General features: G+C 52.9%; 3 protein-coding genes across 3 annotated transcripts; 2 read left to right on the top strand and 1 right to left on the bottom strand.

Moving 5' to 3' along the window:
• Nucleotides 1-7,598: 7,598 nt before the first annotated feature.
• SRRM3 (serine/arginine repetitive matrix 3) lies at nt 7,599-60,850 on the top strand. Its single transcript, XM_036072412.2, has 15 exons — nt 7,599-7,735; nt 27,672-27,936; nt 34,236-34,337; nt 42,242-42,370; nt 42,451-42,531; nt 42,986-43,015; nt 43,434-43,496; nt 43,615-43,650; nt 45,552-45,602; nt 46,041-46,145; nt 46,523-46,700; nt 56,855-57,237; nt 58,125-58,349; nt 58,452-58,589; nt 60,401-60,850. Exons 2-15 carry the CDS (start codon nt 27,704-27,706, stop codon nt 60,627-60,629), a joined length of 1,983 nt encoding a protein of 660 aa, XP_035928305.2. The 5' UTR covers nt 7,599-7,735; nt 27,672-27,703; the 3' UTR covers nt 60,630-60,850.
• A 6,854-nt stretch (nt 60,851-67,704) lies between these two features.
• HSPB1 (heat shock protein family B (small) member 1) lies at nt 67,705-69,205 on the top strand. Its single transcript, XM_036072413.2, has 3 exons — nt 67,705-68,204; nt 68,720-68,783; nt 68,889-69,205. Exons 1-3 carry the CDS (start codon nt 67,835-67,837, stop codon nt 69,076-69,078), a joined length of 624 nt encoding a protein of 207 aa, XP_035928306.2. The 5' UTR covers nt 67,705-67,834; the 3' UTR covers nt 69,079-69,205.
• A 13,911-nt stretch (nt 69,206-83,116) lies between these two features.
• On the bottom strand, nt 83,117-107,255 carry YWHAG (tyrosine 3-monooxygenase/tryptophan 5-monooxygenase activation protein gamma). The gene is made up of 2 exons (XM_036072418.2): nt 106,949-107,255; nt 83,117-86,553 (listed from the first exon to the last, which is right to left on the bottom strand). Exons 1-2 carry the CDS (start codon nt 107,033-107,035, stop codon nt 85,897-85,899), a joined length of 744 nt encoding a protein of 247 aa, XP_035928311.1. The 5' UTR covers nt 107,036-107,255; the 3' UTR covers nt 83,117-85,896.
• Nucleotides 107,256-121,896: the final 14,641 nt, after the last annotated feature.

Here is a 121,896-nt window from a genome sequence, read left to right as displayed (position 1 = left end):
GGCAATGCTTAATCCAGAGCAAGTGCCCCTTATGGGAGATTCACAGGCAAAGGAGAATGGAACAGGAGGCAAGAGGGAGGAGGGGAGGTGAGCAGGGGAGGCTGCCGCTTCTGCTCATTTTTTATTAAAGATCCACTTCAAGGTCAGCCCTGCCTGTCTGCCACAAGGGACTCCTCAATTTCCCAGGCTCTGCAGAGAGAGAGAGAGAGATGTGCCAGAGGAGGGGAAGGAAATGGACAGGAAGAGGAGGCCTGCGGTGGGTTAGGCAGAGATACAGGGAGAGAAGCAATGACCCCCTGAATGCAGTGTGGGCCCCACATAGTGCTGGGTACAGAGGGGGCACCAGGGCGACAGGGAGGGGACCAAGGAAAGAAGAAGGACCACTGCAGGGAAACACTGATGGGTTAGGCTGGGGGCAAAGAGTGAGCAGTTAAGGTACCAGGACAGAGGGAGTGACCTGGATGCCCAGGGCTTGTCATTTGCCAGAACATCATTGGCCTTTCACCCACATCACCAATTTACTTCAGGCTATCATCTTGAGAAGATCTATAATAATTAGAAAAGGAGAACAATAGTCAGGTAGGTATTATTGGCCCCATTTTGCAGATGAGAAAACTGAGACTCAGCAAGGCTTAAATCACTCTTTCAAATCTACACAACTAGTCAGCGGCAAATCTGGCTCCAGACCCCACTCTTCCCACAGAGTCTGTCACACCCTCCCCACGCTTTGGGCCCAGCTCAAGACTCTCCTCCAAAAATACCTCCCAGATTGTTCCTGTAGCTTCCTGAGGGCTCAAGTCCAGCCAGTCTTGGAAGACATTTTAGGCACCTTGACCCCTCCCCACTCTTGCCTGCACAGAGGACAGTGGTCATGCCTTCAGAGTCCCCAGGCCCACAGCTAGCCAGGGACACACCATATACACACTCATCACTCACTGGAGGATCAACAAGTCCAGGTGGCCTCAGACTGTCACCTCTTGTCTTATGTGCCCTGGGTGGCTTTGCACAAATCCCCTGGAGTTGAGGTTCAAGGGACTTATTTTTATCTTCCAGTTCCAGGTCTTTCTCTCTGGTGAGAACAGGATTATGCAATCGCCCAACATCCACCACATGCCTGGTGCAGTCTCTTGCAAATGCCTGCTGGCCGCGTGTGCTTGAATCCTGCCATCCTTCTGGGACCTACCCACGTGTCTCACACAAGTGTCACTGTGTGCTGTGGGGAGGTAGGCCAAAGAAGGGGACTGTTGAATGATAGTCTAAATCCATGGTGACAGGGCCGTGAGGCATGCCAGGCAAAGGAACAGCCCAGGGGTTGAGGGGCATGAGCTCTTGGGCGGGTGAGGGCCATAGCATCGGGTCTTCAAGTTCAGGAACATGATCCGTGGGTCTACTGCAGAGAGTATGACTCCGTAGATATGGTAGATTAAAGATGGCCACCAAGGGGCGCCTGGCTGGCTCAGTCAGTGGAGCATGGGACTCTTGATCTCGGGCTTATGAGTTCGAGCTCCACGTTGGGTATAAAAATTACTTAAAAATAAAAATAAAGATTTTATTTATTTATTTGAGAGAGAGAGCATGAGCTGGGGGAGGGAAAGAGGGAGAGGGAGAAGCAGACTCCCCTACTGAGCAGGGAGCCCAAGGCGGGACTCGATCCCAGGACCCTGAGATCGTGACCTGAGCTGAAGGCAGACACTTAACCAACTGAGCCACCCAGGCGCCCCTAAAAATAAAATCTTTTTTTAAAAAAAGGATGGCCACCCACTGCTTGCTCCTCCTTCCATCAAGAGGTGGGATCTATGTCCCCCACCTTTGAATATGAATGACAAAGCACTATTCTAAAGGCAGTAGGTTCTGTAACTGCTTTGGCCAATAAAAAATGGGGAAAGTTAGGTCGTGCCCTACTTCTTCTTCTTTGGAACACTCGCATTCAGAGCCCTGAGCTGCCATGTGAGAAGTCTGATGACTCTGCTGAAGACACCACATGGAGAGACCCAAGACTATCTGGAGGAGAGAAGGTGAGGTGAGTCCAGCCCTGTGGCTGTCCCCACCAGGGGCCCCAGACACATGAAGGAAGGTGTCCTGGACCTTCCAGTCCACAAGCTACCCATTTGCTGAAAACCACCCCATTAAAAATGACACCATTCAATGCCTTGTAGAGCAAACGAATCCCCTAGCCAAGCCCTGCCCAAATTTCTGACCCGCAAACTTGTGAGATATAATAAAATCGTTGCTGTTTTGAGTCATTTAGTTTTAGAGTATTTGTTACACAGCAATAGCTATCATTAGTGTAAGTCTGGACAGAGGCTCAGACACCAATGCATTCAATAAGCATTTAAGGTGGCTCTGATGCAGAGGGTCAAGGGAACACTTTAATTAGCACCAGAAGAGAAGGATGGACTCTAAGGTCAAGGGCCCCAAGTACACATCTACATCACACCATACAGAAAAATAAATAGAAAGAGACAAGACAGAGCCAGAGGAAAAGAGAGCAGAGTAGATTGAGGAGTGGAGAGGCAAAAAAATTTAAAAAGAGGGGGAAAGACAGAGAGCAGCTTGAAGACAGACAGAAAACTAGACAACTCGATTCAACAAGCAATGACTCTTGCCTCCTGTGGCTGGGGTGGGAGATGTGGAGATAGGCATGACCCAGCCCTGCTTTCATGGAGGTCATGTTCTAGACACAACGTAGCCCAGAAAGAGGGTGGCAGAGATGCAGCAGAGTAAGAGAGAAAGGGCAGGGCCGGTTCTTTTTTTTTTTTTTAAGATTTTTTTTAATTTATTTATTTGACAGAGAGAGACACAGCGAGAGAGGGAACACAAGCAGGGGGAATGGAAGAGGGAGAAGCAGGCTCCCGGCCAAGCAGGGAGCCCGACGCGGGGCTCGATCCCAGGACCCTGGGATCACGACCCGAGCCGAAGGCAGACACCCAACGACTGAGCGCCACCCAGGCGCCCCAGGGCAGGGCCAGTTCTGAGGTCAAGCCCACTCTCTGAGCCTGGAACTCTGGTGAGTGAAAGATGCCAGCCTGGCCTGGCCCCTCATCATAGGGTCTTTCCTGCTCTTGGCCCTGGGTGTGAGGCCCCTGGAAGGGCTGCTCAGGCATGGGGGATGGGGAGGACACCTGGAAGGGGAGTTCTCCCTGGAGCTGGATGTTGAAGGACAGGGATAGAGGAACAGGTGTTATAGTTGGGAGAAGAGCAACTACAAAGGCCAGTGGGGAATGCAGGGGTGGGGAGGGGAGGAGACGGGGGATGTGGGCAATGCCAAATTGAGTGACAGATTGTAGGCAAGTGAGTCTGGCTATGGGGGGAATGGGAGAACACAAATGGGCTCCAGGTGCCAGGCTCTGAATCAGACCCTGGGTCCCATATCTACTTTGGAAAGGCTCACTCATGGCATTGTTTTTTTTTTTTTAATGTATTTGAGAGAGAGAGAAATAGAGAGAGTGCAATTGGGGCAGAGGGAGAGGGAGAGAGAGAATCCCAAGCAGGCTCCATGCTCAGCGTGGAGCCCAACGCGGGGCTCGACCCCAGGACCCTGAGTTCAAGACCCCAGGCAATTTCAAGAGTCGGATGCTCAACCAACTGAGCCACCCAGGTGCCCCTCATGCATGTCCATTTTGTTCTCATGATACAAATGGCAGAATGTGAGACAGACAAACTTTTTGGCTGCTGAGGCTAGGCAGAAGATGGATTGGGGAAACATCAAGGGAAACATCTAGACATTCAGTCCATAACTATTTAGTGAGCAGACCTACTATGTGTGAGAACTGGGAATAGAGCAGGGAACAAAGTGTTTGCCCTCATGGACCTCAAGGTGTAGGGAGTGAAGACAGAAAAAAACACAAGTGGGTGAGTAATATGATGGTGGTGACAAGATAAACACGAGGGAGGTTCTCTGCAGAAGATAGACAAATGGCCCCTAAGCACACGAAGAGATGTTTGACATCACTAGTCATCAGGGAAATACAAATAGAAACCAAAACCAGACACCACTTCACACCTATTATTAAAAATTTTAAAGAGGTGGGACGCCTGGGTGGCTCAGTCGGTTGAGCATCTGACTCTTGGTTTTGGCTCAGGTCCTGATCTCAGGGCTGTGGGATCCAGCTCCACATCAGGCTTCCCGCTCAGCCCAGAGTCTGCTTCAGATTCTCTCTCTCCATCTCCCTTGGGCCCTCTCCACACTCATGCTCAATCAATCAATCAGTAAAATCTTCAGGGTGCCTGGGTGGCTCAGTTGGTTAAGTGACTGCCTTCGGCTCAGGTCATGATCCTGGAGTCCCAGGATTGAGTCCCGCATCAGGTTCCCTGCTTGGCAGTGAGTCTGCTTCTCCCTCTGACCCTCCCCCATCATGTGCTCTCTGTCTCTTTCTCTCTCTCTCTGAAATAAATAAATAAAATCTTTTAAAAAAATAAAATCTTGGGGCGCCTGGGTGGCTCAGTCGTTAAGTGTCTGCCTTCGGCTCAGGTCATGATCCCAGCGTCCTGGGATCGAGCCCCACATCGGGCTCTCTGCTCCGCGGGAAGCCTGCTTCTCCTTCTCCCACTCCCCCTGCTTGTGTTCCCTCTCTCGCTGTGTCTCTCTCTGTCAAATAAATAAATAAAATCTTTAAAAAAAAAAAATAAATAAATAAAATAAAATAAAATCTTTTTAAAAAAATGGATGACATGATGCTAAGTGAAATAAGCCAGTCACAAAAGGGCAAATACTATATGGTTCCACTCTGTGAGGTCCCGAGTAGTCACATTCATGGAGAGCAGCAGTAGAGTGCCAGGTGCCAGGTCACTGAGGGGAGAGGAGATGAGGAGTTAATGTTTCAAGTGTAGAGAGTTCCAGTTTGGGTTTGCGTGATGCCTGCACAACAGTGTGAATGGACCTAATGCCACTGAACTGTATACCTGAAATGGTTAAAATGGTAAATTTTATGTTATGTGTATGTGTGTGTATATATATATATGCATATATATATGTTTTTGTTTTTTTTTTAAGGAGGGTAAGAGGGGACAATAGCCCTACTCTATATGGGGAGGTCTTTGAAGAGCTCATCGGTCGAGTGTGATTCAAGTAGAGATATATGTTCCAGGGGAGAGGGACTGGGGAGGAGTGGGCACCAGGCAGGGGTCCAGGACCTAGGTCAGGCAGATACCATGGAGGTGAAGAAGAGGGACAGTTCCAGGAGGTAGAAGTTCTGCAGGGAGAAGAGGAACCAGAGGGCTCAACGCCTCACAGGGCTCTGACTCAGAGGCTGGGCTTTGGGTGGGGAGGTGCATGGGGCAGGGACCCAGAATGAAGTAGACAGTACCTCCAAAGGCTTAAGTGAAGAGAGCTTGATAAAGGGACTGTGCACAGAGCTGCAGGTCAGGATATGAGAACAAGCCAAGAAGGACAGAGAAGCGCCCAGGTTCACAGTTTTAGGAGCCACCAACACCGTCTGAAGGGTCACAGAGAGCAAACAATGCCAGAGCCAGGCCAGGAGCCCTGGAGCTGGGGATGAGAGGTCACTGGGCCAGAGCTAGAGAGGAACTCCTCAGGGGAATAAATACCTAGCTTCTCTTTCCTCCTGTTTTTCATTCTCCTGGTGATGCTTCCTCTTGTATGAACCCAATCAGTAGCCAAGGGTAAGGGAACCTGGGTAATTGGTCTGCAGAGGTCAGTCTCGAAAGTCCCAGAGGAGGGCAGAGAAGAGAGGAGAATGGACCCAGAGGGGCAAATGGAGAAAAACAGCACAGATGGTCATGCCATTTGTTGAAATGAGTAACACAAGGGAAGGAACCCTTCTTGGAAAATTAGCTGGCCGGTAGAGAGCCCAAGGAAGATACCTATTCCTTTAAAGCAGGGCAAGGAGGTGTAAGGGGTAAAGGGGTACTGGGGCTGAGGGGCTGCCCAGGCATCTTGGGTTCCCCCATCCCAGGTCTGGTAGAAAGAGGGCCCAAGGCCGCTGGGAAGACTAGCTTGCAGCCAGCTGCAGGCCCCTCTCCCCTTCTGCCCTGAAGTACCTCCCCCCACTGTGAAGCCAGAGGGCCAGGGGCTGCGGAGGCAGATGAGGGGAGGGCCAGAGGAAGCGTGCCCAGCTAGGGCAAGGTGTGCCCAGGCACTAGTCCCAAACAGTTGATGCCAGGGCTGGTCAGGAACCCCAAATCAGTGTGGTGAGGTTCCATAAAGCCAACTTGACTCCATTTAAGGAACGGGCTTCCCTCTGAGGATGCCCCCTCCCTGCACCTCCTCTGGCCTCCCCCACACCCGCTCCACACACTCAGCCATGGCTCCTTAGGCAAGGCAAGACCCCCTTCAGGGGCCCTCTCCCAGCCCTTGATCTATCTACTCCCTGCTCTGCTTTGGGAGGCCCGGCCAGGCAAAGGGGGCAGGAGGAGCGAGCACACTGGTGCTAAGCCAGCCCAAGGCCCCGGCCGATGAAATATTCATGCAGCCAGAAGGCAGGAGACCAGTCCAGGACTCGCCCCTGGGGCTATGAGGCTGTGCTAACGGCAGCAGCAGCTGTGGCCCACCCCTCTCTCCCACCCCAAGCTTTGTTCAGCAGAATGGAAAGGGCCTGGAGTGCCAGGATCCCAACCACTCAAAGGCACACACACTCCAAAGACACACGTGGGTGAAGAAATGTGGGGGGGTGGGCAGGGAGAGGAGGAGAGAGGGGCACACACAGACATTCGTATATACAGATGGGCACACATGCACATAAAGCCGCACACACTTACAACAACCACACTCCATCCAGGATGACTCTCAGTGTCCTATAAATGCCTTCTTAAAATCTGCGCCCCAAGAGCACATCACTCACCTCACCCTAGTCTGGACGCTGCTCAAGCCTGCTCTGGCACTTCCAGACCCATTCCTTGGGACAGGAAGCTTCTACAGGGGCACCTGGTGGGTCCCCCGCAAAGGCCCCACGTTCCTGGCTTCCACTGCAGAAAGGTCTCTGGGCTTCCAAATCCTCTTCGGGAGCCCGCCCTACCCCTGAATTTCCCCGCACTCTGCCCGCTCAGTGTTCGGTCAAGGAAAGGAAGGTGTTAGCTGCAGGACCGACAGGCCGCCCAAAGCCACGAAGAGAGTAACCAAAGGGTGACTTGAACCCACGACGCCAGACGCCCAACCAAGCACCCCCGAAGGTCCAGAGATTCCGTTCTCAAATTCCTCTCCCAGTTAGGATGGCCCTCCCGTCCCCTCCCAGCCTTGGTCCAGCTACCAGGAGGCGGGATTCATGATAACAGGGGCCTCCTGGGGCATCTCCCAGTCGCATCCCAGGGCCCTATTAGACACCAGCTGAGCAGTCAGTGTCCTGGCGAGAACTCAGGATAGCGAGATCTGCTTCCAGTTCCAAATTAATAACCTCCCTGGCCCCGGGCGCCTCCAGGTGCTGGTGTGCTCCCACCCGCAGGGAGTGGAACTGATGTCGCTGCAGTGGCGAGTCCTCGCTCGACGCCCCGCTCCTTGCCTCTCCTGCGGGGGCCCCTCCGGGCCTGCGGGGGGCGCTGTGGGGGGCCGGGCCGCTCTGGCCGGCGGGCGGGCAGGGAGGCCGCCTCCATGGTGGTGCGCTGTCCAGCATTTCAGCAATCGGCGGCGGCGGCGGCGGCGGCGTCCGCGGGGAGACGGAGGGCGCGGGGCCGTGGGTGCCGCGGAGCTGCCCTGCCAAGCCGAGCGGAGGAGGAAGCCGGGACTAGCGGGGCCAGAGGGCCTGGCTTCAGCACCCGGCGGAGCGCGGCGGTCAGCGGGGAGGTGAGAGCCCCTAGTGGGGCGGGGGCATTTCCCAGAGGGGCTGGGGCTGGGTTGAACCTCGGGGCCTCCACGGTCGGACAGGGGCTCAGAGTCCACAGGCCCCGGAGCAGAGGGTAGGTTGGGGGACGGCAAGAGTGTTTGATCCAGGGTGCGAGACACTGGGAAACAGATGAGGAACATTGTTCATTTCACTGAGAGGAATGGAGAAAGTGGGAACCCCGCGGGGTCCTGGGCAGGACTCCCTTGGGCATAAATGACCATGGCCTGGCCCACGAGGATGCTAGGGAGGCCCCCACATGCGGTCCAATTGCCCTCCCCCAACTGTGGAGAAGGACCAGCTCCCTAGGGAAGGGAGAGATCAATGCAGGGACCCCCATGGAGATGCTGGTCACTGGGAGGGGTGGAGGAAGCAAGCCCCCACCTGAATGCTGGGCTTCTGTCCAGCAGGGGGTGGCAGCATAGGGGACAGGCTGGCCCCTTTCCCAGCTGCCCAAATGCCCCTAGGGAGGCAGGCCTGGCAACGAGAACTGGGTCTCACACAGGATGGCATTTACTCTAACACTGGAAAGAGGATGGAGGGTACAGAAGAGAAAATAGCCACGAGGAGTTTTGGGGGGTTCTCTGTGGCCTCCCTTGAACGCCTGGGGAGAGTTTCTGAAGCTCAGAGTGGGCCCGAGCTCAGAGCAAATTCCTGGTCTAAAGGAGAGATGAGAGAAGAGACGCAGCCTCTGCCTCTCATCCTCCTCCCCCTTCCTCTCAGGGCTCCTGCCAGGGCAGTGTTGAAGCCTCCTGCAGTTCCTGCTCCTGGCGGCAGGTCCATTGTGGGGATGGGTTTGGTGGGGAGCAAGAGTAGGGCACCCAGGTCTGACCTGCTACTTCAATGCTTGTGCTCTATCCCAGCTGTGACTTCTCACTCCCCAAAGACCTCACTCACTCACCCACTGCTGGCATCGGAGGGCCTGGGGCTGGCCTTTGGTCCTGTGTCAGGAGAAAAGGCAGGAACTTAGACGGAGAACAGGGCAGGGGCTGGAGACTTTCTTTGTGCATCTTAAGGTCGTGGCCCCAGCAGGTACCAAATTCTTCCCCAGCCAGAAATAGGACCAAGCTGGTTAGGAACTTGCTCCCACACATTACCAGCTTTTGGGCTCCTTAACTTTATGCCCCATCCCACTCTCCTGTGAGGGGTGGAGGAGGATTCTTGAAGGGTGAATAAAGACTTGATTGGATTTTAAGAGGTGGGGATAGGTGGGTAGGGTGTCATGGACTCTGAAGTCTGAGACACATGGGTTCAGATCTAAGCTGCATGACTTCAGGTAAGCCACTGACCCTTCCTGAGCCTGTTTCCCAATCTGTAAAACAGGTGTCATGTTAACAGCATCTACTTTGCTGTTCAAAGAAATAATCCAGATAATGGATGGGAGACGACTTTGGGGCTGGAAAATGCTGGGCTCGTGTTAGTCGATTGAAGGCAAGTAAGCATTTTTTAAGGAGGAGCTGGATAAAGGTGGGAAAGTTTTCAGCATTGTTTGAAGCACGTCTTTCTCTTCCCAGAGGAGGTGGACGTTGGCCAAGGGCCTCGTACCAGGCTCCGTGCTAGGCACAGTGCTGCAGATGACTCACTCAGTCCTCGCAAAAGCTTCCCAAGGAAGCCATCGTCGTCCCTATTTTGCCGCTGAGAAATGAGACTGGAGTAACTTTCCCAAGGTCACGAAGCCACCCAAGCTGTCTTCCCTGGGGCAGAAGTGCAGCTGACGACCTGTCCCAGCCCCTTGATAACAAGGCCCAGTTAAATGCCAGTTTCTTGATTCGTGATGTGGGCTTTCCAGGTGGGCAGCCTGAGGCGTATGAGTGAGGGTGTGCAGTGCAGTGAGGAGCTGACTCCCCCAAGGTCACTGGGATATTTGGAGGCGGAACGTGCTTTGAACTGGCCAGCTGGGTGCTCCCACCGCAACCTACCCTTGCCACTGTCACGCCTGCCAGAGGGGGACTCTGGGTCTGGCAGGCCCATCTGCTCACTGCCATACCCACTTCTCACCTCCTCTGCCTGCCAACCTCTTGCTGACCTCAGCAAGCCAGTGACTGCCTGTTCCTTTCTGAGCGGTTAGCCCCCACCCCCTGAGACAGGGCCATGGTCACATGCCACTGGCAGCACTGCTGGGGTCAGCCTCCCCTGCTGACTTTACTCTTCCTCTGCCCACTTCTTACTGCCCCCCGGGGCACAATCAAGGCTCCTCCTGTCCCAGCAGCCATCAAGGGCTCTGCTGAGGAGATGAGGGGAGCCCACCCTCCCTTCCTTAACTCCCGCACACCCTCCGAGCCCCTGCCATGCACCTGTCACTTCACATACGTGACCTCATTTCCCCCTCACAAAACCTGGAATCAAAGGTGTTTTTGCTCCTTTCACAGAGAAGCAAAACAGGGCCTGGAAGTGACGTGACTTTCCCAAGGTCACAGAGGAAGGTCTTGGTACAGCCCACAGCCACTGCCGCAGGGACCCAGTGTGGCTTCCACAACACCACTCTGTCCTCAATTCCCCAGGCTCTCCTGGATGAGGGTCAGCCAGGGCACCGTGGGCCGGCAGGAGGTGGGAGGAGGCGGGCGGGAGAGGTGGCTGAAGGACTCTGGGACAGAAGTCTGAGGACCTTCGACCTTCTTTCTGGGCCCATCTCCGCCCCTGGCTCCTTGTGTGACCTTGAGCAGGTCCCTTCCTGTCTCTGGGCTTCAATGTCCTCAGCCATAAAATGATGGGGTTTGCTGGATGACCCCCGAGAGCCCTGCCAGCACCACGATTTTAAGATCTCTCTGCTCTATAAATGTGTATGTCGGGAAGCCTGTGGTTCTATCGGCAGAGGTAGAAGTCACCTCCAAGTGTTTCAGGGCTTGATTTATTAGTTGGAGCTGAGATTTAAAATTCACCTGTCCCTCCCATCTACAATCTTGGGGTCTTAACTAAAGGGGGAAAATATGGCTCAGAGAGGCCCAGTGGCTTGTGTGGAGACCCCAGATTCTTTCACTGAGCCAGGATTTAGCCGTCCTGGCCCAGGATTGGACGTGACCTGCAGGGACACTGAAGATGCCCTCCATACTCCTCCCAGAGTTGTTCACTAGACTCCAGGAGGCTCCCAGGACACAAGTGCCCAGGCCCCAAATCCAGGGAAGCGGCAGGGGTGTGGTGGTTGAGGCTTATTCATGGTGTCTTGGAGAGGGAGGGATTTTGCAGCTGATGCTCTAAAGAGTGGATGCAGGGTCCAGGAGAGGGAATGAGTTGGTCTGGTGACTAGTCTAGTCTGAGTGGGGAGGGGAGATCAGGCAAGAAAGTTCCTTCTCAATTCTAACACCTACCTGTGTTAGGTGTGAAAGGGTGGGGGGCTCAGAGAGGAGGAAGGATCAGAGAGAGTAATCAGTGAGAGTGGGTTCAGAGAGGAAGGGGGGTGATGGGTTGCTCTGTGAGGAGAGAGAGAGGCCAGTGAGGAGGCAGGAGCCCCGATGAGCAGAGGGGCTTATGACAGGGAGGGGCTCATCACCAACAGTTACAGACTCCAGGCTGGCCCAGCCTAGGTTCTCACTGTGGTTTAGTGCCTGCTGAGACCTCTGGGTTCTGCTCCTTCACCTTCTTCTGGGCACAGGAGGGTGACAGCTCCATCCCCAGAGACCAAGCCCTGTTGACTCCATGTCCCTCAGAATGGGGGCCTAGGGGACCGGGGCAGGTGAGCAGGTCCAGGCTGCCCAAGCTGACTCTCAGCCTGGGAGAAAGGCCACAGTGGCCATGGGTGTCTTAGGTCTAGAGCAGCCCCCAAGCCCCAGGGACACCCCTACCCCCAGCCAAATGCTGCCAGCCCATCCACCTGCGGGGCTGCTTCCTAGGCATTCAGCCTGGCCTCAGCCTCCTGCCACCCCCTCCCTGGCCTCTCGCCTAATGCAGAGGCTGCTGTGCCAGCTGAAGCTGGCAAGTAGGGCCACAGTTCCTTTAGCATCCTGCTGGGGTCTTTGAGGCCTATGAGGTGGTCTGGGCCCAGTGAACCAGACCCTGGGCTACAGGCAGCTTCCCGAGCCGGGGTGCTCTTGGCCTACCTATTTTATTTCTAGCTTTGAGCAGGGCCTGTGGCTCTGAGACCTGTCCCATACTGAGCTCCATCCCCACCACCATCCCCCAAAACTCCCCAGGTTGGAGACAGGTAAAAGCAAGTCTCACTGAATTCTTGTGATTCTAAGAATGGCACATCTTCCTTGCACAAGACTTGAGAAAATAGAGAAGCCAAGGAGAAAATAGAAATCATCTGTAGTCCCACCACCCAGAGGTAGCCACTGTGAACATGGGGGATATTTCTTCCAGGATTTTGTCCATGTGTTCAGAGATACCTAGAGTTAAATAACTGGAAACACACTGTTGAGGGAAGCCGGCATCCTATTTTTCACTCTATCATGAGAATTCTCTGATGTCTTTAAAGATTTTTCAAAAAGCTTGCTTTAATGGCCATTTGAAGGCTGGACATGGCTGGAACTGCTTCCCAAGGGAGCCGTGAGAGCTGGGAGGAGAACCTTGTCCTCCACCCTTCCTTCTTGGGTGGGGCACACACCTTTCGGGTCTTCTGGCTATGGGGGTTTCCCTTGGAGAGATGGCTTTGGGCCGTGTAACAGTCAGCCAGAGACTGAGGAGGGGAGGGCCAAAGCTGCTGGGGGAGGAGGAGCATGTGAGGGTCATACATCCCCTTGGATCCAAAAAGACCTCAGAAGAAAGCTTAGAACGGGGAATCAGGTGATTGCCAGTCTCCTGGGCTCTGATCTCATTTAGGTCCGAACCTCCACAGTCGGGTCTGTTTCCTCCCCTGTACAATGGGCATAAGGATACCTGCCTCCAGATGTGTGATGAGAAGTGACTTGGGCCAGGATTAAATCCAGTGTGCTCCCCCCAGACATGGCAGCCATCTGAGTGTGAGACCACATGGTCAAGATCTACGGAGTGCCTCCTGTTTTCTGGTCCTGGTCTGAGCACTGAGGACCCAGGAGAACCAGGCACCAACCCTGACCTTGAGGAGCGCCCAGACTAGTGGGAAAGGCAGGCATGAGGGAACAGAGCTGATGTTCTGATAGGGCTGAGGTGACCATGGTGATGTGGGCAGCCAGAGGAGGCTTCGGGGGGGGGGGGCATTGAAGTTGGGCTTTCGAGAACAACAGGGAAGGTGCCAGACAGAGAAGGCAAGGGCATGACACTCCAGAGACCAGCGTGGACACAAAGGTATGAAAAGTCCTGGTGAGCTAAGAGGATAATGAATAATCTAATGTAGCCATAGCACACAGGGCATGCCTGGGAGTAGAAGGTGGAGGGCAGCCCAGGGGGCAGTGACAGGCCCGCGCAGGTCGAGGAGGATCTTAAGAACCACTGTAAGCTGGGGATTTATTTGGAAAGCAGTGGAATTCAAAGAAGGCTTTGGAGCATCGTCATGAAATGGTCAGATCTGCCCTCTAGGAAGCCCACTCTGGCTGCATGGGGGTGGGGGGAAAACATGGAAAGAAAGAGACCAACTACAAACAGGTGGGAGGTTGAGAAGAGGTGACTGCAAAGGGGACAGGTACTGGAGACATGCCACCGGGAGATTGTCAGGGGTGTATGTGCACGTGGGAGAAAGCAAGGCCTGTGGGCCAGGGGCAGGGCAGGATGGGGAGCCCAGCCTTGGCTGCTGGCCTGGCCCTCAGAATCAGACAGAGAACCCCAGGCTGGGGGAGCAGGCTTCAGGACTGGCAGAGGAGCCAAGCCACCCCTTTTCCCAAGAGGGCACCAGAGGGAACTTCTGGGATGGGAAGGAAGCTGGGACACTCAGCAGGTCCTGCCTCCAAGCAGCCCTGTCCCCCCTCCCTGTCTGGCCCTGTCTGACACGTGCTTATTTGTCCCTGTGACTCATCCATCAGTGTCCCCAGACACCTCTCTTCTCTGCCTCCAGATTCGCTCTCCCTCTGTCCCCTGCTCCTCATGTATCAAAAAGCAGAGATGATCATTCATTCATTCATTCATTCATTCCTACATCAAACTTTTGCTCAGCACCTCCTCTGAACTTAACAGCTCAATTACCATTGTCATCCCCAAATTCTGTGCTAGGCGCTGGAGAAAGGGAGAAGCAGCCCTCCGTTCAGTGGGGAGCAAGGCCCATAAACTGGTGAATGTTTTGAGACAGAATATGGGTTAATGAGGGTGCGTTCCAAGGACAGCTGGGTCACTGGCAGGGAGGGGAGGTTGCTTGCCCAGTTGACTTTAGAGCCGGCTTCACAGATGGACTTGATAGGAGTACAGGTTTGCCAGGGGGAGGGAAAGGGGAAGGCATTTCTGGCAGAGAGAACAGCATGAGCAGAGATGCGGAGGGAAGAACACCAAGCTCTTGGGGAACAGTGTGGCTGGAGAGTCGGGGTCTGGGCCCAGGGGCTGAGGACCAGGCTGGAGAAGGAGACCTCATGAAGGGCCTTAGTGCCAATCTGGGGGGAGGGGGGGCCGGGCCTTTCTCCCGTGGGCGGTGGAGAAACCAAGGGATGTTTCCAGCAGGTAAGCAAATGGCCAGAGCTGTTTCGGGAAGGTCACCCCGGAAGGACAAACATGATTTGGACAGATGGAGAGAATTGGGGGCCTGCAGTGTGTTTTCAGAACATGGGTCACATGGCCAGGGGCCTCTCCTACTGCAGCTCAGCTCCTCCCAACCCGGGACACCCAGAACCACGGCAGCCATGGGTCTCTAGGTGCAGAGTACCTACCTCGGGGTTTCCAGAACAGCCTGTGAAAAGCAGATTCCTGGGACCCACCCATAATGATGGATTCAGTGTGGGGCCTGGGGATCTGCATTTTTGAAAGCTCCCAGGTGATTGTACATGCCAGAGTTGGGAACCAGCGCCTCGTCACTTTGCCCATGCTCTTGCCTGTGCCTGGATGCCCTTCTTCCCCCTTCCTCGACCTCTTTGAACGTCAGTGTCTTCTGGACAATACCTTGTTCCAAGCTCTCCTCCCTCTGCGTGCCCCCAAGTGTCCCGTGCTACTTCCTTCTTGGCCCCTCTTGTATTCTGTCCTGGCTGGTTGTTTACCCTTCTGTCTCCCTAGGCCGTGAACACCCATTGGGCATTTCCCATGTGCTGGGTCCTGCTCTAAGGGCTTCCCGTGTACTAACTCATTAGTCTTCACAACGTCCTCTGAAGTAGTCAGGTCACAGCAGGGCGATACTGAGGCACAGAGCGGTTAATAAAGTCACGAGCATCACCCAGCTAAGACACGGTAGGAACAAAGAGGCCGCACCGTTCGATGATAGCACAGACTAGGAGCTCTTGGAGGGCAGGACCCCTGTGTTAGTCACTGTTGTGGGTCCCCAGTGCAAACACAGGGTCTGGCCTATGGGAGGTGTTCCGTGCGCTCAGCTGTAGGATGGGCTTCAGGGTGACGACACCCTTCCAGGGCTGCTTTGCAGCTTGGGGACGTCCAACAGGGGTTGAAGCAGCAAGGTGCCCAGTCTGGAGTGGGGATGGTGGCAGCAGAGGCAGGGACTCCTGTCTGGGATTTTAGGGCAGAACAGTTTTCCAGACAATAGCCCTCCTCTGCTGTGCTGAGGTGCAGCCTCTCCGGCATAAATCAGACCCTCTCAATCCCGGCCAGGGACCAGGGGAGGGCTTGGGGGGGTGGGAATCAGACAAAGCCCCGATGAAGATTCTGGGGCTGATGGCAGAGCAAAGTGGAGACTGGGAGAGCGGCCCCACCCAATCACCCAGTCTGACCTTAAGGGACTCACCCCTTCCCAGAGCAAGAAGAGCCCCCACCATTCCTGCCTCCCACCCACAATCCCTCAGGAGCCGTAGGTTATTGTCAATGATGTTGTTAATTAACTGCTTAATTAACTATTTAGGCTAATCAGATTAATTGACATTAATTGGCTACCATTTGTCAAGGACCCTGGAAAGCTGTGCCTCTCAAAGTTGAAGTGTGTGACTGGGGCTGAGCAGGGGAGTCAGGGAGGTGATACGGTGCTGCAGAGCTGAGGGAGCAGATGGCCGGCAGTGGCAGGACCAAGGGCGCCGGGACAGCCGCACAGGGACTGTGCATCTCCCAGTGGCTCTCAGGGCTGGGCCCTTGGACTCCTGAGTTCTGGCTCTTCATGCTTTGGGAAACGCATCACTCTTCCTGTCCTTTAGTTGAATTAAATAAAAAGGTCTGATGAGGGACCAGAGGGAAAAGGGAGATACTTTCCAACCTTAAGGGCTGTAAAGACCTCGGAGTGGGGAGACAACTTAAAATCCTAAATAAGCCATTATATAAGTAGGTCACCGCATAACAACTGCTGGATGGCATGCATATATTTGGCTAAAGAAAAAAAAGGGAAAGATGAGCAGTATAGGGTAGATAAAATATGCAAAATATCATATGTGATCAAGTGATCAGATTTGCATTATTTAGTCAATTACAGCCCCCAAAACCCACAGTACATTTTTATGCCTGTTTTAAAACACAACTTACAGTTTTAACTTATAGCACTTGAAACAAAAAAGAAAAAACTACTATGAAATGCATCCTACGTTTTGAAAAAGAAAAAAAAAAAATGCCAACCCACTCAAAACTGGGAGTGTGAATTCAGAGCTGCTCTCTGAAGCTTAAATGGCTTCTACATCTAGGAGGCCAACGCTGGGCTGGAAGTTGGTAGCCTTGACTTTTTCGCAGACCCCCTGTGGGTCCCTTGTCCTCTCCAGAATCCCTGGGCCTGTCTTCCTGAGTGTTTATGTGGAGCACAGGAGGTGTGAATTTTGAGTATTCTGGAGATGAATACAAATGTGAGGGGAGAAAAGGGGTCCATTTTTGCAGGAGGGTCAAGCTGCCAGGATAGGAGGGGTGCTTCCTGGGTAAGAGGGGGACCTGGGTGACAGAGATCTCTAGCTTGGTAAGGGAAGACCTAGAGAACAAATGTGGGGTCTCTCTCTCTCCCCCTTTACTGCCCGATCCTGCAGCCCCTGGGGGAGGAAGGACCAGAAGAGACTGGAGGCTGTTGCCTAGCAACAGGAGGCGCATCTGGATCGATGGGAATGGCAGGCGAGGCTCCAGCCCCCAGCCCGGCTCTCTCTCTTTGATCTCACCCGGCCCAGCAGAAACCTGGGGGGGATGCCCAGGGCAGCCTGCTTGATTAGAGCTGAGTCAATAGAGGGAATTTTCCATAATGAGATTGTGTGGGCAGTGGAGGCCGCTGCCCTGGCTTGTCCTGTCACCCTCCCCAGTGGGTGGAAGGGGCTTTCTATCTGTCCTGCACACATCCTTCCTGCTGAGAACTCCCGGGGCAGCACATCACCACCAACTTTGATTCTTCTAAGTCTTGGACCACCGGAGACTCAGAGCCCAGCGCTACCCTGGCCCCAGTAGTACCCAGGCCCCTGACACTTTGGCCAGATGGGGAAACTGAGTCTCAAAAAGGAAAAGAGATCTGATCCTACAGCTTCTGGCCCATCTTACCCTTCCTCAGCCCAGCTCCCAGGTGTGAGCCTGAGGGATCTGGTCCTTGCGGGGAGAAGGGGGTGAAGGGCATGATGGAAACTGATGTCGGCCCACGGGCTTGTCTGATTTCACTGCAGGTTCAGCCCCAAAGGCCAGCTAGGGAGAGTCCTCAGAGAGTACGGAGTCCTGGCACACAGGTATCTCTCCCCAGGATGCCTCGCCAAGGCCATCTGGCTTGGACCCTCCCCAGAACACAGAGATCACCTCCCTGGCAGCCCATGCCATCAGTGACAGCTCAGCCATGAAAAGCTTCTTTCTCCGGTTACACCTCCCCCCACACCACCCCCGCCGAACCTCAAATCTCCATTCTAGCTCAGGCAGCCACAGGGAAGCTGTCTGCCATCCGAAGTCCAGTGAGGACCCTGAAGAGAAGCAGAGTGGGCTGGGTGGGACGGGGTTCCTTTGTTCCACCGGAGTGCAGGGAAGGGAGACTAATAGACTACTTGTTTGTTTGGGATCAGCACTGGTCTATACAGGTCTGCCTTCCAAGTTGAACTGGTCTGCATTATTTTCAATGACCAGTGTTGCATGTTCTGATCTATTCCATTGGTCTTAATGCTGGTCTGCATTGGTCTGTGGGTTCCCCCACTGTCCTCTGTTGATGAATCCAGTCTGAACTCTGGCTTCAGGCCCTCTGTGGCCTGTCCTGGACTGCACTGGTCTTGCCAGGGCTGTACCACCTCAACTGCGGGCTCCTCTGTAGGGAGCAGACAGCTGAGGCCTCCTTGTCCTTAGGGACCTGCCACCCAAGTCCTCTGCTCTGGGACCCCAAATCAGAGCCAGCAGAAACAGGGACAGGGGCCCTGGGCTGATCGGCGGGAGCCCGGATGCCAGGCAAGTCCTTTCTACCCATTCAAAGACAGAGCTGAACTCCAAGGTTTACCGAGTATATGACAATGTGACCTGTGCAAAAAATGCCAACAAACGCAAATTCTGGGCACATTGAAGCAGTAACCAGGGACCTTTCCTGCTGAGGTCTCTGGAAGTGGTAAAAAAATAAGTAGTGAGCTCCCCATCAGCACAAACACAGGCTGAATTTCAATAAAAGTTCACAGATGTTTTAATAAAGGCTCACAGATGGGTTGCATTGTGCCAAGCTCTGTGCTGGGCACAAGGGACACAAAGATGGGTGTTACTCTTGGAGAGCCCTTGGAGCCCCTGCCCTGGGAGAGCCCCCACCAGGCCAGGGAGCAGTCACAGTAGAAAGAAGTAGATGCTCAGAGTGGCAGCCCAAGGGTAAGGCTCTGAGAGCACAGCAGAGGTGCGTCCCCCACGGGAGGTCAGGGAAGGCTTCACAGAGGAGGAGATGCTTGAGCAGTGTCTTGTAGGGAAAAATGGAAGGGAAAGGGCATTCCAGGCAGAGGGAACAGCAGGGGCTGGTGTGTTCTAGAGTGCAGTGTGTCTGAGACACAGGGGGTCTGGACAGGTTGTTTGGGACTCAGGTGCCCGCTAACCTACCTGGGCTTTCTCCTGTGGAGAGTGGGCTTGCCCTCCCTCCCTTGCCTGCCCTGGACACCCCAGCCTGGCTCTAGGAGTTTGGCCAGCCCCGCCGCATCCATGCATCCATTCCACAGCAGACCCAGGCTGTAGGCAGAGGACAGCTCCAAGCCCCGCCCAGGCCTGGCTGGACCCCCACTCCCCCCGAGGGCTGCAGCCCAGGCTGTGGGGCCAGCACCCTCGTGGGCCAGGCTGCCTGCCCCTCCTGGAAGCGGCCCTTCCCCCAACCCAGCCAGACCCAGCCCCCGGGGCTCTGGCCAGAGCCTGCCTCCCAGCTCCTCCGGGGGCAGCAGGAAGCTCCGGCTGCTGAATAATTAAAAGGAAGGCTTTCAGCGGCTCTCCCTCCCCCCTGCAGCATCTTCTCGAGGGTTGGGTAACAAACAGCAGTGCCAACACCTCCCAAGAGAGACTCCAAGGAGGCAGGGAGGAAGCTCACTCTGCTTAACCCTCTCATTGCTGGCCTGCCTGAGTGCCTTACTCCCCAGTTTCATGCTGCAGGCTCTGTGGGGGTTTTATCTGTGAGAAGCCGCCTTGTAGGCCTGCTAGTCTTTACAAGCTGGTGCTCATTTGGAACGGTGCTTATCTACCTGATCTGTTCTGATTTATACTGATCTATAGGTCTTACTGGTTAACTCCCGCCTGTAGTGTTTTAAGACCCATTGGCATTGTTTATGGGTAAGACTAGCAGTTAATGCTTATACATAGAACTTACTATGTACCCTTAATTTAAGGGCTAATTACTTCACCCCTAAACTGGGGGTGGGGGAGGGATTTATATTAATCCCATTTTACAGGTGAGGAAACTAAGCACAGAGATTAAGTCAGTTTAGGGCACATGGTAAGCGCCTTGAACCCCGGCTGGCTCTTCGGCCATTTGCAAATCTATGTCTGAGCTGGGCTGACCCTTAGGGTCAGACCTCTCTCCAAAGGGCAGGGACCCCCAAAAGTGAGGGCACTGGGCAGCAAGAGAGATCCTTGAAAATGCAAATCTGACCATGACCTCCCCAGCTCAGCAGCCTTCACTGGCTCCCCATTACCTGCAGGGTATGGTCCTAGCTCCTCAGTTCCCCGGCCCCCCTCCCCCAGCCCTCTGTGCTCAGCCATGCACAAGCCCATGCTCTTCCCTCTTTCCTCTTCAAGCCTTCTTCCCACACATCCCCACATTCTGCCCAGGACATCCTTCCTCCCCTTCATTGTCCCACAAACTCCTCCTTATGCTTTAAGATCTTGCCTCCAGGAAGACCTCCCAGCTTTGCTTCTCCCCACACACCCAACTCAGTTGACGTATCTGCCATATCCCCCATCCCAGCACTCATCTTGCTACATTATAGGCATTAGTGCATCTTCCCCTGCATTTCTTATCCTCGGGGGTGGGGGCAGGGGCAGAGTGGCCATTCACTGAATAGCTGTGACATGAATGAGTGACCTGAACCTAGGGCTGAGGGGGCTGTTACGTGGTCCTGAGCCCCCAGACCCACCCTCTCCTTGTACAGATTGCAGGGAAGGCTTCCAGTTTGTTCTACCCACTACTTGATGACCTTTGCCCATCTCCCCATGCTCATGCTTATGGCCTGGGGGTTGAGAGAAGGGTCCCCCAGGGAAGGGAGGGGTACTAGGAGAGCAACCCCCACTTCTGCTCCAGGGGACATGTCAGTGCCAGGGGTGGGGGTGGGGTAGGGGCACACCCAGATTCCTTGGACCCAGTGGAGATGGGTTTTCTTTTCCAGCTTGATAAAATATCTTGAGAAGCCGCTACGGTTGCGCACTCATTTTTACAAAGACCCGGACTTAGTTTCACAACCCAAGTACCTGGTTTCCTGTGTGTTTGTAAGTTCCATCACGTTTCTGATGTGCCACATCAGAATTTTATTCCTCCAGGAAACTCAGGAGGCCTGCCCCTCCCCACCCCCCTGTCCACACACTGGGCTTCTTCTCTGGGAGGGCTCACCCTCTGTTCACAGACTGGCTTCACCGCATCATGCATCCCACAGACCCTGCCCCTCGTGGTCCCAGGTCCCTGGGCAGGGCCAGGCCTTTGCCCTCAGCCTGTGCTGTGCCCTGTCTCCACTCCTTCTTCGTTCTACAGACTCATCTTTGGAAGGGCCAATTCAAACACCATTGCCTTTGTCAAGCCTTCCCAGAGCTTCACAAAACAGATGCCCTCTGGTCTCTTTCTTGTTCCCCCAGCATGGGGTGGGGTGAGGAGGGTCATCAGGATCTGTCTTCATAACAAGCTTGTCACTGAAAGAATGAACCGCGCCCCACCACATTATGAAGTAGGGGGTATTGTCTCCATTTTACAGATGCGAAAAATGAGCCTTGGGGAGATTTAAGGACTTACCCTGGTCACCCAGACGGAAGTGGTAGAGCCAGAATTCAAGCTCAAGTCTTCTGGCTCTGAATCCATGCTCTTTGTCTACTCCCCACCCCGGTCCTGGGCCAACGGGAGACAGAAGGACCTTAGTGGCAAGATGGTGGTTAAATTGTGTGACCATGGATCCGGAGCTTGCTTGAAGCCATGGAAATCTGTACCTTGAGGGGGTGGTGGCCCCGAGTCCCAGCACTATATCTGGGGAGGTGGGTCTCTAGAGGGCAGGGGCAGGTAAAGGAGCCCCCAAGGGAAGGGTGCTGCTCTCTAGGGATCAAAGGGGGCCCCAGGGGGCCCACCTTGGGGGTTCTCTAGTGCTCGAGGCTGAGATGGGAAGGGGGAGAAGTAGCCACAGGGAGGGAAGGGAAAGTGGCTGAGGTCAGTCCAGCAAATTCCTCGGAATGGTGCCCACCCCCTGCCCTGGCTAACCTCTGCCCTCTCCTCCCTCCCCAAACAACTACCTGGTTCACTCCTGGGTTTCAGTCTTCCCAATGTAATGACAACTCCCAAGTCAGGCCCCAGATCATAGCCTCCTCATACCCCTGATCTGAGGCTTCCTAGGCATCTTCACCTGGACGTGTAGGGATTCCTCACACCCATTGTGTCCAAAAGAGGACAGTCACCATTGACAAGCAACGATAGTGACCACCAGTACCACCCATGAGACACTCATCGCATGCCAGGCACTGGGATAGCATTTCCCAGGGGTTAGTCCTTTACAACACACCCAGAGGGAGAATGCTATTATTAGTTCCATCTTACAGGCAAGGAAACTGAGGCACAGAGTTTTAGTCACATGACCAAGGTCCCTCAGCTCATGAGTCCCCCCCAAAAGCCTCCATATCTCCCCATCAAACCAGGGTTCCCCAGGGCAGGTCCTGCTCTCCCCCCTCAGATGCATATGTGGTCCACTGCCCCCTCCCCAGACCTGGCCAGGTCGCTACTGTACCTGAGCATCCTACCCTTCTGAGCCCTGGGGTGAGTGATGAGCTCGTTAGCTGAGAAGCCTCTGTGCCTGTCAGCAGACTGGACCCTGCAGTACTGCCAGGCTGCTTCGCCTTCAGTGAATCTCTCCCAGCAGAGCTGGGCTTGAAGGTACCTGCAGCCAGACTGTGTTCCATCCTGTTCTCAGCCAGGCCAGCTCAGGGGAGCCTGGCTTGGGTCTGAGGGATGGAGGCCAGCCCAGGGATTCAGCCATAAGACTTGGAAGTCAGGGCTCCGGCTCTTGAACCACTTCCTGGCCAAGAGGAGAGGAGATGGCCCGTCCCCCCACCCATCAGCCAGCATTGTTAATATGCACCGTGGGTATGGCTCCCCCCTCCCCCCATCTGGGCTTGCCCTTGACAGCCTCAGGGCTGAGCTCTGGGGGTGGCTGGTGTGGCTCTGGCCACTGACTACATCAGCAGGAAGGGGCCAGGCTGAAGGCTTGGCGGTATATATATAAGTTAGTATTGCCTGGATTTCCAGAGGGGGAAAGGACCTGCGGGATCTTTGAGTCCACCATCTTCATTGACCAGTGGGGAAAAAGGGTCCAGAGAGGGGGACTGACTTTCTCAGCGTCTCACAGCCAATCAGCACTAAAGACTTCCCCCATTTGCTGCTCTACCTCCAAAGAAACTCAGTGTAAATGTTTCCAAGGACCTTATCATGTTAGGGTCAGGGTGAGAGTGAGGGCCTGCTTGACCCCCAAAAGCTCCTCACTCTCAGTGCACCCCCAATTTGCCCTCCATGTTTCCCATCACAATAAACGGCTGCACCATCCATCTGGTCTCCCAAACCAGCCCATGAGCTCCCAGATGAGCTCCCAGATGGCCAGGATAGGGTCATGTTCATCTCCAAATGCCCAGCCTTTCATAGGCTCAGGCCCGAGTAGATGCTGGGTGGGTGTTTGTTGAGTGAATATAATGTCTACTTCCCGTTCAAACATTCCTGTGATGGAGAACTCACTTATATTAGGATGAACTGAACTGCTTTTTTTTCTTAAAGGTTTGATTGCTAAGAGGGAAAAAAAAAAAAATCCTGTCTTGGGCTTAGTTGAAGTCCACTCTAGCTGACTTCCCTGCAGGAGTCCTGGCTTTCTTCTGGAACAGCCCAGATTGGCGAGTGTGTGATGGAGGACGGGCAGCGTCAAGGGCACTTGAGAACTTGTTATAAATGCAAATTCTCAGACACTACCCCAGATCTACTGAATCAGAAACTCCAAAGCTGTGTTTTAACAAACCCTCTGGGTGACTTTGATGCTGAATAAAATCTGAGAACTGCTGCTCCAGACACCAGCTCCCAATGGCTGGTCCAGAGAGAGTCTGTGTCAGAATCACTCGGGAAACATGAACGATGCCCCAGAGATTCGGGTTCAGTAGGTCTGGGGTGGGTCCCAGGTAGGCTTGACCTATAAAATACAAGACACCCAGTTAAATTTGAGTTTCAGATAAACAATGATTTTTTTTTTGTATAACTATGCCCCAACTATGAAATTCATGAAATTCAAATTTAATTTAACTGTGTATCTTAGTATTTTTTTCTTAAGACTTTTATTTATTTATTTATTTGAGAGAGAGAGAAAGAGCACAAGCAGAGGGGCAGAGGGAAAAGGAGAAGCAGGCTCCCAGCTGAGCAGGGAGCCCCATGTGGTGTTCGATCCCAGGACCCTGGGATCGTGACCTGAGCCAAAGGCAGATGCTTAACCGACTGAGCCACCCAGGCGTCCCAACCCTATCTGATTCCCTACAGATTCAGCCAGGTTTGGCCTAAATCCTCTACAATCCTTCAAGTATTTGAAGATAGGGATTCTGACCACCTGTATACTCTTATCACCTCCCTATTCTAGAAATCATGTCTTTGTTGAGGCAGCCTAAGATAACATGCCACAATATGATATTGACTCGAATCGGGTCTGTGACCATTGAAAACCCCTAAATCCTTCCTAAATATGCTGCTTCTAAATCATGTCTATCCCATTCCAATTTTAGAAAGTTAGCTTGGGATCCAGCTTCAGAGTGAGGGATTTGTCTCTGTCGTGTTCCACCTTCTTCAATTCCTTTCATCTTTCCAGCCTACTGAGTCCTTTTAGAAACTGACTCTATTTATGAGGCTTCCCAGGTGCTGTCCTCGATGAATCTGATCATCAGATTATCAATGTTCCATCCAGTCAGTGGTGAACATACCAGATCAGACATGGGTGAGGACAGAGCCCTGTGGTCCTCCACTAAATACCTCCATCTAATGTGACATTGATCCATGAATCAGCTCCCTTTGAGCACAGGTCAGTCTTATCCACCGATTACAACAGTGCAGAATATTCATTCCAATAACCACAATATCTCTCTCTCCTTATGTAGTTTCACAGGGATTCCATAAAAGATAAGGTCAGATGCCTCTCAGAGAGACCTTGTGCCTGCAGTAACTCCCTGGTCGGCTGGCCCAGCACCTGCAGCTTGGAAGGAAATGGGCTCCACATGCAGTGACTATTCTTAGGGGCCTGGCGTTCAGGAGTCAATAACCTATATCTGATTCCTGCCTGGTGGCGGCCTCTAACCCACCAGGTGAAGTTGGTAGAATCCACCATCTGTCCCAGTGAAAATCCAGATGGCCCCTGCCCCTGTGCCCATATACCGTCTCTTTTCCTTCTTAGAGCCATTCCTGAAAGATTGCCCTCAGTGGGCTAGCAATCTTAGCCAGGTGTTCTCCTAGTGCTGGGGATAGAACTGCTCGGGACGGGGTCTGGAGATCTGAGTGTGCTCAGAACTGCTCCCACCAGCTTCCCCTCCCCGCTGCCCTCAAGGAGCTCAGGCCAACTTCTAGGCTGGAGAGCCTCGCCCATGTCAGAGAGAAAGCATGCAGGGCAGCATGGCTCAGAACCTGGCTCCGTGGGCTCCCCTGGAGCTGAAGCACTTTCTCCCCATACCCTCAGCATGCCTCTTCCAAGTGGTGGGTAGGCTCTGGGGAACCAGAATGAGGGGATCCCTCCCCTCAAAGGGCTCACAGTTCAGGAGGGGGGGTCAGATGCAAACAACAAGTTGAACTTCAGTATCTATAGAGGTGAGGACAAAAGCTGGAGCACAAATAGATAATGGCCCACTCTTCCTGAGAAGCCAGGACAGCTTCCCAGAGGAGGTGACACTTGGGCTGGGCCCTGAAGGATGAGCAGAAGCTCCCCAGGTGGAAAAGAGAGGAAATGGAATTCCAGCACAGGGGAACTCTATGGGCAAGGGCCCAAAGGAATGAGAGTACATGTCTGGGGACTGATGACCAAGGCCAAGGGGCTGGATGTTGGCTACAGGATGAGGCGTAGCAAGGGAGGAAGTTGCAAGATAGCATAAGGCAAAATGTGAAGGGGTCTTACACGTTGTTAAGGACTCTGCAGGAGGCAGTACTCGATCCCGCCTCCTGTTGTAATTATCTTCTATTTGTTCCACCCGTGTGCATCAAGCTCCACCTGCTCATTCAGGCACTTTGCTGGCACTAGGAGTTGAAAGCTAAGCAGCCCTCAGTGCGGGGGCGGGGGGGGGGAGGGCAGACCTATGAGCCCACGGTGACAACAGCCACTAGAGGCTATTAACCAGGGCATGACACAGTCTGATGTGCTCCTGGACTGATCTCTCAGGTTGCTGATGGTGATGGTGGGGTGGGGGGTGCGGGATGGGGGAGGCAGGATGTAGAGGCAGCGGATCAGAGTGAGGGGCTTGGATTTTGCTGGTGACAGGAGGGGAGCAAGTGGATAAATGGAAGCGATGTTGAGAAGAGGGGATAGGGGACCAAACTTGGTGACAGGTAAGCTGTGGTGGGCCAGGGCAACAGGGGTCTCCAAGCCCCACACATGTCCACACATGTTGGTCCCTGGTGTGGGTGACCAACAGCCAGAAGGGTCACCCATGGCCAAGCACTATGGCCAAGGCAGGTGGAGAGCAGGGCTCTCAGAGCTCCGTGTGGGGCTTAGTGCGTGTGTGGTGTTTGTGGGTCACCCCACGAGAGGCCCTGGTGGAACTGGGTGCAGGGCTGGGCTAGGACAGAGGTGGGAAGCTGGCAGGGCTTAGGGATGGAGAGAGAGGTTAGAAGAACAGGTTTGGTCTGTAAAGCCCCAAGAGCCTTCCTCTCCAGAAGAGTCTAGATGATGCTCCCAGGCACAGGTAGGGACCAGAGGCTCAGAGAAGGTCAGTGACATCCTCAGCGTCACACAGCAAGGAGTAGAGGAGCCTGGCCTAGAACCCAGGGGCTTGGGATTTAGGGGGATGAAAAGAGTTTATGTTCTCATCGTCACCATCACTGCCTGTCACTCTGTCCCCTTCCCTGCCTTCCAGTTTTTGTGGCTCCGAACACCCCCACCCCCATCACTCCAAGGCCAGTGAGGGGAGTGACTGTTGTGGGGTTGTGTTGCAGGAAAGGCCCCATCCAGGATGTCCAGACATGCCCAATCCCTTCTTCCCACCTCCCTCCACAATTCCCTCTTTCCCATCCCACTCCCTGGGAAGGAGGCCTCTCTGTTGCTTAGCAACTAGCTGGAGCCTAGGAGAAAGGAAATGGAAATAGCTGGAGGTGCCTCCCCTCTGTCAAGATAGGTCCTTGGTGCACAGGAGGGTGCTTGCACATGGTGCGTGTGCATACTCTGCTCTGAGCCTAGTGTGGAGCCAGGGCCTCTTACCTTTGGAGCCATGCTGCCTCCCACGTGACTCTGAGCCTGCAGGAGGATGCGGCTGTCTGCAAAGCTAATGTCGGTGCCATTTTGGTCACATCTTCAGGAGCAGTGTTTCCAGAACAAAGGAGGGGACAGACCTGTGGGTGTCCCTCTGGATCTGGCCCACCCCTGGAAGGCTGGCTTTGGAGACGTTGGCCAGATCAACTGAAAACTGCGTGTGTGGTGGGATTGCAGTCAACTGCATCTTCCCATCTCCCACAGGGCTGCCCTGGGAACCGACTGGGAGTGGGGAGCCCATGTAGCCTGTGACCCCATAGGCCAGCAGGACAGTGTGTGTTCAGAGTGAGGTGGAGAAGTTTAACTGAGGCTGAAGGAAAAACAAAAATAAAACTGACAGATTTTACCTGGGGCACCTGGCTGGCTCAGCTGGAAGAGCACGCAACTCTTAATCTCAGGGCTGTGAGTTTGAGCCCCACATTGGGTGTAGATTACTTAAATAAATTAAATAAATACATAAATACATAAATAAATACTTAAAAAAAAAGACAACAAATTTTCCCAGAGACCCATGTGCTTCCCTGGGGAAGTTACTAGCAGGTGTGCAAGCAGGGGCCCAGGAATTGGTATAAGGGAGAGTGCGTTGCCTAGGTGGTTACTAGGTCCCTGGAGATGACTATTCCAAGCCCACGGCCGTTGGAGGCATTCTAGTCCAGCATCCACCCACTTTGCAGATGGGAAAGCCTGATGTGACCCTGAGGTGTGACCCAAAGGTGCTAACCTGACATCAGCCCCCGCCCCCGCCCCCGCCCTCAAGCATGAGAGGACGCGGATTAGAGCCATGAGTGGGCCTTTAAATCTCCAGGATTAACCCGCGCACAGGAGCTTAGCAGGTGGCCGAGAAGTGACCACCGGCCTGGTGTCTGTGTCTGTCTCGCAGGGCCGAGGCCAGCGGCTCCGGGGCCAGCCGCCATGTCCTCCACCGTGAACAACGGGGCGGCCAGCATGCCGTCCCCCCCGGATGCGGCGAACGGCTTCCCGCAGCCGGGCGCCTCCTCGGGGACCTGGCCGCGGGCGGAGGAGGAGCTGCGCGCCGCGGAGCCGGGCCTGGTGAAGCGCGCGCACCGCGAGATCCTGGACCACGAGCGCAAGCGGCGCGTGGAGCTCAAGTGCATGGAACTGCAGGAGATGATGGAGGAGCAAGGGTGAGCGGGCCGGGGGGCGGGGCGGGGCGGGGCGGGGCGGGGCCGGCGAGGCTTGAAACCCCGCGGGCAGGCCAGGGGCCAGACTGATCCAGTCGGGGTGGCGCCCTTGCAAGGCCAGACGAACTTCATTCATTTATTCGTTTATTCAACCAATAAACTGTCCTGAACGCCTGGTCTCCGTCGAGCTCTGAATTAGGCTCAGATTCACGGACGCCAAGGAGACACAGTCCATGTCTTCCAGAAACATCCAGTCCAGCGGGGCCGGGGGTGGGGTGTGGAAGAAGCATCGAAACATCCATGGCAAGTCAAGGTCTCAGTTTGCCCTTCTCTAAAACGGCTCTATTGAGCTTCCTGGACTCTGCCAAGCAGGTGCTGCAGCCACGCCCGAGGGCACAATGGGCCCTTACTACGGGGGCGGGGAGACTGCCTGTGGTTTCAGCAGAGGAGTTCCTGCCGGCGGCCACACCTGGAAGCTTCAGTTTTACCTGTCCTGTTCAGAACCAGTCACAGGGACACGCAAGGGCGCCATGTACTGCGCTGTGCAATGTTGGGCCCCAGAGCCAGATTTGAGTCCCTTCCTCAAAGACCACCCCTCACCCCCCTACTCCCTCCCCATCTCAGAAGAGAAACAAGCATGTTTATAACCAACTCCACCATAAAACAAATTAGAATCATGGTTATGGGCCAGGACAGGAGAGGGCCAAGTGCTTCAGGAGCTCAGAGGAGAGATTCTGAGAAAAGATGTTTGAATGGGCCTTGAAGGATGAGTAGGAGTTCGTCAGGGCTTGTGCATTGATCAGTCAGTAAGGATCTTTTTAGGGACTTCCCTCAAAAGTCCAGTGGAGACAGGACAGGCCTAGCACATGGAGGTGGAGGCAAAGAAACAGAACAAAGCCATTCCCATGGTGCAGCTCCAAGAAAGCTGGTGGTCCCAATGTTCCATTTTGCATCTGCCCTGAGTATTTTGAAACTAGTGGGCTGGCTGCTGAGTGGGAAACAGGGCTCACCCATCAGACTTGTACTGTCAGTGAGCTGAGAAATCACAAATGCCCAGAGTGCATTGGGTCCCAAAGCCATATGGGGGCAGATAGCCTGTGTCCAAAAGTGCTTCCAAACCACACCTTTGTCCACCCAGGCCTCCTGGGCTCCCCAAGAGGCAGCCAAGACATGGCTCATCATCACCGTAGAGCCCAGGAAGACACTGAGGCTCAGAGATAGTCATTGGCTGCAGGCAGAGCCAAGGCTGGGCCTGGATCCAGGGTCCTCAGGGGACAGCCAGGCAGGGTCCCTGGGGCACAGAGACTTGGTCCAGGTGCGGGTGGGGAGGGTCCCTGCAGGGAGCGATAAAAGGATGGAAGGCAGCTGAAAGGAGGCTTCCAGCTGGCAATGAAACCAGGTTTGATGAGCCGTGGATGTGGACAGAGGAAATGAGATCCCTTAGGGACAGGGTCGAGTAAGGGGTGGGAAGAGGAGAGCCCGAGGACCTTATCAACCTACAAATCCTGCTAAGTTGGGAGACTCAGGCCTTGAAGGGATTGTGGGCAGGTGGGCAAGGTTAGGGAACAGGAGGGGTGCCTGGGCCAGAAGAGGGCCAGCCTTCTGTTCTGTACTCTTGGAAACTGCCTCCTTCCCCGCCCCCCCCCGGAGCCCCACCTCCTTCCTGAGCCCCCTCTCTCCCCCTTGCAGAGCCCCATTCTATCAGGGAACTCCTAAGGCCCCTTCTCATGGCACCTCTCCCCTCCAAGCCTCCTCACCCTGGCTGAATCTCCTCCTCCAGGAGCCCCCAGCCCCTCACTGCACACCAGAGAGTCATTATGAGGGCAGCCTTAGGCAGAAGGGGTTGGCGTTTGGCCATGTCCTTGATGTCAGTCCCCTGGCATCAAGGACCCATGCCTCTCTGGGAGGCACCCACCAGGTCTCCAGTGAGTGCCCTTTCCCCCACCCAAGCCCTCACTCCAGGTGGTCCTTAGACTGGAGTCTCCTGGAAAGCTAGCTCTCAAGTCACCAGCCCCCCACTGCCACCCCTTAGCAGCAGTCTGGTCAGTGGAGGGCACAGCCCAGACGTGAGCAAGCCACGGCTACTTGGCCTGTGCGATAGGGAGTCGTTCTGAGAGTCCCATGGGCTAAAGATGTTCGGGGCTTCCCCACCTCCAGCCAGTCCCCATAAGGTGCTCCACGAACACTGGGCACCCTTGCTCTGTTATAGAATCTAGTCATTAATATCTGTTTCTACAAACACTGGTTCATTCGAGCTTATTTACCAGGTTCTCAGGCATTTGACAAATATTCCCACTAGTCACAGGAACACACATTCTTTGGCCCCATTAAAAAGCAATCCCTTCCCTAATATTGATGAATGGCTGGCTAATTCACTGGTGATTGATGCTGCTTTGGAGTCACCTTCCCCGGCAGCCTCCGCGGGCAGCCTGCAATCACTGGAGGGCCAGGACCAGAGCCCCCCCGTGTGGTATGCTGCTCCCACCCCAGCCCTGACTCCCTCCCACACACACCCACCTATGCCCCTTCCTGTGAGGACTCCCGAGGTGCACAGAGCCTGGAGCTTGGAGGCCTCCCTTCTCCCTGTTCTGTTTCCTCATCCATCAGATGGGAAGAGGAAGGCTGCCCACCGCCGCAGAGCTGCAGGGAAGAACAAATTAGTGACCAAGGAAGCGATTATTTAGGAACCTCCAGGTCTGGGCAGAAACGGGCAGAATGACACAATTTCTAATCTGGGGACCTCTTTGAAAATGCAGTGTCTCCTTACTGCACCCCAACCTCAGAGGGCCATCCAGGGAGCAACAACGAATTTGGCCTGTCCTTCCCTTGTGACCCCTTCCTGGTGGGGACACTGAGACAGGTGTCAATGCCCTCCCTGTCCCCAGTTCCCTGGCCAAGCCTTTGACTTTTAAGCCTGAGATTTTGGCACGGCAGCTGGACCCCCTGCATGGTCTTAAGCTGGCAAGTGCTGCCACCCCCACAAGGAGTGGATGGTTTGGTACCAGCCTCCCTATCTCGGCCCTTGCCTCCAGGCCCTTGCCTCCAGGGAGAAGAGTCCCAGGTGATTCCCAACCTGGGACGATGCTGACCTGGCAGGGGTGTGGTGTGGAAAAAGGCAGGGAGCCTAGGACTACTAGATCCTCTGTCCCTCCTGCTCTGTGACAAATAGTCCTTTTTTTTTTTTTTTTAAGATTTTGTTTGTTTATTTGAGAGAGAGAGCACGAACCGTGCGGAGGAGCCGAGAGAGAGGGAGAAGCAGGCTCCCCGCTGAGCAGGGAGCCCGACTCGGGGCTCGATCCCAAGGACGCAGGATCATGACCCGAGCCTAAGGCAGAGGCCCAACCAAGTGAGCTACCCAGGGCCCCCAAATAGTCCTTACTATTTATTGAGCAGCTACTATGTGCCACCCACTGCACAAAGTGCTTTGTAAGCATCATTTCCCTCAATCCTTGCGACAGCCTTGAAAGACAAGTTACTACCCCATTTCACAGATGTAGAGGCTGAGGCTGAGAAGTGTATGGACTTGTCCAAGGTCACAGAGCTAGGAAGTGGGGCGTGCCAGGACTCAAAGATAGGACTGCCTGGTTCTCGGCCTCTTGCCTTACTCATGGTCCAACGTGGCCTTGGCTGAGGGTTGACCTCAAGAGGCATGAGGGAGCAGGAGACTTGGAGGTAGTGGTTGTACCCAAGACCTCTTTGCCCATCCTCGGGTCCCCAGCTTCTCCCAGCAAGATGTCCCGGGGCATAGAGGGGTCCTCCCCAAGTCTCCACGTCCATTCAATCCAGCCCTCCCGGCCTCCCAATGACACATGCTGGAGTCCTGGAGCCTGCCGGCTCTAGGTTGAGCCCTAAGTCCCTTCCCTGCACACGTCCTGCTCCAGGTCTCAATGAAACCCTGACTTCTGCTCCTACCACCCAGCCTCATATGCTCCACAGACCCCAGGAGTCCGGGGAATGTGGACACTGGCCTGAAGCCCATCCCGTTCAACTGAGGATCTGGCCCAGCCTCGCTTTTGGACCATCTCCTCCCCAACCCCTCCAGGCCCAGGGCCCCATGCCTAATGGCCCAGCCAGCCTATCTCTCCCTCCCAGAGCCCTGTGAGCCGGGGGCTGGGCAGTGTGGAAGGGCCTCTGCTGTTTGTCTCTATGCTGCTGCCAATGACAAGCCTGTCCCCCGAGGAGAAGGTGAGGTGGGAGGAGTTCCTCTGTGCCTCCACCACTTAGAAAGTGCGACCACTCCTTCTTCCTGGGCACCAGGACAGCCCAGCCGACCAAGGGCTCTGCACTGCCCAACAAGAAAGGCCAAGGCACCTCCAGCCAAATGCCCAAGTCTGAGGCTAACAGGGACTGGGGTGGACATTGATGAGCCAAGACCCAGGCTTGGAAGAGAGGGGCCCCTGCTCTTGCAGGCATGACTTAATCCTCCCTACGGTGGGCCACAACACAGGTGCCTGGACCTGCAGAAGGACAGAGCACAGCTGGGGGTCAGGGGATGCGTGCTAAGAAGCAGCTAGTGCTCCTCATGTAGCCCCTGACATCCTCAGTTGGTCTCCAGGCCCCAGTCATCCTGCGTCCTTGATGGATTGTTGTCCGCTTCTTCGCCTGTATCCTCATGGCCACTCTCTCGCTCCGACTTCACCATCTCCTGCACAAACCCCTACAGTAGCCCAGGGCCAGCCTCCCTGCCTCCAGATCCCTCCCCTCCAGCCGTGCAGCTACCAGAGACAGATGTCCAAAATGAAAATCCAGCCTGCAAACAGTTCAATGCCTCTCCATCACCAGCCACTCGTTTGTCAAAAAAATGTGGATGCCACACGTCAGACAAGGTGCCAGATGCTGGGGACACAGTGGCAATCCAGACAGACAAGGCCCTGCCCTCAGGGAACTCCCAGGCCAGTGCAGGACACAGAGGAGTCAGTCAACAGGTAGCCTAGCACAAGAGCCACCCGAGGTACAGGTTGCTATGGAAACACAAATGTGGGCACCTAACGGGGCGGGGGGGGGTATCCGTCCTGCTGTAAACATCCCATGAGCCACGTCTTTGTGCTTAGCCATGATTATTTCCACAGGGTAAACCTGCAAGTTAATTTTATGAGTCAAAAGATGTGCCCATTTTTTAAGGGTTTTGCAAGGACTTGCCAAATTGCTCTCCAAAAAGGCTGGGCCAATCCCAAACGCCTGTTGGAGAAGTTGGGGGTGGGGGAGAAGGGAGGAGAAGAGGAGGGAGGACAGCCATGGGGTCCCTGAGGGGCAACGACGTGCCATTTTCATGGACATGCTCCGTGCAGAGGCCTGGGTCTGCTGTGTGGACAGAGCGGCTGGTGAGCAGAGGACAGACACAAGACAGAACCCGGTTCCTGTTTTGCCACCACCATGTTTTCCATCTGGGACAATGACCTGCAGCCCAGGAAGGGGAGAGGGAGGGGTTTAGGACCCCGAGACTCATTCAGTAACAGACAGGTGCTGTGTGCCAGGCACAGGGCAAGGGGCTGGGTGAGCAAAGATTCCCCCCCACCCCTGCCCTAGGGCAGCGTGGACACAGGCTGGAGGGGGACATGCCAGAGGAGCTGAGAGGCCCTGCAGCGGCTGTCACAGGGGCGCAGTGAGAGAGGATCATGATGGACCCCAGGGCGTGGGAGCAAGGATGATCATTCTGGACTTTGGTCCCTAGCCTGAGCCTGGGCTTAGGGAGGGAGGGAGAAGGGAATAGAGAAGTCAGGGGATTCATTCAAGACCAGACCTCACCCACCTCCCCTGCCAGACTGGGAAACATTGGATCTAGCACTGGGATCTGGGACAAGCCGCTTGGCAGCCTTGCTCATGCAGAGGTTGGGATGCTCTGAGGACTTCCCAAGGCTGTTGTGAGGATCAGATGTCTTTGAAGCCAGGAAAGCAGAAAAGGCCTGGATCTTCATTTCTCCCTTAATATGTCTCCAGAGAGTGACTGTAGTCTGGATGTGGGCGGGCAGTCTGCCCTGGAGTAGAGGAGGACCGGGAGGAAGGGCACACAGCCTCTGCTGGACAGTCTCCCCACCTCTAAGAACAACAATTCCTTTAGTTCATTTGGTTGTTTGGCTAGTTGTTGCTTGTTTGTTTAGTTGGTGGTTTGCCTGGCTTGGTGCCAAATGGGTAGGTCTTGAGCTTCCCCAGCACTGAAAGCCTTGCTTGGTGGTGGGACCTCGGACGGGTCGTTGCAAGCTGGAAGGTGCACCTGTGATGGGGGGAGGGGTGGTGTAGGGGGAGCAGGCAGGGAGGGAAGGAAAGCCAAGACAGCAGCCCTCACCTTCCCCGTGCCCCTACAGGTACTCAGAGGAGGAGACCCGGCAGAAGGTCAGGACTTTCCGGCAAATGCTGATGGAGAAGGAGGGAATGCTCACCAGGGAGGACCGGCCTGGGGGCCACATGTGAGTGCTCCCCTGCCTGGGGGTGGGGCAGGGGAGGATGTGAGCTCAGGCAGCAGCTGGGTGCCAGAAGGGCCTTTCTAGAGGGGGCTGGGGGGGGGCAAGGTGGAGGAGAGGGCATGCATCCCATCCACTGGAAGCTCTGGCTGGCCCTGGGCACAAATCAGGGGCCACTGGGCCCCCCAGCATCCCCCAGGGCTCCCCTGCTATGGCTCAGCAGTGGGGAGGCAGCCCAGAGCCCAACTTGGGGAATCCTAGGCTGCAAATCGGTGAAACTTAGAAATGTTCTGACCCCAGGCATGGCTACTGGCTGACAGTGTGGCCCCGGGCCAGTCCGTCCTCCCCAACTATTACCACCTGTAAAATGGGCGGGCCCCAGAGTAAACATGGGTTCTGGAAAGTTCCTACTTTCACACCAAATGCCATTGCTCGCGTGGTCAAAGTCTTGTTGGGTAACAAGAACAAGGGCTCTGCGGGGGTCACCTCTTGCTCCTGTCATGGGCCAGAAGGAGTACCAGCGTGCCGTGGGCCCCTGGGCATCAAACAGGGAAGTGACGGGGCAGCAGATTTGTCTCACGTTAGAGACCTGGGAATCACTCAAAGCCGGAGGAGAATGCAGCAGGCTGCTGTGAGGATGGTGGAGGCAACCTGTCCCTGCCAGTGTCCAGGCCCAGGGGTGGGGGTAGGGGGAGGGCTGACCAAGCCCCATGCCCTGCAGGAAGTGCGCACGGAAGGAGCATCATGGAATCCACTCAATGGACCTTCCCCTTGCTCAGCCTCGGAGCCCCCACCTAGTCCTGGCTCTAAGTGGGACCGAGGCCGGGTGAGCAGCCAGGGTAAATGTGCCTGGCATTTCCTCCACGGTGGGACTAACTTGGGCAGCAGGCATCTTGCTGAGGCCCTAAACCCCTGTCACCTTATCTCACACAAATCAAAAGGACAGCAACACCTTCTGAGAGATTTTCCCGTTGCTGTTGTTGTAAGGACAAATGGCCCTTCGGGAGTAGACGGACCTGGATGGGCAGCGGGGAAGCCTTTCTTCTTCCTTCTCGACCTCTGAGGGCTCCAGGGGTGGGGGAGTCCTGCCTGACCTCACCTAAACCTCACCTCTCCGGTTCGGGGTTGGGTAGGAGCAAACATGGTCAGAGCAGCCCCAGGCTCGTGTGGGGCTCATGGGTGATCTGGGGGAGCCAGGCTCAGGGGTGATGAGGTGATGCTACCACCACCTCCCTCTCTCCAGCCACCCAGAACTCACAGCACCCCCAGCCACTCCTGCGCCCTCCCTTCGGTGGTGCCCATCCAGCCCTACTCACCCAAGAGCAGGGCCAACGCCTCTCTCCCCTTCCCAGAGCTCCTGACAACCAGATCCTCCCCCAAACCAAGAGGTCCTGGCTTTCTGACCTGTGCCCCCTCAAATCACCCCAGGGCTTTTCTGGAAAGTCACCCTCTTCCACACAGTGTGAGGGCAAACGTCCTGTGTGGACTCTCCGGCCATCTTCCCTGGCCCTTCCAGCAAGAAGCCTGCCTTTCTTCCCTCTCCCGGGCTCCTTCCTTTTAATGGAATTCCCATCCTTCCTCAACTCCACTTCCTCCTCTGACCACCACCCTACGTTTTTCTCTCCTTTCTCAACCGAATTTCCGCGGAGTGTGTGGCACACTTGACCTCTACTTCCCTAGGCCACGGGAGCCATGGTGGGTTTCTGCCCTAACTCCCGTGACCTGCTCACCCTGTGGCCTCCAGAGTACTACTCCTCATGGCCCTGTGCCTCTCTGCAGGCCTGGCCTCTCTCTCTGGCAGGTGCTTCCCCATCTGGAAGCCTCCTCTTCCCCTGGCTTCCAGGGTGCGGTTCTGTGTCGCCCCTGCCCCTCCGGTGGCTCTCTCTGTCTCTCCTGCTCCTGCCCTCCTCCCAAATGTTGGACCCTTCCCTCCACTCCCTGGGGGGAATCTCATCTGTGAGCCAGCTGGGACCGCCTCCTCTGAGCGAGTGACTCTCCAGTCTTCTTCAGTCGTCTTGATCTTATCTTCCCTCGGATGAAGGAATGATGCATTTAAGAATCGGGGACACGCTGGGAAATCTGCCACTGTGTCCATCATCAGAAGACATGTCCTTGAGGGTCTGTGCTGCACGCCTCCCCCTGTGCCGGTGCTAGGAGTGGGGAGGAGAAGCGGGGAAGGTGGGGTCCCCGCCCTCTGCAACCTGAAGCCAGGAATTACCAGCAACTCCTGGCCAGAAGAGACAACAGGGTAGCCCCTTGAACCCCTTAGCCCTCGGGCCTGTGTGTGTTCAGTGGAGGGTGGGTGTGGTCAGTCAGGAAGGGTCCCTTGGAAGGGGCAGTGTCTGGAAGACTCGGGGGTCAGGGAGGACTCCTGCTCTAGAGGCAGAGGAGAATATAGCCTCGACCGGGGGTCCTGGGATCCCACTCTCATGTTGGAAGACATTGAAGACACGATCTTTATTGGTTTTGTTTACTGCTATCTCCCTGGTGCCTAGAACAGTGCAGCTTGCCCGATTTTCCCCGAAGTCTGTCTCCTCCTCTGTATGGGAAAAGGGACAGGGTCAGAGGCTTCTCCTAGCTCAGGCAGCCCAAATGGTGTAAAAATAGCACTCCGGTGACTACAGCAAGCCAAGGAGGCTGATGGCCGCCTGGAATCTTCACAGGCTGGGAGGAGCTAGCTGTTTGTGGTGCTGAACCCAAGGCCCAAGGCAGAGAGGTGACAGGGAGCTGGTGACAGATTGGCCCGCCTTCCTGCGGACTGGGCATCTGAGCCTGTCTTCACTTCCTAGCTCAGAGTCTGGGGTAGTGGAAGGACAGTGTGGGCTCTGGCGTCAGACACGTCACCTGCCCCAAACTCTAAGCTCAGTGTGAACCGCCTGGGCCCTGGATCCCAGCTCCGCCACACCCCAGCTGTGTGACGTGGGCAGGTCCTTGACTTCTCTGGGCCTTCGCTTCTTTATTTGTACAGTGGGCCACCCAGCAGTCCCTGTGCTTATGCATCTGGCTTCCTGCCCCTGAGACCCCAGCCCCTCATACACTGGCATTTTGAGACATGGAGAAATCCGATGCCCTCTTAGAGTGAGGTGGCAAAGCCAGAGCCAGTAGAAGGGTCACCACACAGGGAGGAAGTGAGGAGGGACGTCTGATTTTAACCCGCTATGGACTGTAAGAGCCCATGGCACCTCCGACTCAAGAAAAGTCTCGAGGGGGCAGGGTCATTCTCAGAGCTTTTTGTCCCCAGAGATCATCTTTTTTCCTTAAGTTAATTGACTGGTCTGAGTGACAGCCTCTTGAGACAGACCCCCTTCGGTCTACTCTCCACACTGGATACAGGACATCTATTCCATAGATGATGGGAGCCAGTGGAAGGTTTCCGGGAGGCGTGATGTGGTCAGACAGGTGTTTGGGGACTTCCCTCTTGGGAAGAGGAATCAGAAGGGTGACACGGCAGGGAGATTAGTGGGGCGGCTGGCACTCTAATTGGGAAGCGAGGCGAGAGAGAGAACGTCCCAGAGACATTGAGAGAGGACACGCCTTTGTCCTTGGAAACTGATCGATGTGAGGAGACTGTTTCTCCTTGGAAACCCTCTGTGGCTCCCCAGCTCCCATGCAGCCAAGCTGCACTCGCTGGCCTGGCGCTGGGAGGCTCTCCCCACCCTCAGCCCAGCCTGGTGCCCCACTCCCAGCCTCACGCAGCAGCCAGCCCGACCTGCTGGCAGACCCCAGCTCCATCCTGCATGCTCTCCCTTCATGCCTTTGCTCATGCTAGGCCCTTCTGCACCTGGTTCAAGTTCGCCCCATCGTTCAGGGCTGCCTCTAAAAACCACTTTCCCAATATTCTTGGGATAAAAGTGAAACCTTCTCCTCCTTGGAATCCACACGATGCTTTCTTACTTCTTGTGGTTGCTATCAGTTCTTTTTTATTTTTTCGTCCCTCACTCTGATAGACAACCTTTAAGAAATAATTGCTTTCATAGTTATGTAACATCACAAAATGCTTGGGAGAGAGAGGGTTTATGGAAAACAATATTCATAAGCTACTCCCTCACACAGTGAGCAAATTCTAGTGTTTTTTTCTGTGCATCTAATTTTATGCATCGAGCCACCTCTCTGGGCCTCATTATTTTACCTATAAGATGAGAATATTAGTGATGGTACCCATGTCACTGACTTGTTCTGTGCATTAAATGACTAAATGAGATAAACACACATCAAGTGCTTAAAAAAAAGGATTCCTGCTTAGAATAGTACCTGACACCTGCGTTAGTAATTATCACAATACGCCCCAGGGCACTGTGAGGAGCCGGAGGAGAGGCCCCAGGCCTGACTCATCCCTGTTCCTGTCACCGTGGGGGCCCCCTCCCCCGCTTCCCCCCTGCCCAGGCCCCAGGCAGGCCTGGCGCTGGCTGCGTGAATGAGCAGAGAGGGCAGACCCTTTGCCTGGAATCCTCCCCTCCTCTGTCTGGCCTCATTCATCTGTCAGTTGGCCATTATGCTCCCGGCTAGTGGCAAACAGAGCCAGTTCATTAGAGAAACTGGCATGAGAAGAGCGTGTGAGCGGCAGTCTTTACCCAGGTCAGAGCCTTGCCCAGGGCAGCCAGTCCCAACAGGTGTCCTGTGCGGTGCGGAACCTCCATCCATGCTCCGTCCCTCTGCAGTAGACCCCGAGTGTGTGGCTGGCTCTGGCCAGCTCTGTGGGGCTTGGACTCTTCCGTCACAGGGGAGTAACGCCTCCCCTGCCTAGTCCACAGACATGGGGAGGTGTCGACTAGCTGACAAACACGAATTTAAGAGCAGGAAGTGCTGAACAAATCTGGAACTTGGTGCGTATACCTACAAATGTGTCTATAAAGCAGAGAGGCCATGGCTGAGCTAACATCCGCAGCGGAGGCCAGCCGGGCAAGTAAAGGCCTGTCTGTTTGACCATGAATTCTCAAAGCCAACTGCCTAAGTGAACTTACATTCTCTACTCAAAGGGGATGTTCCTTTCCTTCTCTGGACCTCAGTTTATTCTTCTGTAAAATGGGGGGTACGATTTCTCTCAATCAGGTAGTGGCTCGGATTGGGATTTGTGAACCATGAGGAGCTCATGGAAACGTTAGAGAACATTATTGTTAGTGATATTATCATCTAGGAAAGGCAGGCTAGGAGAACCCGGGTTTCTAGGCTGGGGGATCCTACAAAACAGATATCCTGATACCAGCTGTACTAACTCAGCAAGAGAGGCCGCAGCCTAGGCCCATTTATAGCCCTGGAACATGCAAGGCAAGTCTTACCAGAAAGTTCTGAGAACTTGTGCCTCTCCCTGAGCCTACTACTCATGCTCTATGCTTGTCTTAGCAGACTCCTAGCAGACAAGGTCCCAAGTAAACCTCTCAAAAGGGACCAGAGAGTGAGAAAGGCCACATGAGAGGGCCCCAGGGAGGGAGGTTGCAGAAGCTCTATCCCTGGGCCAGAGGAAGAAAGATGTCTCTAGGGGTGCGGCCAGCAGACCAGGAGGGCACAGCACGGGAAGGAGTTCAGATGTTACAGGCAAAAAAGGATTCCTGCAGAGGGCAGTGCCCAAACTGAGCTATTCTATTTTGTAAATAACCTTCATCACATTTGTGTCAAGATAAACGGAGGCTCCCTCCAGCCATCAGCTCACCCACACAATGTTTGAGGGGCCCTTAAATTTTGCTAAAGACTGTGTTTTATGTGTCCGGCATTTGTGTGGCTGAGGGCTGTGTGGGGGTGACAGGGCTGCGGATGGCGGGGGGCTGGACAGGCCGAGGAGCTGGAGATTTCAGAAACAGGAAGGAGGAGGCCGCTGGCTTCAGGAAGAGGAATGTGGGGAAGAGAGGTTTGAATGGAGGGATGTGGGGATGTTTGGCTCTGTGGGGATAGGAAGGATGACATGAACCCCTCCTCCACCATCCCAGAAAAATCTCCCATACTACCTGTGTGACCTCAGGGTTGCCCAGACCAGGTGTGTGTTTAGGAATCAAATGGCATTCTTGATATCGGCCCCAAGGGGTATTGCTTCCCTGTCAGATTTGGGTTACATTCTTTTTCGGGGGAGGTTTTGTTGTTGTTGTTGTTTGTTTGTTTGTTTAGCGAGACAGAGAGCCAGGGAAGGGACAGATGGAGAGGGAGAGAGAGAGAATCTCGAGCAGGCTCCACCCGCAGCACAGAGCCTGACACGGGGCTCCATCCCACCACCCTGAGATCATGACCTGAGCCGAAATCAAGAGTCAGACGCTTAACCGACTGAGCCACCCAGGCGCCCCCCCATTCTTTTTTTTTAGTACATCAGTCCTTCAAAGAGCAGATTCGTGGGTGCTCTACTGGAGACGTGCCCCTGAAAATTCTTGCTCTTTCTTTCACGTGTCACAACCCTGGAAGAGAAGGTGTGGGTGCCTTAGTGTCTAACAGGGGTCCCTCTGTCTAACAGTGGCGACCATGTGCGGGACAACCGTCGTGGGCCAGGCCTGTTGCTCCTGTCAGGAGCTTCACAAACAGAATCTTACTTAATCCTCTCCTCAGCTGGCATATTCTTTTCCTGCTTGTGGAGATATAAGGAGCTGGAGACTCCGTGAGCATGGTCGTGCCTGGCTTGAGACCTGTCTGTGTGAATCCAAAGCTCATGTCATATCCTTACTGCTCTGGGCAGGGAAAGAGTGAGCCTGGTGAAGGGCACCCAGGAGTGAGGCTAGTGGTGCCGAACCAGGGATGAGGCTCCATCTGGGAGGGGCACTGTCGGAACCTGCATGAACTGAAGAACGGAAGGTGGGGAGGCCCCCGCCTTGAAGCCATTGCCCTGGAGCTTGGTCTTTGGAGGCTCACTTCTGGGCCTGTTCAATTAAAAAAGGAGCTGCACAGTATGGGTTACCTCAGTGAATTCTCCCAGGAGCCCCATAACGTAGTCATCCCACTCATCTTGGAGAAGAGGCTCAGGCAGGGGGCACGACAGGTACCAAGTCACACGGGGACTCAGGGCCAGCGTGAGATGAGGGCTCCTCTGTCACTTGGAAGCTCATGCTCTTGCCCGAAGCCCAGCTGCCTTTAGGAGGCAAGCCTCCCTCCACCAAGGGCCCGCAGGGAGCAAACATCTGTGGCAGAAGATGGCTGGGGGCTCCCGAGCTGGCCGCGGCGCCCCGGCTGAGTGCAGCGGAGGGCTCGGCAAGATGGATGGGGAGCCTCCGCGGCGGCGCAGGGCTGGGGCCCACGGCGCTGCCACCGGGCAGTGATTGATGACAGCCCGGCAGCGGGAGAAGAGCAGCCAGGCCTCGGGAGGACAGGCCATGAATATTTCAGAGCGGCAGCCGGGGCTGGGGGACGGGGTGTTGAGGGTGGAGGGAGGGAGAAGCCCGGCGGGGGGAGGGGGGGAGGGGACTAGGCCAGCGAGCCCGAGTTAGGAAAAGACTGACACCAGAGATGGGGAGCTAGGAGATGGGAAGGGGCTCTCTGGGAGCTCACGAGGGAAGGGGGACTGCGGAGGGGGAGTGGGCTGAGCGAGGGGCAGGGGGCTAGGGGTGGGACGGACAGTGGGGTTCAGGGACAGGGGTCGGTGAAAGGGGCTCCATGAGGGAAAGCAGGGCGGGAGAGAGGAGAGGAACACCGTGAATGGAACCGAGGGCCTCGGTGAGGGGAGGGCCTCACCAAGGAGGAGGCGGCTCACTGAGAGGTGAGACCGTAGAAGGGGTGAGGACCAAGGCAGGCGGGAGGGCACCGCTGAGGCGGGGGTGGGGGGGGGGCTGCCCTGGAGGCAGCCCTTCAGGTCACCCAGATCCCCGCCTGACCCTCTAGAGGTCGGGGCCGCACGCCGCCGACCTTGCGGGGAACCAGGCCTCGGGGCGCTGCGCGGAGAAAGGGGCAGGCGGAAGGCGCGGCCCCGAGGCGCGGGTGGTGAGCGTCCCTGTCGCCGGCAGCGTGGCGGAGACCCCGCGGCTGCTCGAGGGCGCGGAGCCGGGCCTGGAGTACGCGCCCTTGGACGAGGACGACGGCCCAGTGGACTGCGACTGCCCGGCCGCCTGCTACCGCGGGCACCGGGGGTACAGGTCAGCGCCCACCGCGGCAGGGGGCGGAGGGGGGCCACGGCCGCCCCTCCTCCTTCACCCCTCCTCCCCTTCTCCCCCAGGACCAAGCACTGGTCCAGCAGCTCGGCGTCGCCCCCTCCCAAGAAGAAGAAGAAAAAGAAAGGCGGCCACCGGAGAAGCCGGTGAGAGCGCCTCACCGCCAGGCCGGAGGGGGCGGGAGGGGCGGGAGGGGCGGGAGGGGCGGCGGTCCCTGGGTGCCCACCCCTCTGCGGGCAAGAGACCAGAGGCTGCATTTGGGAGCCCCGCCCCTCGCTGAGCCCCCCCCCCCCACTGGCCCCTCACTGGCCGGGCCCCTCCACTCACTGAGTCCCCTCATTGGCACTCACCCAACCCCAGAACTGGACATACTGACCCCTGGGTGACAATCCATCTGCTGGAGGTCCCCCTTCCTCCCTCCCCAGCAGCCCTCCAGTCACTCACCACACCAAGTGTGAGTGGCCTGGGGAGGAAGGATTTAGCCGGGTCACCTCTGCGGTTCCCCATCTGTGTGTCCCCCTCTCCTGTCCCTAATGAGAACCTGGCAAACGTCTGGAGCCCCAACTGTCTGTCTGTCCTTTTCTCTCCCTGGCCCCTCAGCAAAAAGAGGAGACTGGACTCCGAGTGCAGGTCAGTGATAAAGGCGGGCAGGGGTGGGGATGTCTGGGTGGGCGAGACTCCAAGGCCATCCCTCAGAGGCAGGCGGCCTGCCACAGCAGAGTCTGGACCCTAGAAACTGCCAGAGTGCTGGTTTTCCCCACGGAGGCCAGGAATGCCACCACTGGAGCCTCTGACATTTGGGTGTGAATCAGCCCTCACTTATGATGCCAAGGAGGCTGAAGGGTGGCTAGGAGACAACACGGGCGGCTCCGTCACCCACTCTTAGGGACCTTGCTGACTCTCGGGGCCCCGGTTCACTTTGTGCAACGGGCAGCTGGCTTCAGCTAGATGCCCCAGGCGCCCAGACTTCCCAGCCATGTCCAGCTGCCCCTGCCCCGCCCCTCCCGGGCAGCGGTTCACCAGAGCCCCCACCCCCCTGTGTCCGCAGCTGTGGGAGCTCCTCACCGCAGCGCAAGAAGAAGAAGAGTGTGAAGAAGCACCGCAGAGACAGGTACCTTCTCTCCCCTGGGGTGTCCTCTCACCTCTGTGGCCCAGGACTGTGGCTGTGCAGATTTGTGTCCCCAGGCCACCCCAGACAAACTCAAGAGAACTCTTTTGTGGCCCTCCAGGTCTGATTCTGGGTCCCGGAGGAAGAGACGACACAGGTGAGTGATGCCCTGCTGAGGATGTGGACAGAGGCTGGTGCCACCCTGCAGGGCCAAGGCCCAAGGGAAGCAATGATGGGAGGAGGGTGGTGAGGGTCTTTCCCTGCTCCATCCTCCCCCCTCCTGGGACTCCTTCCCAGAGCCAAGCAGGGGAAGGAGGGCAGGAGAGGAGGATGGAGGCCAAGTGTTTGCAACACTTGCTGGTCCCATGAGTCAGCCTTGATTTGGGGACCCTAAGAATTTCCAGACAACACAACGGGTCCATTATCCAAGGGGTGTGTCCATAGAGGCGTCAGGAAGGAAGAAGCATCAGGACCCCAAATTTGCAGGGAAAGGGCATCCATACAGAAAGAAAGCTCAGTAGGTAGGATACCGGTAGGCAGGCTGTGGCTAGCTGTGGTGTCTGGGGGACAGGTGCCAGCCCCCAAAAGACCTGACTGCCAGGTCAAGGAGGTAGCCTCCAACCAGACAGGGCTGGGAGCCAGCATGGGGCTCTGAGCAGGACAGAGACTTGTTCAGGATGGACTGGGGGAGGGGGGAGGAGGAGATGAAAGTCAAGAGCCCTGGCAGAGGCTGGGGTGGGGAAAGTAGAAAACTCAGCGAGGAGGAAAGGAAGATGTAGGGCAGTCACATCCCCAGGGCTGGCATGGGAGACAGAGCCCCTCCCAGTGGCCCTGAAGAGGGTCAGGGTCCCCAGTCTCATTCCTGCAGTGGGACTTTGCCCATGGCCACTTGTCAGGTGGCGTAGGAGCATAAATAAACACCTAATCCTGACCCTCCAATTTCCCCAGTTTCCCATCCCCCCTTCTTTCCCTTCCTCTCCTCCCCTCTTCTTAGGGGCCAGTGTGGGCCCCTACTGCCCCCTAGTGGTCACCATCAGTCTGCACCGATCCTCTGGCCAGCTCCCATTGGTCCTGGGAAGGACCTAAAGGTGACCTAGGGCTAGAGCAGCTCCAGATGGGGAGACTGAGGCCCGAAGCAAGCAACATGAGTCCTAGAAATGAAATCTTTGGCCTCCTGGGCCTGCCCCCACCCACCCTGCTCCTGTGAAAAACACATCCTGTTGTTTCTTAGCATCACCTGGATATTTGGTCAGAAGAAGGCATCTGTTCAGGGCTAGAAGGATCAAGCTGGAATCTGGTGGCATCGGGGAGGGTGGGCCTGAGGGGCCTACAGGGACCAGGGGTGGAGTGAGACCTTAGACACCTACTAGGAAGCTTTTCAATTCCTTTGTCAAAGATAGAAGGAGAAGGACTGTGGGGCCTGCCCCAGAGAGCTGGATGGGATGGGACGGTATGGGGCAGGATTGGGTGGGATGGGAAGCTTTAGGGGCAACCCTCGATGAGAATCCAGAAGACCCAAATGTCAGGGAGATCATGCCCAAGGGAGAGTATTTCTTTCCTAAACCCCTGGGGAGCTGGCCCAGAGCTGAGCCACAGTCTGAGGGGGCAAAGAGGCAGGAAAGCCTGGGCTCTGCCCTAGAGAGCCCCATCTGAGGGGACCTGGGACCCAGGGGACACAAACAAGGTGGGGAGGGGCCACTCCAGCATGATGACTTATAGAAGGGCCTGTCCTGAGACCGATTCCAGAAGGAAAGGACAAGTCAGCCTTCTTTCTGGGGTGGTGGACACATCACTTATGGCACCCCCAGGAGAAGCAGCTACTGGGGCTCAGACAGGCAGCGGTCGTGGGCCAGGGCCTACAGGAGAAGGAAGGAAGGAGGCTTGGCTGAGTGAAAGGAACCAAAGCAGTGGGGTGGGATAAGCAAGTCCGCCCGGCTGGGGGTGGGGACTCAGGTCCCACACAGGAACAAATCTCAGATCCACACCCAGGCACAGCCCTCCTTCTGCCCCCCTGCTGGGCTCAGGCTGAGCTGTCACTTCAGCCTCTGCTTTCTGCAGATCTCGAAGCCCCAAGAGCAAAAGAAAAGAGAAGAACAAAGAGAGGAAGAGGTGAGAACCCTTCATCATTCTCTAGCTCCTCCCCCTCCCCCTTCTAGAATCACAGAATTGGGCCCTTGGAGATAGTTCATTTTGTCCCCGCTGCCCAGATGGAAAAATTCAGACCCAGAGAGGAAGCCAAGAGCCCCTGCGAGTCAGTGACAGAGCGGGAACTGGAACCCAGGCCTCCTGCCTCCTAGTCCAGGGTTCTTTCAAGCTCGGCCCTCGTCACTCCCCCCACATCCCTCCACCCCTCGTCACAAGAGCACCAGCTGAGGGGTCAGTGAGGTCTTGGGGACCAGAGCTGTCTAGACAAAAGGACGCCTTTTCCTAATTCCCACAAATGACCCACCTGGATTAGGGAGGTTATATCTGTAGGAGACTATAGGGGGTGGGGTCCCCCTTGGGGAGGTCAGGCAGAACTTAGGTACTGGCTGGCTTCTGTCCCAGGCCACACGCGGAGTCCCCGGGTCGGAGGTCCAATCGCCACAGCAGCGGCAGCTCTCAGAGCCCCTCCCTCTCCTCCCATTACAGCGATTCCAGATCACCCAGCAGGTAGGTCCTGGGCCCCTGGGAGCACTCCAGAGGTGGTTCAGCTCGGCTTTCTTGCAGATTGAACACTCCCGAGGGCTGGAGAGGGGGCTGGGGAAGAGGATGGTGGACAGAACAGCAATGGGGGGGGAGGATGGAAGTCTACCAGGAGTGAGCATGTGCCCACCCACCTGGCAGTGGGCGAGGAAGAGCTTCGGCCCCTGCCCAGAGACGCCCCAGACCTTGAACTGGAAATCGAGGCAGTGTGCAGGTTAGGGCTTTGCTCTCTGAATGCAAGGGAGAAGGCGGGTGGGGGGCTGCTCTTCGTGCGGGGGCAGCGGTTCCACTTGCAGAGGGGGCGTCCCACGCCGGCTCCCCCCATCTTCCCTCCCCCCTCCAAGGCTGAGCCCCAAGCACCGAGATGACGGGCGGAAGACGGGCAGCCAGCGGTCCAGCGGGAGCCGGTCGCCTTCCCCGTCTGGCGGCAGCGGATGGGGGTCGCCCCAGCAGAACGGCGGCAACAGACAGCGGAGCGGAGCGCACGGGGGCCGCCCCGGCTCGGCGCACAGCCCGCCAGATGTACGTACGCTTCGCTTTGCAGAGGGTTCCCGCGCCGTGCGGGCTGCGCCGCGATGGGGGCGGGGGCGGGGGGGCGTCACCGCCGGGTAGGGCGCGGTGAGTGTGCAACCGGGGATAGGCGCCGCTTCCCCCTCCCGGCTGGGGGGGGGCGACCTGGAATGCTTGGTTGTTGCGCCCACCTGGCCCGAGTGTCAGGGGGAGGGGGCCTGCAGGCTTGGGCCACCCTGGAGCTTGGCAAACGGAAGGCCAGAGGGGGCTTGACCACTGCGGCTCTCAGCCGGTTGGGAACAGAGCTGAGGACAACCCAGGGTCTCCTGCCGCCCTCCCCCCAGGCATATTGGGGTGGGAGGGGCATGGACGACGCTAGGGGTCGCAGTCAGGAACCGGATTCAAGAGACAGGATCTCCCCTGGGCATTACTTAGGCCCTGAGTCTCCCTCTCCCCACCAAGCCCTTTCCCCCTCTCTGAGCACCCTCCCTTCCTCAACCCCCTCACTGCCTCACTCCCCCTCCCTCAGAGTCCTCCCCTTTCTCTGTCCCCGAGCTGCCGCCACTGAGCTGCATTTCTAAAGTCCCTGCTCCAAGGAGAGTCTGTCCTTTTCCCCGGGACTGCCCACGCGTGGACAGATGTCTCAATCCTGCAGGCTCCCATGTCCCATCCTTCCTAAAGCGCCTGCCAGTGTCCCCATTGCTCCCTCAGGGACTCCACACCAACACCACTCAAAAACTGTCCCCACCCATCCTTCAAGAGAGGCACAGAGTCCTTGAGACCCACAAGCAGGTGTGGTGATGGTAAGGGCTGGTAGAACAGACAGGCTTCTCAGCCTTTCCCAGGTGGATGGGCTGGGCTGGGGGTGGGGGGCTCTCCTGAGCCCCAGGGGAGGCCCACATCCCCTTTTGTCTATTGACTTTGAAGTACAGGATAGAGCCCCCTCAGGGAGAGGGGGCTGCAGTACTGGCAGGGGCACGGGGTGGGCACGGGGGACTTGGGGTGGGCAGGCCTGCAGGTTCCCCCCCACCAGACCCAAACTGCCCCAGATGCCTCAGCAGGGAGGGTGGGGGCTGCCCCTCCCCAGACCTCAGGTCTCAGCAGCAAACATGTCCGTGTTGGTCAGTTTCATTTTGATTTTTGGCTGTTTCCTTCACTCCCTTTCTTTTCTCAAACACCCTTATTCCCAAGACCTTAGGGAGGAAAGCCAAGGGCAGCTGACAAAAGGTTCTTGGTCTCAAGATTAATTTTTATTTAAGGACATTACCTGTTTCGAGACTGCCCCACTTGGACAGGGTGTCAGGCTCCTGAGCTCCTAGGGGCCTGGTTGGGCCACATAGGAAGGATCACACCCATGTCCCAGGATCTGCCTTGGGGGTGGGAGAGGACACACAGAGGTAGCTGGACGCAGTCAGGACAGGGACTGGTGCCACAGGCCCCAGAGCTCCATCTGGGAAAACCCAGGAGAGGGTGTACCCATCCCCCCACCACCAAGGGCACAGAGCGAGAACCCCAAACACCTTCTCCCGGGAGCTTCCCATCCTCCTAGAAAAGCACAGAAGGCAGCCAGGGCCAATAGGAGGCTCCATCCCACTTCTGGTACCCTCTCCTCCCTGAGCAATAGGCCACCACGGGCCCTGGGCTTGTACTGACAGAATGGTCATGGTCTACATAGACCCCAGGAGAGAGCAATCGAGGAAGGTGGCCTAGCTTCCAGCCTTGGGGAGGACACCACCTCAGCAGCACTCAAATCTTGACTCCCTCCCAGAATGGGATTCCATTTTGGCACTGCCCTGGGATTTTCCGGGGAGAGAGCACCTTGTTACCCCTTTCACGAAGCATGCTCCCCGAATCCTCTCCCTGCCCTTGGGCCCTGCGAGATCTGGGACCTCAGGACATCCAGGCCTTTCACCTGCACCTCCTGGGAGGTGAGATGGGGGTGGGAGGGGGGGTGTCGTAGACTTAGCCATTCACCAAAAATGTCTTTGGGGACAAGTACTGGGGGGTGGGGGTATTCTTGGACTCTACCTTTAAAAAAAAAAAAAGAGAGAGAACAAACGGAAAAAAAAGAAAAGCTCACCATTTTTAACCCCGTCTATGTTTTTGCTTGTTTTTTTAGCCTCCCATTTGAACCGTGGTAATATTGTGATTCCATTTCTTGTTTAGTTGGCAAGGGAAGAGGGTGGGGAAGTTTATGTAACTTTTCCTATTATTTTGTTTTTGTTTGTATTTTCTTTCTTTTTTTTTTTTTTGTTTCCTTTGGTAATGTACAGAAATGCAAACTATCTCTCTGTTTGTTTTTTTCCTATCTTCTATGTTGTTCTAGAATTTTGCTTTTGTGCGTGTTACTGTGGGAGCCTCTCCTCCTAATGCAGAGATGGGTTTTGAATCTCAAGCGAACATTAATCGTATACATATCTCTATATACTTATTCTTTTTTCCTTTGTAACCAGAATTTAAAAGGGAAGATAACTCTTAAAAAGTGACTCCCACGCCAACAGCTCCTGCCAAATCTGCAGTGGCAGCAAATTCTCTCCTCGACCCCAGGGCATGTGCTGGAACTGCCTCAGTTTTTAAATGAACAGAAGTGGCCCAGACTGTTCTTCCGTGTCCCTATCTATAAGGAACCTTGGAGGGAAGCTGGGAGGCCCAGGGAGGAAGAGATATTTGTCCCGAGTCACCCGGGGAGCATCCCAGGGCAGTGAGCACCCGGTGTCTCCCCAGTTCCATCTAGTATAAGATGGCTGGGCATGACAGGGCCAGGCTGCTGAGCACCTTCTGAGCAGGCCTCAGATCCTATAGGAGGGAGCTGTACACCCCCGAGAGAGTTTAGCTCAGGTGAGGGCCTCAAAGCCAGACACTCCCAGCAAGAGAACAAGTCCATCCTCCTCTTGAGACTAAGGCCAGCTGGGTGCTGGCTCCCAGCACATCTCTGTGTTGTTCCATACCACACCAGGGAGAAACCCCTGAAGGGATTTCTGGGTTCTGCTATTTACTGCTCCCTGCAGCTCAGAGAGGTCAAGTGGACCAGCTCAAGGTCACACAGCTTTTTAGAGGTAGACCCAAAAGGAGACTCCAACCCTCTCACCTCAAGACCACCAGCCACAGCCAAGATGTGGAGAGAGTGGTCAATGGAAAGCACATTCTGGGAACCCTGAGTAAGGGGAGAAGGATTCAGGAGGTGCATGCTGGTTGTTTCAGCTCCTGCCTTCCCCTGGGGAACCCCTCCAGATGTCGATGACACACTCTCAGCTCTCAACTCCCTGGCACTGGGGCCTGCCCACACAAAGACCAGGGTATAGGTGGGCCCAGCATTCAGCAAGCCCAACTCTCTATGAGGGCTGCTTCAATGACTCGGGGAACACTTTGCCCTCCCAGTATGGGGACAGAAATAGTGAAGCAGAGAGGGAAGGGGGCACATGATTTGGGACAGAGAAGTAAGATGCTGAGCCCAAGTCCTAGAAAAGGTGTGCAGGGTTTAAGGACTTAGAAGTAGGGCCCCTGCCTTGGCTCCACCTGTCCCTGGCATTGCAAGTGTCAGAGGGAAGACTCACTATTCAGTGAGGGTGGCAGAGAAGGTTCCCGAGCAAGGCCCCTATAGGCTCTCTCCGGCCTCCACCTTTGGCTCAAATGTCATCACAAAATGGGCAGCCTAGGGTGACCCCAAACAGAGGTGCCCATGGCGCTGCCTGACCTGCCCCATCCCAGGCCTCCCCCCTACCTGCCCCCGGAAAGAGCAGTGACCACAGCTGGAGGGAGGCAGTCAGAATAGGAAGGGGCATCTTGGCCTTTCTTCCAGGATGAAGCCCGAAGGTAGGAGGGATGAGTTTTCCTAAAATGATGCAGAAGCCCTGGGAAAGTGGCAGGCCTGAGGCAGGATCCGACCTCCAACCAAATCTGTGGTTGCCTTCCCTTTTAAATGCACCCATCCCTTCACCCCATCCATCCACTCTGCGTTGTTGAAACAGCTTTTCTCTCCTTTTTCAGTCTGGGCCCACCTCTCTCTATTCCCTGCCTGTCTGTCTGTTTCCTTCTGCCTTTGTTTCTCTCTCGCGCTCGCTCTCTTTGTGTCTCTCTGTCTCTTTCTCTCCATCTCTCTCCCCAACATGGGCCTCTGTCCCCATGCTGCCAGCCCCTCTCCTTAGCCCACCCTCTGGTTCTGCTTCCATCAGCTGCTTCCTGCATGCCCTCTGGAGGTTTTCTGTTGTTTAAAGAGTTAAGGAAAGCTTGGCTTATTGGAGCCTGTGGGTTTAAAAAAAAAAAGAAAGAAAGAAAAGAAAAAAAAAGAGGCAAACAGAACCGGCTGGGCAGGAGCCCCCTCCCATCCCTGGGACTAGACCAAAAGCCACAAGGGCTACACAAGTTCTGGTTCCCGAGGGGGAGCGCAGCTTAGAGTCACTGTCTTCCCCCCCCCCCCACCTTCTGCATTCCCAATGCGGAGACCTTCTTTTCTTTTTTATTATTGCATTCCTGTCCCTGACCACTGAGAAGGTAGGTATCCCGGCTCAGCTGTGCGCCCGCTCGCTCCCCATCTCCAGATAAGCCCCGCCACTCTGCTTGGTTTGAATGTGGTTTTCTCTCTCTTTCTCTCGATCTCACTCTGGTTGGTTTTCTCCCCCTCTCCCTTTTCTTTCTTTATTTTAGTGACTACTCATTTGTAACCTTGCATTTTCTCCAAATGAGCTACAAAGCTGTGTTTCCTGGTTTGTCATTTGGTTTTCTTGACTCCCTCCCACCCCACCCCACCCCACCCCCGACAACTTTTCTTGTTCATTCTCCCCTCCCGTCCACCTGCCCTGCTCCTTCTTCTTCCTCTCCCACCCCGACCCCTGCCCACCCCCAGCCCCCTCCACTCCCTCCCTCTCTTTCTCATTTTGTTGTCCGAATGCATTTCTGTGTGGTTAGCATTCCAAGTTTGTGTTCCCTTCCTGAACTGTATGCTGCGGTTGAGCCAATTTGATTTCTGTTGTCTGGAGTAGCTGCTAAGCCCCCCACCCCTCACCCCTACCAGCCCCTGGGGCCCATTGGGGCAGTAATCAGTGGTGGAGGCACCTGTGCCGGACCTCTTGGCCTCCAGATCCTGGAGGAAGTTCTGGCTGAGGCCAAGCCTGAGGAAAGAGTCCTGCCCCACCCTCTAGGGCCTGCTGGGTTCCCAAGGGTCCTGTCCTGGTGGCAGGTGGAACTTTAGGGTGGGAGCTACAGACTCTGGGGCAGGAGCTGGCCTCAGGGCTGAAACTCACAGCCCCATCTTTTGGGTGTAATGGGAGTTGAACTTCAGGGGGCCAGTGAATTGGCACTGGACTTAGAGGGCCTACTTAGCAAAGTTTCTGTGGGGCAATTTGGGGGATGGAAGGGACTCTCAGCTCACCCTCCCCCTGCCTGGACCACTACCCATCCCAGACAGGGGCTCCCTCAACCCCCCAGCATCCTTCTGTCTTCTGAATTTGAGCTTAGTGTGCAGAGAAGGAGTCAGAAAGGACAATCAGTAGGGGCTAGGTTTCCCCAAGTTATTGGAGCAGAACCAAGCCTAGGTCCTGAGACTTGCAACTCCCAGCCCAGTGCTCATCCAGTCACATTGAGGGTACCCATCAGGAATAGGTCCTCGGGGGACCCGCCTCCCCATCCCTGCTCTTTAAGCTGTTTCCTGTCCCATCTGGGAGGAGCTACAGAAGTCTGTTATCCCAGCCCTGGTGAGGCTTCGGTGGGCCTCCATCCTCAGCTTTGGAAAGAGTAGGCCTCCATCCTCTCCTTCCCCCATCCTCTCCTCCCCCTTCCCTCCACCCCAGGGGCATGTGGTGAGGAGTTCACTCACTCAGAACATTCCTCATCTGTGAGTGGTGTCGGGAAGGCAGGCAGGAAGTTGTTCAGGGAGGGAGAAATAGCTGTTGGTCCCACAGGGAGACTCCATCCCAGCCTGATGGGAGGAGTAGAGGCCCTATCTTCCAGGAGGACCTGATGTGACCAGGGACCCAGAAACAGGATCGTCCAATGCTGAGTTAGGGGGGTAGTTGTCTGAGCCCTGGGGGGAGCAAGGGCAAAGCGTCCCAGATGCTCAGTGTTCTTGTCCTTAAAAATACCAGGATTGGGCTAGCGCACCACCTCTTGCTACTCTTTTCCATTGTCTTTTCCCCTCAAAGATTTCTTACATAAGCAAAAGAGAAGATAGCAGATAGCAGGTGGTACCAAGGAGCAGAGCGGCTTCTGGAAGCCAGGCTCAAAGACAGGCAAGGTCCCGTGCACTCACTTATTCATTCGTTCACACACACGCTAAGCCGGCATTTGCTGAGCACGCCTCCGTGCCAGGCCCCATCTGGGTGTCCATGCCTGGCGAGAGGCAGGCCGATCTGGGTTTGAGGCCCCCACCTGCCAGGCTAGAGGACTAGAGAACAAAATGACTGAGAACAATTAGAGAGAAAAGCTGAACCGTGGATGGGGAGCTCTGCTCACTACCGTAGGCCCGGCTCTAACACACCTTGGCACAGTCCCTACTGAAAGAAGGCACAGGGGTCTATGGGATCATAGAGGGATGCACCTGACTCAGGGTGAGGGTCAGGGGAGGCTTCCTGGAGGAGGTGGTCTTGAGCTGAGGGCCCATAGGCATTAGCCAGGCTGGGGGGGGGGGCAGGCAGCGAAGGGGAAGAGGGGACAGGAGTCATAAAGAGCAGGCTTCTGGAGTAGATGTTTGGAGGTCCCTGGCCACAACAGTCCTGTCTAGCTATGAAATCCCATGGTGTCTGGACTTGGATCTCCCTCAATTCTTGGGAAGAATGAGACCCAGCCAAGCTGAGGATGAGGCTCACCCTCCGGCAGGATCATGGTGACCCTTTCTCCAGGGAGGAATGGGTGGATAAGGGTGTGAGATTGACCCTAGGAATCCTCCCCCAGGGAAGGTGCTATCTGCCGCCCTGCCCTGTGGTGCCTTCCTCCCATCCTCCCCCATCCTGGCACGTGGGGGTGCCCAGACGTTCCTGCACTGCTCTGACCCTGTGCATCCGTGAGGGGTGAACCCCTATTCAGGCCCACCCAGCAAAGACCCCAGTTATCCCCACTTTACCAATGAGGAAACTGAGGCCCGCAAGAGTTAGGTCACTTCTTTGAGGTCTCAACAGACTCACATCAGGGCTGATTCCAGGGTGTTCCGCTTTGCCAGTTACTATCATCTGAAGCTATGGTATTTGGCTTGGAGGAGGGGAGAGGGTTCGACTTCAAGGCACACCAGGCAGGAGGGGTCCAGAGAAGCACAGGGGGCCTGGTGCAGAGGCTTGGGCCTCGGCAGTTGTGGGTAGCAACATGGTAGGGGTGGGCATCCACCCAACCCGGACTCTTTTTGTTCCTAACATTCCTACCACACTCCCAGCCCAACAGTGGGAAGTAGAGAGGGCCCCCACGGTGTCTATGGGAAGGAACATCAAGGCCTTCAGTCTCCTTCCCCCACTGCTGGCCTCTCTCCTGGAGTCAGAGAAGCTGGCACAGATCCAGAGTCTAGGTTGGAGCCAGGGTTCACAGCCAGGTCCTGACCCCTGCTTTAATATTCTGCCTGCTTGCCTTGCTCCCTGCCCCCACCACAGTAGTAAGCAAGGGCTTCTTAAAGACTGGGTCCAGTGTTTCCTGGGTATGTATGGGTCCCTATGCCTTGGCTCCCAGGGCTCCCACTCCCCCACCTAGTATCTGTTCACTTTACCCTTGAAGACAACCCGGGAGATAGGAAAGAACTTGGAAATTTTAAGATCCTGGAGATTTCTTTCTCATTTGCTTCCTCTGGAGGGAAAGGGATGCTGTATGACAGAACCTAGTCCTGGGGGTTTGGGAGCTGTAGGCACAGGCCACCTGCTGAGGTGGAGGGGATATGTGTCAGGGGAGCCAAGGGTCTCCTGGCGAGGTCTGTTGAGAATGAAACTGCCATCTCAGAGGGGCCTTGGCTAGTCAGCCCAGTTCCCATGTCTCCTAGCCTAGGATGAGGGGTGATCAGGAGAGTCAGGGTGCTCAGGGGGGCATCTCAGTACCCAGTGATATCCACTCCGCCCCAGAGGGAAACACCAGGCTCTCCCAGGAGGCCTTCATGGCCCATTTGACTCTGGACCGGGGCTGCACCTGCTACGGCCAGCGTTCATTGGCTGCTTCAGCCACCAATCACAAACTGGCTGTGCCTTTCCACCAATGAGACTGACTTCTGGGCTCTGCCTCCCAACCCTGGCTGGATCCAGGCTTGCACAGAAAGGCCTTGGCACCACCCTGCCTCTTGCAGGAAGCACCAGGGCCATGCCAAGGAAACCATGCTCCTTCCAGTCTCTTGGCAGCAAGGTGCCCTGAGGGGTGGTAGTTGGTTTGTTCTCTCATCCAAAAAGCCTGCCGAAAAAGCTTGGCCCTGACCCTGACCCTCTTCTAGGACGAACCTGGTTTGGTCCCCCACCCTTGTAAAAGCATTTATTCCTTCCTCAGCAAGAGGCATTGAGGACCTCCTAGATGCCAAGTTCTGTGATCAAAACCGAGGTTACAGAGCTGAATCCAACAAAATAATCTGCCCTGGGGGTGCTCGAAGTCAAGTTGGTGCTGGTGATTGGGGGTGGGGTAGGGGTGGGGGATGGACTTCTAAACAGAGGAGTGTAATCAACCGTTACCAGACCGAAACCCAAGGACAGGAGGAGGGGTCATTTCTGTGAAGGGAGGAGGATGGAGAGGGTGGCCAGGGGTGCACAGAGAATCCTGGAATATTTGCTCTGGAAGGGACATCAGGAAGCAAAGCCCAACCCTCTCACTTTGTGGATGGGGAAACTGAGGCCCAGGATGGGGAAGGGACTTAGCCAGGGTCACTCAGTGAGGTAGTGGCAGGCTCTCAGACCCCTGGTGGCCAGCCAGGGCCCGTTTGATGGTGCCAGGCTCCCTTTCTGGTTTTCTGAATCCCAACCCTTGTGTCCTAACTGCACTTTTGGAGACACATTTGACATCTCTATCCGGCAGTCACCCAAGAGGTGCCTGCTCAGGCCCGAGGAGCCGGGCGCTGCCAGTCCTTCCTCCAGAGGCAGTGTGGCCTCCTCTCGGCCTAGAATGGGGTGGTTGCGTTTTTCTCTCTCTCTCTCTATCTCTCTTGCATTTTTGTGAATCTAATGATGAACTTACGCTACCACACTTTTCCCTTCTCTTACACATCTTACCTACTAAAGGAGGAAGTGCCACTTTATTGGTAAGTGGACGTTAACCAAGAGGGACTTAAAAAATCAGAACTTAAAAAAAAAAAAAAGGAAAAGAAAAGAGAGAAACAGAAAGACAGTCGGGTGCTGCTGACAGTTCCACAGGTCTCTGCAGGGCCGGAAAACAAAGAAAGAAAAATGTTAACAGAAAAAAATGTCAGTTCCCCAGGAGTTCAGACATTGTTTTTGATTTTGGTATCTAATGACATTTGTGGATTTTGTTTTTTTATTTCTGTTTTTCCTCCCTTTCTTCGGTTCAGTTTTGAGTTCAGTTGTCCCGCCCCGCCCCCACCCCCATCTGTGTGCCGTGTGCCCCCTCCATCCCCTCACCCACCCCCACGCGCTGGGGGGCCTGGCCTGGGGGGGCTGGCCCTGGCCCGGCCTCCCGGTGCCCGCCCTCTCTCTACTCTCTGCCGGGATCGTCCGTCCCATCGGGGGCCAATGCCAGCCCCCGTGCCCGTCCTGGAGCCCCCTCCGTTTCAGCCCCCCTCCCCCCACCGCTCCGTCCCTCTTGTGTTTTGCATGCCGAGAACCTTGCATGAGCTGCACTGTTGAGGCCAGAAGGTGGACACTCAGGAGAGGCAGAGGCAGGGCAGGCGCGGGGAACCGTGTGTGCGATGCTCCGGGACTGGCAGCCCCCGGCCTGGGCCCGGTGAAAGCCCCCTCTCCTTCTCTCCCCCCACCCCCACCCCCCGCCCGCTCTCTCACCCTCGACCTCGCTCCTTCTCTTGGTCTGTCCTCTCTCTGTCTCTCCTCTTTTCCTCTCTCTGCCCGTCTCCTGCTTCTCTAACTTCCCCTGCTCTGTCTCCTCCGGCTCTGCCTCCCTCCCTCTCTCTCTCCCTCTCTCTCTCTCTGCTCTGGACTCTCGACCTCCTCGGTTTTCTCTGTCTCTGCGGGCCTCTCTTCCGCCCCGTCTCTGTCTGTGCCTCCGTCCCCTCTCCACCCCCTCCGTGCCCTCTCTGCCTCTCTCCCCGTCAGAAGCCCAGCTCGCCCTCGCCCAGGGCCCGCGACCAGGCGGAGGCCGGCGCAGCCACGCCGCCCGCGCGGGGCAAGGAGAGCCCGAGCCCGCGCTCGGCGCCGTCGTCCCAGGGCAGAGGAGGCCGCGCGGCGGGCGGGGCGGCCAGGCGGCGGCGGCGGCGGCGGCGGAGGCGGCGGCGCTCCCGGTCCTCTGCGTCCGCGCCCCGCCGCAGGGGCCGCCGGCGCGCCCGGCCCGCGCCGCCCCGGGGCTCGTCGCGCTCGCTCAGCAGGGCCCGCTCCAGCAGCGACTCCGGCGGCGGCGGCGGCGGCGGCGGCGGCGGCGGTGCCCCCGGCCCCGGGCCCGAGCCCGGCTCCGAGCGAGGCCACGGCGCGCACGGGAAACGGTGAGCGGCACGGCCCCGGGGCCCGCACGGGGCTCCCCTCCGCGCCCTGAACTCTGCCGCCCCCCCCGCGGAACACCTGCCCCCACCCGCCCCCACCATCCGCCTGGAACACCCTTCCCCGCCCTGACCCCCCTCCCCACGGAACAGCCCCACACCGGCCCCTCTGACCACTCTCCCTGCCCCCAAAGATCCCTCTCCCCCCGTAAAGCACCTCCCCCCCCCCCCCCCCGCCAATGACCCCTCTCCCCGCACTGACCACTCTCCCTCCTTCTCAGTAAGCTCTCCCTTCCATGATCACTGCCCTCCCCCCCGCCCGACCATGGAGCACCCTTCCCCACCCAACTATCTCTCTCTCCCGCTCACTGGCCATTCTCCTTGCCCACTCCCTGAGTTCCTCCCGCACCGATCGCTGTCTCCCCACCAAGGAGCCCTCCCTTCCCCACACTGATCACTCTCCTCCCCAACAGAGTCCCACCCCCCACCCCACCCCCCGGGATTCTCCTCCCATCAAGGAGCACTCGCCTCCCTCACTTGACCGCCCCCACTGATCACTCTCCCTCGACACCACGGAACACTCTCTTCCACACTTATGTCACTACCCCACGCCCACCCCTAGCCCATTTCCCTCCTCTGGGAATCTAGTCCCGCTCCACCACCTCACGCACCACTTCCTCCCCCTCACTAACCCTTCTCCTCATCCACATCTCCTCCGTAGAACTCCTCCCCTACGGAGTCCCTTTCCCTCCACTGAGCCCACTTTGTCCCTAGCTGAGCCCCCTCCCTGTCACCGGCACCCCTTTAACCCCACTCCGCCACCCCACCCCACCCCCGCCCAGCCCACTGTCTCCCTAGCTGACTGAGTCCCTGTCGCCGCGCCCCTCCTCCAGGGCCAAGGAGCGGCCCCCGCGCGCCCGGCCGGCCAGCACCTCCCCGTCCCCGGGCGCGCACGGCAGGCACGGCGGCCCGGAGGGGAAGAGCTCGTCGCGCAGCCCGGGCCCCCACCCGCGCTCGTGGAGCTCCAGCCGCTCGCCCTCCAAGTCCCGCTCGCGCTCTGCGGAGAAGAGGACCCGCAGCCCCAGCCGCTCGCCGTCGCCCAAGAAAACCCTGGGCCGGTAAGTGCGGGCCCGGGGTCCCGCCGGGCGCAGGGGTGGCGGCGGGGCCGGGCCCAAAGGGGCCCGGCTGGGCCGCGTCGCTCACCTCGACCGGGCCCGCAGGGACAAGGACGGCGAGGGCCGCGCGAGGCACGCCGAGGCCGAGGCCGCCCGCGCCCGGCGCCGCTCCCGCAGCTACTCGCCCATCCGCAAGCGGCGCCGGGATTCGCCCAGCTTCATGGAGCCGCGGCGCATCACCAGGTACGGAGGGGCCCGGCCGGGCCCGCAGGGACCTCCTGGGGGACGCACTGAACCTGGTGCAGGCAGGGGAGGTGGGCTTCAGGGGAGGGAAGAGGGCCTGGTGAGGGCTAGAGGCCCCTGGAGGAGGAGAGAGCCTAGAACTGGAGGTGCTGGGGAGGGTGGGACTCAGAGGCAGGGGTCTGAAGGCCCACGGAGGGGAGGGGGCTGTGTACTTGGGTCTGAGTGGGCAGCAGCAAGCATGGAGTTCAGCTCCAGAAGATTCCAGCCATCCTCCTGGAGCCCCTCCCTCTCTCCGTGCTCCCTACATCCATCTCCTGGCAATGATGTCTCCTTTTCTCCTTCATCTCAAGGTCCAGCCTGCCGAGTGGCCTGTGGCCGGCCTGGGGGCCGAGTGGACCCCCTCCCCACAGGCTGCAGGGGAGATGCCCATGTGAGCTGATCTGGCTCTGTTCAGCTGTCATCTGTCTGCCTCTCATGTTGTCACTAACTTCACTCCGCTCACCTCCCAGCGCAACCCCCCCCCCCCGCCCTGGGGGGCGGAATTCGGAGGAGGGGGCACCAGCAGCCTGCTCTCTGGGGCAGCTGTGGGAGGGCCTGTCCCTTCCACTCTCCCCTCCCCCCACCCCAGTCCAATGGGGCTGTGGGGAGTGTGTGGCAGATATGGCAGAAGCCACATCAGAGAGCGTCTCTGCCAGGACTGGAGGGTGTGGGCCTAGGTCTCCCTGTGAAATTATGCTCTGTGTTTGTGGAAACCAGTCCGAAGCCCTAGACCCCTGACTTGGGGTCGAGGGCTACAGGCAAAATTCTGAGCCCAGCTCTGCCACAGACCCTGCTGGGCAGCCTTTAGGAGATTGGTGTGCCTCTCTGGGTCTGGGTGTGCATGTCTGAACAATAAGCAGAGCTCCCTGAGCATCTTTTCAGCTCTAACATGGACTGATTCTCAAACTAGCCCTTTCAAGTCCTTGATGATGCAGATTGTGGAGGGAGGAGAGGGCATCGCCTCCTCCCCTCAGCCCAGAGCTAGAGGCCAGATGGCCAGGCTTGGGACACCCCCTAGACAGGCCACACACCTCACCCATATGCGGAGGGCCCTAGACTCCTGGAGCCCCGCACCTTCCACCTGGCAGCCCCCTCAGCCCCTCTCCCAGGCTGCCTCCTCCTCCCACTAACGTACACCTGTTTTCTTCCTCAGAATTAACCCCACGCCATGGGGCACTGTTGCCCCCTTAACCACTCTCTTTTCTTTTCTCTGGGTCACAGCCTCCTGGCTTCAAACTAACTCCGGGCCGGCGGGAGGTAGCTGAGTGAGAAGGGGCCAGCGGGACTGGGGGGACAGGGTGGGGGCATGGTCATGGGCAGCAACGGCCAGGGCTCTCCTCCTTGTTCCTTGAAGTGACCTGACAAACCGAAACCCTCGATTCTGTGGGGACCAGAGAAGCAGGGCTGGGCCTTATCTACAACCCTTTCCATGACCAGAAACCACTGCTTAGCTTGGTTGATGTGAGTTGTCTATATTTAAAAGTTTCATTTATTCAACAAATATTTATTGAGCACCTTCTCAGGCCAAGCAGACTTGGTCTCCTTTCTCTGAAGACAAGTGAGGAAAAACGAAATGACCAACAGGAAACTGGCAAGAGACCACTGACTGTCCAGGCCTTTCGGGGCAGGGGACACTCCAAGGCCAGAGGTCAGGGGAAACTGAGGCAGGGAAGCCCTGGCCACTGCTGGGGAAGGGCTCAGGGCCTGAGTGAGGGCCCAAGACAGAGCTCAGGGACCCGAATGGCCTGTAATCAGCTTTTCCCTCCCGGCAGTGCCCGAAAGCGTCCCATCCCCTACTACCGGCCCAGCCCCTCGTCCTCCTCCAGCTGCCTGAGCAGCGACTACTCAAGCCGGAGCCCCAGCCGCAGCCCCAGCCCGGGCCACAGCCACGGAAGCTACAGCAGCCGCAGCCGCGGGACCCGCAGCCGCACGCGCAGCCCCTCCCGGACCCCCAGTCCCAGCTACCACAGCCGGAGCAGCTCAGAGAGTGGGGGCTTCTGAGCCCAGACAGACCCAGCTTGGTGCCCCCTGGCATAGGGAAAGGCGAGGGGTCAGGCCCCAGGACCTGTGAGGGGGCCTGCACCCCACTGCTACAAAGAGGTCCCTGGGCCAGGGAAGACCTTGAGGGTGGGCGCCCTGCAGACGAGGAGGAGCTGGGTTCTGCTGCTTTTGGAGGGTCCCCACCCCCACCTCCTGTCTGCCCACCATGTCCAGGGAACAAAGAGCCGTTGCGAACACAGGGATCACCCTGTCCCCCTTCCTGCTTGATGCCAGGTCACCAGGCTGGGGACAGCTCAGTGGACCCAGGGACACCTCAGAAGGTGCCAGACCTGGGAGCCTCCCCTCCCCTCTCCACAGGGCCCTCGGCTCCTCTCTATCAATGGGCAGACAAGGAGGTGGGAAGGCAAGCAGGATCTAAGTTAGCCAGAAGGAAGAATGGCCTAACCCTTGGTGCATCGCCATCCAGGCTGGGGAGCTGCTTCCTTCTGAATTGGCTGCACGGTCCTGGCTGAGGGCGGGAGGCCGGCTCCACGGCCTCCCCCCCAGCCCCTCCCCTGGCCCAGGAGTACCCAGACCCACTAGGTGGGCCCCTAAGCCCCAGCCTGAGGAGCCGGGGAGCTCACTCTTGGTCCCACCTCTTCTCTCCAGACCAGGCTCTCCCCTTCAGCCCTCACCCCATGCCCTGAGCCAAGGCCACAGCTGCCAGGCCTTCTGCATGACAAGAGGTGGGACATTCGGATCACACTGCATCTGACCTTGAGGTCAAAAGGGGTTCAGGTCAGGAGGTGGGAGGGAGAAGGGGTAAATGGAAGAAGAGCCTGTGAGGAGCAGGGGAGAGCAATGCAGTCCGATGACCGAGCAAGCCCTGGTGTCCCAGTGTGCCCTGTGTCTGGGACATAGGCCAGATGGCAGCACAGGGTCACCGGCATGGGATAACATGCACTTTGGGGCCTGCCCAAGGGAGCACTTCCTTCTCGGGGTTTGGTGGGGAGGTGGTCAGTGGAGGCTACCCAGAGAAGAGTGCTAGAGCCCTTTGAAGAAGGGGTTAGGGTTAGATCTAGACTGAGGGCCTTGGCCTGCGGCATCAATGGGGAAGCAGTGGCCCCCCAGCCCTCTTCTGCTGCTCCCAGCCCACTCCTCCTGGGGCCCTCAGGGATCTCACAAAGTCTTCCTTGGCCCAACAGGGCACCTGCCCTGGGCTCCCGTGGGGGGAGGGGTCTGGGGTCTGGTCCGGGTTCCCCCTCTATTTCCCCCTCCCTCTTTCTCCGCGGTGCGGATAAAAATTGGACTCTAATAAAACACTTGGTGCCCGGATGACAGGTGGTGAGACCAGGCCTCTGTGGATTTGGGCACCTGGTGAGTGTGGGGAGGGCACAGGGTCCTGGGGTCCTTCCCTCCAAGAAGTGGAAGGGGCGCAGACTCCACCCCAGAGAGAAGATCTGGCACCAACAAGCCAGAGCCCAGTGTGTCCATCCCCCTGACTCAGTGTAGGAGCAGAGCATGCAGCTCAGTGGGGAGGAAAACAGGGACCCAGGAAGACTTTCCTTTCAGCCTGGAGACTCTGGGGGCTTTGAACATCCCCACTTCCCTCAACCCCCACGCCCCACCTAGCTTCCTCTCCCATCATTGTCCTTGACTCCAATACACCCCAGTCCAGCTGACCTGCCTCCTTGGGCCCTCCATGCATGACCTCTCCACCACCAAATGTTCCGGTGAGCTCATGGTTCAAGACCTAGCTCAGCTGCCTCCTACTCCAAGGAGCCTTCGTGGTCCCCAGCTGCAGTGGCCACTCTCACCTCTGGGTCTCTCCCGCTCTTCCGGGTCTATACCTGCCTTTAGGGCCCCAAGCTCTTGTACGGCTTATTTGTGAGCATGTCCATCTCTCCCTAAATCTGTGAGTTTCTGGAGCCCAGGCCATGCCTTCTTGGCCTCTGCATCCCATCCCCCAAATAGGCACCCTTGAGATGTTTGTCAAATAAGTAAACAAGTGAACCGGGGAGCCAGGGAGTGAGCGGGTCCAGAAACCTTGGGGGAGGGGAGGGACCAAAGGCAAGGTGTGGTGGTGGCAGATAGACACTAGAGGGCGACAGAGAGGAAGAAAATTGCCTGTCAGTCGGCACAGAACAGGCCGGAATGGAGAGCCCTGGGCGGAGGTTCTATGTCAGCCTGGAAACCCGAAGCTCCTGTCCTCAGCGCCCATCCTGGCTACTTGGGGAAGCAGTGTCCAGTCCCGAGGAAGGATTGGGAGAGTACCAAGCCCCTGCCTTCCCACAGACTGAGGGTTCAGCCTGAACTCTGTCCTATACCTTGGGAAAAGGGGAAAACTACCTCCAGGAAGACAGGCAGGAAAACAGGAAACTCCAATTCTGCATCTGGTAGCGGGGGGGGGGGGGGGGGGGGGGGGGGGGGGGGGGGGTATGTGCATGAGGGAACCTTCCCAGGATGTGGGCCTTTGGCGTGTCGAATGCAGGTCCTCTCCTGGTGTCTCTGCTGATGGGGGCCTCGGGGACCCTTCTGTCCTTACCCTGCCAATACACACAGCAGCCGGGAGTCAGTCTGGGCAGGGTTTCCTGTGTCCTGTTAGATATTTTCTCTTCTCCTTAATTGGTTTCCTGCAGCCCCAGACCCAGGGTAGCAAGTCAGTGCACACGCCCGGTCTGGGTGTCCCAGGGAGCATCTCCCATCCCCTGCCTCTCTGAGATGCTCTTGGAAGCCCCTGGGCCTCCCATCGGCCAGTGAGTGAATATGCTGAGGGCATATTTAGCAAACCTGCCCTACCACCAGGCACCTGCCCTTCCTTCTCCAGGCCCCTCGCCACTCAAGGACAACCAAGACACGAGAGTGCTCTAGCCATAGGGCCTCCCACCTCCACAGCCACCACAGGGGATGCCAGGTCCTCCCTCACCACCTCCCTCCACTCACCATACACACACCCCTCCAGGAGTATTAGATGGCAGAGTGGGCAGTGCAGACGGCCGGGGGTGGGGGGAGTGAGGGCGAGTGGAGGAGAAACTGTTGATTCACTATGCTGGAAGGAGCCTTCGAGAACATCCAGTCCAATGGTCTCATTGTACAGATGAAGAAAATGAGTCACGGGAGCCGGCTGCTGGCCAAGGTCACAGAGCCAGAGACAAGCAGGTCCCCAGACTCCCAAGCTAGACAGATCCTTTCTGCTAGACAGTGGGGCGGGAGGGGCCAGCCCTCCCCACACGGCCCCTCCTTGGCCCCCCTTTAGTGGTGAGGGGGTGAGTGACACCCAAGACTAGCCAGAAGCCTAGGGGATGGGCAGGCTGGAGAGGGACTCCCAGAGAGGCAGTGTCTAGATGCTTCCAGAAAGACCTGGTGCCCCCCACCCCCATGTGCTCTAATTACTGCTGCCCACATTTTTAATTCCCAGTAAGCCCAGTGACTGGCACAATCCATCAGCTGTCACGTCTCTCCAGGGAGCTCGGGCAGCTGCCTGAAGACTCTCGCATTTTCTCTGAGGCTGAGCCAGGGAGGGAGGGGCTGGCTCAGCTGCAGCTGGCAAAGGCCTGTCAAAGGTGTGGCTACTGTGGCCAAGGCCTTGGGCTCACTGCCAGACAAGGAGGCTGGGAGGCTGGTCTCGGGCTGCTGCAGAGTACCGCAGACTTTGGGGCTAGGGATGAGGGGAGGGGCCCCTCTGATCAAGGAATCCCAGACCCAAGCTTGCCTCCTCCACCACTGCCCCTGTGTCTACTGGGAAATCCCTGGGAGTGGAGTTATCTTTTTTTTTTTTTTTAAGATTTTTTAAATTTATTTATTTGACAGAGAGAGACACAGCAAGAGAGGGAACACAAGCAGGGGGAGTGGGAGAGGGAGAAGCAGGCTTCCCACTGAGCAGGGAGCCTGATGCGGGGCTCAATCCCAGGACCCTGGGATCATGACCTGAGCCGAAGGCCGACGCTTAACGACTGAGCCACCCAGGCACCCCTGGAGTTGTCTTCTTAATCCCAGAAGTATTAGCCCTGGCAGCTCAGTGCCCAGAATGATAGAGTGGAAGATTGTCAAAGAACACTTCGGCAGGTGGGCAAGTGGGGGCTGACATCCAGCCCTTGCTCCTCTTGCCCTGTGCCTGAGCAACCGGGGTACGACCTCCGGGAAGGCTCATGGTCAGGGCTGGAAGGGACTCCAGAGAGGCTGGCCCAACCTTCCCTGCCCCCTGGCTGCACACCTACCCTGCGCCCACCAGCCCAGAGCCCACAGCCCTCCCTGGACTGCTTAGGAAGTGTCTCCCCTGCTCAAAGAGAGTCAGGACGCTTGAGTTCCGATCCCTCCACCCGCTTACCAACTTTGTGACCTTGGGGCAGTTCCAGCTCAGTTTTCTCATCTCAGAAATGGGACTCTGAGAAGATACTTAGACCTGCCATAAAGTGCATACAACTGCGTAATTCTTATTAGCCTAAGTCTCAGCACCCAAAATTAAAGGCCCTCTTTCCTTAATAAAGGTGAACACTTACTGAGCACCAAGCACTCCCCACACATTATTGCATTTGAGATTCACCACAACCCCAAAAGAGGGGTGTGTTATTACTACCCACATTTTGCAGATGGGGACAGCGGGCTCAAGGAGGTCACCAGGCCAGTGAACAGCAGCATCCAAGTTCAAGCCCAGCCTGTCTGACCCCAAAACCCAGTTTTTCCTGCAACCCCACCCCTCTTGCCACCACCCAGAGCCACCCATGTTCCCTCCCTTGTGATTGACAAGGTCCCTCAAGAAGCAACCCATTGAAGATGGATATGAAGTCTCAGTCCTGCCTCCCCCACCTCCCATGGGCAGAGTGCTGGGAGCTGTTGGGCCCTGGTTTGCACAACTTCCTGGCTGGGGCAGCAGGAATGGACCCTCCCTGCCCTGGCTTCAGGCAAGATGCAGACAGCTACTAAGGGAGCCTCTGTCTACAAAGGGTTGGCAGGCAAGGCAGCCCGGCAGCCCCCACCCAAAGCGTGGCTGGGCCTCGCAGGACCACACTTGAAAGCATCCATGACCACACCTGACAGCTCCTGTAGGGTGGGGCTCCTGGACTCCAGTCTGGGCCAAGGTGGGCAAGCAGAGGCGGATGAGAGCCCTCCCTGGCTCCTGACCTCACCTCGACTTTATAGAGCTGGGAATGGGTGGGGTTGGAAGTGCCAGGGAGCAAAGACCTGGGGCTTGCTGAAGTTGAGACCCGCGGGGCGGGGCGGGGCGGGGGGGCCGCCAGTAGCTCCCAAAGGAGACCTACTGGGCCCGTGACCTGATCCAGCAAGGGAGGTGGAGCAGAGATGGGGGTCCTGTCTGCCTCACACCCTTGGCCCATGAAAGCCCCAGGAGCTCAGAGGTAACCAGAACAACCTCAGACTCATGACCCAGACCTAGCTCTTCCCCCATGGGGCGCAGGTGGATAAGAAAGAGAGAAAGGCATCCAGGAGCTCCCTCTTGAAGAGGAAGCGGACACAGAAAAGGCATGAGATTTGTTGCTACCCCCAGCTCATCGAAGCAAGTGGCTGGAGTCTGGCTTCTGATTTCTCAGGTCTCCTGGGCAGGGCAAGGCCCCCGGTAAAACTGGTGAGGGTTCAGCCTCAGCCCAGCCCTGGGAAAGGGGCAGAAAGCAGAGTGGGCCTCAGAAAGAGAGGAAGTGGAAGACTCCGAGGTGGGAGTCCCATGAGGGTGAGAGCCACGGGCACTAGACAGGCAAGAGGCTTACTCTGCTAGTATCTTAAAGGAGACAGTGCACCAATCACTGTATCTCTTTGAACTCGTTCCTTCATCTAAAAAGGAGGGATAACAGGGTGTAAATCGGAAGAAGGAAGACTGGAGGGGGCTCATGCCTGTGAAAGCAGGAGAGAGGGAATGTCAGGATTATGGCAGGAGCCTAGGTGCAGCACCCTGTCTCAAAGGTGGGAGATGGGGGCCTGGATCCCACAGGTGGTCAGACAGGAGGTGGGGGTCAAGGGGCAGGCCTCAGGTTCCAAGCATGTTTGAGTGAATTGTACTTCGAGATCATAATCTGCAAAAAGGGAAACTGAGGCCTAGAGAAAGGAGGGGCCTTGCCCCAAATCACAGTAAATCAACAGCAAAGCCCAGGCCAGATTCAAGGTTACTTACTGCCCTTCAAGTTCCCTGTCCAGGGCTCCTCAAGGAACAATGGATACATGGGGGGATTTGACAACAGCCTTCCTCCTGACCCCCTCTCAGCACTGGGTTTCTGACCTGGGTCACTGCCTCTGCAACTGGGATACTTACACACTCTCCTTCCTCCTCCCCCACCCCTTTTAATTACAGATAAATAACATAACAATAGTGAACAATTATCAGGTACCAGGCCCTGGACTGAAGTCCTTACTTGCATTAAGTTGCTGAATCCTCACATCAATCCAATGATGTAAGCATTTTTATTACTATCATCATCTCTGTTTTCCAGATGGGGAAACCGAGGCCCAGAGTCTAACTTGCACAAGTCCATCCCATTAGTGGCAGAACAGGGTGTGAAGTCAGACGCTCTGGCTCCAGAGCCCACACTCTTATCTGCGACGCCAGGCAGCTTTTTAAGACATTATTTCCCGGGACGCCTTGTGGTTCAAATCCCGGCTCTGCCACTTCTAAAGATTTTTTTTTTTTTTTTTTTTATTTGAGAGAGAGAATGAGAGAGAGAGAGAGCACAAGAGGGGGGAGTGGGAGAGGGAGAAGCAGACTCCCTGCCGAGCAGGGAGCCCGATGCGGGACTCGATCCCGGGACTCCAGGACCATGACCTGAGCCGAAGGCAGTCGCTTAACCAACTGAGCCACCCAGGCGCCCCCGGCTCTGCCACTTCTAGATACATGTGGTCTGGGACAAGTAGCCCAGCTTCTCTGGGCTTTGTCCTCCGGGACAAACGGATGGGGCTGTCCAGCAGCCCTGGACGAGAGCTTTAGCGCCCAGGCCTGCCAGTATCTGGCAGTGGGCACTGCACCAGGACCGGTGCTACAGTCATTTGTTTTCTTGAACAAGAGAAGGTTCCAGATGTGGGCAGGGCCTTCCTCGGCCCGCCCCCGCCCCGTGCGCAGGGGGAGGAATGCAGGGGGAGGGGCTGCCCCCAGCCCGTCATTGCCTTTAATAGAGACCTGAAACACCGCCTGCTAAAAATACCCGGCTGGAGCCGCATAAAAGCACTGCGGGTCCGACGCCCCACACTTCTCCAAGCCTCAGCTACAAGCGCAAAGCCAAGCCAGCATGACCGAGCGCCGAGTGCCCTTCTCGCTCCTGCGGAGCCCCAGCTGGGACCCTTTCCGCGACTGGTACCCGGCCCACAGCCGCCTCTTCGACCAGGCCTTCGGGCTGCCCCGGCTGCCCGAGGAGTGGGCGCAGTGGTTCGGCCACAGCGGCTGGCCGGGCTACGTGCGCCCGCTGCCCCCGGCCGCGGTCGAGAGCCCCGCCGCGGTGGCCGCGCCCGCCTACAGCCGCGCGCTCAGCCGGCAGCTCAGCAGCGGCGTCTCAGAGATCCGGCAGACTGCCGACCGCTGGCGCGTGTCCCTGGACGTCAGCCACTTCGCCCCCGAGGAGCTGACGGTCAAGACGAAGGAAGGCGTGGTGGAGATCACCGGTGAGCCCCCCGGCCCTGCGGGGACCCTGCTGGCGGGGCGGGAACTGGGCAGGGAGACTCCACCAGGGACCCGGAAGATTTGGGACTCACCCTGCCCCCGGGCTGTGGCCCCGACTCTAGAACGGGGACTTCGGGTAGTTCCTCAGGGTCCCTCTGGCCCGAAAAACGCTTTATTGAGGGAAGAAATGCCGCCTTCCGGCGCAGATCCCCCAGTCCCGCCCCCAAGTGACCAGGTCTCCTTGGAGCCACCCACAGGCCCGGACGAAGAGGCCATTGTCCCCTGGCGCTGTCCCTGTTCCCTGCCCCTAAGCCCGGGTCCGCGGAGGGGGCGGGTGCGCTTCCTTCGCGCCGCGCCGTGCCGTGCCGAGCCCCACCCAACCCCCCAAAGCACTGAACCCAACTTTCCAGAAGCTTCTGAGGGGCCCTGAGACACACGGGGGCGTGTGTGGATTTGGGCGGGATGTGGATTTGGGCGGGCCCCTCCCCGCAGCTTCTGACCTCATTCTCCCACCCAGGCAAGCATGAAGAGAGGCAGGACGAGCATGGCTACGTCTCCCGGTGCTTCACCCGAAAATACACGTAAGTCTTGGCCCCAGATCCAGGGGGACCTAAGGAGGGGTGCAGGGAGTGGGGGGCAGTGAGGCCCAGGTGTGTAACTCTTGTCCTCCCTCTCTGCCTGTCTAGGCTGCCTCCTGGTGTGGACCCCACCCTGGTCTCCTCCTCCCTGTCCCCTGAGGGCACGCTCACCGTGGAGGCCCCGATGCCCAAGCCAGCCACCCAGTCCGCAGAGATCACTATCCCCGTCACTTTCGAGGCACGTGCCCAGATTGGGGGCCCAGAAGCTGGAAAGTCGGAGCAGCCTGGAGCCAAGTAAAGGCCTTGCCCTGCTGTCCACACCCCCACCTCAGTAGCCATCACTGACCATCCCCACCCGCCCATCTGTATGCTTTTTTGATACGTTTACCTTCTGTTTTTCTCAAATAAAGTTCAAAGCAACTGCCCGCCACTGCCTCAGATTCTGGTGTTTGTGGAGGCCTGGGGGTTGGTGCCATTTGCTGGCTCCCACATGGATCACATTTGCCGAGGGCCTGCTATGTGCCAAGCCCCATGCTAGGCCCTGTGGGTACAGTGGGGTACAGCAGGGACATACCCCCGTCCTCCAACCCTGAGTCCAGTAAGAGGGAAGTAATGATCGGAACCAGCAGTGATGGGGGAAACCAGGTGAGGCAGCTGGTCCAGGCTTGGGCACTCAGGGACACCTAGGCTGGAGTCAGGTGCCAGGGGGACAGAGCAGGGCCTGGGGAGGGGAGCTTCTTAGGAGCTCAGAGTCCCTTGCTCACTTCATTGAGACTTCACTATTCTCCCAGAGAGGGGCAGGACCACAGAGAAGGCATGGGAGGTGTGGCAGTCCAGGTGACTTTCGGAGAGGAGGTTGGCCTTGTCAAAGGTCCCATCCCCTGATGCCCGTGCATTCAGGATGAGGCCTAGGCTTTTGGGTCAAGGGCACTCGGCAAAGAATGAGGGCCGTGTGGCCAAGGTTTTGGTGGAAGAGAAGCAAACACCCTGACAGGGAAGACTAACCCAGGTAGGAAGAGTCACACCTACCTGGATCCTCTCCTTGGCCCTCATCCTACCCACCACCCTCTCACCTGGCCCAAGAAGGGTTTGGAGGGACCTGGGGGAGGGATAGAGCAGATAGGGGTTTTGGAGCCCAGTCTCGGGTCCCCAGGAACTTGAGAGATCCCACACCATCTCCACCTACAAAGGTCACAGAGCCTGAAACTGTGGCAAGACACCATGACATTGTTTTCTAAGCCCACAGCCCTACTTTCCCAGGGTCTCTGAGAGGAGCGGCACCCTGCAGGGAAGGGCCAGGAGCCTGCACACACACTCACTACCCTCGCCACTGCCCAGCTTCTTCATTTCCACTCCCTGGTGCGGATACCACCATCTGGAGCAGGCAGGAAGCCAAAGCAGGTCCCAGGCCTCGGAGGCCTCGCCGGGCCTGGAGGAGGCCAGCCAGGGAAATAAACACACGAACAGCTGGCAGAGCAGGTCCGGGCCTGTTGGCCAGGGCACTGCCCGGTCTACGCCACCCGTACCACCATTCATTGCACGAGCTCCAATCTCCTCAATCTGCCATCCTCCTCCCTGACAACAGACATGATACATCTCAGGTGTCTCCTGGACACGTCCACATTCCTGTGGTCACAACTGAATCAGCCTGTCCAGGGCTCCCCCTTGCTCTGTAGTGCCAGCTCCCTTCTGGCTGGCAACAGGATGGCCCCGGCCTGCAGGGATGTGACTGCCTCCTCCCCTCTCGTCAGTCTTGTCAGAGAGAGCGAGAGCAAGGCTGCCAGCGCCCTGCAAGTGTGGGAAAGCTGGTGCCAAGCCTTTGACAAGGTAATCCTCACTCCAACTCTGCGAAGAGGTGGGGTTAGTCCTGCCGAACACCTGGGCACCGAGAGCCTCGAAGAGGTGAACAGACTTGCCCGGGTCCACACAGCTAGTCCTGGAGGGGCGGAGGGACATCAGTGTGGCCACAGGCAGGGGAGGGCAGGTTAGCTCACACAGGAAGCTGGGGGGTCGGTGTAGAAGTGTTCCACACGGCAAGCTTGAAGTGCTTCTGAAAGAGGCTTGGTGGGGCCACAGAAGGAGGACAGGGATGCAGCTGAGTCTGGGGCTGCTCACGGGGGGTCAGGCTGCAAATGACCTGGAGGGAGCTGCCAGGGGTCTCAGACCCAGACTCCAGGCCTGGAGCAGGTAGGAGTCAGCCCTCAGGGGGTGCCTATCACAGGAGTGAGTCCGAGGATAACAGCTTTGAGATCTTGGGGGCTCAGGCCATTATTTGGGACACAGCTGGGCACAGGGTAGGTGAGAGGGGAAGAATTCCATCCCTGCAAAGGAAACAGAGCCCAATTTCCAAGGGAAACTAAAATAGGAGATGAACTGTAGCCTGGCTGGGCCACCGTGGGGGCAGAGACAGGAGGGGAGTCTGAGGCTGGGCCGGCCCTATGCCCAGAGCTCCACTCAGAGGTGGGGTGTGGGGCAGGGCCTCTGGGCAGAGTGAATAGGGCTGGCTGGCTCAGGCCTGCGGGTCTCCCCTGGGACAGGCTGGCACTTGGCACGGGGACACCTGGTGAGTCCCTGACTGCTGCTGTGGGGCAGGAACAGTTCCAAGCTTCTCCAGGCCTTTCCCTGATTTTCAGTGGGTCCCTGTCTAAAGGCCTCTGATGTCCTTCAAGTCTGCAGACTCAAGATATTGGCCTTGATTCAGTGAATGCTAGCATCGGGGCCCCTCTGCTCAGCTGAAGGTGTCTGAGGGGCAATGCTCTGTGCTCCAGGCTGATGACTAAGGCCTCAAGTCCCTGTGGCTGCCAGTCACCCCTCACCAGCTGCAGCTTCCCTAAGGATCTGTGCAGTGCACAAGCCATCCTCAGTTCCAGGCCTACATCCCTGGGTCTCTCCTTTTCTCTCTCCCTCCTAGTTGTGAAATCTGCCCCCGTGTTGGCAATTCCTCTGGGCCCAGGACCCAGCCAGTCAGTCCAAGTCCCTGCTCAAGGGGCCAAATGGAGGAAACAGCTCAATGACAAGCAGCATTATGCCATTAGCAAGGGGGCGGGACATCCTGTTGGGTCTTAGTGGAATGGGAAAAAGGGATTTCCAGAAGCGACCCTTGGATAGGCAAGTGGCAATGGTATGGGCCAGGGCTGGCAGGCTGGCACAGTCAGGCTGGAGGAAGGAGAGCAAGAGGGCCAGTGAGGGAGGTGGGTGGGACCAGTCTTGGTGGGGGTGGGCACTGTAGGCCACACTAGATGCAGGCTACCAGAGAGGTTTAAGCATCCCTGCTTTAGAAACAAGGGTCCAGATCTTAGAGGAGAGTGGTTGGGAGGAACCAGTCAAGAGGCAGGGGACAATGTGCTGCTGAGGTGTAGTGGGCAGGGGTCCTGCCAGGGGGAGGGGGAAAGGATGCCAGGTGCCAGATGTAGCAGTAGCAGGCTCTGTGGTGTGGGGTGACAGACTGGGATGTGGGGGTACAGCAGGCAAGGGAAGAAAGGGATCTGCTGAGGCCCTGAGCCCTGGACTCTCATGGCTCCCTGCCTAGGCTTGCTGACCTCAGTCTCTGCAAGGTTGGGCAGACCCCACGCCTCTGCTGCTGGGGGAGTGAATTGTTTCCCAGTAGCATCACCTTCCCTGCTACAGAATCAACCCAGGGTTTGTCAGGCACAGACTGCTCCAGGGAGAGGGTGGGGTGGGAAGAAAAGCTGCCCAGACAGTGGCTGCAGAGGATCCTAGTACTGGGTCCAGCGGGCATATGGTCAGAGCACCTTTGTGATGGAGGCAGGGGCAACCAAGCAAAGAAAGGAGAGGAGGGTCAGGCAGGACAGGAGCCCTGCCCAGGGACTGGCCATGGGGTCAACAGACAGCCCAGACCCCCTGGTCTATTGGCAGCCACCCACACACTATTCAACCCTGGCAGAACCTAAGACTGGGCAGGGATCAGGCTGGTGAGGGTCCTATCTGCTTGCTTTACCCTGGACTCCCCTACACCTCCCCCCTTGCATACCACCCCTCCCCCGCCATGCACACAGTGGGACCTGGGGATTTGGGACAACCCTTGAGCTCAGAGCTTGGCCTCTGGCCCAGACTTGCATAGCAGCAATAAGGTGCCAGCTCAGGACCAAAGTAGGGAGGAAGCTGCACAGGTGAGGGCAAGCCTAGGCTGGTCTTAACCAGGACTGGCACTGGGCCTGGCAGCTCAGACCCAGGGAAATAGGGTCTGGGCCTGGCAGCTCAGACCCACCCTCATGCTGCCCTCCCAGTAACAGGAAAGTGACCCCAGGGAATATGGAAGAAGCCAAGCATGTGCCCCCCACCCCAAAATCCATAGTGTCTGTCCACCAAACAATGCCCCTGTGTGCCAGCCCTGAGGAGCACAGGGTTCCATGGGGGGGGGGGGAGACCCACACATGAGTGGAAAATATCTCCATCCCCACCACAATCCTCTTAGCTAAGGGCTCTGGGTCTTCCCACCTCTTCCACCTGGCCAGGCAGCTTTGGACCTCACTGTGTGCACCTCACTCTCTATCCCAAGGATGAGCCATGTTCTCATGGGCTTCTTAGGAGACAACTCTGCCCACCACTCCTTGTGGTGGGAGAACTGGCAGCATGAAAAATGCCAGGGATCCCAGGCTTAGTGAAGAGGAATAGCTCCAGATCAACAACAGAAGCGCTGGATGGCTTCATGTAGGAGCATGGAGGGCGGAAGAGCCTCACTGGCCAGCCAGCCACCTCCATCTCTTCTGAAGGGCAGGCTGAGGGCAAGGGAAAGCCAAGGGCCCAGCCAGGGTTCCCAACATCCAGAGAGAAAAGGTCATGTCTGGGGACCCTGGGGGAAAACCCACCAGCCCTGTGAGGAGTCTCTGCAGCATAATGACCCCCTCCACCCTTCCTTCCAGCCTAGCACGTGTACCAGCCTGGTACACCACCCTGTCCAAACTATGGTGGCAGTGTTTGGATCAAGATGTGGCACCAGTGGTCCAGGTGCTGCCTCAGAGGAAGAAAGTCTATCCCCACTCCCTCCCCTGGGCTGAACAGGCCAGAACCTTCCAGAAAGGCTTGGATTAAAGAAAGGATTGAGGTGGCAGAAGCAGCTCTGTGTTCAGGAAAAAGCACTGGGCTGAGGCCAGCTCTGTCCCTGTTAGAGGTATGGTCTGGGGTCCACCCTGTGTGGGCTCAGTTTCCATTTTGGGGTCTTGATGACCTCTAAGGCCCCTCTCCTACCTTGGCTGTCTGTGTTGTCAGCCCTCTGCAGGATGGGAATCAAGGGAGAATCATGAAGACTGGCAGCTGCCCAGAGTCTCCTAACAATGGTAGGAAGGCCAAAGTCCCAAGGGTGTCCAAGGATATAAGGACAGCTCTCTTCAGGGCCAAGAAGGGCCTGGCATGGGGAAGGCTTTCAGGCTTGGCCCTGACCCCAAGGCAGGTCTGGGTAAACCTTTCCTTCTCACATCATTCTGCCCCCACCCCCCAAGATGGGTTGAAAGTTTCTCTGGAAGTCCCTCCAGGATGGTTACTGAGTCTATGTGCTCAGGCTGGCGGGATAATGGGACAGGGTAATTGAGGACTTATTTAGGTGAATGAATGACCAGAGAGATCACTGAGCCTTCTCCCCTAAGCCCCCTCCCTCTCTGAGTTCTCCCACCCTCTCTCAGCCCTCTCCAAGACCCTTCTGATCTCCCACCACCCTGGTTGGTCTTCCCTATTCTCTCTGATTGCACCCCCTTACTCAGACCCACCCCTCACTGCATCCCTCCCCAACCCCAAGCTTTTTCAATGACCACCCCCCTTTCTCAGAGTTCTCCCATTTTCTTTTTTTAGAACTATTTTGTTTAAGATTTTATTTATTTATTTATTAAGAGACAGAGAGAGGGAGCTCACAAGCAGGGGGAGTGGTAGGCAGAGGGAGAGGGAGAAGCAGACCCCCTGCTGAGCAGGGAGCCTGACATGGGGCTTGATCCCAGGACCTTGGGATCATGACCTGAGCCGAAGGCAGACCCTTAACCAACTGAGCCACCCAGGCGTCTCCCTCCCATCTTTTTTTTTTTTTTTATGATTTTATTTAGAGAGAGAGAGGAGGGAGGGGCAAAGGGAGAGAAACCCAAGCAGACTGTGCAGAACGCAGAGCCCATCATGGGGCTCAATCCCACCACCCATGAGATCATGACCTAAGCCAAAACCAAGAGTCGGACACTCAACCGACTGAGCCACCCAGGCATCCCAGAGTTCTTCCATTTTCACTGAACTTCCACCTCCCATCACTATACCTCTCCCTCATTTGAGTTCCCCTCCCCCTCTGAAATCCACCCCCCTCTCTCTGAGCCCTGGTAGGTAAGCTATTCTTTTATAATCCCCTCAGTGGACCTGCTGAAGATTCTGAAGACCCCCTTCTCTAGGCCCGACCAGCCTGAAAGCCTTGAACCCTGGGAGTGTCTCCACAGGCCAATCCTTCAGCAGGGGTCCTGGTGTTCCAAGGCCCTCCTTCGGAGAGGTTCTGGAGGAGAAACCAATCCCCACCAAGCAGGCTGCAGGCCCTGCCAGCTCAGACCTTGGGCAGTACTGGTCAAATTTAGAAAAAAAGCCTAGCCTAGGCCCCATGCAAGGGGGATGGAGCAGTGCCAAGACAGACCCTGACTGTCCTCAGCATGCCCCCCTGGGGCTGGGTGCCCCCATCTTCCCCTCCCCTCCCCCAGGCCCAGACAGGACAGTAAATGACTGCCCCCTGGTGCTTCCCCAGAGACACTCAGATATCTAACACTGCCTACCCCAGAACCTTCAGCAATCTCTGCCCAGGTTCTAGGTCCTGCCAGGCCCCGAGCAGAAATGGGTCAGGAGACCCCGTCTTGGAAAACACGGACACCCTGAGCCCTGCACCTTCCATACCTTTGGCCCTGTTCTCTGTTCTGGACCTCACTCTCTGAGAACCCTCAAGCCTCCCAGAAGATCTCATCTGGGGGACCCAGTTCACTCCCTCGGCTGCCACCCCTGCCTCTGCCTTTGCAGGGTCTGGCAGCCAAGGCCTGCAATCAGAGCCCCTGCTCTGCCCTGCTGCATAGGTGTTCACCACTGTTTCTGTTACTTATCACAACTGGCATGTACTGGGCACCTGCTAGCTGCCAATCACTCCTTAGCTTATGAAATCCTCACAGCAACCGAACGCCACTGAGAGGCAGCAGAGGCTTGTGGTTATGCTTTCTGTCACTGGTCAAAACTGCCTAGGTTCAAATCTTCATTGGGCCACTTACTAACTGTATAGGACCTTGAGCAAGTTACAAAGTCTTGGTTTCTTCCTCTGCAAAGTGAAGTCTCTGGAACAGAGCCTGAACCACACACTGAACACCCAGTCATGCTAGGCATTTTTATGAGGCAGATTGTATTAGTCCCATTTTACAGATACGGAAACTGGGAAACTGTCCGTCTGAAAGGCTAAGGAATTTGAGAGGTTACACCACACAACTAGGACGTGGTAGGGTTGGAATTCAAATCCTGAGCTTTCTGCCACCGACAGCCCTTTCATTTGGAACAGGACAGACATTGCTGAGGGACAGACATTTCACCTTTGTGAACAGTAGCTAGCCACGCTGAAGGTGACCTACCCGTCTCCCCTCCCGGGCCCTCAGGTCGTACCAGCTCTATGTGGGGAGCTGTTTAGGGCAGAGATTGGGGTGCACGCGCTCCCTAACATTTCTGCCGTCTGATTCTGGGGCTGGCCCTGGGCCGCTACCATCAGTTCCAAGTCGGGAGGCGTGTGGGGGGGAGAGAGGGCCTTCAGGGGTGGAACCAGCCCTCGCTCAGGAGGACAGGGCTGTGACACGCGGCAGGTGAGGCTGGAGAAGGCTTGAATGCCACAAGAGGCAGGGGCGGCTTCGGTGCATCCAGGTTATGGCGCCATGGCGCCAGGGTGTGACAGACCCAAGTCGCCACCCGCCCTGAGCCCTTCCGACTGCTGTGAGGGTCGGGCAGGCTGTACTGAGGCCCGGCTTCCTCCTCTGCAATGTGGGGTACATGTAGCCCCCAGGGCTGGTGCCAGGGCGAGGGCTGCGCAGGTAAGAAAGCACAGCAAACCTGCTCAGGGCATTTGCGGTTGTGCCGGCTCTTCTGAGTGGCAGGCACGGGGTCAGGGGGAAAGCTGGCGTCTGAGGCCCTGTCCCCACCCCCCCTTCCCCCGCCGCGCGCTCCTGCCACCGACCACAGCGATGGACAACGCCCGGAGACGCGACCGACGGGCTAAACGGCGTTCTTACAGCCCGCATATGCCGAACCGCACTGCTCTGTGAGACAACTGCGCACGAGGAGAGCGGAGGCGGGCTGGGGGAGGGCGGAAAGGGAGGACCCAGCCCCGCGGTGGGAGCCAATCGGACCTGGGCAACTGCGCAGGCAGATCCTGGCGCAGCGCTAGCAACAGGCCGACCATTGGAAGAGCGGGACAGACTGGCCTGTGATTGGCTCTCGCCACTGCCCGAGATTGAAGGCGGGCCGCGTCCCGCCCAGCTCATATCCGGGGGTTTGACGGGTCCTGGAACCTTCGCGATCCAGGCTCGTGAGAGCCCCCAGCGCTTCGGAGCGCCGGCTCGTTCGTAGTCCCGTGGCGGGAGCGTGGGGGCGAGCACCTGTGGGGCGCCCGCGTGCGCGTAGGGCCGTGCGGCTCACTCAACGTGGCCTCGCCCCTGTGCCCGCGCGGAACTGAAGCCTGCAGGGCTCACGTGTTTGGGATGGGAGGTGACCCGAGAGAAGCCCGTGGACGGGGCTACCACGTGGATTGGCGCGGAGGCGGCCCAGAGGCTGGCAGGAAGCAGAACCGGGCGGAAACCCGGGGACCGGGGCCGGGTAGGGCTCCGTGTATGCTGGCCAGCCGCAGAGCCGGGCAGAGCCGGGCGGCGCCCTGCAGGGGACAGTGCCTAGGCGGGGCCTGGGCCCAGGTGGATGCGGGGAAATCCCCCACTCCCAACTCCAGGGCCCAGCAAGCCTTTTGGTACCGCTGGTAATCGTACAGGAGCGGCCTGACCAGTCGTCGCTGGGTGCATTTGGGGGGGGGGGGGTTCGTGAGGGATGCACCAAGGCTGTTTAGTTCTGCTATCCAGGTTCATTTCGGGGAGCAATTGCCCCTTTTGCTCAGCAGTGGGATGTAGTAGCTGTTTGATTTTGGACAGAATTTAGGGAGATTACATGGAAAGGGACTCGCCCAAAAGTGCTTGCAGTCAGCCATAAGCTGCTCATCCTTTATACCGGTTACCTAGCCATTATTCCCTAAATCTATCTTGTCTCTATTTCTAATGCAATCTCCTAATTTAGGGCAAGAGAATAGGTTTCACTCTTAAATCTGCCCACTACCCAATCCTCTGCAACCTAGAACCCATCACGGAGAGACCACAACACTCCCCAAAAGAAATGTCTTTAAAACTGAGCAGGTTCCGGGGCGCCTGGGTGGCTCAGTCGTTAAGCGTCTGCCTTCTGCTCGGGTCATGATCCCACGGTCCTGGGATGGAGCCCCGCATCGGGCTCCCTGCTCCGCGGGAAGGCTGCTTCTCCCTCTCCCACTCCCCCTGCTTGTGTTCCCTCTTTCGCTGTCAAGTAAATAAAATCTTAAAAAAAAAACCACAAAAAACTGAGCAGGTTCCTAATGGAGAAGGCAAAAACGCCTGTAAACCATAACATTATACCTCCGTATTTGGGGAGGCAAGGACCTTCAGAAGGCTTTGTTAACAAACCCAATGGAACCCAAAATGAATTTTCCACCAGGCTTTAAGGAACCCACCAGCCATCAAAACCCCATCCCTAAAATCTAGCTTCAGATAAGTGAAAAAGAGGGTTTGATTACCATTTTGGTTCCTAAGAGTCAGTAAGTAGGGGGAGCTTGTCCATCACTGTGGGAAGAACCAGTTATACCAAGATTGTGTTAAACCAAGCCGAGATTCTTTCTCCTGATGTAGATTCCATATGAAGGCAGCCTCTCAGACATGCCTGCCTGTCCCTGAGAACTCCTGGGAACATGGCGGGCTATACCATTTCACCACCCTCCCCAGGCATAGGGGCAGAACTGCGGTAGACCACCAGGACTCACCATGTGGGGTGCATGTGTTGGCTTGCTGTCAAAGCAAGTGATGACTGGGCACCTACCTAACACTTTCTCCATCCGGGGGAGGCAGGAGAGGGTTAGGAGGCAAAACATCCTAGCTGAGAAGACTCAGAAAACATTTGGTTCCCGTGGGTGGCAGGCACTCACTCCCTCTAGCTTGTCCTTCAGCTTAGTCATGGGCTCAGGTAACAGGCCCAGGTGCTGACTACTGCTTAAGATCACCTGATTCCCGGTAGAGCACCAGGAGGCTCCCATTCAATTCAAATTCAGTTCCACATAAACCACTGAAAAGACTGGATGGAGGGGCAAAGTGTAAGCCTTATCCAAGACAAAAATGTGCCCCAACAGGGATGGGAACAAATTAAGTGACACAGGAGGAAACAACTGGACAAACCCAGAACGTGGGACATTCTATAAGACCATCTCTTGCAGGCGCCTGGCTGGCTGTTGGTCGTGTGCTCGACTCTTGATCTCAGAGTTGTAAATTCAAGTGCCACGCTGGGTGTAGAGATTACCTAAAAATAAAATCTTAAAAAAAAAACCCATCTCTTGAAGATGGCTGGTTTCTTGAAAAAGTCATTATCATAAAGAAAAGAGGTGGAAGGAATAGAGGCTAAAGAAACCTAATAATGAAATTAGAATGAATTAATTAGATCTGAGTTGGTGGTGGGGAGGGGTGGTTAGAGCTTTCAAAGGCATCCTGGGGCCAACTGAAGGAAATCTGAATATGGGCTGACATTAGGGGATTGTTGATTTCCTTAGGTGCGATGATAATGAGGTGTTTATGTGAGAGAATATCGTTATTTTTAAGAGAAATAGGAATATAGAGTAAATGTCATTTCAAGGTTCCATAAGATACAGAGAAATATAAATACGGAAAAATGTTAACTGCTGTACCAATAATATTTGGTTATCACTGTACCTTTTCAGCTTTTGTGTTTGAAATTTCTCAAAATAAAATGTTGGGGGTGGGGCACCTGGGTGGCTCAGTCGGTTAAGCATCTGCCTTCGGCTCAGGTCATGATCCCAGGGTCCTGGGATTGAGCCCCGCATCGGGCTCCCTGTTCCTTGGGAAGCCTGCTTCTCCCTCTCCCACTCCCCTGCTTGTGTTCCTTCTCTCGCTGTGTCTCTCTCTGTCAAATAAATAAAATCTTTAAACAACAAAAAAATGTTGGGGGTAAAATGCCCCACCCACCCACGACCACCGAGCTACCCTTTAAACAGGGTTAAATCTAATTCAAGAGGTACTTTCCCCGGATCACCAAATTTCGATTAACCGTATTTAGAATCACAAGGCAAAACCTTTTATGGACCAAAGGTCACTTATTGCTCAAAAGAAGCAGAAATCCTTCCATGTCAAAGCCAGAGTCAAGTCTGAGCCAGATAAAAAATAGAGAAGAGTGGTTACCTCTGGGAAGGGGAAATGGGCGGTTTGAAAACATATATGGGAGAATGAGTTACTGATAAACCAGGGGTCACCAGACTACTGGCCAGATGGTAGACACTTTTAAGTTTCGTGGGCAACATACTGTCCCTTCGCACTTTTTTTCCTTTCCAACCCTTTCAAAATGTGAAATACATCCTTAGCTCGAAGGCAGTACAAAAATCTGTTTTAGACTGCACTTCTGTATTTTTAATGTGCCTGCACTACCTACTGAAATATAAACCAAAAAAACCTTATCATGTTCCCCAAATTCCTGACTTTCCTCTCCCACAGGGGGATAACTGAGTGCCACCTGAGAGCATTACTGAAATTGGGAAATCCTGACCCATTTGTCTTGCCAGGTGTGGATAAAGCATGAACATGAGATACCAACAAACCTGACCTGGTATTAAAGACTCCCGCCCCACAGCCTACCAACCACAGGTATCTGGTTAATTAGAGCTAGAGTTTGTAGCTGTTCAGATTCAACCATTTATCCTGATCCGTACCAGAATTGGAAAATTCAGACCGGCAGGCTAATTAGCAAGCTGGCAGACCACATTTCAATGCTCTCATTAGGCTGGGTTACCACTTAATGTCACTCCTAGAATCACAGAAGTGTTACCCAGCTAGTTTTCAGCAGGTTTTTTTCTCCAAGATTGCTTTGACAACTGCACACCCAAGAGGAGGCAGCTGCCATTCTTAGCCACTCAGATCAGCCCGTGTGAGTCAACATGCAGTTTCAGCTGACCAACACAGAGGCCAATGCATGTGGTAATTACACATAAATAGAGTGGAGGGAAACTAGGGCCCCGAACAGCAACTTGCTACACTGAAAGTCCCCTGCCACTGAATCTCATTGGACAACCCTTCCGCCCCACCCTCCAAGTTCTTGGAATGGAGAATTCTGCTCTATGGATGGCCCAAGCTAAGGGGATCCAGTCCTTTATAAATGCTCTCCTCCCCCATCACCCACTGTTTAACTGCTTCCCACTACCAGTCATAGCTTTACGTTCTGGAGTGCACTTAAGAGGAGGACCACGATCACTGGTGCCTAACATGGGGCATCATGCGTTTTCTGAATTCGAACTTTCTTAACTCTTTAGGGCCATCCATCTCCGACTACTTATCCTTGTGATGCCGGGTTTTTTTTCTTTCCAAATACTTCAGCTCAAAAAACACTGTAACAGATTGAAAGCAATAGCTGACCTCTACCAAGAGATCAGCAAAGCTGTAAAACAATGCTCCCCTTCCCTTTTTTTGGGGGGGGGGGGAACCATACACAATTACTTTTCTTGATATTTTTTGGGGGGTGAGGGGCAGAGAGAGAATCCTAAGCAGGCCCCATGCCCAACGTGGAGCACGATGTGGGGCTCACAACCCTGAGATCATGACCTGAACTGAAATCAAGAGTTGGGACGCTTAATGTACTAAGCCACCCAGGCGCCCTGAAACTGTTACTTATCTCAACATGTAATGGGTTTCTATTGATTTTTAAACAAATGAGTATTTTTAATTTCTGGTTTTTGATACATCCCCCCATAACCGAAAGCTCTTACAGAGTTGTGTGAAGGGGTCCTGTAAAGTTTGAGAACCACTGCATTAAGGGGAACTCTCCCAAACTGGATAGAAATGCAGCAACAGAGCATTTTATCTTAACAGAAATTTAAGTGTACGAGGAAGTACTCTGGGCAATTTCCAGTCTTCTGTCAGATTCCAGGAGCCACCCCTTCTTTCTGCTGAGCTCTGGTGAGCCTGTTACATGACTGCTCTGATGTTGCCCGCGTGTGTACTGTCCCGATCGTCTCTCTACCCTCAGTAACTCCCACACTGAAAGAGCTGTCACCATGTGAACGGTGGCTGCCACTCACTTTCTTAGTCTCCTAGCTGAGCAGAAGCAGCCTGGTATTTGTAGGCAAGGCTCAGGAGGGCCCAGGACGGCCCAGGCCTGGGGCTCTGACATCGTGGGAACTCAGGCACATCCGCCGCTTCTGTATCCACAGCTGTGCCCGTGGCGGCACCCAGGGTGGTTCTGGGCGACAAATGAGCCCACATAGGTGAATTCATCCAGTACGCGGCAAAAACTTGGTTCGCACAAATCATTATTCCTACAGTGTGAATTCCGATTACCCCCAAAATTAAAAAGCCACCCTCTTTCAAATACCCCGCACCCCCCCACCCCTTTGCTGGAGCACACCCAAGCTGATGGAGGAAAGCCTTTGCCTTGGCATTCTTCCTTCCTACAGACAAATATCCCTCCCCACAGTGATCAAGGCAGAACACCCCCACACCCAGGGACGTGATTCATGTGGGGGGTGCATTCTGACAGCTGCCACCAGCAACAGCAACGCTACTGAGAGCTCAGGCCATACCAACTGAGGCTGCCAAGCACCTCAGAGGGACTAGACGTAAGACCATTTATTTATGAACATTTTCAGCACAAAGAACCACCTCAACTAAGACTTAATGAGATCTCCAACAATACTGGGTGCCTCATTGGGAGACCGAACCAGGCACGTGACCCAGTTTCCATTTAGAGCTACACCCCAAAGCTCAGAAGTTTCAGAATTTGCCCAAGGATCAAAAGGAGGCATAATTCAAACTCAGATCTGTGCTTCTCACAAATCATACCCCCTGAAAGGCCTTTAGAGATCTATCTGAACATGCTCATTCTGTAGGAGCAACAATGGAGGCCCAAAAGGTGCAATGATTTTTCAAGGTCAGAAAACACAGGTCTGACTCCCAGCTATAAACACTTTCCAAGACAGTGTTGTCCCTTGCCCCCAGTCCAACCAACCCTTGGAAAGCAAAGGGAAATTAAAGTCATTTAAATAAAACTAAGTAGCACTGACATCAGATCTGTAAGTTTATTTGCTCAATGTACGACAGCTACATAATGACTCACATTCATGATATTCCATCACTGAGGAAAACTGCTAAGAATGGTCCGTGTGTGAAATAATTCCTTAGAGAAACACGGAGTTGGAAAAATAATCACTGATTAGACCTTAAAAATAGTTCACTGCATAACATGACAAAAAGCACAAAGGCTCATTCAGAGAACATAGTCATTGTTCTCCTACACTGTAATAGTTATAATTTCACCATGACAAACACCAGACATTAAGATTAAGCTAACACTGGTGTTTTCTTTTGCTTCCCCCCCACCCAAAAAACAAAATATATAACTGCATGTCACTATAGCAACATCCAAAACAGATCAATTTGTTACGATCACTATTTGGTAGAGCAAACTGTACCCCCAAAAGGAAAAAATTAAATTAAAAAAAACTTTAAAAAATTTGAAGACTTAATTTTTTTTTTGTCATAGGAATACATAACACCTACAGTATAAGTTAATAAATTTCAAGCTACTGTATAGAAATACAACACTAGCATGCACAATATTGTATCAATAGAGTAATGGAGGAGTGATCATTTCACTGGAGAGACAGTATCAGAGGCAAGTGCATTTCTTTAAAAATAAAGAAAAGAAAAGAAACCATTCAAGCTGCTTAAATATCAAGTCTCGCATTCCCTCTTCATTTTTAGCCCTCAGGTATAACTGCATCTTGCATTATTCTAAAAAGCAGCCAGAGCCAAAGCTGAAATTTAAAAGAAAAAATAGGTTTTGTAATTCCAGTAAATCATTTCCAAAGGCTACAAGGAAGGACACAACACTGCTCACTGGACATGAAGATAAGTTAAGGAAAGCCCCACCTACCCCCCCTCCCCCCAAATCATTTCCCATCCATGGCATTGACTTCAGGCCCCGGTGATGGCACAAAAGCTGTACAGCTCTCTTCTAGTTCTGCTAGGGTTCAGTGAACTGGGACTTTTGCTCTAGCGTATGGAGGGAACCTTCTAAGGAAAGTCACGCTGGGTAAACTGTGCCATGCTACAGGGCATCACCGTTCTGTTCTTCACTGTCACCTGGATCCTGTCAAACATCTTCATTTCCCAACTCTAAGTTCAATTTTGGTAAACAGCAAAAGCAACTGTCAAGTGTTTCCTCAATTACTACTCATACCTCTCCTTGACTAAATAAACCAAAGGAACAGACAAAACAAGTCTGGCGTCATTACCTAGATCTCGGGAGTTCATACCGTTTCTGATCTTGTAAAAAAGGCTGAACACACACTCAACAGGTCATGTTTTCAGACAGATTTTTCCAAAATGAGAATGAAGGACCTAAGGCTAACTGAGAACAGATTTGTGGAAACAGCAATGTAGTTTTCTTCGATTCCAGAGCGTGTGTCAACTGTACAAGAGAGAAAGGACTCTCCCGCTTCAATGCTTTCATTAAAAAAAAAAAAAAAAAAAAATTTAGAAAAAATCTTGGTCAAATAGGAGTGATTTATTATCTGAGAATGACTTTAGTTCATCTTCCGACAACAACTGCTTGGGGAAGGAGTGTTTTTGGGGAGGAAAAACGGACATACTTACGAGGCTCCCAAAATTGGACAGAATGCTTATGAATAGAAGAGCTCTTCCTTTGGATTTTTCTACCAGTAAGCTTCTAGCACCTGAATTTCCACACACTGCACCACAAACTTCCTCAAGATGACTGCCCAGCTTCTCTAGCTCAACAGCGTCTCCACCCTCCCAAGAGCCACCAGCAGAAGGTCCAGTGGGGAACACTCAAGTGAAGAGTGATGGCAGCGTGATCCCTGAGGAAGGAGCTGTGGCAGCTTAAAAATCAGGAGTTTTCTGAAAATATCAACACAATAAATGACATACAGACCTGAATTTTCTCTATTTTTGTGGTGTTTAACGTTTCTATTAAAGTGATTAATCATTTTTGTGGTGGATTTGAGTTAAGAGGAAAGGACAAAAATCCCACAGCCACCTGCCAAGCACCTATTAACCAAAACCTAAAGTAGCTTTGAATTCTCCTCAGGCAAGCCTTTTGGCCTAGGAGACAGCGAACAGCAAAACCAACCTGGATAAGGCTGACTAAGGATGTAAAGCCAAAATGACTAGCAAAGAAAAATACACAATCAATGGCTTGATGTTACATATGGCTGTAATGTAGAAATACTGTAAACTGCAATTTAGTGTTAATACTGTCAGCTAATCCGAGACTCCAGGAAACTGGCAAGGCCTAAACCATAAGGATAAACACACCTTATGTGCCAAGTCTGTCAGTTTGGGATTTAAACTAGTCCATGGCTGGTCGAGTACACCCTGAAAAAAAACGCACAGCTAGAACAGATGAGATAGAAAGTACCCAAAACGTAGGACAAGAGCGTATGTATATACAAATCCTTACTGGAACCACAGAACTTACTGAATGAGGGCCATCCCGTTTCAGTTTTCTTTTCGTCTTAAAACCCTATTCTCTAGCAATAAGTTAGATTAAAGACAGACAGCTCCACCTGCATTCATCTACAGAACAGTCCATACGCCAGTGTGAGGCTGCTATTCCAATACCAGCACAGCTAGCCTGACTTTCCACTAGTGGTATTTTGGCAAAAATGTCAAAAGAGGCAATCAAAGACAGGACAGGTCGTGGGCTTCTCCCTAGGAAGGTCGTCCCTCCCTTTCCCTCCCCCACCCGACCCCCAGCTCATGGGAAAAAATAAAGACTGCAGTAGTAGCATCAGCGGGCGCTGCCAGTCCACCTGGGGGCCTTAATTGTTGCCTTCGCCGCCGTCGTCGTCTTGCTGATCGCTTGTCCAGAGCGTTAGGTTGTCGCGGAGGAGCTGCATGATGAGAGTGGAGTCCTTGTAGGAGTCCTCGTTCAGAGTGTCGAGCTCGGCAATGGCGTCATCGAAGGCGGTCTTGGCCAAGTGGCAGGCTTGCTCTGGGGCATTCTGGATCTCGTAGTAGAAAACGGAGTAGTTAAGAGCCAGGCCTAATCTAATGGGGTGAGTAGGCTGCATGTGCTCCTTGCTGATCTCGTGGGCTTCGCTATAGGCCTTCTCAGAGGACTCCACGACGGTCGCCCTCTTCTCTCCAGTGGCGACTTCAGCCAGGTAGCGATAATAGTCCCCTTTCATCTTCAGGTAAAACACTTTGCTCTCGTACTGGGTCTCACTGCAATTCTTGATCAGGTAGTTATCCAGCAGGCTCAGCACATCCTGACATACCGCTTCCAGCTCCTTCTCAATTTTTTCACGGTAAGCACGGACCATCTCAATCTTCTTCTCATTGCCATCTGCAGATGTCTTCTGCTCAATGCTACTAATGACCCTCCAGGAAGAACGGCGCGCCCCAACGACATTCTTGTAGGCCACAGACAGGAGGTTTCTCTCTTCATTGGACAGTGGCTCATTCAGTTCTGTCACCTATGAGGAGGAGAGAATGAAGAATAGTTATGGTCCAGATGATGTTGCTTGGGTCGACCACATCTTTATGCCACTACAACACTAACAGATCCACCAGGTGACTAAAGCAATGGACAGAGTGGTGAGACTGTGTAGGTGCGCGGAAGGGGGACAATTGGAACGAATGACAAAGAAGGAAAACACTGCAGCTGGATCAGTGGTGCCTGAACCCCTGCTTCTTCCCTAGAAAAGGACACATGCTTTTCACATAGCTGTTTCACTGAAGATCTATCAAGGTGAGCTCTTAGATGACAAACCAAATTTGGATCTAAATTGCAAAAGGTCAATAGTTCTCTCCTGTAACGTTACATATATACCAATCCTGGGGATTTTAAGCACAGATGGCTGTTAGATACCTCAACGGTTTTTTTGGCAAACTGACACTTTCCTTCGAACCTTGTCCTGTCTACTCAGTTCCATCCCTTTTCAGTGAGAATATTCAGAAGTCAAATTCAAGTTGCCTTTTGAGACAGGAGGTGGCTTTTCTGCTCTTGGGTTAAGACTATGAATTACAGGGCGCCTGGGTGGCTCAGTTGGTTAAGCGACTGCCTTCGGCTCAGGTCATGATCCTGGAGTCCCGGGATCGAGTCCCACATCGGGCTCCCTGCTCAGCAGGGAGTCTGCTTCTCTCTCTGCCCCTCCCCGCTCTCATGCTCACTCTCTCTATCTCATTCTCTCTCTCAAATAAATAAATAAAATCTTAAAAAAAAAAAAAAGACTATATGAATTACAATCATGGAACGCTATATCTAAAACTAATGATGTAATGTATGGGGATTAACATAACAATAAAAAAATTAAAAAAAATTAAAATATGGAACAGAAGAAAAAAAAAGACTATATGAATTACAAACCTCAGGAAGGGAAGTCAAAACGGGGGGCACGGGACTGATGACACTGAGATATGTTAGCAACTGTGAGAACACATTTGTTGCACGCCGAACACTATCAGTGATACAAAAGAATGCAGAGATGAGCAAGGTACTAATAAGCTCAAGTGGCCACAGCAATTAATGCTTCTTTCAATATGGGCATTTCTAAGTTTCAATCTTCATCATCCCAACGATTAACCACCCTGAGGAAACTAAAGCAACGTCACACCAATGATCTATATTTTTATGACTACCAAAAAACTGCTTATAACAAAAAAATTAAATCGAGTCAATAACACTACATTCACTTAATTTGTTACTGCATGCCTGTCGTATCAGAGCCATATACTACTGTCCACCACATAAAAAAGAAACTTTTACAAGGAGGCTAGAGCTTATTTTTTATTCCTAATCAGACAGCACATTTTTGTCTGTCTGGCTATTGTATCTAAACTGGTGTATACTAAGTCAGTGGCTAAGCCACAACATCAAGAATCCCAGGTCATCAACTATTTCAGAAGGACTAGATACTTCTCTCACCTTGTCCTCTCCTACCTTTGGCTCCAGTCATAACATGTTAAGTATAACAAAAACTTCATACTTGTGCCCTTTGTTCTTCTCCCCCTGCCCGGAATACTTATACAAGTGTCAAGAACCAAGTTAACAGTTAATACGCACATCCTCTATGAAATCTTCCCCATCTCTCCTTCCACCCCGTTAAAACTGGCCACTCTCTTTAATCCTCACTGATCCCTGTGTGGATCAACCATAGCATCTATATAACATCTGTTATTACTTATAGATGTGAAGGGAGGGCGGGGAGACATAATCCAAAGTGAAAGACCAAAACTATTTGGGGGGGGGGGGGTGTTGGGATACCAAGAGACTTTTTTCTGTGTGTGAATCATTCACATTTAGTATGTATGGCACTTTCATAACCCGGGAGGTGGGAAGGGTTATGCTTAGTGCAACTGGTTGTGTAAATTAAATAGTATCTCTCAGGAGATAATTAAATCAGAACACAAACCAAATCATACTTATTAGTTTACTGCAAGCAATTCATTCTTTGAAAGAATTAATCATGCTTTGCTCACTAATTCCCACAATATCTAGCAAATGACATATACTCAAATTTTTTTTAAAGATTTTATTTGAGAGAGAATGCAAGCGTGCACCAGTGGGGGGAGGGGCAGAGGGAGAAGGAGACGCCACGCTGAGCACAGAGCCTGATGTGGGGCTTGATCCCAGCACCCTGGGATCACGACCTGAGTCAAGGCAGATGCTTAACCGACTGAGCCACCCAGGTGCCCTATACTCAAAATATTTCCTATACTGATTAGCAGCTTTTCTTGTGTTACCCTTTTACTATGCATTTTTGATTCTCCCATTATACTAAAGAATAAGACCTCTACCAGACATGGCCTTCTTGTGAAACTGACGGCAGAGTTGGGAAGACAGGGTTTCTGTACTACTGGACTTCAGAGCAGAAGGAAACCAGGACAGAGGTGCTTTCTGTTCTATGACCCCCGACCCCCAATCCCCTGTGGAAACGCCACTTCTCTGGCATAAGGCAGCTCATATCATACATCCAATTCTTTTTTTTCTCCCCACATCCAATTCTTTACATATTCTAGGCTTTGGAGACCCTCTGCTCAACCCACAGACCACACTGTCACTCCTGCTGATTTCTGATGTGTATTCACCTAACCCAGAAGATGGGTTTTCCCAGTCCCACCATTTACTAAGTGACCTTGAGGCAAAATTTTCATCTCTCTGGGCCTTGATTTTCTTTTCTGTTAAACTCAGATTTCTGCCTCTTTCATAAAGTTATTGTAAGAGTGTATCAGATAAACGATTAAGTGCTCTTGACCCAGTAAAGTGACAGAGGTGTGAGCAATTACTTTTGAGAATACCTTGAATAATATTCCATTTTAATTCTCAGCATAAGAAGCCTCTAAATTTCTTACATAACCATCTGCTAGCTTATATCCCTGTATCAAGTATCGCATCTCCATTTCATCCTGTTCTCTCTTCTAAATTGAAATTTCCTTAGCTACCTTACATCACTTCCTTTCCATAAACTTTAGTTTCATATAGCCTGAAAAAACTCCCCAGACTGGCTTTCAAACACGCTGAGGCCTTTGTAAGCCTCAGGCACGCATACCATAGGACTGCAGCCTATATTCACTGAACAACAAAGGCTGGCTGCCTCTACTGCAACCTGATCACTGTCTCCAATGCAGAGAGAAGCCAGAGTGCCTAAGGCCATTGAGATCGAGTTCTGGCCTTTCCCCTAAATCATGCTGTCCTTATTTCCAGAGCCAGCAACTATTTAAAGCTCAAATGACCTCACCAGTACCCTATACTGCTGGGTCTCCTCCTGCTGCAAATGAAGTATAGCTGCAGAGCCCAGAGGCAGCATTGTGTGCTTATGTAAAGTCTGCATAGTTGCCTCAAACAGAAACATTGAGATTATGAAGTGTCAATATCACCTTTAGATACAATAAACTGAACCACATTTGAAACATACCCAGATGTTCTCTGCCACTGAAAAACTAAGTTAGAAGGAAAAACCTTTAACTCTTAAAAAAGTCTGCTCAAAGTTTCTCTAAAAACCTTGTATCAGAATTTCAAAAAACCCTTAAGATCGAAAGGACTTGTGTGAGAATGAATCTGTGATTTTTACATTAAAATAGAGATCCCAAAGGTACTAGTTTTGAAAGTCAAAAGATGCGGCATCTGGGAGGCTCAGGTCATGATCTCCCCAGGTCCTGGGATGGAACCCCCCCCACACATCAGGCTCCCAGCTCAGTGGGGAATCTGCTTCCCCCTCTCCCCCTGCTTATGCTCTCTCTTGAATGAATAAATAAAATCTTTAAAATATATATGAAGTCAAAAGATAACTTTTTTGTTTTAAGATTTTATTTATTTGACAGAGACACAGCGAGAGAAGGAACACAAGCGGGGGGGGGGGGGTAGTGGGAGAGGGAGAAACAGGCTTCCCGCTCAGCAGGGAGCCCGATGCAGGGCTTGATCGAAGGACCCTGGGATCATGACCCAAGCCGAAGGCAGACGCCTAACGACTGAGCCACCCAGGCGCCCCCAAAAGATAACTTTTAAAAGGAAAAAAAATATATGCTCATAGTGTCCAAGAGAAGGTTTAACCAAGATAGAATGAGAGAATTCAATGTGGGAAGATGAGAGATACGTATCATCTGGGAAGGGAGGTAATTATTTTTCCAAACAGTCACTGAATTGTTTCTAAGAATGCAACACTTGTAAATACGGTCCCCAAAATACACTGTCCTGGCTGTTGTAAAATGTAGGAAGTCCGCATCCTCTGGCATGTCACACGTTCTGCCTAAAAACAAAATTAAGGTTTCTCTCTTCTCAATGACTAGGATACTAGCCCAAGTTCAAATTTCTTTTAGTGAGCTAAAGATAAACAGATGAGTAAAAAGACCCCCAAAGTCTGTTATTCTCGGATAGTTAAAGGACAGTTTAAGAACTGGAACTCCCCAAATCCCAGATGCTAAGGAATCAGATATTAATTAGCGTCAACTGTTTTCCCCTAAGAGTTGATGCAGAGACTTTTCAACGGAAGATTAGCAACCCTTGAGAATCTTGGAAAGCTATTTAGATGACTTTCTGACCCCAACACTTAGAGCACCCAGTCTTTTACAATTTCCTCAACTTATCAAGAACCTTAAATTGTAATGAATGCAACTTCATATATTTAATATCTTCTTAAATAAGAAAAAAACTTGCATCAGGCTTATTTTATTTAAAATCTATTTCTATCTTGCAAAAGCTTGTGTAGAAGTTACAAAATAAGGGGCGCCTGGGTAGCTCAGTGGGTTAAGCCTCTGCCTTTGGCTCAGGTCATGGTCCTGGGGTCCTGGGATCCAGCTCAGCTTTGGGCTTCCTGCTCAAAGGGGAGCCTGCTTCTCCCTCTCCTTCTGCACCTCCCTCCCCACTTGTGCTCTCTCTGCCCTAAATAAAATCTTAAAAAAAGAAAATAGGAGTTACAGTAGTGAACGTAAGACACACTGATTTAAGAACGCTGAAAGTTTCCACAAAGAAAGAACTGGGTTCACATCCAAAAAACAAGACAGAAGGGATGAATAGGTGATTTTGAAAGGATTTTTAGGGTGGTGAAACTATTCCGTATGATACTCTAATGGTGGATGCTTGTCATTACACACTTGCCAAAATCCATAGAATGTACACCCCAAGTGAACCCTAATGTAAACCATGGGCTTTGGCTGATAACAATGTGTCACTGTAGGTCTCAGGACGCTGATTATTATTTTTTTTTTAAAGATTTTATTTATTTATTTGACAGAGAGAGACACAGCGAGAGAGGGAACACAAGCAGGGGGAGTGGGAGATGGAGAAGCAGGCTTCCCCACAGAGCAGGGAGCCCGATGCGGGGCTTGAGCCACTCAGGCGCCCCCAGGACACTGATTATAACACTGATTATAACAAACCACTGAGATGTTGATAGTGGGGGGGGGCGCTGTGAGCAGGGATGGTACACGGGAGCTTTGTGCTTTCCACTCAATTTCACTATGAACCTAAAATTGCTCTAAAAAATAGTCTTGTAAAGAAAAGATGAAAAAAGGGGGGGACTAGCAGACACTAGGTATAACATTTGGCCCCATCTTACATTTTTTTGTGCCCCTAGGTTTGGAGTACTAGTCACCTGGAAGTGCCAAGAGGACATGAAAAAGATAAACACAGTGATTGCTATATATGAACACCCTATACCAAAAACAGAAAAAATAAGATGACAAGGTGCAGGATGGGCATCAGTATCCACATAATGGACACATTATCTATATACTGTACAGGCAGAGGAATAAACCACCAATCAGACTGGCAATACCGAAGTCTTGTGACTTGCTGTGAAGGTGATGGTGTCAGCAGCACTCTCATCCACGGTGGGAAACTATAAACTGGTACAACCTTTATGGAGGACAATCTGGAAAGGACTAACAAAATTACAAATATTCAACAACCTTTTGACTCTGCAATGCCCACCCCTACCCCCGTTTTTTAAAGTAAGCTCTAAACCCAACGTGGGGCTTCAACTCCCAGCCCTAAGATCAAGAGTCATACGCTGCTGGGACTGAGCCAGCCAGGCGCCCCTCTGCAATTCCCTTCCCAGAAACTGATTCACTGCATTATTGCTAACAGCTAAAGCCTGGAACCACCTACGTGGTCTTCAGCAAGAAACTTGTTAGGGGCGCCTGGGTGGTTAAGTGTCTGCCTTTGACTCAGGTCATGATCCCAGGGTCCTGGGAACGAGCCCCACGTTGGGCTCCTTGTTCAGCTGGGAGCCTGCTTCTCCCTCTCCCCCTGGCTTGTGTTCTCTCTCTGTCAAATAAATAAAATGTTTAAAAAAAATTTTTATTTTTTTAAATTATTTTAAAAAAAAGAAACTAATTAAGATTATGCCACATCCATACTGTGGAATTCTTAGATAGCCACTCAGAAAGTATCTATCTTCTCAGTGTATTTCTAGAAAGGTGTGAAAACAGAGTGGCTGGGAAGCAGTCGAGATTGAGAAGACTGAATTTTGACCTGTTACAGTACCAATTCAAACAAACCCACTCCGTAATTCACCCTGATAACTGTATCTACAATTAAAGTTTAAAACCAATTTTGAGAACCAAGTTTAAAAAAAAAAAAAAAAGCCTAAAGGCAGTAATGTACTTGGTGGAAAGCCTGCTTCTCCCTCTCCCTCTGCCTCTCCTTCCCACTTGTTCTTTCTCTCAAATAAATAAAAACCTTAAAAAAAAAAAAAAAATGGCAGCACCATGTTCCTGAAAATGTCGAATTACCACATGACTCAGCAATTCCACCGGTAGGTGAGTACATACAAGAGAAATGAAAACACAATGTCCACACAAAAACTTGTACACAAAGGTTCTTAGCAGCATTACTCAAAACAGCCAAAAGCGAAAACAATCTAAATGTCAACTGGTAAGCAGACTAAATTAAATGCAGTATTATCTAAACAATGGAGTATTACTCAAGCATAAAAAGGAATGGAATGGGGACACAGGCTACAACATGGATGGCAGTGAAGACGCTATGCCAAATGAAAGATGCCTGTCAGAAGAGACCACATACTATAGGACTCCAGTGACAGGAAATGTCCCAAATTCTACAGAAACACAAAACAGACTGGTGGCTGCTTAGGGCTGGGGAGTTCTGAGGGCAGGGGAGTAGGCAGTGACTCCCAATGAGTACAGGGTTTCTTTTTGGGGAATGATGATATTTATTCTAGGATTCTGATCCTGGCGCCAGCTAACACAACCCTGAAACGCTAAAAACTACTGAACTGTACACTTTTAATGGGTGAACCGTATAGTATGTGGATTATATCTCAATAAGGCTGTAAAGAGAAAACTGCTGCACTATATCATAGTCTACACAGCACTTTCACACACACCAGCAATTAAACATTAACTCCTGTGTGTTCGAGGAGTTCCGAATTCCAAATACTTCACACTTCGTAATACGTGGGCCTATACAAAGTCACTTGTCACAGAGCACAAACCTCTAATAATTAATTCTCCTCTTGTGATTTCCAATAAACTCCCATGTAGTCTGATGTATGTTACTATTTCTCATCCCCTCCCCCAATATGAGAACAAGAGTACTGTGTAGGTTCATCACTCAGGTATACTTAAGCAAATCTGAAAAGGGCTAAGACATTTACGTTCCCTACCACAAGTATTTTTCATTGTAAAGCATTCACTCCTGCCACTATTGGGGCGGGGGGGGGAATGACAAAGAGAGAAACATACTGAGATTATGTACGTTAATTTCCCGAAGTACAGACAATCCACACTAATACCAAACCACAGCTCCTTCCCCTCCTACAGATCCTGAGTGAAGGTCTTCCACCCTCTACTTACACACCTTCTGTGAGAACTCAGCCTAAATCCACCTTCAGAAACTAACTTCATGGGCGCCTGGGTGGCTCAGATGGTTAAGCGTCTGCCTCTGGCTCGGGTCATGATCCCAGGATCCTGGGATGGAGTCCCGCATCGGGCTCCCAGCTCAGCAGGGAGTCTGCTTCTCCCTCTCCCTCTGCATCTTCCCCTGCTTGTGCTCTGTCTCTCTCTCGCTCTCAAATCAATCAATCTTAAAAAAAAAGAAACTAACTTCATGGTAAAACCAAGTTTATCTCCCTACAACTGCCATGGGCTAGCCTTAAGAATTTTATCTCTCAGGGCCACAATCAATTCCTCAAAACAGGTGAAGGCAGCCCTCCTCAACTCTTGGTCTTGCTACTTACTGTTTCCATGATCTGTATACAACTCCCCTCATCCTCCTGACTCTCTTCCCGCAAGTAAGCTGCTCTGTCACTACCCTGCAGCCTGCTACCGAGAATACAAGACTTCAAAGTTCAGCCAGGCTACCTGCTGAATGCAAGCAAACAAATGAGCTAGTACTTATAATTGCTGCTTTTATCATAGATCTGTTTTGTTGGAGACAGGGGTACGCTCCCAGCAGAAAATTAAACAAGCTCGTGTGTATACAAGTGCTATATGAACTATGGTACACTGCAGCAGTTTCTTAAAATCAGCTCTACAGAGATTACCTATTGAGCAAAGGCCAGGGATGCTCCTGAACACCCTACAATGCACAGCTCAACCCCTCTCTAAGAGTGAAGATATCAATGGTACCAAATATCAATGGTACCAAGGTAGAAAAACCCTGTGCCAAGTTATCAATGCTCGGTCATGATACTCACACTCTTCCTCATACTGCACACTTCCGTGCTCTCAGGCTTTTCCACTTAGACACACTTCCAGAACCCATAAAGAAAAATTCGCCGTATATCCTTCAAGTCCTAATTCCAATACCACATACACCTCCTTCCTGAAGTCTTCTGAAAAATTCTCAGGCAGCTCTCATCACTGCTCACTCTGTGTATGAGTAACTTCTACCTTGCATCTTGTATACTGCTTACTTCTAATGCCTTGTACTGCTAAATGTATACCGTTCCTTTTCCCACAACGACTGAAGTCCTTAGGGGCAGGTACCACATTGCACTCACCAATGAATCACCATGGCACCAGTCACTTCTGAATGTTTAGTAGGTGACATGATGTATCAAGCCCAGACTGTCTGCATAAGTAGCACTAATGGGGGGCTGGGTGGCTCAGTCGTTAGGTGTCTGCCTTCGGCTCAGATCATGATCCCAGGGTCCTGGGATCAAGCCCTACATCGGGCTCCCTGCTCAGCGGGAAGCCTGCTTCTCCCTCTCCCACTGCCCCCTGCTTGTGTTCCTTCTTTTGCTGTCAAATAAATAAATAAAATCTTAAAAAAAAAAAAAAGTAAGTAGCACTACCAATTCCTCCCAACCCTGTATAGATCTCCTTCTTTTGCAATATGTTTTGTAGCTCCTCCCACGAAGAAATGGAATCTAGCTCCCCACCCCCATCATCTGCACTTGGTCATGTGACTTCCTTTGCAGAGGCCTGAAAAGTGCTTATCAGGAAGGGCTTGCTGCTGGGAAACGTCCATGGCCACTGTAGTTTCAACTAGCCACACCGAGGCCGGTCTAAACCAAAACTACTTGGCCAACCAACAGAACTGTGAGAAATAAGAAATCTTTCTTTTGGGTAATCTGATATAAACAAAAACTAACTTAACTTACATGCTCATTTTAATACCATTATCTTGCAGGGGCACCTGGGTGGCTGATGGCTGAGATAGTTAAGCATCTGTCTTCAGCTGGGGTCATGATCCCAGGGTCCTGCGATCAAGCCCCACATTGGGCTCCTGGCTCAGCAGGAAGCCTGCTTCTCCCTCTCCCTCTGCCTTTCCCCCTGCTCATGCTCTCTAACTCTCTCTGTATCTCAAATGAATAAATAAAATCTTTAAAAAAAAAAATACTATTATCTTGCAATGTTAAATTCTGCTTAAATTAACTTCTGAAAATCAATCAGTCTCAATTCATACTGAGATCTCAATTAATGCCCTATGTCACTTTCCCCCCAAAGTGCCACGGTTGGGTGCCATCCACATCAAATGTAATCATGAAAAGCTGAATTTGGGGGCCAAAGGACAAGACTTTAAGCAAAAATAAGGCCACTTCAGTAGCCTAGGTTCCACCCATGGCTCCAGTCTGATCCCACTTTCTAACAATTGTTTTTTAAAGATTTTATTTATTTGACAGAGAGACAGCCAGAGAGGGAACACAAGCAGGGGAAGTGGGAGAGGGAGAAGCAAGCTTCCTGCAGTGCAGGGAGCCTGACGTGGGGCTCGATCCCAGGACCATGGGATCATGACCTGAACCGAAGGCAGATGCTTAATGACTGAGCCACCCAGGCGCCCCACCCCCCTGCCGACGTTCTAACAATTAGGACATTTGTCAAAACTTTGCAGCTTGCTGTTTAACCCCACATATCAGGAAAACACCTGATCGAATGTCTTGAAAAAATTCAGATATACTAATTCTAGCACTCCCATGGCTAGTAGTCACATAACCCTATTCTGAATCATGAATCACCATGGCACCAGTCACTTTTGAATGTTTAGGTGACATGATGTATCAAGCCATTAAAATCAAAATTAGTTAAAAATTAAACAGCTTCTCAGGGCGCTTGGGTGGCTCAGTCAGTTAAGCATCTGCCTTCAGCTCAGGTCATGGTCCCAGGGTCCTGGGAACAAGCCCTGTGCCAGGCTCTCTGCTCAGCGGGGAGCCTGCTTCACTCCATCCTTTCTCTCTTTCCTTTTAGGCTTTATTCCTTTCTTCTAAGGTCCATCAATTCAATTATTTTTGTATGAATATAAACTTTCCTACTGAGGTGAGAGGAGACAGGGAGAGAGACATCAACCTAAGACAAGTCCCTGCACATTAAGGTTTTTCTAACTTCAGCAGAGCCCTACTGCCTCGCGATCCTTACTTCCTCTGGCCTCTTCACAGAACAGAGTGACCACGAGGGAAGCCGAGCCTTTTCTTAGCAGACAACTGGCGCTATCATTGCCTCCTCCCTGTGTGCCAACCCAGTGTTTCCTCCCCCTCACTATAAGCCCAGCAGTCATTTCTCTCCCCTAGATCTTCCCTCCTCCTCACCTGTTTTTTCCCATTAACACATCACCCAAGTTCAGGACGAAAATGAGTAAGTGATGCCTTTTATCTCATTTATCTCATTTCTTATTTCCTGAAAAATCAAGTTCCTGAAAATAAGTCTACACTTCTCAGCACTTCCTCACCTTTCATTCACCCCTCACCCCACCACCCCTGCACCCAACTCAAAAAAGCCATCAACTGTCCTTCCTATTTCTAGTCCCCAACCAACGTTCCTTACATCTTCAACTTAAATCTCTATTCCTAAATGAATCCAACACTGCTAACCACTCCCCCTTTCCTGACCCGCTCTTCCCTTCGTTAGCATTCTCTCCTGGTTTCCAGCCTTCCTCACTACCAACTAATAGGCTCAGCTTCCTTATTCTGACTCCCAACTCTCCGCTTTCCCTAGGTGACCTTACTATGCCTGGTTTTAACCATCATGGATAGACAGTGACCCCCACCAGAATGTCCATTCCATGAACGCCATGAGGTGGGCCATGTATTCCCCAGCTCTCCGACAAGAGCCCAGTCATTAAGTGGTCCTACAAAAATATCCGTTTATTCGATGAACGAATAATATTAACAGTGCTTGCCCTGTGCACAGTGCTGTTCTAAGTACTTTGCACGTGTTAACATGTAGCTGCCTCCACTTACATGGCTCCCCAAACTCAGCTCGACTACAATGGAATTCACCTCGTCCATTATTCTTCCTCCCTCCTCTTTCTTCTCTGTTTCCAGGCATCAAACTCCCCCTCAGACCTGCCCTCACTGTCCTTGTCCAGGTTCTCATCCCTTCAGACTCAACCGCCATAACAATCTAATCAGTCTCTCTCCCTCTGCCTCACTGTACTTTTCAATTTCCAAATCTTTTCAGATCAAAAATCGAATTATGGTCCTCTTCTGCCTACAGTCCTTCCAGGACTCCCCATAGTTTAAGGAAGAACTCAGACTTCATGAGGCCTTTTGTGAACTGGCCCCTACTCACTTCTGTGGACTCTTGCTAAGAGTACCTCAAATGCACACACTACCGCAGCACATTTTGCTCCTAGACACTCTGAAACTACACAGGCTATTCCTCCTCCCTCCATGCTCTCCCCCTCCCTTCTAGCCCAACACCCTACTCCAGCATTGCTTCTGTACCAAATAGCCCCTGAAGTCCAGTGTGACTTCGATGTCCTGTTATTCTATTACTGAAATTATAGCTGTTTGAAATTTACCATATTATTTTCCTTTCCTCAATAAATGGATCCCCTTCCAAAAATCTCAAGTTTTCCTGCAGGACCTTCAAATGGCAAAAAAATAAGTAAAATGGCAACATATCCACCTAAATTACTGCTAACTCATTAAATTGGTCAGCTCCATACCTGTGAGCACGGATTCAAAGCCAGGTTGTCTGGGGCCAGACAGCCAGGATATATGCTTACTACCTACCCACCAGCATATTCATCCATCTGAACACCCAGCAGTATACTGACCTTAAGGCGAAAATGATTTTTTAAAAAATGTTTGACAAGCAACAAAGCCAAACAAAAGCAAAGTTGTTTCCTCACATCGTCCTCAACAATCCAATTGGGTTTTAGCTCTTCTTTCAGATTAGGGATAAAAGCCAGAACTAACAGAAGAATCTACCTTTCCAAAAATAAAACAAAAACTAAGGCAGTAAGAGAGGAATCACAGTTCTGTAATGTTCAAACTCTTAACACCATCCATCCTCTGCCCCCTCATGACACACCCAGGCTTTCATCCCCGCCCCCCGCCATGAGAAAAGGCTGATGGTAGAGGCAGCACTTGCATTTCAAAGAGAAGCACCTCTTAAAATCAAGGAAAAAATGAAAATCATCTGTCACCTGGATTAAATGATTTAAGCAAGAAACTACATTAGAGGTTGCCAAATTTGAATGTAGGGAGATCTTGCTGGTAACTTGAGCATTTACGGCAAATGAGGGGTAATTTTTGGTAAGAAGCCATCTTCCAAGATGGTAAATCCCAAGGGGGCCAACCAGTAAGAAAGTACATAGATAAAAGACTGACTGCTATGCTGACAAATGGTGAAGCTGGTTGTATGAAGACATATTCTACTATTCATCTCTACAAGTGTTTGAAAATTTCCATATTAGTGTTTTGTTTTTTTTTTTAAGTTTATTTAAGTAATCTCTACACCCAAAGTGAGGCTTAAACTCACCACCCAGATATCAAGAGTCGCATGCTCTTCCGATTGAGCCAGCCAGGCGCCCCAGTGTTTTCTTTTTAAAGGTAATCATTCCAACCACAAGAAAGCAACAAAAAGGGAGATTTGCTGCTAGCAGTCAAGCTCCCCATGACTCTTTTTCTTTGTGTAGTAAAAGTGCAATAGGGTATCCTTGAATTTTGAAGCATGTGTATGTAATGCCTATTCAATTACATTTTTCACTACTTTTAAGGAAACTCAGTACCTATTAATGATTTTAAGAACCTTAAAAATTATGCTTAGTCTTTCAGCAATTCCACTTTTGGGTCTCTGTTCTAATATATAAACTATGTTGGAAGCTTTAGCCACAAAGGTATTCACGGCACTATTACACAAATTTGGAAAGAGTATAAATGTTAAATAAAAGATCCTTGAAATAATGTCAAGGGAGAAGGCAAGGTACAAAAGCAAGCCTAATAAACCCTACAGAAAAAAACATGGTGGAAATATCCCTGCATGGGGAATTATTACGGTGATACCTGTTAATTTTTTCCCAAATTTCCTAACATCCTACAGGCCAGACATTTTTGTCATCAGTAATCAGTCCCATTGATGACAGCCTTCCAAAAACCGGACTCCCTTAGAAAATAACAGCATCCTGGAGCCCGGGTGGCTCCGTCTGGTTAAGCGTCTGCCTTCGGCTCAGGTCATGATCCCAGGGTCCTGGGACAGAGTCCCATATGGGGCTCCTGTTCAGCAGGGAGTCTGCTCTCCCTCTACCCCTCCCTCCTGCTCAGCTTTCTCTCTCTCTCATGCTCTTTCCTCAAATAAGGTCTTAAAAAAAAAATAACAGCATCCCAAAATTCAAAATATTCCTGAATATTCCTTCTCAAAACAAAACAAACAAAAAATTAGGGGTGCCTGGCAGACTCTTGATCATTTTAAGTTAGAGCCCCACACTGGGTGTAGAGGTAACTTAAAAATAAAATCTTAAAAAACACTTTAAAGAATATTCCTTCTCTACTACCCAGTTGTTCCCATGAGCTTTTCCGTGCCTCGCGATGTTCCTTCCTGCTGTTCTTAGCCTCCTTTCTTACTCTCTCCTTGCCCGTCTGGATTGGGTCATTTTCAACTTAATAGAAAAAATCTAGTGCCTGAAGTCTACTTCTATTGCACAGATGTAGTTTAAAAAGACTAGACATAGGTCATATGTGAAGAGTGGAATATCATTTGAAAATAGCATCTATCCACCAGCCTACCCATGTCAGGCAGGCCCTCCTGTAAGACTGCGCTGGCAAGAGGACGGGACCATCTGCACGGCTACTAGATCCACGCCGGGGCCACCAGGGCAGAGGCCTACTCGTCCACCTTTTCATATTAGACTGCTACAAAAAGAGCACTGTATTGATCTGAATGGTACTGAATTGAAACAATTCAGTTAAAAAAAAAAAAAGTTTAAGCTTATTTCCACATCCTTGAAGTACTGGCACCAGAGACCGCTATTAGATCCAGGTTATTTAAATATGGTAGGCTCAAGTGTCGTATTAATAATTCCTTTCAGAAAGCTCAAGAAATTGAAATGACCTATCTCCTCAAAACAAACCTGCATCTTTAAAAGCCTTCCTCTTGTTACCTCTTAGCCTTTTCTCTGCAGCCACTCTGCACACTCGGCTGTGGGGGAGGGGGCTAAGGGATTCCTCTTGAGCTCCTGTCATTACTTGTGCAGCTGCCCATTGCTGTCACTGTCCTATTCCCAGCTCTGACACCCGTTCTAGTAACAGAATTAAGAGGAGAAGGCTGACCCTACACCTGAGTCCTACTCAGTTTGGCTTTCGATCTCTCCAAAAATAAGATCTTGCTCCAAAGATTAAGATGAGACCGATGAGTTTACTTGGAAATTTACTTTCTAAATCCCATGGAAAAAAATCTACGTATGTGAGAACACACTCATTCCCATTTACCTACTCACAACCCAACTAACACTATGCAGCACATGAACAGTATTCAACTTAGGTAAAGAAAAATCTCCCTCTGTGGGACACACCCTTACAGGTGAAAAGCTGATGACAATTTGGCTTAGACTTCACTTGTTCTTTAGAAAGGAAGAAAAAAAAAAAAAGACCGATGCAAAGTCCTTAAGATTTAATTTTTATTGTTGCTGCAAAATCATGGGACCAAACCAATTCTTTAACCATTTATCTTAAAATTAAAGCTCTTTTGGAAACTTCTACTGATCACTTTTCATGGAACTGTTTTTTTACCCAAATTAATAAACAAGTAAAATCAAAATTCAAGGACCTCTATGAGTGCCAATTTAAAGTAAGATGATGTGGTGGTAGTGAACCAAAATCATATTGGATACCTAAAATAGAATTTGGGGCAGAAAACAGGAAAATGATTATGAAAGGAAAGACTCTAAGGCAGCTGATACTGGTAGCCCTTTCAACCTACAAAAACAAGCAGAGCCTCCCATGATTATAGTCTTAAATATCTGCTCAAGCATTAAGAAACATAACTTAGAAAGACAAAAAGAGGGGCATCTGGCTGGCTCAGTTGATAGGGCATACGACTCTTGATCCTGGGGTCATGAGTTCAAGCCCCACATTGGGCACAGAGTTTACTTAAGCAAAAAGACAAAAAACAGTGATTTGTGTGTGATTTTTCCCCCCTTGAATATTAAACCTGTAAAATGGTCTGTGCTTTTCTTCCACATCCCATGGAATCTGATAGCAATACAGAAATAATCAGATGCCCCGCCAGATAAAAGGGTGAAGGCTGGTGATAATGGGAGTGAGACTCTTGGCAACCTCAGAAGCCCCCTATCGATGAATGTAACATCATACATAGGGGATTCCCGTCAGTTTAGCATCCTGTGTTTGAAAAGCTCACCCTCTCAATGCACTGTACAGTGTTCATTAGGGGACCGCTGCCCCACAGCAGGGAAAGCATTTATAGCGAAGGCAGCATTGGGGTGGAAAATGAGTCATAGTAAGAACCCAGCAACATTTCCATAATCTCCAAATAGTTAATAGTTTGTTCTGATTTCAGATAAATTGTTCTTATTAATTTGGGGGAACATCATATGGTTTTAAAGCTCTGTAACTTCTTAAATATAAGCCTAGCTAAGATTAAGTCTCTTTTTTCAATTTATGCTGAAAAGGTTCAGATGTCAGAAAACAAAGACAAAAGGGTGCCGATTACCATTGGCTGTGAGCTGCTGTGGTTATTTTATTATTGACACATTCCTGAATCAGTAATGTTTTGAAATCTAGCCAGCTACAGCCAAACCATCATCCCTTTTTAGAAATACCATTTTCTCATTTTTTCAACTAGAGATGACAGTTGCACAACATTGTGAACGTGCTGAATGTTACTGAATTGTACATATGAAAACGGTTAATTATTCTGTGACTTTTACCTCAATAAAAACAAAATCATTTTCTCTACTTTTTAATAATTTAGAGTTTGGCTTAATAAATAAATGTTTCCCAAAGGTACTAGGCGATAAAATTCTCCCCATGGTCTGTTAGTAACCCAAAGCTCTGTAACAAGGATATACATTTAGCAACACCTTTTATGTTGATGTAATTCAAAAAATACATAGGGGAAGGTTTTTTAAATAATTACAAAAAGCACTTAATATGTCATTTCAGTTATTGCAAAGAATACTACATAAAAAGCCAACTGTCATCTGTATTTTTTCCACCCCAAAGAAGAGAACAATTGAAACCACATGACTTAGAATAATGGCTGGCAGAACTCCACCTCTGAAGTCCGCAGAGGTGTCATTACTCCATTAGTGATAATGGCTATTGATCTAGCCTCCTGGAAGAACTAGCAGGAAAAAGAGAATATTTAAGATAGTAAGAATTTTAAACTTAATATTGATTCTAAGAAGACTTTTTTTATAATTAAGATAGCCTTTTGCAGCCAGTGCCCCCCAACCCAGTCACCTCAACAAGGTGAGTAGCCCAGAACCTTTTCTCCCTCCTGAGGCAAGTACCAGTAGCCTACTTAGCATATTAACTTCTGGAGAGGCTATTAGCATCCCAAGGACAAGACAGAATTGTCTAATAAGAAACATCTAGGTGTTCACTCCTCCTTAAATGGAAGACTACAGGTTTCTCTTAAAAAACTAAACTTCTGCGGTGCGTGACTGGCTCAGCTGGAAGAGCATGTGACTCTTGATCTCCGGGTTGTTAGTTCAAACCCTGCACTGGGCGTAGAGATTACTAAAAAAAAATTAACTTCAGGGGCGCCTGGGTGGCTCAGTCATTGGGCGGCTCCCTTCGGCTCAGGTCATGGTCCCAGGGTCCTGGGATTGAGCCCCACATCGGGCTCCCTGCTCAGAGGGTAACCTGCTTCTCCTCTCCCACTCCCCCTGCTTGTGTTCCCTCTCTTGCTGTGTGTCTGTCAAATAAATAAAATCTTAAAAAAAAAAAAAGTTAAAAAAAATTAACTTAAAAAAACAAACTTCCCCCTTCCTTCTTCAAAACACTGCATGCTATTCCCATCCTGGTCACCCACACACAACTACCACTCTGCACAGGTCCCAAAGTATTACTAGGATAATTTCACTTAATGCAAATAAATTTAATCCCCCTATCATCAGGATGATTTCAGCCTTAGAAGGGCACTCACTTGAGTGACAGGACTGAGTATTTTCTTTGTATCTTTCTGTACTTTCCAAATTCTCCATGATGAGATGACTTTTATAAACACAGGAAGAAACAAAGTTTTATAAATAGTTACTATTTTTGAGCACCTACTACATTCCTTATTTAATCCTCAAAGTTTTTCAAGTAGATATTGACCTATTTTACAGATGAGGAAAATGAGGGTCAGAGGTAAGCATACTTCCTCAGTCACAGTAAACAGGTTTGAAAAAAGGTCTGCTTTATTTTACAAACTGTTCTTTCCTCCATACTCTGACAAGAAGCAGAAGTATAAATATGGCAAAAGAGAACTTTTCCAAATCTCAATGTGTTTTGTAATGAATTCTCACTCTCTAACATTACTGAAAATGACCCAGAAAGTCATAATTTTTAAGGCTTTTATTAAAACCTGCCAACTTAATAACTTGCAATAAACCCAAGCATACAGCCCATCCCAGCACTATGATCAGAAGACATATTCTTGTTTAAAACTGCTATTTTTATTCCATTATTGTTCAATTTTAACGAAACAACTGTTTTAAAATACAAATGTATCTTATACTCTTGTGAGTAAACTGGAAATTGGAAAATGAAGAGGCATATCTAGAGGTCACTGATTTGCATGCCTAAAGGTAAATGAAATCCTTATTTTTTGGACCAACTCCTATCTGGTGAATAAGGTAAAGTGCTCAATTCCACCTGCTTATCTGCTAATTTCTGCATTACCTTGGACAAATGCCATTTGCATACTCCCTACCAGCCCTTAGGTGCATTGCAGCCTCTGTGTCATTGTGTGTGACATCACTGGGTTGCTATGGATATAGGTGCGAGGTCACTCACTTTCCTGTGAAACTAGAAATATGGAAAAATTAGAAGAGTCTAAATAGCATGAATTAAACATATTTCCAATACTATTATCTATTAAATGCACAAGTTATCATTTGAGCTTTAAAATGTTTTTTAAGACAGCATCTGTGGCAATACATTAATACAGCAATACTCCCAATTTCAGAGCCAGGGCTCTTCCTTAATGAGATAAAAATCGTTTTCGTTAAGGTAGCTGGCTTAAATAAAAAACATCAGCATTGTTATCTTTTATGAAATAGCAAAGCTATTCAAGAATTAATCTGTGACACCTATATTGCTTCATTAAAAAGATTTAACATGCAAGAAGATACACTCCTGAATTCACTTCACACTGGAAATGCATTTTCAAAACCTTTGTTACATAAGGCAGGAAGTTAAATATTAAGATAGTGGGAAACCTAAATCATTCATTAGATAATTCTCCATGTTTCATTTAATAATGCTCAATACTTGCCCCCTCCTCTAATATCAAACTCCTTGATAGCCCATTAGATAAATGTAGTGTTACTGACAAAATGGTGCAATACAGGCAGGAATCTGCATCCCAGACAAAATGCGACAACTGGCGATCAGCATTCTCTTTTCATCAGTATGAGGATGCGCTAGCTTTTCTTAAAAAAAAAAAAAAAAAAGCCTCAGATATACCTAAAACAAATTATTTAAAAAAAAAAGACTTTTTCTCCTTTAAAATAACTCCTCCCAGCCTCCACCCAGTCTAGGCTCCCCGCAATATGACAAATGCAGAATCTTCTAGAATGACTTGATACTGCCTCCCACCACTGCTTTGTTTGCAGTATCAGATCAGAGAGAATATTTTTTCAACTTATAGGAATTTCAACAGATGTGTGCCTATATTTAAAAAAGAAACAGCATGTGTCACAAATTGAACCAGTCAGCTAAATGCATAACCTTTATTTCAAAGACAATACCTACCCTTTTCAATACAAAAAACATTAGGAAAAAATGAAGAGGACATGTTGTGAACGATCAATGAAAAAGCTAACGAGACATACGTTCCCCTTGCCTAAAAGCCAGAGGACCTGCTTTGGGGTATAAAGAAAGAGGAGCCTTTTGTTAAGAAAAACGTGAGAGCAGCAAGGAGGTTTCGGTTTTGCACCACTGAGCCCAGGGTTTCAGGAAAGCCTACATTTTTCCTGGGTAGGTTCTAAAGGATCCATCAGGAGAGGCAGTGGGGGAGGTTTGGGGGGCGGGGGGGGGGTGAGTATTAGAAAACCAGGAGACCTGATGAGTGAATGGGAAAGGCGCCGCCCAGACACCAGGGAGAGAAAGAGGAACCGCATCCATGCGGTCCCCCGCCCCCACGCCCAGGCTGGGAGGAGGGGAAGTGGGGCACAAAGGATGTTCACGGCCCCCGCTCAGGTACCCAGCGGACCCGGAGACACGGGGCCAGAGACCCCGCTCCCGAGACCAGCCCTGCAAGATCCCGCCCCGGCCCGAGCCCGGGGAGGGCCGAGGAGGCAGCGCCGCCAACCCTGAGGGACGCTCGAGGAGAGGCCGCGTCACAGCCCGGGTCCCTATCGCTGTCGGGGCCCTCCCCAGCTCCCCGAGTGGGTGGGGAGGGGCAGCCAACGCTGCAGTCGCGACTGACGACAGTCCCCGGGCTGTCCACGCGAAGACCCGCGTCTGCGAAGGGGCTGGGGCGAGGCGGGGGGAGGGGAGGGGAGGAGAAACTCACGTTCTTCATGGCCGCGGCCATGTCGTCGTAGCGCTCCGCCTGCTCGGCCAGCCGGGCTTTCTGCACCAGTTGCTCGCGGTCCACCATCTTCGCGGGCTAGGTCGGGCCGGGTGAGGAGACCGGGGCGGCCTGAAGGGCTCGGAGGGCGGCTACGGCGCGGCTGGAGCCCGTGTGCCGGAGGGACCGACCCACGAAGCGAGCAGCTGAGGCGACGGCGGCGGCGCGGAGGCTGTAGCTCGAGCTGTGACCGCGGGACCAGGCGCGAGGCGGCTGCGGCTGCTGTGCGTGCCGCGGGCGGACAACCCCCTCCGGCCCCGCCCACGCCGCGTGACGCAACCGGCCCCGCCCACCCGCCCGCGCACCCCGCCCTGGTCCCGTCCCGGCCCTTCCGCTTCTCGGCCTTCCCCTCCCTAACTCAGCTCGCGGCCGCTTTCTGGGCGTCCCCCTTTTCCCCGTTGCCCTCCGCCAGTGCTCCCCGTTTTTCACTTCGCCCCGATTCCTGCACCCCAGTTTCTCCAGAGCATGCTCCAAACTACCCCCCTCACACCTCCGCCCTGTCAGGCCCCAGCGCGTGGACCCCTGGGAGTTGTAGTTCCCTCAGCGGTGGGGTGCTACGTTGGAGAGATCAAGGACAAAGGGGCGGTCAGGACTACATCTCCCAGTGGTCATAGCGCGTGAGCGGTAGAGAAACGGGGGGGCTCTAATTCCGCGGCCACTGGGGACCCCTGGCGGGGACTGAGGCTGCATCAGTCCGAGCGAGTGCTGATTCACCGCCCCGCCCCATATTCTCCGGGAAATTTCGAGGGGAGGGGGCCAGGACCTCAGCCCTGGCCCCTGTCTCTGAGATAAAGTAGCAGCAGGCCAGGGAGGGACAGAGGAGAGGACGCGCGTCCACCGTAGATCCAAACTTGCTAGGGTAGTGCCCCCCCACCCCGGGTTGGGTTAAATTAAGGAGCTTAATATTGGGAGCTAAACTGTCACCCTCCCCCACAAGATACTATTTCCCCATACACACTTTGAGGTCCGTGGACCCGAAGAGGTGAAAACATGGAAGGACAAATACTGGCCAGGCATACTGGTTAATTTACAGAAAGGATGCAGCTGTCTGCAGGCTGACCCCTGGGGAGCTCCTTCTTCCTCTCCAGGGTGGAGTGTCAAAGATTCAAATCTGTTGCCAAGAGCCTACTGTATGCTTAACGTGAGGTTGTATCTGAGGGTTAACCAACCCTTTTCTGCCCACCTAGCACTTACACACGGAGCTCAGGCTGACAAATTCTTGCTCATATGCTTCCCTTTTCCACATCCCATGTAGCTCACATGCCCGTGGTTTTGACTGCACATTTTTTTTAAATTTTATTATGTTATGTTAGTCACCATACATCACTGGTTTTTGATGTGGTGATCCAAGATCCATTGTTTTCGTATAACACCCAGTGCTCCCTGCAGTACGTGCCCTCCTTAATACTCATCACCGGTCTAACCAATCCCCCCTCCCCCTCCCCTCTAAAACCCTGTTTGTCTCTCAGAGTCTATAGTCTCTCATGGTTCATCTCCCCCTCCAATTCCCCCCCCCATTTTTCCCTTCCTTCTCCTAATGTCCTCCATGCTATTCCTTATGTTCCACAAAAAAGTGAAACCATGCGATAATTGACTTTCTCTGCTTGACTTATTTCACTTAGCATAATCTCCTCCAGTCCCATCCATGTTGATGTAAAACTTGGGTATTCATCCTTTCTGATGGCTGAGTAATATTCCATTGTATATATGGACCACATCTTCTTTATCCATTCATCTGTTGAAGGGCATCTCGGCTCTTTCCACAGTTTGGCTATTGCGGACATTGCTGCTATGAACATTGCATATGGCCCTTCTTTTCACTACATCTGTGTCTTTGGGGTAAATACCCAGGAGTGCAATTGCTGGGTCATAGGGTAGCTCTATTTTTAAATTTTTGAGGAACCTCCACACTGTTTTCCAAAGTGGCTGTACCAACTTGCATTCCCACCAACATTGACTGCACATTTTATCTGCTTAATTTTTTTCAGCAATTATCTGTTGAGCACCTACTGTGTTCCAAGCACTGTTTTAAGCAATGGGGGAGAGCAAGGAACAAAACAAAAAATCCCTAGGGGTGCCTGGGTGGCTCAGTTGGTTAAGCGACTGCCTTCGGCTCAGGTCATGATCCTGGAGTCCCGGGATCGAGTCCCGCATCGGGCTCCCTGCTCGGCAGGGAGTCTGCTTCTCCCTCTGACCCTCCCCCCTCTCATGTGCTCTCTCTCTCTCAAATAAATAAATAAAATCTTTAAAAAAAAAAAAAAAATCCCTAGCCAAAAAATAGGTAAGATAAAGAAAAATATGTAGAGTATGTTAGGAAGTGATAAGGAGTGTAAAAAAAAAAAAAATTCAGGATAGGAAGTTGTGTATGTGAATCTAGAATGAAGGAGTCTCTGAGGGAATATTCCAGGCTCTATGCTACATGGTAGAGGAACAGGTCACGGAACCCTACCCTCAAGGAATTTAGAATGTTTTAAGTGCTGTTAAGTTTTGTTTGTTTGTTAATTCTTTCAGGCTGGATAGGAAGCAGTTCTGAAAAGCTTCTCCAGGGAGATTGGTAACATTTTCAACCCAGCTCTTAAAGGATGAGTGTAGCATTTGAGAGCATGAAGGGGGCATAGGCTACAGGACTCAGAGGCAGGTTTCTCCCTGACATATTTATCGTTAGGCAAAGAATCCAATGTGTTTGTTGCCTTAAGTGATGGGTAGTGGGACCGGGGATGGAGTCAGGAGCCAGAACACGAGGAGCCCTGAATGGCAGGCAAGGGAGTGAAGTCTTTATCCTGAAATAAATAGGAAGCCTGCGGAGAGATTTTAATGAGGGCAGAAAATGATGAGATTTGCTTTTTGTGTTCTTCGCATCATTGCCTCCTTGGAGCTTAGCACAATGCCTGGCACACAGTAAATATGTGGAACATATGAAATAAATGAATTATTGAATGCATGCTCTTCAGGGAGACCACTCTGGCAGAAGTGGAGGAGATGGACTTAGTGGAGGAGAGGGTCTAGTGACCAAATAGCTCTCCTCACCACCAACAAGGGATCTAGCCCCTCTTCTCTTACTACAACACCCAGCAAAATACAGTCCTTCTGGTGAATAAACCCTCCCACTTCCTTCCGTCTCTTACATGAGTGTTCGCCAAGTCATTCCTCTTCCTCTCTCTTCCTCCCTGCCGGCCAGGCCTGAGCCATTCAGGCCTGGGCATCACAGGTCCGGGCAATGAGCCCTGATAGCCAACCCCGCTCATCCTCCTGTGCATTGATGTGTCAATGATTCGGGCCCCAGAAGCAAAATCTTGGGAACTTCCTGGCACATTTCAGGCTGCCTCTCTGACCTCTCCACCTCATTTCCTTCCTCCACCAGTCCAGTGTGCATTAATAATAATCATATCATTGTAAAAATCCAGGCCAAATCTGTTTGGGCAAAGTAAAGCAGATGCAAAGAAAGGGATGTTCCAAAGTCAAAGAGGAATGACATCTGCAGTCTCCACATCAAAGCTTCCCTCCAATAGTGCAGGGGAGAGCTGGCCCTGCCTTCCTTTCTTTTTTGATTTTTTTTAAGACTCTAAGCTTAAAGCTGCAGCAGCCCAGCAGCCCCTGGCTGTTTAGAGGGCGGCTTCAGAGGCATGGCGGCATTACACAGAGCAAATGGCTTAATATTCTGGCTCCTTTTTCCACTGTCTGGTACTGCTGGGGAAAAAAAAAAAAAAAAAAAACCTGGAGCAGGGAGGTGGAAAGCTAGCCTTCTGGCTTCTGCCTGGCCCCCAGCTCTGTGTGCAAAGCCCCCTTCTCAGGGTTCTAATTTCCCCAGATTTGAAGTGAGAAATCAAACAAAATGAGCACCAAGTGCCCCACCCAGCTGTGACAAGTCATAGTTCTAGATTCAGCGTGTTCCTCCTCTTTAGCTGTGGAAACAGGCAATCGGTACCTGCAGAACTGGGAGATGATTCAGGCCCAAGGGTTGAGCTGCTCAGAATCATCCCTGTTCTTGACACCAGGAAGCCGAGAGACAGACAGGCTGTGTGACCAGCCAGATTTCACACGCCTGACCGAGAGCCTGAATTCAAACCCAGGCAGATCTTCCAGACTCCCTGCCCAGGCTACGGGGATCTACCCTTTGGCATCTGCTCAGGAAAGGGGGCCCTGGCCCTCTGGTAATGGGCCTGATACAACAAGGGCGGGCACCCTGTATGGCTGACCCTCCGCCCCATCTCCAGGACTGGAGGACATGGCTTTAGAGGCATGCTCTCTGGCTGAGCTGACGGACAAGCAGGCCAGCCAGAGACATTACTGTCTTGCTGTTTCTGTGCAGTCATAAATCACTGCAGCCCCATCCCCTGGCTCCTGGCTCCTGGCTTCCTCCTGCGGCTAGAAAGCTCCCTGATTGGAGGGGGGGAGCAGCAGTAGCACCAGCAGGATTTTCTGAAGCAGGCAATACTCCGCACCCTGTCCTCTGGGAACACTTCGCCGTCACTCTCCTAGCCCCCTGAGCTGTGGTAGGGGCAGAGCACATAAGAGATTCAGAGGCAAAGGACAACAGGGAAATCTGAGTGCATTGCCCACCTTCCTGAGGAGAGTGGGGCAGCGAAAGAAGCCTGTGCTGGGAGGCAGGACCCACAGGTTGAAGCCTTGACTTTGTTATTGATCTTGCTGGGTGGCCTGGAGCAAGTCACTTTACCTCTCTGGGCCTCAGACTGTGCATCTATAAAATAAAAGAATTGGATGGATGCCTTTTCAGATCTTCTAGCCTGTGGCAACAGCCATTCAACTGGCTTGCCCAGCCTCCCCAGTAAAAGATCTAAAAGATCTTTCCAAATATACATCCCAACTTCTCCTTCCCTGGCCTTGGCTCCACCGTATGTGCCACTCCCATTGCATATGAGCCTAAGTCCCTGCTCCTTACCCTGGAGTTAAAGGCCTTTCCTAAGGACCCCTGCCTGCCTCCTTAGCTGCACCTCTCACAAGGCACTGGACTGGCATTTCCCAGCCATGCAGCACCTCTTCCAACTCTGGGCCTTTTCTTTTCTTTCCTTTTTTTAAGATTTTATTTATTTATTTGTTTATTCATTCATTCATTCATTCATTTATAGCATGAGCGGGAGGGGCAGAGGGAGAGGGAGAGAATCTCAAGCAGGATCCTTGCTGAGTCCAGAGCCCAGCATGGGGCTTGATTCCACAACCCCAAGATCATGACCTGAGCCAAAATCAAGAGGTGGCTGCCCAACCGACTGAGCTACCCAGATGCCCTAACTCTGGGCTTTTTCTTTCTTTTTTTTTTCCCCCATTTTTTAAAATTTAAATTCAATTAATTAACATATAATGTATTATTGGTTTCAGAGGTAGAGGTCAGTGATTCATCAGTCTTATATAATACCCAGTGCTCGTTATATCATGTGCCCTCTTTAATGTCCATCACCCAGTTACCCCATCCCCCACCTCCCTCCCCTCCAGCAACCCTCAGTTTGTTTCCTATGATTAAGAGGCTCTTATGGTTTGTCTCCCTCTCTGGTTTCATCTTGTTTTATTTTTTCCTCTCTTCCCCGATGATCCTCTCTTCTGTTTCTTAAATTCCACATATCAGTGAGATCATATGATAATTGTCTTTCTCTGATTGACTTAATTCACTTAGCGTAATACCCTCTAGTTCCATCCACAGCGTTGCAAATGGCAAGATTTCATTTTTTTTCTTCTGCTGGGAACTCCTACCCCTACCCCCATTCAATTGTTACCTCTTATCTTTCCCAATCAGACACTCCAAGTTGAACTGACTGCTCCCCCTTGGGGCCCCAACCTGTGCTACACACTTCCAGCAAGGGGTCTGAACCTCCTTATTACACCTCTCTCTTTCCCTGAGGTCTTAGAAATGGATTCCTCAAAGACAGGGATCATCTGAGTCACCTCTAAGCTCCAAGCCTAGCATGGTACAGGTGTTCAGAGAAGTTTGGTTCAACGAAAGAGACTCTCCACTTCAAGAAAGGAGTGACCTGGTGATGGTCTTACCTCTTGGGGAGGATTTGAAAAGTTTTCCTCCAAAATAAATGGTCACGACCAAGTTGAGGCAAAAACTCAGGAAAGCAGAACTGTAAACAGTCCCAGGAGCAAATAGGGCCACAGCCAGTAGGAAGAGCATCCACACAGGATTTCAAAGAAGGGCCTGTTGACATGGAGCTCACCACCAGCAGAAATGCTCTATTCTGACTCTCTGGGGCTGACCACTCCTTACCAAACCAGCCTCCCTAATCTAGGACCTAACTCTCAAATCCCCTAAAACTGATGGAGCTGGAAAGAGGAAGAGATTGAAAAGTCTAATATATCTTTACATTTTATTTTTAAGATTTTATTTTTTTTTAAGTAATCTCCACACCCAATGCGGAGCTCGAACTTACAACCCCGCGATCAAGAGTCACACACTCCACCGACTAAACCAGCTAGGCACCACTAATATATCTTTACATTTTAAGTTTTGCATTCTGCTAAAAAGATCCAACTTCAAAATGTACCACACCAAGAACTGTCTGTGATAAAAATGGCTAAAAAAAAAATGTGCCATTATCTCAAACAAAGAGAGAAACTGTGCCATTCTCAAGAGATGGGCATTCCAGAGTAGAGGAGCCTGATCTAGAATATTCTCCCAAAACTCAGCTGTGTGGACTTGGACCAAATATTTCACCAATCGGGACCTTGGGGTCCCCACTGAATCTTGAAGAGAAATTTCCGCCCTGCTCACTGAATTGGACAGTGACACAAATGAATTCTTTGACTTGGTAGAGGGGTCTGAAGCAGTGTTTTGATGCTTGGAACTCTGACAGAGGGCACATGATCATGGGAGACTGACAGGGATGGGCTTGGCAATAGCCTGCCAATCAATCACGCGGAGTGAGGTGGACCCTTTTGTCTTTGGAGGACTGCAAGGTTCAGAAAGCCCACCAGTTCCTGCTCATTTCCGGGAAGCAATTTCTCCATCAGGTAGAGTGGTATGGTGATGACATGAGCAGCGTCTGGAGGGGGTGGGACAGGAATCAGGGGTCAAGGACGAGTAGATAAGCAGGCTTGGAGGACCAGCCACTCCCAGGTGATCCTGAGCAGTGGTTCTCAATCTGGCTGGGCATCACTGCTTCCCAGTACCTGGGGGGAGTGTGTCTCAAATACAGAGTCCCAGGTGCAGCCTAAACATACCGGGTCAGAATCTCCAGTGGTGGGGTCTGGGAAGCTGTATGCTTCTGGGGGATTCTTCCTACCACCAGTAGAAGGGAGACCACTTGAGGGGTTCACCTTGAAAAGCCCTGGTGACTTGGAAGGAGGCCAGGCTGGGTTCCTGAAGAAGAAGTGGAGCGGCCATGAGGCCTTCTGAGAGCTGGCTGCAAGGGGTGCAGGGACTGGCATTTTCTCGTGTTGGCCATTCTGCCGAGTCAGCCCAGCACTAATGCTTCCAGAGTGCAAATCCCACTTGGTCATATAATAGGAACGCTGGTGCTGACGCAGCAGGCAGACGGGAGCCCAGGCTGCACCGGGGGACAGATCCTCTGCACCAACTCCTTGCTCTGAGTCTGGGGACGGGCAGGGGCCAGAGGCACCCCCTCCACGCCAAGCCTTGAGTGAGCCCAGACAACGCAGGAGCATGGGGCCTGTTCTGGGTTTCAGAGCCAGCCAGACTTCCTCCCTGTGTTCCTGGAGTTTGGGGTCCGTAGTTGGAAGGAACAGCAGAAGGACTCCCGTTCATCCAGGAGGGGAATCCCTTTTGCAGCACCCCATCTCCTGGGTGGCAGCCCCTGCTAGCACATCTCCAGCTATGGACCATTCATTGTTTCCCTGAGGTCCCCCTCCCTCTGTGGGATGGCACCCCTGTTCCCAGAGCGTCAGCCCCATTTCTCCTCATTCTGCCTCCTAGCATTACAAGGAGAACCCTTCTCCCCAAAAGCCTTTTATGTCTAAGGCCAGAACATGTGAAGCCCTGTTGTTTCCACACTGGACAGTTTCCCCAGGAGCAGAGAGTAGGTTTGACCACATGCTTTCCTGCAGCCATAGTGCCTGGTACATGATGGGAATGGAGAGATGGCCAAGGAGATAGATGGCCAAGACAGGCAGTACTGACCCCCTGCTTGAGAAGCACGTGCCAGAGCGTTACACAAGGCCTAGGAGCACTTTGTCACAAGCAGAGGTTTGGTCTCCGAGCCCAGGGCAGCCGCACTCAACATCAGCTGTGTCAGGGGCCTAGCTACATCAAAGGCTGCCAGGGGGCCTGGGGGCCTGGGGGTCTGTAATCAGTGCTCCTCCCACTAAGTCCTCACCTTAGTTTCCAATACTCAGATAGCAAGGAGGGGCCAATAAGGGAGAAAAAGCCAGAAGAGCAAATGCATTTATGACATATAGGTAGGAGAGAAGCCATAGGACAGATAAGGAATCCAAGACACACCGAAGATAAGTAACCTGTCCGGGTGAGACAGCTAGTAAGTGGAGGGGCTGGGGCATGAAGGAGGTCTCCTATTCTTCATCTGCCATCCAGAAGCACCACCTCAGTGGAGGGAATTTCTTTCTTCTTTCTTTCTTTCTTTCTTTCTTTCTTTCTTTCTTTCTTTCTTTCTTTCTTTCTTTCTTTCTTTCTCTTTCTTTCTTTCTTTCTTTCTTTCTTTCTTTCTTTCTTTCTTTCTTTCTTTCTTTCTTTCTTCCTTTCTTTGCCTCTTTTCAGAGCCAGTGAAGGCAGTCTGACTCCCTACACACAGCTGGGTTTATTTCTAACAGAGGGAGGAAGTAAGCGACCTGCTCACTCATGAGAGTGGGAAGGAGTGTGGTCTCTAGGAGGGTGAATCAGAGCCAAGGCCCTTCTGGAGAAGGAAGGACAGCAGTTTCCAGGTGTATTGCCCAAGGCTGTGGCCATCCAGGCTGGAGTCAAGCCCTAAGACAGCGAACAGACCCCTGGAAACCCCGGCTCCACAAATGACTTGCTGAATAACCTTAAACAAATTACTTCTCTTCTCTGGAACTCTGTCCCTCCTTTGCAAAATGAGGAACCAATGACGCGTCAGCTCAACACAAGGATTTAGGCTAATACTAAAACCTTTACATTTTGTTACCTTCTCTAAAATGATCTGAACTCGGGTGATCCTGTGCAGATCGGAAGCACCCAATGATATCGTGGGGATTTCCTGGCTATTTATGATATTATGGGGCTTTCCGGGGTTCCGGGGAGGGGAGGATAAAAAAAAAAAAGTGCCAAGAGGAACCAAGGTTGGGAATCTCAGAATGGACCAGATGCTGCCCTTCAGATTCTTCAGCCAAGAGGGGTTTTAAGCGAGGCAGAGATGGGGCCAGATTTGCATTTTAGAGCAGGCACCCCAGCAGCTGGGGTAGAGGATGGACTGGATGGGAAGAAGGCCAGAGGAAGGGAGACCACTTGGGAGGTTCCTGTAATAGCCCCTGTGAGAGGTCGGGGCTTGGGTTAGGGCAGTAGTAGTGGCTGTGGGAGGAGATGCCCAGCATGACTCCTAGGAAAGTGCGTGCAGAGGGAGGGTCTGATCCTTCTAGATGGAGCAGGTGTAAGGGAAAGATGATGGGTTCTGTTGGGAAGTGACAAAGTGACAAGTACGAAAGGATATCCAAGTATAGGATTGTTGAATGACTATATTGTATGCCTGAAATTAACATAACACTGTATGTTAACTATACTGGAATTCAGATATAAAAATTTAATAAAATTTAAAATTTAATTTAATAAAAAGAAAGAAAAAAAGAAAGGATATCCAAATGTGATGCCCAGGTTGAGGCTGGAAATAGAAATTCGAAGGGGTGGGCTCATACAGATGGGCTCAGGAGGAGACCCAGAGGGAGCACCAGGAAAGCCAGGGTCCCTGTGTCTCAGGGATCACAGAATGATGGGATCATCCAATCCTGGATGCCCATGGTGCTTAATTCCTGGTGCTCCATGATGCCAGAAGCTTGCAGAGAACTCATGTGAGGACAAGAAAAGAAGGCCTTTTCTTGAGTTAGGGCATCCTTGTTGACCTAGGTAAGAGCCATTTCAGATAGCAAGGGGTGGAGGGGTGAAGAATTAAAATCTGGAGCTGACTGCTTTCATCAGTAATTTAATGGTTAGATGAAGGAGAGAGAAGCTGATATTGCTGGTGGCTCAGGCAGAGGGAGGGTTTTATTTGTCAGAAGGAGGCTGAGCATTGTTTAAATGCTCAGAGAGGCTGGAAGAGGAGGGGATTGGAAGGGACAGGTGGATGAGTTGAGGTGGGGGAGGGCAGGAGCCCTGAAGAAGGGGTCGGCTGGGATGGCAGGTGGGTGGATGGGCCTCTGAGTGAAAAGCAGGGAGGTTCCTGGGAATCTCTTTCTCTGAGAAGGAGAAACTGAAGTCATTTGCTGAGTCATGAGAGGAGGAGGGGAGGAAGCTGGAGAAGAGGCTGAAGGTTTGAGGAAGTCTCTGGGGAGGATGGGGGAGTGAGCTGGGGCAAGGCCAGCCATTTGAGGACCAGCTGGACCTAGAGGCCACAGCACAAGGGCCCCAGTCTGCACAGCCCTGTGGTTTTCTCCTGCAGCCCTCACAATGTGAGTCTGAGCTAAGAAGGTGAAGGTCAGATCACCCAGAGCAGCCAGTGGTCAGCTGTGGCCAAGGGTGTGGGGGACAGGGAGCCCAATATTTCAAAGGAGTGAGTGCTCAGATGGGCCAAGGACTGGGCTAGGGAAGGGAAACAGAGGCCAGAAGGGAGTCAGGGGCTGGAGGCCTCGGGGACATGGCAGGCAGCACAAGTCGAGGGGAGCAGGGAAGCAGATCAGGAGAGTGGAGTGTTGTCATTCTCAGAGGTCCCCCAAGGCCTGCAGAAAATTCTGGGGAGCAGACATGGCTAGGGTTGAGGTCCAGGAAGTTAAGGAGGTTCCCCCAGGAGGCTCTGGGGCAAGATGCTGTGTCCTGTGGATGCTGGAATCTTCCAGGAGGCAGGGCCTGGGGAAAAAGGCAAACTGCAACCAGGCCACGGGCCTCAGGAATGCCACTCAGGAACGGGCTGTTTGAGCAAAGGGATGAGTCACAGAGCTGCAAGGCCTTAGCCTCAAGGAAGGGGACTTGCCCAAGACGTTTGGAAGGAGCAGAGCTGGCAGGGTCGCTCATGGCTTGGACCTTCCTACCTCTCAGGTCTGCCTGGCACAGAGGCCTGCCATCTGCACATCTTGAACCCCTCACTGATCTCTGGGCCAGCACTTCCGCCTCTGAGAGGCTACGATTTGGGCCTCTTGATCTTCATAACAAGGGAAGAGGAAGCCAAGGGCTTGAACAAATAGGAGCATGACCACGGTGTACTCTGCTTGGTAGGTTGTTTTGTTTTGTTTTGTAGTTTTTTTAACCACTGGGCCATGCATGTGGCTGAGGAGAAGCACCAGGCAGAGTGGAGCATTTCTGAGGGGCTGGATGTCCTGGGGGTGCTCCCGAGGCAGGGGAAAGGCCAGGGAGGAGGTCCTAAGGCTGACAAAAAAAAAAAAAAACTAGAGCTGAGAAAATGGTATTGACAGACAGACACACAGTGGCGGGGACACAGCCCCAGAGACAGAGAGAGAGAGAGAGAGAGAGAGGAGAGAGACAAGGATTCAACAGAGGGACAGACAAGAAGACAGACTGCTTGAGACAGAGACGGGGAGAGAAGGTGCTGAGCAGTCTGGCCAGGCGCCCACGGCTCATCCGGGAAGCTGCTGGGCTGGACCCAATCAGTGCAAGATGGATGACTGCTTTGGGAAGGCAGAGGCCGCCAGGCCCAGCAGCCAGGCAGCTGGGCTGTCTCTTCCATCTGCACGGCGTGCTGCAGAAAGCCCAGCCAGCTGACCCTGTTTCCCCACAGGCAGACTGAGGAGTGCACCCTCAGGGCTTCCTCAAGGGCAGCAGGAGGTTGGGGAAGGGCGCTGCAGTGGAGACAAGGGACCCCCACCCCCCAACCACTACCACCCCGCTCTGCCCCTCACGAGCTGTGAGGTTTCCCGGCCACTGGGTCCCCTGCAGTCTTCACTCCCATTTTTAAAATGAGAACCACCACCCCAGTCCTCAGTGATTCCAACATGTTTTCACCTGCTCCACAGAGACAGGGACCTGGGTAACTTGAGGGCATCACAGGTGTCCTTCAGGTCCAACAAGAACTTGGGGGTAACAGATGTCTTCTGTTCCTGGCACACTTTGGGGACAGTTCCAAAAATCTGGCCAAGTGGTTTGGGCTGAGGGTGGTTGTGACCCCAGGTCCCAGAGTTGCACAATTGATCAAGATCCCACCAGTTAAGGGCTCCTATCCAGCTCCCCTTACCTCCTGCCATTATGCTGAGTACCAAACCCTGCTGCAACAGGGAGGTAAGGACAAGTTTCATTGCTCTGTCCTAACCATCCAAGGGATGTGCTCCAGACAGTAGCCCTCAGCAGCAGAGCTGGAAGAGATGCTCCTGATCACCAAGGCCACTCATCCCATCTCTCCAACATATATTTGCTCCTTCATTCACTCAAATGTTGAATGTTTACTAAGTGCATGAAATCTGGAAGGTGTGATGAGCCCAGGATGCGGGAAGAGGACACAGAAGGGGACCCATCGCCCTCTCCCCACCTATCCAAACCCTAGCATCAATGTTCCCTCTTCCAAAAGGCTTCCCAGAACTTCTACTAGGATCGATGCCTTTTCCTCCTCTGAGCCCACAACAGTTCTCCAAAGACCCACACACTGGGGCCTTATACAAGGTCTAGGAATGTATATGCTTTATATCCCTATAGATGGTCTGCTCTCTGGGGGCAGAGCCCATATGGCATTCATCTTTGCTTCCTATGGAGCCCAGCACCAGTAGCAAGGGGTCAGAGTTCAATGGATCCATATTTGCATGTCTTTGAACCTCAGCGGAGTTCAATGATGCATAATAATTACTGTCTTTAGCTCAGCGGGGAGCCTGCTTCTTCCTCTCCCTCTGCCTCTCCCCCTGTTCATGCACTCTCCTCTATCTCTGTATCTATGTGTCTCAAAAAAAAAAAAAAAAAAAAAAATCTTTAAACCTCAATCTTTTCACCTGTAAAGTGGGGATAATCTTCGCTTCCCAGTGTGGCCAGATGGATCAAATGAGATATTGCATGTGAAGTCCCCTGGCAAGCTGGAGACTCTACAGCTCTGTGCGGCCATGGGCTGTTGCTAATAATATAGCCATCTTGGGGCTGGAGCCAGGCTCAGAGAGGCAGGGAGCAGGCGCCCCTCTGTCTGACTGTGTGAAGGGAGTCTCTGAGCCTGAAACACCCCAAATGTGGGCAGCAACACTGCAGTGAGGAGAGAAGCCATGGGAACCCGGATACCCAGTTCCCAAGTCTGCCTCTAGGTCAAGGTGGGTGACCTTGGTCAGGGCAGTCCCTTTTCTGAGCATAAGTTTCTCCATCTGCCAGGTAGGAATAATAAGTCCTGGCTGGCAGCAGAGGTGAGTTGAGGCCTGGTGAGGGTGGGAATGCATAGGAACCCCCACATCGATGTCCAAATACTGTGGAGTTGTGGGGGTCACAGAGAGGTCTGCACCAACCGCTCTGCAGACATCACCCCTTGCCTTCTACCCCGACTGGGTCAGACAGCAGGAGCCCCTTTCGCTGGGAGACTGGGCATCATTTCTGGCCCAGAATATTTTCTGAACTAGAGAATGAATGAATGAATGAATGAATGAGGCCCCAGGAAGCATTAGAGCCCCCTTTATACAGGTCAACAGCTCATCCTGTGCTCACCATCTACCACTTTCGCCAGAGTCCACACCATCCTCACCTCCCCTGCATTAATGCATCAGTCTCCAACTGGTCTCACTGCTTCTATCTTATTATCTTACTAGCTCTCTCTTCTCCGCAGGATGCCCAGAGTGATCTCTGTAAAACTCAGATCTTATTACGTCCGTCCTCTGCTTATAACCTGCTAGTTAGCTTACCAGTACCCTCAGGATAATCTCCATAATCGTTAATGACCTACAAGGCTCTCCTCCCTTCTAAGCCTGCCATCTGGGTTGAACCCGTGTTCTAACCATCTGATTTTCCTCCCATTCCAACAAGGTCAGGTTCCTTTTCCTCTCCTTAAAAGTTCCTTTCTTCTCAAAGTTTTCCCTGGACTCTCGCCCCAGTATAAATTAGGGGCCCTACAACCTGCCCCTAACTTAACACTGTTCTGTCCCATTGCAATGCTCATCAGGCTTTGATGTAACCTTTGCTCTGTCTCCCGCCTGGACTATAAACTAGACCAGAGCATGGACCTGGTAGCCCAGCAATGGACCTTTTCATCCCTGCATGGCACAAGGAAGGGGCTCAGAATATTTGACGAGTAGCTGAGTGAGCTGGAAAGGAGGAAAGACTGCATGGAGTCTTTGAGAGTAAGGTCAAGCAGACCAAGTCACACCAGGAGCAAGGCCCAGTGGAGAGAGGGGCAGGGCCAGCGTCAGAGACAGCGCATCAGGCCTTGACTATGAGTTTGAGAAACCACTAAGAGCCAGAGACCACCTTCCCAGCCTTGCCTACATCCCAAAAGCCCTGAGGGCCAACTCCAGAGACCACGAGGACCACATCCTCAGTGTGACCCTGCAACCCCATTTAACAGACCTCTGTAGGTCAGTGCTCCCCTCTGAAAACAAGAGTTGAGACCCCAGCCCGCCCGATTGGTGGGACACTCTTTTAAGCTGCGAATGGCTGCAGATACTAGAAAAGGCCGCCTTCACCCCAAGCTCTTGGAGGCCACTCCCGAGCGTCCCTTTCCGTCCCGGTGTTGGCTGCTCCGGGGCTCCCCGCCCAGGTTCCGGCCAGCCCCACCCCTTCAGTGGCCGGGCCCAGGACACGCCCAAAAGCCCCGAGGGGCGCGCCCGGGAGAGGCTAATTCCTGGGGAGGAGGGGGCGTTTCCTTCGCCTTAGGCTGCGTCCCACCGGCCCTCCG

Source organism: Halichoerus grypus, chromosome 6 (assembly GCF_964656455.1).
Source record: "Halichoerus grypus chromosome 6, mHalGry1.hap1.1, whole genome shotgun sequence".
NCBI lineage: Eukaryota > Metazoa > Chordata > Mammalia > Carnivora > Phocidae > Halichoerus > Halichoerus grypus.
The sequence above is the reverse complement of the archived record's forward strand: the minus strand, read 5'-3'. Positions and strand labels throughout refer to the sequence as shown.

What these genes read in the sequence shown, in the direction of transcription:
- SRRM3 (XM_036072412.2), top strand. Translation starts at nt 27,704, where the DNA reads ATGTCCTCCACCGTGAACAACGGGGCGGCCAGCATGCCGTCCCCCCCG. An exon ending in AGACTGGACTCCGAGTGCAG is followed by an intron (nt 43,016 to 43,433) that starts GTCAGTGATAAA and finishes CTGTGTCCGCAG; the next exon opens with CTGTGGGAGCTCCTCACCGC. An exon ending in GAGCCGCGGCGCATCACCAG is followed by an intron (nt 58,590 to 60,400) that starts GTACGGAGGGGC and finishes CCCTCCCGGCAG; the next exon opens with TGCCCGAAAGCGTCCCATCC.
- HSPB1 (XM_036072413.2), top strand. Translation starts at nt 67,835, where the DNA reads ATGACCGAGCGCCGAGTGCCCTTCTCGCTCCTGCGGAGCCCCAGCTGG. An exon ending in AGGCGTGGTGGAGATCACCG is followed by an intron (nt 68,205 to 68,719) that starts GTGAGCCCCCCG and finishes TCTCCCACCCAG; the next exon opens with GCAAGCATGAAGAGAGGCAG. An exon ending in TGCTTCACCCGAAAATACAC is followed by an intron (nt 68,784 to 68,888) that starts GTAAGTCTTGGC and finishes CTGCCTGTCTAG; the next exon opens with GCTGCCTCCTGGTGTGGACC.
- YWHAG (XM_036072418.2), bottom strand. Translation starts at nt 107,035, where the DNA reads ATGGTGGACCGCGAGCAACTGGTGCAGAAAGCCCGGCTGGCCGAGCAG. An exon ending in TGGCCGCGGCCATGAAGAAC is followed by an intron (nt 86,554 to 106,948) that starts GTGAGTTTCTCC and finishes TCCTCCTCATAG; the next exon opens with GTGACAGAACTGAATGAGCC.